The 118,864-nt window shown below is 36.1% G+C and overlaps 1 protein-coding gene and 1 pseudogene across 1 annotated transcript; one reads left to right on the top strand and one right to left on the bottom strand.

Moving 5' to 3' along the window:
• The first annotated feature begins 27,070 nt into the window (after positions 1-27,070).
• Positions 27,071-102,707, top strand: LOC148946128 (tether containing UBX domain for GLUT4). Its single transcript, XM_089097615.1, has 11 exons — positions 27,071-27,137; positions 54,427-54,518; positions 61,753-61,808; positions 64,686-64,855; positions 67,654-67,834; positions 72,081-72,315; positions 77,861-78,013; positions 79,984-80,117; positions 86,191-86,447; positions 99,078-99,270; positions 102,632-102,707. The coding sequence occupies exons 2-11, from the start codon at positions 54,438-54,440 to the stop codon at positions 102,705-102,707; spliced, it is 1,536 nt and encodes a 511-aa protein (XP_088953741.1). The 5' UTR covers positions 27,071-27,137; positions 54,427-54,437.
• Positions 102,708-113,447: 10,740 nt separating this feature from the next.
• On the bottom strand, positions 113,448-115,678 carry LOC148946129 (cullin-2 pseudogene; annotated as a pseudogene).
• Between the last annotated feature and the right edge of the window lie 3,186 nt (positions 115,679-118,864).

A 118,864-nucleotide genomic window follows, 5' to 3' on the forward strand; every position in this document is an offset into this window, starting at 1 on the left:
CTAAACTTCTAAACCATTTTGTTTTTGGAAACTGTTTTTCTGTTGGAAAATGACTTGAGGCCTTAATTTTCAGAGAAATCAAGGAAAAAACAATTGTTCGCTTTGGAAAGATTAGTTCAAGTTCTTTAATTTCTTATTAAATCACTACAAGAGAAAATAACTATTGTACAATATGAATCAATGGAAAAGAAAATATTTACAGAGGGTACCTACACAGTGAGTTATACTCGAAAACAGGCACCCTAAAAAAACAAATAATAATAATTATAATAACAAATGATGAAAAGAAATAATAATGCATTAGATATACTCGGAATAAAAATGTGACACCGCACTGAACCCACACCTCAAATCAATATATTACCACATAATTAAAATTTTATCAACAATAGCACCGGCCTAAATGACTTCAAATAAATAAATAATTATCTATAATAACTTATTAGATATAGATTACAGGTGAGAACTTGAAATTCTCCTAGGGGAACTGACATCCCTAGCCATTCTAACATCTTCTATGCACTAGCATGCATTTTCATCGATTTATTTTTTTATATTTAAAATTTATGATAGGTTCCCCAGAGGTACTGAACTCAACCTTAGAAATTCCGCTTTTTGGCTACAGGAGATAAGATATTTTTATTTTAATAAAAACTATGAATGTCTAAAGGGACTAAAATGATTCGAAGGCACTAAAGAAATTTGGAAGGGACTAAGAATGTCGGAAGGCACACGAAAGGAGGCTTAAAGAGACCAAACAAAGTTGGGTGAGTCAGGAAGGGCTAAAGGAGAGAGGAGGAGACCAAGAACGTCAGAAAACGACCCAAGTAAGTCGGAATGGGCTAAGAGAATCTGGAAGGGACAAAAAAAAGTCAGAAGGGACTACAGCAAGTTGAAAGGCACTGAAGGAAGTCAGAAGGAATTAAAAGAGATTTGAGGTGATCAAGGACCTTAGAAAGATCTAAAGAAAGGTCAAAGGGACAAACAAAAAATTGGATTAAGAAAGTAACGAAATAGGCTAATGGAAATTGGAAGAAACAAAAAAAAGTCAAAGAGGCCTACAGGAAGACGCTAAAGGGAGTCGGAAGGGACTAAAGGAAGTTTGAGGAGACCAGGAACTTTAGAAGGGACGAAAGGAAGGTCAAAGGAACTAAGTTAGATAGAAAAGATCAAAGCAAATCGAAGAACTAAAGGAATCTCTAAGGCAATAAGAATGTCGAAAGGAAGTCAAAAGAGACTAGGGAGTCGGAAGGGCTTAAGAAAGGTGGATGAACTAAAGGAGGTCGAGGAAAACTAAGAATGTCTGAAGGGACTATATCTATTTTAGATGTTCTTCAAGTCTATTTTTTCGAGTCTTAGTTTATTTAAATAGTAATGAAAGCTAATGCTAGCAACAAGCGTGGAAGGTCTGTGCCCGCCCCCGCTATGATCAGCTTTCAGTTATATTTTCTTTCTAGCCTATTTTTTTTTTTTTTTCGAGTCAGGTTTTATTTAAATTAATTAAAAAAAACTTTCCGAAAAATGATTTTTTAAAAGAAATTTAAAGGAAATTTTAAACTTAAGCTAAGGAGATACAATTACATTATAAAATAAAAAAAAAAAACGACCAGAAATTACTACTAAAGAATAAAAATAACCAAAAACAAACAGAAATTAAATGAAAGATCATGGGAAAAAACATACAACAGGTAATAATATACATGAACAAATAAATTCTAAAGGAAGCAATGCTTGAATTGAATAAGAAAATCAGGTTTAAAATGAAAACAAATATTTTGCTATCGAAGCATAAATGAAACTTAAAACGAACAGAAATTAAATAAACAATCAATGCAAACAAACATACAATATATATTAATGTAAATGAATAAATAAATCTTAAAACGAGTGAAACTTAAATTGAATATGCAAATCAAGTTTGAATCGAATAAAAATAAGTACAAACAAGAGTTTGGGTATCGTCTCACTGCAGAAGCCTAAAACATACTGCGTCAGTGGTGCTTTACTGAAAACAATTCTTTGAAATATTTTCACTTTTGTAACTTTAAGAAATCAAAAATTAACTAAGATTTTAGGGAATAAATATCAGCATATGTATATTAAATTGACAATGCACATTTTTTTTTTCAGTAAACTCATTTGAATTTTCTTTCAGTAAAGTACAAATTATATTCTGGCTTTTAGAAAGTATTGGGGTTTTGAACCCTACTCACATTAATTTATGCTCGTTTTGAGTTTGACTCTAATATTTATTTTAATTTTTGTTGGTTTTGGGTTTCATTTATTTATTGATACTGATTTGGGGTAGTTGTATGTTTGGTAGATTATATGATAGTCCGGACGCCAGGTGTTGAAAATGTGAACCATAACACGACGGAATCGGGCTGCTACGAGAATTAGCCTACCCTCAACCCCCTAAATTGACCATGTGGATTCAAAAATACCAATGGCACTTGCTTGCGACTGGTGGAACACTCCGAAAGTTGACATTTTATTACATTTTGGTGTTTTATGCAAGAAAATGCATGTTCCACAAAGTTTGAGATGCAGTTTTCCGCTCAAATAAAAATGCCTAGAAGCCATAGAATGTTTTCATAATAAAACTAACACGATTAGTTACAAAAAATGGCAGAGTTAAAAAAATGGCAAAGCTATATGAGTCTTGAACAGTCTTGGAAAGTATAAACAAAATCAAATTGAATGTTAGATATATAATGATATTAATTGTTGAAAGATCCATCAGTTCAAGATTTTTTTTCACTTTAATTTTTATTTTCATTTCAATGCTGTAAGAACTGAAAATAATAAATTTGTAATATACGAGTGATTCGTTTTCAGTGAAGCACCAATGACGCAGAAGGCTTTAGATTTTTACAGTTAAAGAAGGGGGCAATATCCAAATTTTTCTTGTTATTAAAATATATTTGTCTTGACCAATCTTGAAAAGAACTAATAAGTTAAACTGAATATTTGATACATAATGATACTAACTTCTAAAAGTTCATCAGTTGAAAATTTTGCTGTAATTTTAACATTCATTTTCAATATTAAGTACAAAAGAAAACATTTGTAATATAATTCGTTTTCAGAAAAGCGCCAATGACGCAGTAGGTTTTAGGCTTCTGCAGTGAGAAGATACCCAAACTCTTGTTTGCAGTTATTTCTATTCGATTCAACCTTGATTTGCATATTTAATTTAAGTTCCACTCGTTTTAAGATTTTTTTTATTCATTTACATTAATATATATTGTATGTTTGTTCGCATTGATTGTTTATTTAATTTCTGCTCGTTTTAAGTTTCATTATACTCTAATAGCAAAATATTTATTTTCGTTTTAAGCTTGATTTTCATATTCAATCTAAGCATTACTCGCTTTAAGATCTATTTATTCATTTATATTATTACTTGTTGTATGTTTTTTCTATGATTGTTTATTTAATCTCTGTTCGTTTTGGGTTTCATTTATTCTTTAATAGTAGTTTTTTGGTCGTGTAGAGCTTGAATTTTAACAGATATTTGTATCTCCGGAGCTTAAGTTTAAAATTGCCTTAACTTTTCTTTGAAAAACTTATTTTTCGGAAAGTTTTTTTAATTAATTTTTGTTCGTTTTTGATTGCAAAAAGTTTCAAGCTTTTATGGCATGGGGGTGGTGCTTACTGTCCAATTACTCTTGACTTTAAAAAACGGATCTAGAACTTTCAGTTTAAATCGAATGAGGCTTTTTTCAAAGTCTATATGATTACCTCTTTGATAAAAACCTTATATATGAACAATAGACAGCTTGCATAACTTGTGGACAGCGATTGACAAGAATGAATGGATTGAAAAAATAGCTCCAATAAGGGGTTTAGACCATTTCACTTGGTGACCCAAAGGGATCACGACTGTTTGGAATTGACCTTAATAGGAATTTGTGTGCCGAAGCAATTTTGCATCTATCGCAGAGTATGTATTTTAACCTTATAAATGGATAATTATAATATATTTTCTATGTGTTCTTCCCATACAAAACCCCTTCCCATAAGTTATAAACCCCCCTTAATAAGTTATGCCCCAGGGCATAAATTACAACGCCTACCCCTGGGCCCTGGTGGGCTGTGTTGACACCGGAGTTTTTTGTTATCAGAACTTTGAACTATTTTAACAAAATGTCTATCTCAAAATTTTTATCTGATGCATTTAGGGTGTGGAGGAGAAAGAGGGGCTATTTGCCCCTAAATCTCTTTTGACTCTTAAAAAGTGAACAAGAATTTTCAATTTTCAATCAAATGAGCCCTCTCTAAAGTTTATACAAGCATCCCTTCCATAAGAAATAATATGAAGGATTCGGAGAATACTTTAATTACAACCCTTACCCTGAGGGCTTTGGGGGAGTTGTAATCCTCAAAGACCGAATTTCCAGAACTTAAAACTACTTTTAACAAAATGGTTGTCATAAAATTTTGATTGGATGTGTTTGGGGAAAAGGTGGGCGTGAGAGGGGGGTTAGTTGCCCTCAAATCAATTTCGACTATTACTAAGGGCACTAGCCCTCTGAATTTCCAATCGAATGAGCCTTTTTTGAAGTTTCTACGACAACGCCTTCTATAAAAACCTTATATGCCCCCTTGGTATAACTTAAAGCCCTTGCCCTGAGGGTTGTGGGGGAGTGTCCTCCTCAAAATCAAATTTTTTATTTGGAAATCAACTACGCTGAACAAAATAGCTATCTCAAAATTTTGATTGGATGTGTTTGGGGGAATGATGGAGGTGGGGGGGCTAGTTACCCTCCAATCACTTTCGACTATTGAAAAGGGCACTGGTTCTTTGAATTTCCAATTGAATGTGCCTGTTTTGAAGTTTCTAACAGGGCATATCTTAAAACTCTTGCCCTGAGGGTTGTAAGGGAGTGTCCTCCTCAAAAACATATTTTCTATCTGGAAATCAACTACACTGAACAAAATTGCTATCTCAAAAGTTTGATTGGATGTGTTTGGGGAAATGATGGGCGTGGGGGGGGGCTAGTTGCCCTCCGATCATTTTCGACTATTAAAAAGGGCACTAGCCCTTTAGTTTCCAATCAAATGAGTCTGTTTTGAAGCTTCTAAGACAACACCTTCTATAAGAACCTTATATGCCCCCCGGGTATAACTTAAAACTCTTGCCCTGAGGGTTGTGGGGGAGTGTCCTCCTCAAAAATATATTTTCTATCTGAAAATCCACAATTCTGAACAAAAATAGCTATCTCAAAATTTTGATTGGATGTGTTTGGGGGAATGATGGGCGTAGGGGAGGGGGAGGGCTAGTTGCCCTCCAATCACTTTCGACTATTAAACAAGGCACTAGCCCTTTAATTTCCAATCGATTGAGCCTATTTTGAAGTTTCTACGACAACGCCTTCTATAAAAACCTTATATGCCCCCAGCGCATAACTTAAAATCCTTGCCCTGACGGTTGTGGGAGAGTTTACTCCTCAAAAATATATTTTCTATCTGGAAATCAACTACGCTGAACAAAATGGCTATCTGAAAATTTTGATTGGATGTGTTTGGCGAAATGATGGGCGTGGGGGGGGGGGGGGGAGGGGCTAGTTACACTCCAATCATTTTCGACTACTAAAAAAGGCACTAGGCCTTTAATTTCCTACTGAATGAGCCTGTTTTGAAGTTTCTTCGACAACGCCTTCTATAAGAATCTTGTAAGCCCTCACGGCATAACTTAAAACCCTTGCCCTGAGGGTTGTGGGGGAGTGTCCTCCTCAAAAATATATTTTCTATCTGGAAATCAACTACGCTGAACAAAATGGCTATCTGAAAATTTTGATTGGATGTGTTTGGGGAAGTGATGGTGTTGGGGGGGGGGGGGGGGCTATTTACACTCCAATCACTTTCGACTATTAAAAGGGCACTAACTCTTTAATTTCCAATCGAATGAGCCTGTTTTGAAGTTTCTACGACAACACCTTCTATAAAAACCTTATATGCCCCCAGGGCATAACTTAAAACCCTTGCCCTGAGGGCTATGGGGGAGTATCCTCCTCAAAAATGTATTTTCTATCTGGAAATCAAATACGGTGAACAAAATGTTTATCTCAAAATTTTGATTGGATGTGTTTGGGGGAATGATGGGCGTGGGGGGGGGGGCTAGTTGCCCTTCAATCATTTTCAAATATTAAAAACGGCACTACAACTCTCGATTTCCAATTGAATGATCCCGCTTTTAAGCTTCTACGACGACCCCTTCCATATGAAGCGCCTCTGGGAAAAATAAATAAATAATAAAAGATTGGAGCCGTATGGCCGTTACTATAGGCAACGCTGCAGCGTTGCCTCTGATAGTAACGAAAGCTAATGCTAGCAACAAAGGTGGTATTTCAGTGCACACCCCTTCTATAATCTATTCAACCCTTATTTATTTTATATTTCATTTAAAGCCTATTTTTATTTCTCTGGAGTCTGATTTTTGCAACAAAGGTGTTAGATCTGCGCACATCCCTGCTACAGTGTAATCACATTTCATTTTATATTTTCTTTCGTGTCTATCTTTATCTTTTAAATTGTAATAAAAGGCAATGATACTAGCGACACCGAACAAAGTAATTATAAACCTACTGACAAGGTTGGCATATCTGCGTAAACAAACCCCCCCCCCTGTATAAGATCCGTTAAAATGACGAAATATTTGTGTTTCACCGCTGTGCTATCTCCCCTACACATCTTTTTTTCTTTTTATCGCGTTGCAAATAGCGACGAAATTTTATTAGAGACATACTTTTTGGAAACAGTTATCCTATTGTCTTTATTAACAATACAATTAGCCGAAGATTGACAAGAAACTCCCGTAAAATTAAGGGTCTTTTGCAATGTGAAGGTCCCGTCAAGCCCTCAAATATAATTTACCTTCAATATATTCCAAAAGTCACTACAAGTTTAAAAAAAGTTTGCACACAAAATAATTTTTATGTCGTATTTACAAATAATTTTAAAATCATGAATTTCTTAAATTCTGGTAGATATAACCCCAGTTACTCGCCAGTGAGGGGTTTATAAAATACCTTTTGACTGTGGCAATTTTTTTGTTGGTAGAACCCATAAAAATTTATAAAAACGCCTGCAACAACATAAAGATGACATAACTAAAGCTTTAAATTTTAATAATACAAATATGTCCTTTGATTCTGCTTTAAGCAGTCACATATATGATAGCCCTAGTCATAAAATGCTTTTTGAAGAATTTTGCCTTATTAGCAATGATTTAGGCATAAAACAGGTTGTTCGAGAGGCAATTGAAATTAAAATCAAAATAAATAGTAATATTTATTTAAATAGAGATTTGGGGGAATATTCGCTTAATGCCCTATACACAAATTTAATTAAAAATGATTTGACTAATTATATTAAAAAACCAGTAAATAACTCCACTCAACCTATTACGAATTAAATTAAAAAAAAACAAGTTTTTTAAACTGAAAGTAAGGAGCGACATTAAAACTTAAAACGAACAGAAATTATTCCGTATATGAAAGGGGCTGTCCCCTCCTCAACGCCTCGCTCTTTACGCTAAAGTTTTTTATTATTTTAAAAAATAAAGTTGTGAGACAGAGTCAAACTTTAGCGTAAAGAGCGAGGCTTTGAGGAGGGGACAGCCCCTTTCATATACGGAATAATTTCTGTTCGTTTTAAGTTTTAATGTCGCTCCTTACTTTCAGTTTAAAAAACTTGTTTTTTTTATTTAATTTCTGATCGTTTTTTAGTTAATACAGCTTTTATTTGCATAAAAATTTTACTTTTCTTTTGCTAAATGGATGTCTTTACAAATTAACTTACGTAACTAACTTCTATATTCGTATATTTTTCTTCTGGCAAAAAATACAAAGTTGCAGATTTTTGCAGATATGAGCTTGAAACATATGTGAAAGGGTTTTCTGAAACGCGGAATCTGACAGTATGATTTTTATTAAAATTCTTTCACTTGTGGGGGATGTTCCCCCCCTCTTTAAATATCAGTTAAAATTTCACAGGACAGTCCCGTTTGATGCGTAATACTAAACATAATAAAATTTATATATTTAGAATCAGCATTATGAACACATTCTTTTGATACATTTATTGACATCAAAATTCCGTTTTTAAAAGTTTCGATTACTATTGAGCCGTATCGCTTGTTTTTTTATTGTTTTTTTTTATTACGTATATGTTATTACGTATATGAGGGGGTTCTCCCCTTTGTCCATACGACGCTCTTTAAGTTAAAAGTTAAAAAAAATTTTGATTCACAAACCCCTGAATCACAAAGGCCGTTTAATTAGAATAGATTCCGGAGAACCCCCTCACATACGTTATAATTTCTGTTCGTTTTAAGTTCTAATATTACTTCTTACATTTCAGTTGAAAAAACTTGTTTTTTTATTTAATTTCTGATCGTTTTTTAAATAATGCTTGGAAATCCGGCGCCCCCTTCATAGAAATTTCCCTTACCCCAAAGAAACATCCTCCACGGAAATATTCTCCAGAGTGACCCCCTCCTCTAGCCCCCCTCCAGAAAAAATCCTTCCTGAAAATGGTTGTATACTTCCCAATAACCAATAAATAATGCTAGCAAGTCCGGCGCCCCCTTCATGGCAATTTCCCTTCCCCCATGAAAACTTCCTTCATGAAAAGATCCTCTAACCTAACCACCGAGCCCACCAAACCAACCCCAAACCCACAAAAACCAAAAGAAAAATTCTTTATAATTACCCAAAAACCAACATAAAATGTAAATATTGGTAAAGTTAAAAAAATTTTTCCCAACCACTGAGAACATAGGGGGGTTAAGTCATCCTAAAAGACATATTTATCATATTTTCGACTATGCTGAACAAAATAGCTATATCAAAATTTGGATCGGGTGACTTTGGGAAAACAATAAGCGTGGGAGGGGGCCTAGTTGCCCTCCATTTTTTTGGGTCACTTAAAAAGGGCACTAGAACTTTTAATTTCCGTTCCAATGAGCCCTCCCACGATATTCTAGGACCACTGGGTCGATACGAACACCCCTGGGAAAAAAAAAAAAAAAAAACAAACAAAAAACAAACAAACAAATAAACACGCATCCGTGATCTTTCTTCTGGCAAAAAATGGAAAATTCCACATTTTTGTAGATAGGAGCTTGAAACTTCTACAGTAGGGTTCTCTGATACGCTGAATATGAGGGTGAGATTTTCATTAATGTCTTATAGCATTTAGAGGGTCTCTCCTCCTTTTTTCGAAAATCAGCCAAATATTTACAGGCACGTAACTTTTGATGGGTAGTACTAAACTTGATGAAAGTTATATATTTGAAATCAGCATTGAAATCTTATTCTTTTGATATATCTATTGGTATCAAAAACCCGTTTTCTAGAGTTTTGGTTACCATTGAGCCGGGTCGCTCCTTACTTCCGTTTTTAAAAGTTTCGATTACTATTGAGCCGTATCGCTTGTTTTTTTATTGTTTTTTTTTATTACGTATATGTTATTACGTATATTATGGGGTTCTCCCCTTAGTCAATAACACGCCCTTTTAGTTAAAAGTTAAAAAAAAATTTGATTCACAAACCCCTGAATCACAAAGGCCGTTTAATTAGAAGAGATTCCGGAGAACCCCCTCACATACGTTATAATTTCTGTTCGTTTTAAGTTCTAATATTACTTCTTACATTTCAGTTGAAAAAACTTGTTTTTTTATTTAATTTCTGATCGTTTTTTAAATGATGCTTGGAAATCCGGCGCCCCCTTCATAGAAATGTCCCTTACCCCAAAGAAACATTCTCCACGAAATATTCTCCAGAGTAATCCCCTTCTCTAGCCCCCCTCCAGAAAAAATCCTTCCTGAAAATGGTTGTATACTTCCCAATAACCTATAAATAATGCTAGCAAGTCCGGCGCCCCCTTCATGGCAATTTCCCTTCCCCCATGAAAACTTCCTTCATGAACAGATCCTCCAACATAACCACCGACCCCCCCTTACCACCCCCGCCCAGAAAAAAAACCTCCTGTAAACGTCGGGATACTTCCCAATACCCAATCCTATATGTTAACATTGGGTAAAGTTCATAACTTTTAGCCCTCCCTCTGGGAACTTCGGGGGATTAAGTCATCCTAAAAGACATATTTATCATATTTTCGACTATGCTGAACAAAATGGCTATCTCAAAATTTTGATCGGGTGACTTTGGGAAAAAAATAAGCGTGGGAGGGGGCCTGGTTGCCCTCCATTTTTTTGGTCACTTAAAAAGGGCACTAGAACTTTTAATTCCCGTTCCCATGAGCCCTCCCACGATATTCTAGGACCACTGGGTCGATACGATCACCCCTGGGGGAAAAAAAAAAAACAAAAAAACAAACAAACAAATAAACACGCATCCGTGATCTTTCTTCGGGCAAAAAATAGAAAATTCCACATTTTCGTAGATATGAGCATGAAACCTCTACAGTAGGGTTATCTGATACTCTGAATATGATGTTGTGATTTTTATTAAGGTTCTATAACTTTTATGGGGTCTTTCCCCATTTGTTTGAAAATCAGCCAAACTTTCTCAGGCGCGTAACTTTTGATGGGTAGCACTAAACTTGATGAAAGTTATATATTTGAAATCAGCATTGAAATCTGATTCTTTTGATATATCTATTGGTATCAAAAACCCGTTTTTTAGAGTTTCGGTTACCATTGAGCCGGGACACTCCTTACTTACAGTTCGTTACCACGAACTGTTTGATAGACCATCTAGGCTGGCTGCCCAGAAGGCTAGAATAGATTTAAAAGCTTGTCTGTAAGTATTTCAATTCCATCTGAATGAATTGTTCTCTGTCCTTTTCGTTTGGAGTACCAGTCCTGGTTGAACTTCCTTGAAGTAATGATATTAGGGCTGTTTTAAAACATTTTTTTTAAACAGTTTTAATAATTGAATTTTAATGTAAGTTTCTTTTATAGTTTTTTTATTCTCTTCGTCTGTTTTGCTGAGGACGGCCCTTGGATATAGGGTCGAAATATTCATTTAAAGTTGCGTTCCACTGTCTTGTATAAAAATTTCCCTGTTGTTCTACTTATTTGTTTATACTTATTTGTTTTATCTAGTTTTTTCCTTTGACTAAAATTTAAATTAATAATGCTCAACCCATGACACGATCTTGCTCTATTGAGTTTAAACCTTCCATTTCAAATTAAATTTTACTTCCCAATTAACCTGTCACACGCCCACATGATCTGCCTTCACTATGGTCAGCATAGGATTCCTCAAATCGGAATTTTTGTCCGTGCACTGTGCCCCCTCTAATGTAAGTTCCGAGGAGACCAACATCAAATTCAGTTTTTAAATTTTCCTGAGAACATCTAAAATGTTTACTTTTACAAATGGATGAACTTTCTGTAGAGTTCAACGCAGGTCTTACTATGAGAATAAAGATCCTCTTGTTAGCGACTTTAAAGATGTTCCTGATGGCAAAATTTTTCATGAATTAGATTTAGAAAAAATTATAGAACTCATAATGGTGAGTCAAATGACCCTATTAGCACTGGAAATATTGACGCCTTATTGCTAGATTTCAAAATAAGTAGGATGGTAAAATTTTTAGTTAAGTAGATGAACCTCAACCCAAAAGATTAGGATTGACGAAGTAAAAGAATTACCTAGGAAAGAACGGTGATATAGTACGACTTACAGGAAGAGAAGCCCATCACATAAACAGTACTAGAGGAGTTTTCACCGAAAATGGAATTCAAGTGCCAAAACAATTTTTCGAACTATCAAATATTTAAAAAAAAACTTTCACGTGATACCAAATAAGGATTCAAAAAGAACCCTTAGCGAAGGAAATAAAGATTAAACTGCATTTATGTAAAGTTTGCACCAAAGTGTTTTCTGTCAATTATTATTTCTCCATGCGTATAGGAGTTAATACTGGAGGAAAGTCTTATAAACACGAGATAGGTAGTAAAATATTTTCTCAGAGCTCTAATTTAAACGCCCATCTGAGAGTTCCTACTAAAGAAAGATTATATAGATGTACGACGTCCACTACAGCGTTTTCTCAGGATTCAACCTTATCCAGACATAAAAAGATTACATTTTTTGTGAATCTCACCAATGTCCTTTAATTTAGATTTCACCCATTCTGAAATCACCTTATATTTTTTAATGACAATGAGAAGAAATGATGCTTGCAAGTCCAGCAGAGGACAACGCAATGCGCTCAATACGGAAGACTTATCAATGGAAACTTAACAACGGGGATCTCAACGATACGATAGGTAAAATATTCCATATTTACATCCAAAACTCAATACGACAAAATTGAAGGCTCTCGATTCAGTAGGGGCGAATTATCAGCGTGAAGATTTAACAAAATGGCTATTTCAAAAATTTGATTCAATTTGTTGGGGAAATGGTGGGCGTGAGAGGGGGGTTAGTTGCCCTCCAATCACTTTCGACTATTAAAAAGGGCACTATCCCTTTCAATTTCCACGTGAATGAGCCATTTTTGAAGTTTATATGACAACTCTTTCTATAAAAAAAAAATTTATGCCACAAGGGTGTAACTTACAACCTTTGCCTTGAGGGCTGGGGGGGATTTAACATTCTCGAATGAAAGATCTTAAGCCGAACTGGCCAGCTATGACAAAAAAACAACAAAGAGAAAAATCTCAATGAAAAAAACAAAACAACAAACTAGACTGTGGCCAGTGGAGAGAAAAGAAAAGATAAATCCAAAACAATGCGGATATTTCGCCTGTATCACAAACAAGGCGTCTTCAGCAGGATAGACAGAAGAAGAATGAGATAAAAAGGAAAAAAAACAAGTTAAAACTAAAAAAAACAATAAAACCACCACCACAAAAAAAAATATACAATTGGCGCGAACTAATCCACGCAGGGAAAATGTGCTATTATGGAGTTACTTTAGTGAGAAGACCATAGCAAATGAAGAAAAATAAAAAAATTGGAAATTACTTTAACTATGCTGTTGCGAAATAATCCTTTTATTGGCTATTATTGAAGCAATTCGTTTTGGTCTAGCAGGTAAAACAGTCCCCTGGTGATTCTTTATAATCTTAATTCCCTTATTGACTGTTGATTCACTCTTTAGAAGATTATCATAAATTGGGTCAATATTTAAACTACCTGTGTCCCTATTTATCGAAAGGTTAGCAAACATATGTTTTTTAATTTCAATGGCTTCTCTCGCTTATTGTGTGTACCCCTTATCATTTGAAATAGCTAAGGCCTCATCAAATTTTACAAAGTGATCTGGTTGAAACCAAATATGTTCTGCTAAAGCTGAAACAAAAGTTTCCGGAGGCTTGCTTAATTGTTTAATTAAGCAAGCCTCCAGAAACTTTTGTTTCAGCTTTAGCAGAACATATTTGGTTTCAACCAGATCACTTTGTAAAATTTGATGAGGCCTTAGCTATTTCAAATGATAAGGGGTATGCACAAGAGGCGAGAGAAGCCATTAAAATTAAAAAATATATGTTTGCCCAATTTATGATAATCTTCTAAAGAGTGAATCAACAGTAAGGGAATTAAGATTATAAATAATCACCAGGGGACTGTTTTACCTGCTAGACCAAAGCGAATTGCTTCAATAATAGCCAATAAAAGGAATATTTCGCAACAGCATAGTTAAAGTAATTTCCAATTTTTTATTTTTCCTCAATTGCTCTGGTGTTCTCACTAAAGTAACTCCATAATAGCATCTTTTCCCTACGTCGATCAATTTGCGCCAATTGTATAATTATTTATTTTTTTTTGGTGGGGGTTTTATTGGGTTTTTAGTTTTAACTTGTTTTTTTTTTCTTTTTATCTTGTTCTTCTTCTGTCTATCGTGCTGAAGACGCCTTGTTTGTGATACAGGCAAAATATCCGCGTTGTTTTGGATTTGTCTTTTCTTTTCTCTCCACTGGCCTTAGTCTCGTTTGTTGTTTTATTTTTTTTTTCATTGAGATTTTTATCTTTGTTGGTTATTTAACATTCTCAAAGAAATAATTTCCGGAACTTTCAACTACGTTGAACAAAATGGCTATCTCAAAATTTTGATTGGAAGTGTTTTAGTCTTTTTACCCCCTAAAGACATAGTTATTGGATCTTTTAACTATACTGAACAAAATGGCTATCTCAAAATTTTTATCAGGTAACTTTGGGAAAAAAAGGGTGTGCAAGTTGCCCTTCAATCTTTTTTTATCAATATGCACAACAACAAAAAAAATATTTTTCAGCAAATCAACTAAAACAGGACCATTGCTGTGGGGGAGTTTTATATCTTAAAAACCTTTGCAAGAGTGTACTCAACATTCTTGTAGGATTTCTTAGTGAACAGACGAACAGTATAATAAAGAACGATTTTGGCTTAATGTATTGCTTTTTTTTTTTTTTTTTTTTTTTTTTTTTTTTTTTTTTTTTTTAGACCAGGGCACTTTGTATCGAGGGAGTTGTCGTAGAAACTTGGAAAAGGGATCATTCGATTGGAAATTCGAGTGGCTTGTGCTTTTTTTAATAGTTGAAAGTGATTGGAAGGCAACTAACACCCCTTTCACAACTGAATGTGCATTGTCAGTTTAATATACAATTACTGATGTTCAGTAATCAAAATGTTAATATTATTTGATTTATTAAATTTATAAAAGTAAAAACATTTATATTTTTTCAGTAAAGTGCAAATTTTGTTCTGACCTTGGAAAGGCATAGGGGTTTTGTGCCCAACTTATGTTAATGTCTGCTCGTTTTGAGTTTCACTCGGTTATTTATTGTAATTTCTGTTCCTGTTGGGTTTCATTTATTTATCGATGCTGATTTGCGGTAGTTTCACGCTTGATAGATTATTTGATTTTATTTTTGCTAATTTTTGGTTTAATGGAGTTCTTTACTTTTCTTTGAAAAACTTATTTTGTGGAAAAAGTTTTTTTAATTAATCGGCAAAAACGCATCGTATAATATACGCAAAAACGCGTATAAATTTATTGTCGTATAATAATGATATTTATGACCACTCTCTAAGCTTAAGATGGTGGAGTAATCAAAGGAAAGAAATAGAGAGAGTACAAAATAACACACACAACAAAAAAAACCACTCAATGATAAATCCTGTTTCTAAATCTGAATAGTAAATTTTTTTTTTTACCGAAAAGGGCTGAAAGACCTAATAAAAATGCGTTACTTCGTTGCTATGACTTGGGCCCATGCTGACTTGGACACACATATTCAAGCAACGAATTAGACGGATAGGTCAATTACGATCCTTACAATCCTGACAATCGTTTCTTAGCCGGACATATATTTCGTCCGGAATCCGGCTGAAACCAAATAACTTGTTATACGTATATTTTTTATTTGAATTTAACTAGATAATGGGAATAGGGGTAAAGAGATACGCTAAATTCGTTTCTGAGCTTCAATTTTTCGCCAGACAGGTAGCTCCGGAATTTCGGCGAAACCGGAAAATTGGCAGAAGGCAGGATCATTTCGATCGGTATCGTCAAAATAGATATGACTTATAGAGGTAAACACACATGCTGAATCCAAATCTGAACTTGGTTTTCTCAGAGGATTAGCCATTTGGCCTTAATCTGTTTCTAGATCTTTAAGAGTCAACTGAATGTGCATTGTCAGTTTAATATACATGTACTGATGTTCAGTAATCAAAATGTTAATATTATTTGATTTATTAAATTTATAAAAGTAAAAACATTTATATTTTTTTCAGTAAAGTGCAAATTTTGTTCTGGCCTTGAAAAGGCATAGGGGTTTTGTGCCCAACTTATGTTAATGTCTGCTCGTTTTGAGTTTCACTCGGTTATTTATTGTAATTTCTGTTCGTTTTGGGTTTCATTTATTTATCGATGCTGATTTGCGGTAGTTTCACGCTTGGTAGATTATTTGATTTTATTTTTGTTAATTTTTGGTTTAATGGAGTTCTTTACTTTTCTTTGAAAAACTTATTTTGCGGAAAAAGTTTTTTTAATTAATCTGCAAAAACGCGTCGTATAATATACGCAAAAACGCGTATAAATATATTGTCGTATAATAATAATATTTATGACCCACTCTATAGGTTTAAGATAGTGGAGTAATCAAAGAAAAGAAATAGAGAGAGTGCAAAATAACACACACAACAACAAAAACCACTCAATGAAAAATTATGTTTCTAAATCTGATTAGTAAATTTTTTTTTACCGAAAAGGGCTGAAAGACCAAATGAAAATGCGTTACTTCGTTGTTATGACTTGGGCCCATGCTGACTTGGACACACATATTCAAGCAACGAATTAGACGGATACGTCAATTACGATCCTTTCAATCCTGACAATCATTTCTTAGCCGGACATATATTTTGTCCGGAATCCGGCTGAAACCAAATCACTTGTTATACGTATATTTTTTATTTGAATTTGACTAGATAATGGGAATAGGGGTAAAGAGATACGCTAAATTCGTTTCTGAGCTTCAATTTTTCGCCAGACAGGTAGCTCCGGAATTTCGGCGAAACCGGAAAATTGGCAGAAGGCAGGATCATTTCGATCGGTATCGTCAAAATAGATATGACTTATAAAGGTAATCACACATGCTGAATCCAAATCTGAACTTGGTTTTCTCAGAGGATTAGCCATTTGGCCTTAATCTGTTTCTAGCCCCCCCCCCCCCCCGAATATTGTCGGCCAGTCGTTAAAAAGTAGCCGAGTCAACGCGCAGCGCCGCTATTTTTCGTGAAAACAGTCAATTTTTTACTTGGAAACAGTAGATTTCCCTTAAAAATAGTCGGTTTCTGCTTGAAATTAGTTGTTTTTCTTAAAATCAGCCAAATTTTTGTCAACACAGTCGTGTTTTCTCAAAAATAGTAGTTTTTGTGTTCATAAAGCAGTCAGTAAAAAAGACCAGCCAGTCAATAAATACCTCCCCCCCAGATTTTGGCTAATGACGGTTCTTACGACGCTTAGGCTACTTAAATATACGAGTAGTTACTACTTACCATCAGACAATCCTGTGAAATAAGACAAGTCTGTCTGGTCCTTATTGCTAACTTGAAAACACGGGCTGAGCTGACAGAGGTCAATGAAGTCATGAGATGAACTGAGAAACTCGAACGAAAGTCAAAGTTTCGTCAAACCCTCAAAAATAACTCAACCCCATTCGAACACACTGGCCTCCCAGGGGACAAGCTGCCGACGGGTCATTAATTAAGGTCAGTAGTTGACTTCCGCGAAACGAGTCGGCCGCGTCTTTGAAATCCAAATTTTATGCAACAAAGACATTTGCGAAAGACAAGAAACTTAAAGTTGGACAAATTTTACATTCGGGAACAAATGCGGTATAAAAAGCCGTTTTGCGGCATAATCACAGCGTGCGGCATGGTCAAAATTTTATGCGGCATTTCCCTCAGAATCACGGCGTAATGCCGCGAAATGCGGCATAAGTGGCAACACAGCTGATGTGATGCCTTGGATGCAACTATCTATCTACCTATGCAACGTCAAGACTAAATAACTGAAAGTAGATGGCACAACAAAACCTCCTGCTATGCACTATAACTTCTAGATGGCAGGGTGAGATACAAGAACTCCATGGCACTGGCTAAAGGCTTGTTTGTTGTAGGCAATGGAGACTACATTAAAAAAAAAAAGAAAAAAGAGGAACAGAAATAGGGACTATAGAGATTTTTTTTAGGGACTTTTGTAATTTTAGGACTTAGGGACCTTTGCACAGCAGCCCCTTTTATGGACTTGTATCACCAAATTCTGTCTCTCAATGGTCTAGTAGTGAACATAGTAATAATATCTCCCTGTCTGATGCCGAAATTTCTCCTGCTTCTTCAGCAACAGCTTGCTTACCTGATGTTTCTTCTATGATGTTTCATAGTGCTGTATCCAACAACTTTACCAGTCATTTAGTTCCTGCATCCTCTCAGATTCTTACCTCTCAGGGAATGAGGCTCCTTAGCTCCAATGTTGATAGCCTCCCTAATAAGCTTTCTGAACTTTCCTTTTGTATGAAATCTGAAGGAGTGGACATTGCTGCCATTACAGAAGTTTCACCAAAATATACCATGTCAGTCGTAACTCCTGATGAAATCAAAATTGATGGTAGTAACCAAAGTTTAAAAACATGTTTCTAAAAAACTGTCTTGCAAGAAAAATTTGCCATTTATACCTGATTCACAGTGATAATTATTTTTGGTAGTCTTAATAGTAATACATTATTATGAAAACAAACTGGCATAGATTTCTAACAGAGGCACCCTTATTGGTGCATGGGGCCTTTTGCAGCTGCCACTGCTCACCATGATCTGTTTTGAGCCCTTTTAGACCATTAAAGATTCAAAACGCAATTTACCCTAGAAGCAGTTATTGAATTCTGAAAGAGCATAAAAAAGGCATGGTACTAGTGCATTAAATTTACTCTTTTATATACTGTATATGGAATGTCAAACTGGAGATGCTACAGATAGCAGGTCAGATACCTGCCAGACTGGTTATTTCAAAGATGGCTATTAAGAATTAGAATGCAAAGAGTAGTTTTCATTGTGTTTATAGTATTTAAACTGTTGTTTTTTTGGGGTTTAGGGGGGAAAGGAAGGTACCTAGGTTAGATTAGGTTATGTATTTAATATATAGTATGCCCCCCCCACCCCCTAAGGGGCAAATATATAACCCAAATTTGTTTCTAAACTATTATATATTCATCCTATTTTATTTTATTTCATTAGCATTAATCAAACTTGACTTCTTTAGCAGTATATAAAAGAGTATGTTTAATCCACCAGTACCAGCATCAAGTGATGTATTTGTTTTTATTCTAGCTAAATTATCTTGTAAACAATAAATTTACTAATATTTATTGGTTCACCTTTTCTGAAGGAAAAGATGATTGGTTCACCTTTTATGGAAAGGTTATTGGTTCACCTTTTCTGAAACAAATTAAACTAATATCATTAGATTCCTTATTAAATACCATTTCCAAATATCATGGTTGTTCTTCTGACAATGCATTAGTAGTCTTGTATAGGTTAGCTTTTTTATAAATTATAATTCCTTTGATGAAACAAATTTTCTGTAGTTTCAACTTGATGTACCCTAGTTTTATTTGGGAAGTTTGTATATTTGTAAAACTAATACTTGAAATGATTTTAAAATGGGGATAGCAATGGAAGGAAACATCTAATGAATAGAAATATGCTGAATATTATAAAGTAAAGAATTTTATTATTTTACTGTTCTGGTTTAGTTTTATTAATTTAAAAAAATTCTACAGATAAGCTTTTCAAAGAAAAGTGAAGAGCTATATTAAACTAAAATTAACATAAATTAAGTCAAATAATTTTCTAAGTGTAAAACAACTGAAAAATACCCATCAATAAATAGATGAAGCCCAAAAAAGAAAGAAAATACAGTAAATGAGCAAAAACTATGATGATTGGCCCCCTCCAATACCTTCTGAAGACCAGTATATAATTTGCACTTATGTTAATTTGCTCTAATGTAAAGGGGCATCAGAGAGGAGAGAGGCTACTGTCAGAAAAACATCCATAATATTTTGAAATATCATAAAATAAGGAATCTAATGGCATAAACCTAATTTGGTAGAATTCTACTTTGGGTACTTTTGGCTATCTTGGAAAGGGGTTAGGTTAGGAAAATGAAATTTTCAGGGATGGGACTACATGCCAAAGTATGTCCAAGTAAGGTTTTTTGAAGTACTACCTCCAGTCCTCTCTCTAGAGGGCCCTGACCTTTAAATTCTATGTTTTAAAAAAATGAAACCTTTCAAAGCAGATCTTCTGCTTAAATGAAGTACCGTACAACAAAACTGTTTTCAGCTTCACAACATTGCTTAATCACAATTTATAAGGTTTTAAAGATATGAAAATACATTTCCTAAATTTTGAAAAAAAACATTGACATGGCTTAAAATTCTACTCAAATAACAGGAACTGTATTTTCAGAACTAAAGCCAGAGAAAAAGAAACTGATAATTAAGGTAAAATGTTATTTTGTCAAAATTTCAATAGGTATATATCATGTAGGCAAATTTCAGGACCCTCTAAAGGAAGAAGGAGTGGAGGTGGGTATTTCAAAATACCTTCCTGTGACATACTTTAGCCTATAGACCCATCTCTGAAAGTTTCATTTTTCTAACCCCTTACCAAGAGGATATCCACTCTTTGACTATTGGAAAAAATTAGTATATAAGCTTATATAAAATGGTACTATCTAATCTCCTTATATTTAAAAATATTTTTGCCATCTAGTTGGAAAATTTTGCCCATCCCTATAGGAGAAATCTATATTTGCCAAATAGTTGACAAGAAACATTTTCCCAGCAAAACTTTTATTTTTCAACCAATTGACTAATAACTTTGGTCAATATCTACCAAATCATATTATTGAGTTAGGAATAAAGTAAATACACCATTTGATGCCTTTTTTTTATGCTTTTTACAAATATAATAATCATTTATATCGTAAATTAATTTCAGCCCCCCCCCCCCGTATATAGGCGATACCTAACCTAACCTGGTCAATATCTACGAAATCATATTATTGAGTTAGGAATAAAGTTAATACACCATTCGATGCCTTTTTTTATGCTGATTACGAATATAATATAGGCTATACCTATATAGGCTATACCTAACCCAACCAAACCGAACCCTGAAGTGGCCGATATAGGGGGGGGGCTGAAACTCATTTCTGATAGAAATGCTTATTATATTCATAATCAGCATAAAAAAAGGCATCAAATGGTGTATTCACTTTTGTCCTAACTCAATAATATGATTTCGTAGATATTGACCCTAACCTAACCCTGAATTGGCATGTATAGGGGGGGGGGCTGAAATTCATTTCCGATAGAAATACTTATTATATTCGTAATCAGCATAAAAAAAGGCATCAAATGGTGTATTCAGTTTAGTCCTAACTCAATAATATGATTTGGTAGATATTGACCATAGCCTAACTTTTCCCTAGCAACACTTAATTTTGCCAACTAGCTGGAAACAAACATTGTCCCAGAAGAAAATTTATTTTCCAACTAGTTGACTAATAGCTTATCCCCAGCAATGCTTAATTTAGCCAACTAGCTGGAAAAAAATTTACCTGTTCTGCAGCCATTTAAACATTTGCCATCTCAATTACTTGGACCATCTGTTTTGGCTTTTCTCTTTCTACAATTAGCCATGTCTTGATGCAACCTACTGCAAAATACTTGATAACTTCAAGATAGCCAAAAGTAACTAAAGTAGAATTTTACCGTATTTTGCTGTAGGTTGTATCAAGACATAGCCTAGCTAATTGTAGAAAGAGAAAAGCCAAAACAAAATAGTCCAAGTAATTGAGAGGCAAATGTTTAAATAGCTGCAGAACAGGTAATTTTTTTCCAGCTAGTTGGCTAAATTAAGCATTGCTGGGGATAAGCTATTAGTCAACTAGTTGGAAAAATTAAGTTTTGCCAAGATAGTCAAAAGGAGCTAAAGTAAAATTTTACCCCCAATTTTTTTTTAAGTCTTCTTCTTCTTCTATTTTACAGCAGGCGGGCTTTTCAGTAACACTATTTAGCCCTTTTCCTTTTGCTTCACTCTGTGGGCTACAGAGCTACTGGCTTGATTGCCTCATATTTATTAGATATATTCAGATATCTTTCAGCAGATCTTTCGACTCTAGGAGTTCAAATATAAGATGATAGATGTCGATTTCTATACTCTGTGTGCAGGTATAGTTGGCTAGGCTCTTGGCTGATAGTGGGATTTTGTGGTGTTTGAAGTATTTTAACAGTTTAGAAAGCAAGGTATGTTGTGCAGACGTCAGCATATTACATTCAAATAGGCAATGGTCAATTGTTTCATTATTCATATTACAATGCCTGCAAAGAGGGGACAGGGGAATTGAACCACTTGAATTAGAAAGCTTATATGAGAATGCAAGGAAATTTAGTCCATTTGTTCCAGAACGAATTCTATGATAAATTTTAGAAAGATACTTGTGGGGAAAGGGGGAAAGGATAGAATTGGTTTTATTAAAATTAATATCTGATAGCCTTCATCGGTAAATTTATCTAATTGGGATTGATCTCCCACTTGGCTGGTCAATATTTGTAGCATTGTTTGCTATTTCATCAACCTGATGATTACCACTTATGCCAGAGTGGCTAGGATTGCACTGAAAGTAAGTTTTTATGCCACTTGAAGCAAGATTATCAATAATACTGAGACAATGATAAGTGTCAATGTCCAACTTATATTGAGGAGCTGAGGCCAGCAATTCAAGGCTTGATAAAGAGTCGGAATAGATGATAATATTATTCAAATTTTCAATCAAAGATTGGTTTTGCTTCAGGTGTTCTAATGCCATGATTATGGCATTTAACTCAGCAGACAATATAGATAAATTATTATATAACTTTTCTCCCGTTGCAATATTCAGGTGGGGAAGGAAAACACCACTTGCAACCTACTCATTCATTTTTGACCCATTAACAAATATCTGGAAGTGATTTTTATAGGTAATTGTATTAATTTCTGCAATTTATTTCTGAACAAAAGCAATGGGGGTTAAATCTTTATTCCATTTTGAAAATTCAGTATTTATTATGGGAAATGACCAATTCCATGGAGGGGATTGGGGGAAAGTAGGTGCAATAGACTTTGCTGGTACAGGGATCTTCTTTTGAATATTGGCATACTCATCTGCAATACCTCTATACATGGCTGGATTTCTTAACCAATTATGTAATGTGTGTGAGCTATTTGATTCAATTTTTGTAAGATTTTTTATCAAGAGAAAGCTACGTCTCTCCCTTATTGTTGTTAATCCACTCTCCATAAGCAGAAACTTGGTGCTTGTGGGTTTCCTAAGACCAAATATGAGACGTATTATATCATTTTGTGTTGTTTCAATTTTTTGCATCTGGGTCTTTGCACATGCACCTTAGACAATGAGCCCATAATCAATATGGGGTCTTATATGTGATTTATAAAACTGGAGTAAGGTTTTCTCCTTACAACCCCAGGGTGTGGAAAGAAGTCTTTTTAGTATATTTGCTTTTCTATAACATTTTTTTATTGTGTTTGAAATGTGGAAGTGGAAATTAAGTTTTTGGTCAAGCATGAGACCTAGGTAATTAATATTATCATCTTCTGGAATAGTTGTTTTATTTAGAGTTAGTTTTGTATTAACATGGTTTCGCTTCCTGTGAAATTGGATTATTTTTGACTTGGTGGGTGCAATGGGTAAATCTGAATGTTGAGAGAATTTTTCAAACTGGAAAAGTGACTTTTGCAGATTTGACTGTGCTATCTGAAAGGTGTTGCCAGATGACCATAGCACCAGATCATCAGCATATTGTAGATTCGTGTGGGGTAGGTTCATGTCCCAGAGATATAGTGCAAATAGGAGGCAACTGATGACTGCTCCCTGATGTAGGCCTTTGGATATTGTCTTTTGGTGTGAAGAGGCTGAACCAACACAAACAATGAAACTTCGCACTTCTATGAAGGATTTAATAAAGGATACTAGCTTGGGAGGTACTCCAAGGTTTGCAAGTTTATTTAAAAGGATTTGGGGGTTCACATTGTCATATGCTCCTTCAAAATCAAGGAAAGCTGCCACTAGGATATTATTTTTTGAGAAAGATTCATTTATTGCATTTGTTAGCAAAATGAAAGCATCTGTTGAGGAGTGGTATTTCCTGAATCCAGTTTGAGTGTGTGGGATCATGTTATTTTTCTCAACAAACCAGAAGAGTCTGTGATAAATTATTTTCTCCATTATTTTCCCCATCGCAGGTGTAATCATTGTGGGCCTATAAGACTCAGGGTTATCTTTTGGTTTATTTTTCTTTAGGATTGGTAGGAGGGACGAACATTTCCATATATTGGGAAACTTAGAAGATGCCCAAGCATGATTATAACAATTTAGCAATTCTTGTTTGTATGAAGGTGTGAGATTCTTTATCCATGTAGGGTGTATGTTGTCATAGCTGCTGCTAGTTTTGGACCTAATATGATGTATTGCATTATTCAATTCCTGGATTGAAAATGGATTAGTTATGTACTCGGATCCTGGGCGTGGTTGGTAACTAGGGTTCATAGGAATTGTGGACAGATTGCTTTGATTGTTTGATGTTAGCTTATTAACAAAAAGAGTTGCAAATAGGTTAGCATTTTCAATATCATTGAAATAATGGGTATTATTATGTATAAGCTCATACAGGAGTGGGTTGGGAGAAGTCTTTTTCCCACATATGTGGCTTATGACTTTATGTATAATTGGCTCATGCGTTTCTCTGGAGAGATTATTTGCAAAATTATTCCAGTATTTATATTTAGCATCTATTATAGTCCTTTTCTGATTAGATTCTGCTTGTAATTTTTTTAAATATGTAGTAGGTGTTGGTTTTTTTATGAATTCTGTCCTAGCTGCCTTTTTTATCTTCCATTTATTTAGGCACTCATTTGTCCACCATGCTTTAGGAATTTGTTTAGGGAATGTTTTCTTAGGTGTTGTCCTGGGGATAGCATGATTAGCTGTATTCATTAGTAAAGATGTCAAGGCTTCAGCATGTGTGTCAACTGTTGTGTTAGAAATGCATGAACTTTGGGTGAAACTTGTAATTTCATCATTTAGCTTATTTTGGAAAATAGACCAATTTGCTTTAGTATTGATATATTTGGAAGTATGAGAAGAAGTTTCAGCAGGTTCATTTAGGGAGCAAACTATAGCAAAGTGGTCTGTACACAGACTATCAATTTTATTTATGTAAATTTTGTTCAAAAAATTTAAAGACACAATTTGTAGGTCAATTGTGGAGAATTTGGCACTTTTGGGGTTAAAATATGTAATTAGGTTTGGAGGGGTAGCAACAGCTAATTCATTATTATTTGAAATCATATGCTCAATAAATTTACCAGCTTTATTTGCTGGTTTATTCCCCCACAAAAGGCTGTGGGCATTGAAATCACCACAAATAATGATGTTTTTTAACATATTAGAATTATTTATATAATTAAAGAAATCCTTGGCATCTGAAGTTTGGCCATTAGGGTTATAAAAGCTTATTATGTAGGTTTTTAAATTATTCAGCCAAACACTTATACCAATTACATCAACATCATTTTCAAAATCTGGAAAATTGATGCCACAAAATTTTATATTATTATTAACTAATAAAGCTACACCACCTCCTTTTCTCTCTGAAGATCTATCCTTTCTCAGGATAGTGTATCCCAGAGACTTAATTTGTTGATTTTGGGTTAAATGAGTTTCCTGGAGGCAAGCAATATTAATGGAATTATTATTCATAAAAGATATTAGTTCATTTAGCTTATTTTCTGTGAGTGATCTTACATTCCTTTGGAGCATTGATAAATGTTGTGTTGTTGATTTATTCTTCATATGACTGTGTATCAATGTTCAGCTTTGTTAAAAGTAAAGCAAGATCTTTTTTTGCTTGAATGAGCATATCCTCTGGGATGTAGATTTTTGCCAATTGTGCAATAATTTTTGTTTTCTGTAGTTGATGTATGTTCATGGCCTTAACTACATTACAGTTTAGATTGAATAAGCATATATTTGGGGATTGCATTTTTGGTAGTGCTTCCTGTTTGTTGGTTAAGGGATTGATTCCTGGTAGTGTTTCTGGTTTATTTCTTCTTGGGAGGGAGGGCCAGGCTGGCCTCATCTCACCGGAAAACAAGGCTTGCTGGCTTGGTGATTCCTTCTGATAGGGATTTGAGCTAGGGGGCTTAGAAGATGTTGTTTTATATGGGGTGCTTGATGCATTTGGGGCAGTTGACTTGGGGGTTGTGGTTGGTTTCATTACAGGCTTTATTTGGTATTGTTGGGCAGCATTTGCTTCCATTGCTGCAAAGGGGTATGGGATGGCCTTCTCTGTTGATATTTGGAGTGTTAGAGCTCTTTTCTTGTATGCAGGGCATAATGATTTATTTGTAGATTCATGTGGACCTTTGCAATTGATGCATGTAGGCTGGGTGTTTTTGCAAGTTGTCAGCTCTTTAGGATGAAAAGATTTACAATTACTACACTCTTGGAGAATTTCATTGCATTTGTTTGTCGTGTGTCCCAGTTTGAAACACTTCTGACACTGAATAGGCTTTGGTTTGTATTCCTTGTGTGGTTTGATTTGCCCAAATAGGAATAATTTTTCTGGGATATCAATTTTATCCTTTAGTGTGAATAAGAAGGATCTACTAGTTTTTAGGCCAGTAGAATTAGGTTTTCCAAGTTGGGTAACATCCTCAACTGGGATTGTGTTTCCAGCCCTATCTGAGAGGCCTTCTTTTAACTCCTGAGTCGATATCTCTGGGGGAACATTGTAAACTACAATTTTTGTTGGTGATTGTTTTGGGTTCCAATTAGATGCAATAATTGGGATATTCAGAAGGGATTTAAGGTTAATTATTGTATCTGCTGATTTTTGATCTTCTACAGCTATAAGCAGAGATCCATCACGGTTAATGTTAAGAGAGAACATTGATTTAAGCAGTTTAAAAATTGCAACTCTTATTGCAGTGATCAATTTTATTACAAAGGGGGTGGTGGGTGTAATTTTAAGGTAAATTCGTAAGTTTTTGGAGGAATGTTCTTGGGCAGGGAGAGGGGAAATGCTTTTAATTTGGGAGATTTTTTCCCTTTTTTTAGAGCTTCTAGAGAGGACCTCTTGAAACCCATTATCATCATTTATGGATGCATTAGGACCTACAGTTATCATTGTCCTATTCTCCGAATCGGAGCCATCATTAGAACTTTCAGATAATGTGCTTGACCAGCTATGATGGGTATCTTTCACTATGGAATTTGATTTGGGATCTGGGGGGACGTTTTTTTTTTTGAGGACTTCTGAACATTTCCCATTTGAAAAAGCGTTAAACAAAAAAAAAAAACAAAAAAAAAAATGGAAAAAATATTATATAAAAACCTCTGCACAATACTATGGGAAGGATAAACACCACAGTATAGCCCTGAGGATGACTTGAGCAGGATAGGTTTGGTACAACTACTGATTAGAAGCGATAATAATCAAGAAAATATATTTCGATTTTCTTGTACGGTTGCTGTTGTTGTCGATATGACATTCGTAAGCATGGTCCAAGTAATTGAGATGGCAAATGTTTAAATGGCTGCAGAACAGGTAATTTTTTTTCCAACTAGTTGGCTAAATTAAGCATTGCTGGGGATAAGCTATTAGTCAACTAGTTGGAAAATAAATTTTCTTCTGGGACAATGTTTGTTTCCAGCTAGTTGGCAAAATTAAGTGTTGCTAGGGAAAAGTTAGGCTATGGTCAATATCTACCAAATCATATTATTGAGTTAGGACTAAACTGAATACACCATTTGATGCCTTTTTTTTATGCTGATTAGAATATAATAAGCATTTCTATCGGAAATGAATTTCAGCCCCCCCCCCTATACATGCCAATTCAGGGTTAGGTTAGGGTCAATATCTATGAAATCATATTATTGAGTTAGGAAAAAAGTGAATACACCATTTGATGCCTTTTTTTATGCTGATTATGAATATAATAAGTATTTCTATCAAAAATGAGTTTCAGCCCCCCCCCTATATCGGCCAATTCAGGGTTAGGTTAGGTATAGCCTATATTATATGCGTAATAAGCATAAAAAAAGGCATCGAATGGTGTATTCACTTTATTCCTAACTCAATAATATGATTTTGTAGATATTGACCAGGTTAGGTTAGGTATAGCTTATATACGGGGGGGGCTGAAATTAATGTCTGAGAGAAATGATTATTATATTTGTAAACAGCATAAAAAAAAGGCATCACATGGTGTATTTACTTTATTCCTAACTCAATAATATGATTTGGTAGATATTGACCAGTTATTAGTCAATTGGTTGAAAAATAAAAGTTTTGCTGGGAAAATGTTTCTTGTCAACTATTTGGCAAATATAGATTTCTCCTATAGGGATGGGCAAAATTTTCCAACTAGATGGCAAAAATATTTTTAAATATAAGGAGATTAGATAGTACCATTTTATATAAGCTTATATACTAATTTTTTCCAATAGTCAAAGAGTGGATATCCTCTTGGTAAGGGGTTAGAAAAATGAAACTTTCAGAGATGGGTCTATAGGCTAAAGTATGTCCCAGGAAGGTATTTTGAAATACCCACCTCCACTCCTTCTCCCTTTAAATGGTCCTGAAATTTGCCTACATGACAGGTATACCTATTGAAATTTTGACAAAACAACATCTTAACTTAATTTTTAATTATCAGTTTCTTTTTCTCTGGCTTTAGTTTTGAAAATACAATTCCTGTTATTTGAGTAGAATTTTAAGCCATGTCAATGTTTTTTTTCAAAATTTAGGAAATGTATTTTCATATCTTTAAAACCTTATAAATTGTGATTAAGCAATGTTGTGAAGCTGAAAACAGTTTTGTTGTACGGTACTTCATTTAAGCAGAAGATCTGTTTTGAAAGGTTTCACTTTTATAACACATATATTTTAAAGGTCAGGGCCCTCTAGAGAGAGAAGGAGTTGAGGTAGGTACTTCAAAATACCTTCCTTGGACATAGTTTAGCCTGTAGTCCCATCCCTGAAATTTTCATTTTCCTAACCTAACCTCTTTCCAAGATAGCCAAAAGTACCCAAAGTAGAATTCTACCAAATTAGGTTTATGCCATTAGATTCCTTATTTTATGATATTTCAAAATATTATGGATGTTTTTCTGACAGTAGCCTCTCTCCTCTCTGATGCCCCTTTACATTAGAGCAAATTAACATAAGTGCAAATTATATACTGGTCTTCAGAAGGTATTGGAGGGGGCCAATCATCATAGTTTTTGCTCATTTACTGTATTTTCTTTCTTTTTTGGGCTTCATCTATTTATTGATGGGTATTTTTCAGTTGTTTTACACTTAGAAAATTATTTGACTTAATTTATGTTAATTTTAGTTTAATATAGATCTTCACTTTTCTTTGAAAAGCTTATTTGTAGAATTTTTTTAAATTAATAAAACTAAACCAGAACAGTAAAATAATAAAATTCTTTACTTTATAATATTCAGCATATTTCTATTCATTAGATGTTTCCTTCCATTGCTATCCCCATTTTAAAATCATTTCAAGTATTAGTTTTACAAATATACAAACTTCCCAAATAAAACTAGGGTACATCAAGTTGAAACTACAGAAAATTTGTTTCATCAAAGGAATTATAATTTATAAAAAAGCTAACCTATACAAGACTACTAATGCATTGTCAGAAGAACAACCATGATATTTGGAAATGGTATTTAATAAGGAATCTAATGATATTAGTTTAATTTGTTTCAGAAAAGGTGAACCAATAACCTTTCCATAAAAGGTGAACCAATCATCTTTTCCTTCAGAAAAGGTGAACCAATAAATATTAGTAAATTTATTGTTTACAAGATAATTTAGCTAGAATAAAAACAAATACATCACTTGATGCTGGTACTGGTGGATTAAACATACTCTTTTATATACTGATAAAGAAGTCAAGTTTGATTAATTCTAATGAAATAAAATAAAATAGGATTAATATATAATAGTTTAGAAACAAATTTTGGTTATATATTTACACCTTAGGGGGTGGGGGGGCATACTATATATTAAATACATAACCTAATCTAACCTAGGTACCTTCCTTTCCCCCCTAAACCCCAAAAAACAACAGTTTAAATACTATAAACACAATGAAAACTACTCTTTGCATTCTAATTCTTAATAGCCATCTTTGAAATAACCAGTCTGGCAGGTATCTGACCTGCTATCTGTAGCATCTCCAGTTTGACATTCCATATACAGTATATAAAAGAGTAAATTTAATGCACTAGTACCATGCCTTTTTTATGCTCTTTCAGAATTCAATAACTGCTTCTGGGGTAAATTGCGTTTTGAATCTTTAATGGTCTAAAAGGGCTCAAAACAGATCATGGTGAGCAGTGGCAGCTGCAAAAGGCCCCATGCACCAATAAGGGTGCCTCTGTTAGAAATCTATGCCAGTTTGTTTTCATAATAATGTATTACTATTAAGACTACCAAAAATAATTATCACTGTGAATCAGGTATAAATGGTAAATTTTTCTTGCAAGACAGTTTTTTAGAAACATGTTTTTAAACTTTGGTTACTACCATCAATTTTGATTTCATCAGGAGTTACGACTGACATGGTATATTTTGGTGAAACTTCTGTAATGGCAGCAATGTCCACTCCTTCAGATTTCATACAAAAGGAAAGTTCAGAAAGCTTATTAGGGAGGCTACCAATATTGGAGCTAAAGAACCTCATTCCATGTGAGGTAGGAATCTGAGAGGACGCAGGAACCAAAGGCCTGGTAAGGTTGTTGGATACAGCACTATGAAACATCATAGAAGAAACATCAGGTAAGCAAGCTGTTGCTGAAGAAGCAGGAGAAATTTCGGCATCAGACAGGGAGATATTATTACTATGTTCACTACTAGACCATTGAGAGACAGAATTTGGTGATACAAGTCCATAAAAGGGGCTGCTGTGCAAAGGTCCCTAAGTCCTAAAATTACAAAAGTCCCTAAAAAAAATCTCTATAGTCCCTATTTCTGTTCCTCTTTTTTCTTTTTTTTTTAATGTAGTCTCCATTGCCTACAACAAACAAGCCTTTAGCCAGTGCCATGGAGTTCTTGTATCTCACCCTGCCATCTAGAAGTTATACTGCATAGCAGGAGGTTTTGTTGTGCCATCTACTTTCAGTTATTTAGTATTGACGTTGCATAGGTAGATAGATAGTTGCATCCAAGGCATCACATCAGCTGTGTTGCCACTTATGCCGCATTTCGCGGCATTACGCCGTGATTCTGAGGGAAATGCCGCATAAAATTTTGACCATGTCGCACGCCGTGATTATGCCGCGAAATGGCTTTTTATACCGCATTTGTTCCCGTATGTAAAATTTGTATATAAAATTGGGATTTCAAAGACGCGGCGGACTCGTTTCGCGGAAGTCAACTACTGACCTTAATTAATGACCCGTCGGCAGCTTGTCCCCTGGGAGGCCAGTGTGTTCGAATGGGGTTGAGTTATTTTTGCGGGTTTGACGACGCTTTGACTTTCGTAAGAGTTTTTCAGTTCATCTCATGACTTCATTTACCTCGGTCAGCTCAGCCCGTGTTTTCAAGCTAGCAATAAAGACCAGACAGACTTGTCTTATTTCACAGGATTGTCTGAGGGTAAGGAGTAACTATATTTAAGTAGCCTAAGCGTCGTAAGAACCGTCATTAGCCAAACTGTGGGGGGGGGAGGTATTTATTGACTGGCTGGTCTTTTTTACTGACTGCTTTATGCACACAAAAACTACTAATATTGAGAAAAAACGACTTTGTTGACAAAAATTTGGCTGATTTTAATAAAATCAACTAATTACAAGAACAAACCGACTGATTTTAAGGGAAATCTACTGTTTCCAAGTAAAAAATTTACTGTTTTCACGAACAATAGCGGCGCTGCGCATTGACTCGGCTACTTTTTAACGACTGGCCGAAAATATTTGGGGGGGGGGGCGCCCCTCCTCGGGGGGGCGCCCCTCCTCCCGCCTAGTAGTTATGGCCCTGGATATAATCAGGTCAGAAAGAGTTTATTGAGCCAAAAAGCACTGGTCTATCATAGGGGTTTGGCGGCTTCTATGATCTGTTTTCTGTTTACCAAAATGCGTGTTTTAACTAGTTGCCAGTTCGTTACTTCATCATTTCAAAATTCGAATTCATCATATGGTATCAACGAGAGGTGTAGTTCCTACCAAAAGTTTTGAAAGCCAGATTCTCACTAGAAGAGATCATCAAAATCACGATGATTAAACAGCTAAGAAATATAACTTCTTTTTCGAAATTAGCAATTTCCTTGTTAGCACTTGTTAACTGTGTCCAGCGTTTCTACTCTCCGACGCGGCTGGCTGGACGCAAAATATCTGATAACTGAATGTGCCTCTGTGAAAGTGAAAAACAAGACCATAGATTCTATGGGATCCCAAAAATTCAATTTCTAATCAAAACATTAGGTTTTGCCTTCGCTAAATCCAGTCTTCGCCAGACTCCATTAAAATTTTTACTCTTAAATATATAGAAACAGATTAAGGCCGAATGAATATTCCACTGAGAAAACCATGTTTCGATTCAGATTCAGTATGTATTTTTACCTTTATAAGTCATATCTATTTTGACAATACCAATCGAAACAATCCTGTCTTTTGCCAATTTTCCGATTTCACCGAGATTCCGGAGCTACTTGTCTGGTGAAAAATTGAAGCTCAAAAACGAATTTAGTGTATCTCCTTGTCCCTATTTCCAACATCTAGTGAAATTCAAATAAAAAATATACGTATAACAAGTTATTTGGTTTCAGCCCGATTCCGAACGAAATATATGTCAAACAAAAAAACGACTGTCAGGATTGTAAGGATCGTAATTGACCTATCCGTTTAATTCGTTTCTTGAATATGTGTGTCCAAGTCAGCATGGGCCCAAGTCATAGCAACGAAGTAACGCAATTTTATTTGGTCTTTCAGCCCTTTTTGGTAAAAAAAAAAATTTACTATTCAGATTTAGAAACAGAATTTATCATTGTGTGGTTTTGTTGTTGTGTGTGTTATTTTGTACTCTCTCTATTTCTTTCCTTTGATTACTCCACTATCTTAAACCTATAGAGTGGGTCTTAAATATTATTATTATACGACAATATATTTATACGCGTTTTTGCGTATATTATACGCGTATATTATACGACGCGTTTTTGCAGATTAATTAAAAAAACTTTTTCCACAAAATAAGTTTTTCAAAAAAAAGTAAAGAAATCCATTAAGCAAAAAATGAACAAAAATAAAATCAAATAATCTATCAAGCGTGAAACTACCGCAAATCAGCATCGATAAATAAATGAAACCCAAAACGAACAGAAATTACAATAAATAACCGAGTGAAACTCAAAACGAGCAGACATTGAAATAAGTTGGGCAAAAAACCCCCGTGCCTACTCAAGGCCAGATCAAAACTTGCAATTTACTGAAAAAATATAAATGTTTTTACTTTTATAAATTTAATAAATCAAATAATATTAACATTTTGATTACTGAACATCAGTACATGTATATTAAACTGACTATGTACATTCAGTTGTGAAAGGGGTGTTAGTTGCCTTCCTATCACTTTCAGCTATCAAAAATAGCAAAAACCACTTCAATTTCCAATTGAATAATCCCTTTTCCATGTTTCTACGACAACTCCCTCGATACAAAGTGCCCTGGTCTAAAAAAAAAAAAAAAAAAAAAAAACAAAAAAAAAAAAAAAAAAAAAACAATACATTAAGCCAACATCGTTCTTTATTATACTGTTTGTCTGTTCACTAAGAAATCCTACAAGAATGTTGAGTACACTCTTGCAAAGGTTTTTAAGATATAAAACTCCCCCACAGCAAAGGTCCTGTTTTAGTTGATTTGCTGAAAATTGTTCTTTTTTGTTGTTGTGCATATTGATAAAAAAAGATTGAAGGGCAACTTGCACACCCTTTTTTTCCCAAAGTTACCTGATAAAAATTTCAAAATAGCCATTTTGCTCAGTATAGTTAAAATATCGAATAGCTATGTCTTTAGGAGGTAAAAAGACTCACCCACAGTCTGTGGAGGGTCGAGCTATGAAATTTGCCTATTTCTTATGAATAGTATTCGTTACTGGGAATTATACAGACTTTTTTTGGGGGGGGGGGGTTGTGCTTGGGGTTGATTTCAATAGGGAAATCTTTCTTGGGGAGATATTTGGAGGGGGGGGGGAAATTTCCAGGGGAAATTTTACACTGGGGGAATTCCTATACGAAATTCTTTTTAACTGTCTTACATTCTCTTTACCAACTCCATTTTGCGTGTGGAGATGTTCCACGGGAATTATCCAGGGGCTATATTCCGCGTGTTTTGATTTTCTGGAAAAATTTCCACGGAAGGTGGCATTTCTGGAGTAAGCGAAAAACTGATTAGAGATTAAAGTTTGTTTTCAAATGAAAGTATGCTAAGGAGAATTTTTCGACTGAATCGTCTGCAGGAAATTTTACAGGGACGGGGGATTCTCAGCAAGGTTGGAACTATCTAGAGGGAATTTGACGGAGGGGGGGGGGTGCACTGGCTTTTAAATGAAAGTTCAACGGCGGGGTGTTCCGTAACGGAGGGGGTATATTTCATGAAAGACGAACCGGATTTACTGGCATTATTTGAAAAAAGATCAGAAATCTAAAAAAAACTAATTTTTTTTTAACTGAAAGTATGGAGAGAAACATTAAAACTCAAAACGATCAGAAATTAGTCCGTATGTGAAGATTTGTCCCGTCCTCAGTGCATTGCTCCTGACGCTAAGAGTGTTAGTCTTTACAAAAAAGCTTCCTGTTCTAATTAAACTGTGTTTCAGTAGTTGTTCCTAAGAAATTTTGAATAAACAGTCAAACTTTAGCGTAAAGAGCAAGGTATTGAGGAGGGGCAACCCTTCATTTACTGAATAATATCTGTTTGTCTTGAGCTTTAATTTTCCTCCTTATCACAGTTTAAAAAAACTTGTTTTTTTTATCTAGTTATAACCGATACGATAGTTCTTCCTAAAACGGCCCATAAGTTGACATAGTATTATGTTATAACATGGTATTATGATAATATCAAGACCCATATTTATATTATTGTAAATCAAAGACTAGCAGGATCAATACTAGCTAAATATTTCTCTTGTTTATAGACCAAACGTGCTACAACATAATGGCAGAAGTGATAGATATCGATCAAGAAAATGAGGACGGTGATAAGGAGTCGGAAAATAATCGACCATCCAATAAAAAACCGAGGATCACAAAGAAAATGGCAGACCAACGACAAGAAACTGAGTGGGAAAGAGACCCTGACTTTAATGAATGTTTACAGAAAGGAAAGGTGCAGACCGGTCAAAACAGTGGATATTTAGCTCACTGTATTTACTGCAAAAAGGATTTCGTTTGTAAAAAAGGGAAACACGACGCAAAAAGGCACAAACAGACCAATGCTCCTGAAGAAAATAAAAAAAACGTGGATAACTTCGTCTTCTAAGACCATGCCATTGAGTCTTCATTTTCCTGACGATTCAAAAATCGAAAGAGCGGCCACTGTTGAAGCAAAGCTGGTGACATATCTTGTTGAGTACAATCTAATCTATTCGCTCTCTGAAGACTTGTTGAAAGTTATGAAAAATTTACTAGGACTAGATCTTTTAAGCCAGGCCACTCTTGGTAAAACTAAAGCAATTAATATTTTTCAATAAGCGTTGGCCCCTCATTTTCATTAGAAGCTTCATGAAAACCTGAAAACAAATCTTTTCTCCGTAGTAATTGACGACACCACAGATTCCTCAGTAGCCAAACAACTTGCTGTTTGTGTCAGCTTTTGTGACGAAGCAATGAATGTGCAGGTAGATTTACTCGCTCTTGTCGAAATCAGCGACGGATCAGCGTCTGGTCTATTCAGCCAGCTAGTGAAGGTGATGGATGATGTCAAGAAGGCGGGTCTTCCTCTAAAAACTGGATCGGATTCTGCTCTGACTCGACGAATGCTATGATGGGGATAAACCGCTCAGTCAAAATGCTTGTTGAAAGGAAATATCCCTGGGTTACAGTTATGAGATGTAGCTGCCATCTGTGTGCCCTTGTTGCAAGTAACGCTTGCAAAAAACTGTCCAACAGCCTCGAAGATCTGTGTCGGACTGTGTGCAATCACTTCAGGCATAGTGCAAAACGCCAAGCTGCATATAGGAAAGAATTTCAAGTCTTTACTCTAGTGGAACAGCACAGATTCCTTGCTATGGCTCCAACAAGCTGGTTGTTGTTTCAAAACTGTGTACGCCGTATTCTCGAACAGTGGGATACTCTTACGTTGTACTGGGACTCGTTGGTAGTTGATGATCCCTCGCATGCTAATGATCATGTAATAAGGACACTAAACAACCCATACTGGAGGGTTATGATGTTTTTTGTCGAGTACGTGTTAGGAGAGCTGAATGAGTTCAACACCATCTTTCAGTCTGAAAAACCCCTATTTCACCTCATGAAAACCCAGGTGGGAAAACTTCTTCGGACATTATCCATGAACTTTATGAAGCCTTCATATGTTAGAACAGTCAACCCTTTTGACATCAATCCGCATGACGAATTGAACTATCTTCCCGACGAAAATGTCTATATCGGCTACAAAGGGTACGATTTCCTTGAGGGGCTCGAAACGAGAGAAGTTATCACTGGTCGTTTTGTAGCGGAAAGTCTCCGAATTCGTCGCTCTGCGAGGGATTTCTACGTCGAAGCTGTTCAACAGATTTTTGACCGTTTTCATTATCTGAAAAGATCTACGACCTGGTACACTTGCTTACCCCAAGCTCTAGTTATGAACTCAAAGTTCCCAGTCTTCGTCAATTCTTCTACTACTACAATTCTGCGCTTTGGAATAAAGCAAAGCTAGAGCAGGAATGGCGGTCTCTACCGAGTGTAGCTCTACCTAGTACTGTCGATCTCCCTGACGTAGATGACATTGACATTGTCGTTTACTGGCGCTACATCTTGCAAACAAAGTCACCAAATGGTAATTGGATGTTCCCAAATATCGAATAAATGGTTCTGTATTTTTTTTTACTCACTTTCTCAAACGTTTGTGCAGAGAGTCTCTTTAGTTTGCTCAAGTAAGCAAAGCCTGATATGCAAAACCGACTGTTCGCAGAGACTCTATCAGCAACACTGAAATACAAATGTGGTCTTACGTTTAATTCTAAAGGAGGGCTTGACTCGGGGAAGTCAGTGCTACAGCTAAAGCCCAGACTAGTCAAGCGTCTGCTCAAAGTGAAGGTTAGTGCTTGTTCTCGTGACTGTAACGTTTTGAACCAAAGCATTGTGTATGGTCTGACCCAAGATATTGTTTGTGACACACGTGAACAGTCGGATTCCGATTAATCTTGTCTGTTTGTCTTGTGTTATTTGTCTGAAATCAATCTTGTCTGTTTGTCTTGTGTTATTTGTCTGAAATCAATCTTGTCTGTTTGTCTTGTATTATTTATCTGAATGTTCATTCTTGAAGCTTTTGATATCGATTTTTATTGCAAAATATTCGAAAAAGGTTGAGATATAAAAATCTAGGTACCCATCAATTATTCTATTGGATGGGCTCGAGGGCCAAAGGGAAAATACCTCATAATTTCATCACTATTCACTTCACATTTGCGTGGTTGTCCCAGCGTGGACTTTCCCTGCTGTGGTACCTTTGTACTTATACTTCTGTTGTGTGCTTGATGAAAACGATGAACGACAAAGATGTGTTGACAGACTGAGCTAACCATACTTACCTTTGACCGCTGAAAAGAAGAATAGACCGCACATGATTTCTCAAATTTATGACCGATCTTCACCACACTTCACTTGACACTGAATCAACATTCATATTAAAGCGAGATTTTTCACCCATTCTCTCTCAAAAAGACAAAAAACAGCTTTTCCAAGAATTTCGGGCATGCCGCGGTTTTTACCGCATTTTGGTTCAAGGATGCCGCTTTTTGACGAGGCCGGCGCCGCGGAGCGGTGCCGGTCTAGTGGCAACACTGCACATCAGTGAGAACGTTTTATAGGATAGGTGACAAATAGCTTCCGTTGCTGACTTTGCCCAGGCTGAATCTTAGTTGTGTATGATTTAACAAAACTTAGTTAACTAACAAGTCTACTTGTTTTGCTTTTAGCGTTTTATTTGCAATAAAGTTAACTGAGGAAGCTAGTTTGAACTTCTTGCCTGAGATTCTTAGTAGATATCCAAGAACAAAGATTTCTTAATAGTAGTGTTATTGTTAACTTTTTAGTCAACTAAGAATCCATTTGTCAAATAAGATGTTCAAAGTTAATTAAGAATTACAAATAAAACAGCAAAATTTACTTATTTGTCTCATTAGTTAACTAGTAAAGTAAATTGAACAAGGCTCTTGTAAATGGTGGTGAGGTCATTATTGCTATTGGGTTGCAGTGCCAAAAGTGGGGTAGCAAAGTAGCAATGCTACTTGGCAGTTTTCAAATTTGTTGGCAGATTTTATCTGAAAATATCATTTTTACAAATAAAAATAATTTTTCCTCAAAGAAAGGCTGTCAGAACACAAGTTATGCTGCTTAAAGTTTCAGTAGCTTTTGGAAGTCAGTCGAATTTTGCTACTGGCAGGCAGCAGCTTTGGAACTTTTCTTTACCTGACTCCCCCTCCCTAACACTCAAGTATATAACTCAAATTATATATTTCCCATGAGCTTTTCTGGATATTTTTTTTTGTCACAGCTGGTTTAGTTTACAGGTACACGGTTTTAAACTAGAGTGATGCTAACAATCTAATGTAAATATGGCAATTTTCAAAAGATTTGTAAATTGTTATTTAATTTGGACATGATGAATCAATGCCTCTGGATTTTATACCTTCACAAAAATGGAATTATAATCAAATACTGAGTTTTTAATGGTACTTGCTAATTAATTGAAATACACTCAAGAAATACACTTAGGTTAGATCTCACAAAACTGGTTTCACTGCATACAAAGACAATGGATGGGCAATAGAATGCATTGGACTTACAAAATTTGGGATATATATTTGCACATTGCAGGGGGGGGGCATGCAAAAAGTGGGGTAGCATAGTAGCAATGCTACTTGGCAGTTTTCTTGGCCTAGTAAAATTTGTTGGCCGACTTTGTCTGAAAATAGTGCTTTGACTAATCCCCAAATTTTTGGGGATTTCTCCAAACATCTGTCTTCTTGAAAAAAATTGGTTCCCCAAAAATCCCCTTTAGTTCAGGGTTGCCACCGCTGGTGATTTATCACCAGTGACAATCCACCCCTAGTAACTATGACTTTCACTTAACTTGACATAGTTTTTTCACTACTTTCCAAAGTTTTTGTCTCAATGATTTATTACATATACAAATCAGAAATAGATCATTGAATTACTGACCTTTCTTCTTATGCTAGTAAAGGAATAATGTTTAGGTTCTAGGTGTTTAACTAAAAAAACACTGAAATGAAACATTAAATTTACCTTGTACTCTTTTTTTTTTTTTTTTTTTTTTTTTTTTTTTTTTTAGTTAGTTAGTTAGTTAGTTAACAAAATTTCCAGCTACCTTGCTATTCTTCCGTAATTTTTTTGTGACCATATACCTGGAAAGAATGGTTTTCTGATTTCAAACTGTCTAAATACTTTAACCCCCCCCCTTTTTGTGCAAGTATATAGCCCAAATTATATATATCCCATATATTCTGTTTCTGTATCCCATACAGGCGACAGCAAACCCAGGTTTTTCAGTAGCTTAAAGACTTGATCACTATTGGACTGCATGAGAAGCTGCTATGGTAAAAAGAATGGGACTGCTCAAGCAGCTGCTATGGTAAAAAGAATGCAGTACAGTAGACTGTTAGGACAGCAGCAACAAGGCAGTCTTTATCAGCTGCTTGTCTAAACAAGTTAGTCTGTATAGCGGTGTTTGGCTTTTTCCATGAGCTTCCAAGGATTGTTGACTTATGTTTTCTTTCATGTTAACCAGAAGGTCATGACGTGTACTGTTCTTTGGTTTGCTAACTTGGTTACTGAAATGCCGTCCCAATCTGGTCTTAGGAATGTCCCTAAGTCCCTAATTTTGGATGCTGCTGACTGTACGACCCCTGCCATAAACACTTAAACAATTAACAGAGGTAGAAGGAGGCACATACATTAGTTGGACATTGGAGTAGTTGGGGGAGATTGCACCAACTGACAAGTTTTTTCAGATGATGGCACCATTATGAATTATCAAATCTGCCTCTCCCTTTGCTATTCTGCATTTCAGCTCCTCAACTAGAGCTTTTTGTTTTATGCTATCTTCCTTAGGGCTATCACCATAGGAACTGATTGATCCTTTTGTTTCAAAGGATTCCTGTATTATTTGCCTTCTAAATTCAGTTGATTGTACAGAGAAGAGAAGGGGTGTGGCTACTTGATGGTTAATGGCTATTAGAAAGTCTTTTTACTTGGGCTGGGGGGGGAGGGTGCACCAAGGTCAACTCCATAATTGTACAGGAAAACTGCATCATCAGTCTGTTTGGGGATACCATATACAGCAATGCTAAGACGTCTTTCAAGACGCTGGCACTCTGAACGTACTACCTGAGAAACATCACTTTAGGTTAATTGGGCTACTGGAAGTTGGGACAACTTAAAAGACATTGTAGAAACCACTAGGTCCTGAATGGTTGAAACAGAGCAAACCAATGGTAGAGAATTTTCAATATGGGATACCCTGTTTGCAATATCACTAACCTGGGCAGAAATATCACTTTTAATGTCAGTTCTCAGTTGGGAAAGTATTTGGGTCAACTGACTAGTGGTGGAAAACTCCTTCTTGAGATTGTCCATGAAAGATTGCAAGGAATTGTCTATAACAGGTGCTAGCTTATTTATCATAGCTTGCTCACTAGAAGGGGAGGAGGAGGGATAACTTTGCAGGCTGGACATGACCAGGAACAGGTAATGGATTGCATCATCTTGCTTAATAATTTATATTTCCCAGGCAACAGGTCCAGATATTCACAGCAGATCCGCTTCTCACAAACATCACACTCTATGGCAGAGGACCCCTCATCCAATTCAGTAGAACAAGCAGCACATCTGTCATGGCCTTTAACTGGACCTATGTGTTTTCTTTTAGCCTTACTGGACGTAATATATTCAACTAAATCAGCAAATGAAACTAATCAAAATATATAAAAAACAACAAACCTTAGCCAATTGTCAACAAATTGGTTTAATTATGTACTCAATTTGGTAGGTATATATTTCTTTATATACACAATGATGATTATGATGGCAGAATCATATGCTGAAGAAAAAGCTGTCCATAGCACTCCCTATCCCTTGATTGCCTCATATTTATTAGATATATTCAGATATCTTTCAGCAGATCTTTCGACTCTAGGAGTTCAAATATAAGATGATAGATGTCGATTTCTATGCTCTGTGTGTAGGAATAGTTGGCTAGGCTCTTGGCTGATAGTGGGATTTTGTGGTGTTTGAAGTATTTTAACAGTTTAGAAAGCAAGGTATGTTGTGCAGACGTCAGCATATTACATTCAAATAGGCAATTGTCAATTGTTTCATTATTCATATTACAATGCCTGCAAAGAGGGGACAGGGGAATTGAACCACTTGAATTAGAAAGTTTATATGAGAATGCAAGGAAATTTAGTCCATTTGTTCCAGAACGAATTCTATGATAAATTTTAGAAAGATACTTATTGGGGAAGGGGGAAAGGATAGGATTAATCTTATTAAAATTAACATCTGATAGCCTCCATCGGTGAATATCTCTAATTGGGATTGGTCTCCCAATTTTGCTACTGGCAGGCAGCAGCTTTGAAACTTTTCTTTACCTGACTCCCCCTTCCTAAAACTCAAGTATATAACTCAAATTATATACTTCCCATGAGCTTTTCTGGATCTTTATTCTGTTACAGCTGGTTCAGTTTACACGTACATGGTTTTAAACAAGAGTGATGATAACAATCTAATGTAAATATGGCAATTTTCAAAAGATTTGTAAATTGTTATTTAATTTGGACATGATGAATCAATGCCTCTGGATTTTATACCTTCACAAAAATGGAATTATAATCAAATACTGAGTTTTTAATGGTACTTGCTAATTAATTGAAATACACTCAAGAAATACACTTAGGTTAGATCTCACAAAACTGGTTTCACTGCATACAAAGACAATGGATGGGCAATAGAATGCATTGGACTTACAAAATTTGGGATATATATTTGCACATTGCAGGGGGGCATGCAAAAAGTGGGGTAGCATAGTAGCAATGCTACTTGGCAGTTTTCTTGGCCTAGTAAAATTTGTTGGCCGACTTTGTCTGAAAATAGTGCTTTGACTAATCCCCAAATTTTTGGGGATTTCTCCAAACATCTGTCTTCTTGAAAAAAATTGGTTCCCCAAAAATCCCCTTTAGTTCAGGGTTGCCACCTCTGGTGATTTTTCACTAGTGACAATCCACCCTTAGTGACTATTACTTTCACTTAACTTGCCATAATTTTTTCACTACTTTCCAAAGTTTTTGTCTCAATTATTTATTATATATAAAACAAAACAGAAATAGATTATTGAATTACTGACCTTTCTTCTTATGCTAGTAAAGGCATAATGCTTAGGTTCTAGGTGTTTAACTAAAAAAACACTGAAATGAAACATTAAATTTACCTTGTACTCTTTTTTTTTTTTTTTTTTTTTTTTTTTTTTTTTAGTTAGTTAGTTAGTTAGTTAACAAAATTTCCAGCTACCTTGCTATTCTTCCGTAATTTTTTTGTGACCATATACCTGGAAAGAATGGTTTTCTGATTTCAAACTGTCTAAATACTTTAACCCCCCCCCCCCCCTTTTGTGCAAGTATATAGCCCAAATTATATATATCCCATATATTCTGTTTCTGTATCCCATACAGGCGACAGCAAACCCAGGTTTTTCAGTAGCTTAAAGACTTCATCACTATTGGGCTTCACGAGAAGCTGCTATGGTAAACAGAATGGGACTGCTCGAACAGCTGCTATGGTAAAAAGAATGCAGTACAATAGACTGCTAGGACAGCAGTAACAAGACAGTCTTTATCAGCTGCTTGACTATACAAGTTAGTCTGTATAGCGGTGTTTGGCTTTTTTCATGAGCTTCCAAGGATTGTTGACTTATGTTTTCTTTCATGTTAACCAGAAGGTCATGACGTGTACTGTTCTTTGGTTTGCTAACTTGGTTACTGAAATGCCGTCCCAATCTGGTCTTAGGAATGTCCCTAAGTCCCTAATTTTGGATGCTGCTGACTGTACGACCCCTGCCATAAACACTTAAACAATTAACAGGTAGAAGGAGGCACATACATTAGTTGGACATTGGAGTAGTTGGGGGAGATTGCACCAACTGACAAGTTTTTTCAGATGATGGCACCATTATGAATTATCAAATCTGCCTCTCCCTTTGCTATTCTGCATTTCAGCTCCTCAACTAGAGCTTTTTGTTTTATGCTATCTTCCTTAGGGCTATCACCATAGGAACTGATTGATCCTTTTGTTTCAAAGGATTCCTGTATTATTTGCCTTCTAAATTCAGTTGATTGTACAGAGAAGAGAAGGGGTGTGGCTACTTGATGGTTAATGGCTATTAGAAAGTCTTTTTACTTGGGCTGGGGGGGGGGAGGGTGCACCAATGTCAACTCCATAATTGTACAGGAAAACTGCATCATCAGTCTGTTTGGGGATACCATATACAGCAATGCTAAGACGTCTTTCAAGACGCTGGCACTCTGAACGTACTACCTGAGAAACATCACTTTAGGTTAATTGGGCTACTGGAAGTTGGGACAACTTAAAAGACATTGTAGAAACCACTAGGTCCTGAATGGTTGAAACAGAGCAAACCAATGGTAGAGAATTTTCAATATGGGATACCCTGTTTGCAATATCACTAACCTGGGCAGAAATATCACTTTTAATGTCAGTTCTCAGTTGGGAAAGTATTTGGGTCAACTGACTAGTGGTGGAAAACTCCTTCTTGAGATTGTCCATGAAAGATTGCAAGGAATTGTCTATAACAGGTGCTAGCTTATTTATCATAGCTTGCTCACTAGAAGGGGAGGAGGAGGGATAACTTTGCAGGCTGGACATGACCAGGAACAGGTAATGGATTGCATCATCTTGCTTAATAATTTATATTTCCCAGGCAACAGGTCCAGATATTCACAGCAGATCCGCTTCTCACAAACATCACACTCTATGGCAGAGGACCCCTCATCCAATTCAGTAGAACAAGCAGCACATCTGTCATGGCCTTTAACTGGACCTATGTGTTTTCTTTTAGCCTTACTGGACGTAATATATTCAACTAAATCAGCAAATGAAACTAATCAAAATATATAAAAAACAACAAACCTTAGCCAATTGTCAACAAATTGGTTTAATTATGTACTCAATTTGGTAGGTATATATTTCTTTATATACACAATGATGATTATGATGGCAGAATCATATGCTGAAGAAAAAGCTGTCCATAGCACTCCCTATCCCTTGATTGCCTCATATTTATTAGATATATTCAGATATCTTTCAGCAGATCTTTCGACTCTAGGAGTTCAAATATAAGATGATAGATGTCGATTTCTATGCTCTGTGTGTAGGTATAGTTGGCTAGGCTCTTGGCTGATAGTGGGATTTTGTGGTGTTTGAAGTATTTTAACAGTTTAGAAAGCAAGGTATGTTGTGCAGACGTCAGCATATTACATTCAAATAGGCAATGGTCAAATGTTTCATTATTCATATTACAATGCCTACAAAGAGGGGAAAGGGGAATTGAACCACTTGAATTAGAAAATTTATATGAGAATGCAAGGAAATTTAGTCCATTTGTTCCAGAACAAATTCTATGATATATTATAGAAAGATACTTATTGGGAAAGGATAGGATTAATCTTATTAAAATTAACATCTGATAGCCTCCATCGGTGAATATCTCTAATTGGGATTGGTCTCCCACTTGGCTGGTCAATATTTATAGCATTTTTTGCTATTTCATCAACCTGATGATTACCACTTATGCCAGAGTGGCTAGGAATGTACTGAAAGTAAGTTTTTATGCCACTTGAAGCAAGATTATCAATAATACTGAGACAATGATAAGTGTCAATGTCCAACTTATATTGAGGAGCTGAGGCCAGCAACTCAAGGCATGATAAAGAGTCGGAAGAGATGATAATATTCTTGGAATTTTCAATCAAAGATTGGTTTTGGTTAAGGTGTTCTAATGCCATGATTATGGAATTTAACTCAGCAAACATTATAGATAAATTATTAAATAATCTCTTGCCCATTGCAATTTTCAGGTGAGGAAGGAAAACACCACTTGCAACCTTCTCATTCATTTTTGACCCATCAACAAATATTTGCAAATTATTTTTATATGTAATTGTATTAAGTTCTGCAAGTTTTATATGGAAAAAACAATGGTGGTTAAATATTTATTACATTTTGAAAATTAAGTATATATTATGGGAAATGACCAGATACATGGAGGGGATTGTGGGAGAGTAGGTGCAATAGAATTTGCTGTTACAGGGAACTTCTTTTGAATATTGGCATACTCATCTGCAATACCTCTATACATGGCTGGATTTCTTAACCAATTATGTAATGTGTGTGAGCTATTTGATTCAATTTTTGTAAGATGTTTTATCAAGAGAAAGCTACGTCTCTCCCTTATTGTTGTTAATCCACTCTCCATAAGCAGAAACTTGGTGCTTGTGGTTTTCCTAAGACCAAATATGAGACGTATTATATCATTTTGTGTTGTTTCAATTTTTTGCATCTGGGTCTTTGCACATGCACCATATACAATGAGCCCATAGTCAATATGGGGTCTTATATGTGATTTATAAAACTGGAGTAAGGTTTTCTCCCTACAACCCCAGGGTGTGGAAAGAAGTCTTTTTAGTATATTTGCTTTTCTATAACATTTTTTCATTGTGTTTGAAATGTGGAGGTGAAAATTAAGTTGTTGGTCAAGCATGAGACCTAAGTGATTAATATTATTATCTTCTGGAATATTATCTTTGGAATATTATTATCTTTTGTTTTATTTAGAGTTAGTTTTGCATTAATATGATTTCGCTTCCGGTGAAATTGGATTATTTTTGACTTGGTGGGTGCAATGGGTAAATCTGAATGTTGAGAGAATTTTTCAAACTGGAAAAGTGACTTTTGCAGATTTGACTGTGCTATCTGAAAGGTGTTGCCAGATGACCATAGCACCAAATCATCAGCATATTGTAGATTCGTGAGGGGTAGGTTCATGTCCCAGAGATATAGGGCAAATAGGAGGCAACTGAGGACTGCTCCCTGAGGTAGGCCTTTGGATATTGTCTTTTGGGGTGAAGAGGCTGAACCAACACAAACAATGAAACTTCGCACTTCTATGAAGGATTTAATAAAGGATACTAGCTTAGGAGGTACACCAAGGTTTGCAAGTTTATTTAAAAGGATTTGGTGGTTCACATTGTCATATACTCCTTCAAAATCTAGGAAAGCTGCCACTAGGATATTATTTTTTGAGAAAGATTCATTTATTGCATTTGTTATCAAAATGAAAGCATCTGTTGAGGAGTGGTATTTCCTGTATCCAGTTTGAGTTTGTGTGATCATCTTATTTTTCTCAACAAACAAGAGGAGCCTGTGATAAATCATTTTCTCCATTATTTTCCCCATCACAGGTATAATCATTATGGGCCTATAAGACTCAGGGTTATCTTTTGGTTTATTTTTCTTTAGGATTGGTAGGAAGGACGAACACTTCCATATATTGGGGAACCTAGAAGATGCCCAAGCGTGATAATAACAATTTAGCAGTTCTTGTTTGTATGAAAGTGTGAGATTCTTTATCCATGTAGGGTGTATATTGTCATAGCTGCTTCTGGTTTTGGACCTAATATGATGTATTGCATTATTCAATTCCTGGATTGAAAATGGATTAGTTATGTACTCGGATCCTGGGCGTGGTTGGTAATTAGGGTTCATAGGAATTGTGGACAGTTTGCTTTGATTATTTGATGTTAGCTTATTAACAAAAAGAGTTGCAAATAGGTTAGCGTTTTCAATATCGTTGTCATAATGGGTATTATTATGTAAAAGCTCATACAGGAGTGGGTTGGGAGAAGTCTTTTTCACACATATGTGGCTTATGACTTTATGTATAATTGGCTCACGCATTTCTCTGGAGAGATTATTTGCAAAATTATTCTAGTATTTATATTTAGCATCTATTATAGTCCTTTTCAGATTAGATTCTGCTTGTAATTTTTTTAAATATGTAATAAGTGATGTTTTTTTTATGAATTCTGTCCTAGCTGCCTTTTTTATCCTCCATTTATTTAGGCACTCATTTGTCCACCATGCTTTCGGAATTTGTTTAGGGAATGTTTTCTTAGGTGTTGTCCTGGGGATAGCATGATTAGCTGTATTTATTAGTAAAGATGTCAACGCTTCAGCATGTGTATCAACTGTTGTGTTGGAAATGCATGAACTTTGGGTGAAACTTGTAATTTCATCATTTAGCTTATTTTGGAACATAGACCAATTTGCTTTAGTGTTGATATATTTGGAGGTATGAGATAAAGTTTCAGCAGGTTCATTTAGGGATCAAACTATAGCAAAGTGATCTGTACATAGACTATCAATTTTATTTATGTAAATTTTGTTCAAAAAATTTAAAGACACAATTTGTAGGTCAATTGTGGAGAATTTGCCATTTTTGGGGTTAAAATATGTATTCAGGTTTGGAGGGGTAGCAACAGCTAATTCATTATTATTTGAAGTCATATGCTCAATAAATTTACCAGCTTTATTTGCTGGTTTATTCCCCCACAAAAGGCTGTGGGCATTGAAATCACCACAAGTAATGATGTTTTTTAACATATTAGAATTATTTATATGATTAAAGAAATCCTTGGCATCTGTAGTTTGGCCATTAGGGTTATAAAAGCTTATTATGTAGGTTTTTAAATTATTCGGCCAAACACTTATACCAATTACATCAACATCATTTTCAAAATCTGGAAAATTGATGCCTCAGAATTTTATATTATTATTAACTAATAAAGCTACACCACCTCCTTTTCTCTCTGAAGATATATCCTTTCTCAGGATAGTATATCCCAGAGACTTAATTTGTTGATTTTGGGTTAACTGAGTTTCCTGGAGGCAAGCAATATTAATCGAATTATTATTCATAAATGATATTAGTTCATTTAGCTTGTTTTCTGTGAGTGATCTTACATTCCATTGGAGTATTGATAAATGTTGTGTTGTTGATTTATTCTTCATATGACTGTGTATCAATGTTCAGCTTTGTTAAAAGTAAAGCAAGATCTTTTTTTGCTTGAATGAGCATATCATCTGGGATGTAGATTTTTGCCAATTCTGCACTAATTTTTGTTTTCTGTAGTTGATGTATGTTCATGGCCTGAACTGCATTACAGTTTAGAATGAATAAGCATATATTTGGGGATTGCACTTTTGGTAGTGCATCCTGTTTGTTGGTTAAGGGATTGATTCCTGGTAGTGTTTCTGGTTTGTTTCTTCTTGGGAGGGAGGGCCAGGCTGGCCTCATCTCACCAGAAAACGATGCTTGCTGGCTTGGTGACTCTTCTGATAGGGATTTGAGCTCGGGGGCTTAGAAGATATTGTTGCATTTGGGGTGCTTGATGCATTTGGGGCTTTTGACTTGGGGGTTTTGGTTGGTTTCATTACAGGCTTTATTTGGTATTGTTGGGCAGCATTTGCTTCCATTGCAGCAAAAGGGTATGGGATGGCCTTCTCTGTTGATATTTGGAGCGTTAGAGCTCTTCTCTTGTATGCAGGGCATAATGATTTATTTGTAGATTCATGTGGACCTTTGCAATTGATGCATGTAGGCTGGGTGCTGTTGCAAGTTGTCAGCTCTTTAGGATGGAAAGATTTACAATTACTACACTCTTGGAGAATTTCATTGCATTTGTTTGTCGTGTGTCCCAGTTTGAAACACTTCTGACACTGAATAGGCTTAGGTTTGTATTCCTTGTGGGGTTTGATTTGCCCAAATAGGAATAATTTTTCTGGGATATCAATTTTATCCTTTAGTGTGAATAAGAAGGATCTACTAGTTTTTAGGCCAGTAGAGTTAGGTTTTCCAAGTTGGGTAACATCCTCGACTGGGATTGTGTTTCCAGCCCTATCTGATAGGCCTTCTTTTAACTCCTGAGTATATATCTCTAGGGGAACATTATAAACTACAATTTTTGTTGGTGATTGTTTTGGGTTCCAATTAGATGCAATAATTGGGATATTCAGAAGGGATTTAAGGTTAATTATTGTATCTGCTGATTTCTGATCTTCTACAGCTATTAGCAGAGATCCATCACGGTTAATGTTAAGAGATCCTCGAAAATCGAAATATATTTTCTTGTGATTATTATCGCTTCTAATCAGCAGTTGTACCAAACCTATCCTGCTCAAGTCATCCTCAGGGCTATACTGTGGTGTTTATCCTCCCCATAGTATAGTGCAGACGTTTTGGTATCATCTTTTTTCCCTTCTTGTTTTGTTTTATTTTTGTGTTTAAAGATTTTTCCAATCGGAAATTTTTAGACGTCCTCCAAAAAAAACGTCCCCCCAGATCCCAAATCAAATTCAATAGTGCAAGGATACCCATAATGGCTGGTCAAGCACATTATCTGAAAGTTCTATTGATAGATCTAATTCGGAGAATAGGGCAATGATAGCTGTAGATCCTAATGCAAACATAAATGATGATAATGGGCTTCAAGAGCCTTCTAGAAGCTCTAAAAAAAGGAAAAAAATCTCCCCAATTAAAGGCATTTTCCCTCTCCCTGCCCAGGATCCTCCCTCTAAAAACTTAGGAATTTACCTTAAAATTACTCCCACTACCCCCTTTGAAATAAAAATGATCACTGCAATAAGAGTTGCAATTTTTAAATTACTAAAATCAATGTTCTCCCTTAACATTAATTAGGATGGATCCCTTCTAATAGCTGTAGAGAATCAGAAATAAGTAGACAAAGTAATACACCTTAAATCCCTTCTGATTATTCCAATTATTGTATCTCACTAGAACCCATAACAATCACCCACAAAATTTGAAGTTTATAATGTTCTGTAGTTTCTAACCTATTTGCAACTCTTTTTGTTAATAAGCTAACATCAAATAATCAAAGCAAACTGTCCACAATTCCTATGAACCCTAGTTACCAACCACGCCCAGGATCCGAGTACATAACTAATCCATTTTCAATCCAGGAATTGAATAATGCAATACATCATATTAGGTCCAAAACCAGCAGCAGCTATGACAATATACACCCTACATGGATAAAGAATCTCACACCTTCATACAAACAAGAACTGCTAAATTGTTATAATCACGCTTGGGCATCTTCTAGGTTCCCCAATATATGAAAATGTTCGCCCCTCCTACCAATCCTAAAGAAAAATAAACCAAAAGATAACCCTGAGTCTTATAGGCCCATAATGATTACACCTGTGATGGGGAAAATAATGGAGAAAATGATTTATCACAGACTCCTCTGGTTTGTTGAGAAAAATAACATGATCCCACACACTCAAACTGGATTTAGGAAATACCACTCCTCAACAGATGCTTTCATTTTGCTAACAAATGCAATAAATGAATCTTTCTCTAATAATAATATCCTAGTGGCAGCTTTCCTAGATTTTGAAGGGGCATATGACAATGTGAACCACCAAATCCTTTTAAATAAACTTGCAAACATTGGAGTACCTCCTAAGCTAATATCCTTTATTAAATCCTTCATATAAGTGCGAAGTTTCATTGTTTGTGTTGGTTCAGCCTCTTCACCACAAAAGACAATATCCAAAGGCATACCTCAGGGAGCAGTCCTCAGTTGCCTCCTATTTGCCCTATATCTCTGGGACATGAACCTACCCCACACGAATCTACAATATGCTGATGATCTGGTGCTATGGTCATCTGGCAACACCTTTAAGATAGCAAATGTCAAATCTGCAAAAGTCACTTTTCCAGTTTGAAAAATTCTCTCAACATTCAGATTTACCCATTGCACCCACCAAGTCAAAAATAATCCAATTTCACCGGAAGCGAAACCATGTTAATGCAAAACTAACTCTAAATAAAACAACTATTCCAGAAGATAATAATATTAATTACCTAGGTCTCATGCTTGACCAAAAACTTAATTTTCACCTCCACATTTCAAACACAATAAAAAAATGCTATAGAAAAGCAAATATACTAAAAAGACGTCTTTCCACACCCTGGGGTTGTAAGGAGAAAACCTTACTCCAGTTTTATAAATCACATATAAGACCCCATATTGATTATGGGCTCATTGTATATGGTGCATGTGCAAAGACCCAGATGCAAAAAATTGAAACAACACAAAATGATATAATACGCCTCATATTTGGTCTTAGGAAACCCACAAGCACCAAGTTTCTGCTTATGGAGAGTGGATTAACAACAATAAGAGAGAGACGTAGCTTTCTCTTGATAAAACATCTTACAAAAATTGAATCAAATAGCTCACATACATTACATAATTGGTTAAGAAATCCAGCCATGTATAGAGGTATTGCAGATGAGTATACCAATATTCAAAAGAAGTTCCCTGTACCAGCAAAGTCTATTGCACCTACTTTCCCCCAATCCCCTCCTTGAACTTGGTCATTTCCCACAATAAATACTGAATTTTCAAAATGGAATAAAGATTTAACCCCCATTGCTTTTGTTCAGAAAAAATTTGCAGAACTTGATACAATTACCTACAAAAATCACTTCCAAATATTTGTTGATGGGTCAAAAATGAATGAGAAGGTTGCAAGTGGTGTTTTCCTTCCTCACCTGAACATTGTAATGGGCGAGACACTATTTAATAATTTATCTATAATGTCTGCTGAGTTAAATGCCATAATTATGGCATTAGAACACCTTAAGCAAAACCAATCTTTGATTGAAAATTCAAATAATATTATCATCTATTCCGACTCTTTATCAAGCCTTGAGTTGCTGGCCTCAGCCCCTCAATATAAGTTGGACATTGACACTTATCATTGTCTCAGTATTATTGATAATCTTGCTTCAAGTGGCATAAAAACTTACTTTCACTACATTCCTAGCCACTCTGGCATAAGTGGTAATCATCAGGTTGATGAAATAGCAAAAAATGCTATAAATATTGACCAGCCAAGTGGGAGACCAATCCCAATTAGAGATATTCACCGATGGAGGCTATCAGATGTTAATTTTAATAAGATTAATCCTATCCTTTCCCCCTTCCCCAATAAGTATCTTTCTAAAATTTATCATAGATTTCGTTCTGGAACAAATGGACTAAATTTCCTTGCATTCTCATATAAGTTTTCTAATTCAAGTGGTTCAATTCCCCTGTCCCCTCTTTGCAGGCATTGTAATATGAATAATGAAACAATTGGCCATTGCCTATTTGAATGTAATATGCTGACGTCTGCACAACATACCTTGCTTTCTAAACTGTTAAATACTTCAAACACCACAAAATCCCACTATCAGCCAAGAGCCTAGCCAACTATACCTGCACACAGAGCATAGAAATCGACATCTATCATCTTATATTTGAACTCCTAGAGTCGAAAGATCTGCTGAAAGATATCTGAATATATCTAACAAATATGAGGCAATCAAGCCAGTAGCTCTGTAGCCCACAGAGTGAAGCAAAAGGAAAAGGGCTAAATAGTTTTACTGAAAAGCCTGCCTGCTGTTAAATAGAAGAAGAAGAAGAAGAAGAGTTTAAAATAACTTAAGGAACTCTAGTTAATAGATGGCAGGACTGTATGGCAAATGAAGTACCCAATATGTGGGGAATAGATAGATATTTTGTTTTCCAGTCAATTTCTTTTGATAGATTAGACTTTCCTGAACACTTTGGTATATAGGACTTTATTATTTATGGACTGGGTCTTTTATTATTTCACAAAATTTGACAATTGGGATTTATTCACTGTAAATTAATTCATCAGAATCATCCATCAACACTTTGTTCAAAAAAGAAGTCTTGCACCAAATTAGCTACCAATTTGCTAAATAGGCCCAGTCTATTAAAGTAACTAGCTACTAAAAGGTCATGATTTACCCCAGCTAGTTTTAGGGCTAGTACTAGGTTTTGCTTTACATTCTAGTTAAAATTTTGTGGCTGACCATATCTAAAGGAAAAATGCAATAAAACAAAATCATTGCCATTAGGTTTTATATTTTATGATCTTTCCAAACACTGTGGTTTCTTTTCTGATAATACACCCTATCTTCCTTTCCTGGATGGTCCCAGATAGCCCTGGCCTAGGAAATATAAATAAATAAAAGAAAACACTAAGAAATAGTAGTAACCAGAGGCAAAGCTAAAGTTTTGATTTTGGAGGGGGACATGAAGAGTGTGCTAACACAATCGCCCAGTTTTCCAACAAATGCAGACACCTAAACTAAATTAAGATGTCAAAGCTCCAAGGTGTCAGCACTGCATGTTAATGCCTTGTAAATTTGGTGGGAGGGCCCCTCCCCCTCCTTAGCGGCTTACTTGTTAGTAACTCAGGCAAAGGTAGTTTCAGCTAGATTTAGACTTATTCAAATGGATTAGAGCTTAGCCTCTAATAAAAAGATCCTAATCTGAAAGGACCTTAACATAAGTTTGTTGAATGGATCACAGGAATCTATTGGTCTGCTGAAACTTTACACTAATTCACTCAAACAAATCAAATACCAAATTGAAGCAAAATGAACTTACTTCAATATTTCAGAGAAAGCAGTTGAACTCACATCGAGATATCACATATTCAAAAATGAAGCCCTCCTCAAATAAGTCCTAGCACTCAATTTGTAGATAATTTACTGACCTGGATTTATTGACTATTTGCATTGATGAAAGCTTACCTTCTTAAAGAAGGATGATTCTAATCTCTCTGAACATGTATTAATTGGAGGGGCCTCAGGAAGCCACTAGGAAATCTTCTCCTGAAATGTTGCATTTATTTGCTCTTACCAACAAAAATAATAGTTCTGTAGCAATTATAACATTTTTTTAATATCTCAGAGGAAGTAGTTGAGCTATATGAATTAACCTTTTAGGAACAACTAAATATCAATTCTTGAGTTGATCTACCCTTACTATGTAATAACCTGTTAAAACTCTGAATAATCTTATATACCCTGGCATAAAGAGTGGCTTTGGAGCAATTCTGCCTATGAAATCAAATACTTCCCTCTAGGAATTCCATCTTCAGGTTACATCTGCATTTTCAAGGCACTTCAAGTTCCAAATGGATAAACCTACAGACCAAATTTAGTTTATATATAAAATGCCATATTTTCATTCTATCTGGAGGCACAGTACCATTAAAAAGGGGGCTTTCTTGGTGATCTCAGGGCATAACCACTAAAGAACTGACAGAGAATACAAAGAAAACTTTATTTGCTAGGCCCCAAAAAACTAAACTTCCTGAGACTTGGTGTCTGAATCTGTCACTTGCAATTAAGTTTCTAGTGGTTCTGGCATCATTCTGTTGGGATTTCTTTTCCAAAATAGCAAGGCAGATATTTATGTGAATGAGATTTGTGGAACCCTGAGTATGAAGTTTTATTTTTACATTAGGAAGCTAAATGGAAGAGAAAGAGTATTTTGAAAGGAAATTAAGGACTAATTTTAGGGATTTCACTTACAATTTGGATTATTGATATTACCCTGTAGTAAGGAAAATATTGACATTGGGTTTATAGGAAGTGTTGTACATGAATTTTTTTTTTATAGATATTTTCCTAATGATGAGTTCAGTGACTGTCCTATGTCCTAATGGGCGAAGAGTTAATGTGAAAGTAGGACCGAATACAGTAGTTGCACAGGTAATATTATTTTCTTCTTATTATTATTATTATTATTAGCATAGCAACTTCAAAGATTCATACTAAATTGTTTCATACAATTGTTTTTACTAACAATTCTTTAATAAATATGTTATTATTGTGTTGATTTCAAGGTAGCATTTGAGTCTATTGAACAAAATCTCCTAGGAAATATCCTTTCAAATACTGACCCCATTTCAAAATGTATTCACCTACTCAGGCCCATGTATCTAGAGACTGAGAGTTGTGTGAAAGTAAGCAGTAGATGCAGCAGATTCTTTCCATTAATAATAGGAGTCAGGCAAGGTTGCTCAGTTGCTCCTGAGCTATTCAGTTTCATTATAGACCATGCTGTGGCATGCACAATCTGTAAGCAGAGCTTTTGAATGAAGTACAGGGACAGAGCTGACACATATTGTGACTTTGCTGATGACATAGCATTGGATTCCAACTCCAAGTCACAGCTACTCTAGGCTGTGAACATGTTTCAGGAGGAAGCTGCTAGGACTGGACTATCCTTTAACTGAAAGTCATGATATCGCAGCCAAAGTCTTATGCCAACAAATCAAAATACTCAATAACCATGAGACGAAATTGAAGTGGTCAACAATTTCACTAAAATTGGTTCTATTGTATGTTTGGATGGCTGCATCAACCACCAAGTTGTTGCCCGCTTTGCCAAGGTCTCTGCTGTCTTTGCTATGCTGAGCCATGTTTGGAAGAAGCTGATGATAAAGAAAGCTAGGATCTTTATAAATACAGATCTTTAGAGCTTCAGTCTCTTTGATCCTGCTGCATGGACCTGAGATTTGGCCTGCAACTACAGCTGTCCAGCACCACCTTGATACTCTTCAATCTAAGTGGCTCCAGAGAATTGAGGGAATCTAATTGACCCAATCAGTAGTGGCTTGAAACAACCAAGAGGAAGGCCCGTAGAATGACAGTCTTAGGACATTTCAAGACCAGACTGGAATTCCACTCTCGAAATTTGGTGGACCAGTGCTCAATATGCTGTTTTGCCAGGTGCAGTTCTGAATAGGTGGGTGATATGCTGCCAATCAAAGCTGTCTATTTACTTCATACGAGGTCTTCCCTTTGGTCGACGCCCTTTAACAGTCTCTTCATGTGAGCTCTTGGATAGTCGAATTTCTATTTTCTTGGCGTGCCCAAACCAGCATAGTTGCTGTCTTCTAACTTTTGTTTAGTATAAATAAGGGCTGTTCAAAGTCACAAGTAGTCACGGTTGCATGTTGTCACAGTCGCAAGTCTTCACAGTCACAAGGAGTCATAGTCGCAAGCGGTGACAGTTGTACTCGTAAGCAGCCTCAGTCAGAGTCACAAGTAGTTAAAGTCTCAAATAGTCTTAATTGCAGATGCAAGTTTTCGCAGCTGCAGCCACAATTAGTCGCAGTGACAAGCAGTTGCAAATCCAGTAACTGTCATAAGTAGTTGCAGTCCCAGTCACAAGTAGTCATAGTCTAAGTAACAAGTAGTTGCAAGTTGCCTTTGCCTCAGTCGCGAATAGTCGCAGTTGCAGAAATAGTTTTACAGTACTAAAAGTTCCAAATTAATACCTTTTGCTGCTCCTAAGATATTGCTGATGCACCATTTTAATAACCTGGATGCACATAGAATATTTTGATTTAGTGTAACATCCTCCTCAACATTCCCTGAAGTTTCATTTTATTACCCTTAGCCCTTTGCAACACACCCATGACCTAACATTCCCCCGCCTTTCCTGGTGGTAAATCCTGTGTGTAAAGAATTGTCAGATTGCATAGTTTATAACCCTTTTCCCTTGGGCTGTATGGGACATGACATCCCTAAAGGCTTAATTGTTAGATCTTTTGACTATTTTGAACAAAGTGACTATTTGAGAATTTTGATAAGTGTTGAAGGAGGAGAGGGATGGTGCATCTAGGAGGGCAAGGGGGTGCTTCGACCTCTAAGCACTTTTCAACATGCCCTGAAAGTTTCAACTTAATACCCTCATGCATTCCAGAGATATTGCTTGTGCGCCCTTTTGACAACCAGCATGCACTTAGTGTGCTTTGATTTAGTTCAACATCCCCCTCAACAGTCCCTGAAATTTCACCTTAACAAAGTTTCGATCAGTTTTGGGGATGGGACATCTAAGTAGGGTAATTGGGGCAGGGGCTTGGTGCCTTTCGATCATTTTTGAACATTCCCCTGAACATACCCTGAAAGTTTCAGCTATATACCCTCAGTCATCCCTGAGATGTTGCTGAAATTCCCTTTTGACAACGAGCATACACATAGTGTGTTTTGATTATGTTCAATGTCCCCCTCAATATTTCCTGAAAGTAGTCGTACGTTAAAGTAGTCCATTTCGCAAGCAGTTGCCGTCACAGTCGTAAGTAGTTGCCAATGAGGTCAAAAGTAGTCAATGTGGTAAGCAGTCACAATTGCAACTAGTCGCCGTCGCAAATTATCTTAGTCTGGGTTGCAGTAGTAGTCATAATTAGTTGCAGTCGCAAGTACTCGCAGTTGCAGTCACAATAGCAGTAGTAGTGGCCCTGAAAGTCTTAAGTTAAAACTCTTACTTGTTCCTAAGATTTTTTTTTTCTTGTATGCCTTTTTGATAACCTGGATGTACAAAGTGTCTTTTGATTTAGTTCAACAATCCCTGAAATTGCACTTTCATAATCTTAGTCTGTTCGGACACATCGAGGATGAAACATTTCCCCTTTCCCAATGATAAATCCTGCATGTAAAAAAGCAGTGAATCGCATGATATGCATTCTTTGCCCTGGGGCTGTGGGAGCCACAGCATCCCTGGAGGCATAATTATCAGATCTTTTGACTATTTTAACAAAAAAGCTTTTCAAAATGTCTATCAGTGTTAATAGGAGGTATCTAAAAAGGGTAAGGGATGCTGTTTGTCCTCTGATCACTCTTCGACATCCCCCTAAACATGCCCTGGAAGTTTTAACTTAATACCCTCAACCTTTCCTTAAATATTGCTGATACGCCCTTTTGACATCCAGCATGTACTTAGTACGTTTTGATTTTGTCCAACATCCTCCTCAAGATTTCTTGAAAGTAGTTGCAAGTAGAATCATTCACAACTTGTTGCAGTCGCAAGTAGTCACAGTCGCAACTAGGCTAGTCAAAGTTTCAGCCGCAGTAGTTGTAGTACTAGGAGTGGCCCAAAAAGTTTCAAGCTAATACCTTTGGGCCATTCCTAAGATATTTCAGATTCCTACACTGCTACTACTAATGCTATTATTACTACTACTAAGGCTAAGAGTATCAATATGAAACTTTCAGAGATTATTGAGGGGGTTGTTTAACTAAATAAAAACTCACTCTGCGCATGCAGGTTGTTAAAAAGAAGTATCGAAATATCTCAGGAACAGGTTAGAGTCTTAAGTTGAATCTTTCAGGGCACATTGAGGGGGATGTTGAGCTAAACCAAAGCACACTCTGTGCATGCAGGCTGTCGAAATGGCGTACTAGCACTACCTCGGGAACAGCTTAGAGTATTAAGTTGAAACTTTCAAGGGCATATTGAGGGGAATATTGAACTAACCAAATGGCACTATATGCAAACTACTGCTACTGCTACTACTGCTATTGCTACTGTTACTACTAATGCTAAGGTTAAAAGGGTGAAACTTTCAAAGAATATTAAGAGAGATATAAAACACAGTGTTTATGCAGAATGTATAAAGAACGTATCAGCAATATCTCAAGAACGGCTTAGGGTATTAAGTTGAAACTTTCAGGGCATGTTGAGAGGGGTGTTGAAGCAACCAAAAGACGCTATTTGCTTATTACTGTTACTACTGCTAGTATTACCACTACTACTAGTATTGTTGTTGCTACTACTACTGCTGCTATTATTGTTGTTATTGCTATTATTACTACTACTGCTGTTACTACTTTTACTTATATTATTACTACTAATACAACTTCTACTGCAATTTCTGCTGCTGCTACTACCAGGCTACTACAATTACTTATACTTTTACTACTACTACTATTACTACTACTACAACGACTCTGACTACTTGCAAATGTGACTGCAACAATTCGCAACTACTTGCAATTTTGACAACTTGTGACTGTGACGGTTTGTGACTCACTTGGACTACTTGTGTTGGTGACTGCAATTAGTTGCAACTGTGGATCTGACTACTTTCTTTGACTAAAATTACGTATGGTTGTGACTGCAACTACTTGTGATTGCGACTACTTGCGACTGTGACTGGGACTACTTATTTCTGCGATTACTTCTGACTGTGATTCCAATTACTTGCGATGTTGGCTACTTGTGACTATGACTAGCTGTGACTGTGACTAATCGCAAATATGATCGTGACAACTTGCGACTGAAATTACTTAGGACTGCAAATACTTTTGGCTCTGAATATTTGCGACCACGACTACTTGTGACTGTGACTGCGAACGCTTTTACTACTACTAAAACTGTGACTACGACTGCCACCGCTACTTCTGCTGCTATTACTGCTGGTACTGTTTCTACTTCAGCTACTATTGCTACTTCAACTATTGAACTAAGTCAAAAGACAATGCGTGCATCCAAGGATTTCAAAGTGCGTATCTGCGATATCTAAGGGACAGCTAAGTGTATTAATATGAAGCTTCCGTGGCATTTTGAGGGGGATGTTGAAGTAAATTAAAAGAAACTATCCAGGCTGTCAATAGGGAATAAAGAAACTATCCAGGCTGTCAATAAGGAGTATATGCTATATCTAAGAATGTCTGAGGTTATTAAGCTAAATCTTCTTAGGTATATTGAAGAGTATATTGAACTGAATTAAAATACATTATGTGCATCCAGATGGTCAAAAGAACGTATCTGTAGTATCTCAGGAACGCCTAAGGGTATAATTTACCTTAGGAACGCCTAAGGGTATAAGGGTATAATTTCTGTTCGTTTTAAGTTTTAATGTTGCTCCTTACTTTCAGTTGGTAAAACTTGTTTGTTTTTTTTATTTAATTTCTAATCGTTTTTTAAATAATCCCAGGACATCTGGCCCCACCTCCATGGAGAAATGTCCTCTAGACAATTCAATCCCGGTGAAAATTTACCCAGGACAATTACCCTTAACAACTTCAAGCCTAAAATTGAGATAGGAAAGAGAAAGCAAGACATATAATAAGAATTTTGTATAGGAATTTACGCAAATTCCCCCAGTGTATAATTTCTCCTGGCAAGTTCCTCCCTGGAAACTTCTCCCCCAATGGAAAATTTTCCCGTGGAAAAACCCCAGCAGCAAATTCATCCCCCTCCCACCCTAAAATGTATGCTTGCTTCCCAATAACAAATACTCTGCGCAAATGGTGGGCAAATTTTATAACTGAAAGGCCTTTCCCCTGGGTATGTGGGTTGGGGCGGGGGTCATGTTATATCCTAAGGCATAGTGATTGGACTTTTTAACTACGATGAACAAAATGGCTATCTCAAATTTTGGTCCGATGGTTTATGGGAAAAGGGGCGGGGAGGCACCTAGTTGCCCTCCAATCTTTTCGGTTACTTAAAAAGGGCACTAGAACTTTTAATTTCCATTCGAATGAGCCCTCTCACTATATTCTAGGATCACTGGGTCGATACGATCACCCCTGGGGAAAGAAAAAAAAAACTAAAACAAATAAACACGCATCCGTGATCTTTCTTCTGGCCAAAAATACGAAATTCCACATTTTTGCAGATAGGAGCTTGAAACCTCTACAGTAGTGTTTTCTGATATGCTGAATCTGATTCTATGACTTTTAGGGGGTGACTCCCCCTTTTTTCGAAAATCAGGCAAATTTTCTTAGCCTCGTAGCCGTTATTGGGTGAGTTAATGAAGTTAAGCCGAGTTAAACCGTTAATGAAACTTATATATTGAAAATCAGCATAATAAGCCGACTCGTTTGATATAACTTTTGGTACCAAAGTTCTGTTTTTTCAGCGTTTCGGTTACTATTGAGCCGGGTCGCTCCTTGCTTACAGTTCGTTACCACGAACTGTTTGAAAAACGTAAAAAGTTTTACAAACATTCCTTTTTTAGCCGTTAAAAAAATATGTCAATTAAAACGGAGAGAAATTGATTAAAAATAAAAAAAACCTAGTCTGCAAAGAGGTTTTACAAAGAAATTTAGGAGCGACATTAAATAGGAGCAAAAATAAAGTCATATAGTAATTCAAGTGTAAAGCGAAAAGAAACTTGGCTACAATAAATAATCAAACTAAACTTAAAACGAACAAAAAACTATCCCAAAGAGGTGTAGGGCTAACGCCTCCTGTGCCTTAAAAAAACCCGAACGTCATTTCCACTTTACTGAAAACAAAATAGGCTACATTTTAAACTAAAAAAAATATATCTACAAAATTAGTTTTACAAAGAAATATGAAGAGCGATATTAAACCCAGGACACGCAGAAATAAAGTCAAATAGTAATTCAAGCGGAAAACGAACAGAAATTACATTAAATAATCAAATAAAACGTAAAACGAACAGAAATTACCACAAACAGGCTTAGTGCTGCTAACTCCCTCTATGCCTGGTAAAACAGAAAGTCATTTCCTCTTTACTGTAAATAAAATTCATTTTAAATGCCTTTTCTTTTGTAATTTTAATAAATAAAAATTTCTGAGACTCTAAGGAATGAACATCAATAGGTTTAACTTCCAGTCTGCATTTTATTAGGTCCTTTTTGTAATCTTGGTAAATGTAATAATTTTCTTTTTTGTTGTTGCTGCTATGAAAAATAAAAACTCACTACTCGAATAAAGAATCGTTTTAAGTAAAGCGCAAGTGACAATCTTATCTTTAGAAGGCATAGCTCTACTCCTGCTTGTAGTAGTTTCTGCTAGTTTTAAAATTAGCTTGATTATTCATTGTAATTTTTTTTCGTTTCAGGTTCACTTATTTAGTGATAGTGATTTATTTTCGTTTTACACTTGAACTATTATTTGACTCTATATTCTCTCGTCTTAGGTTTGATGTAGCTCTTTACTTTTCTTTGAAAACTTCTTTTGTAATTTTTATTTTAATTAACTAAAGACATATTTGGAAATCCTCTTATTGAGCGAACATCTATCAGAAGAAAAGAAGCAACACTTCTGGGACACTGAGTTTTTTTCTTTTGAGATTATTGCAAAGAAGGGATATCCACTCACTGGCTACAATTTACAGTTCCTCCAATCTTTACCTTGCAAACATTGAAGTCAACTACGCTGCTGTATTTTTTTTCTTTTTAGATTATTGAACAAGCTTGTGCCAAATACAGTTATGAGCCGTGCCAGTTTGATCTTAAGTAAGTGCATTTGTTGTAAAGTATTTGAGCATAATTATGTTTTAATCATTCTAAATAATTTCATTCACAATGTGATTAGGGATCAACCAATGGATTTACTCTGCTTTTTGCTGGAGGCGTGGTTACTTGAGTGACAGATTAATAAAAGCAATAGAGGTGTTTTCAAAATGACGTATTCTTGGTGAGAACTTGATTTCATGGTGATACCGAGGGGTGTCAATTGGCAGGGGCGGACAATTACCCCTTTTAAATCGTATTGCTCTTTTTTAGATTTTAGAGGATACCTGTTTTTGATATTTTCGTTGGAAAAAAATCGAGAAAAACAAAATTGCTTCTCTCTAGAATTTTAAAATTACTCTTTTATCTTCATTAAAAATTGAAAAAAATCATTGCCCCCCCTTCTAAATTTTCGTGAATTGGTGCCTTTGGCAAGGGCTGTCTTAAGTCTAGCTCCTTTCTGATAATGAGTAAATTTAAAAAAAAGAACATAATTGAAAGTGTTCGATTTCAAGAAAAATAATCAATATTTTCTTTTTTTTTAATGTAAGTGTAGCCAAAATGGTCTAAAGACCCAAGGTATAAACCGTATCGACCCAGTATGCCCTCTAATCAGAAAGATTAAAATTTTTTACGTGAATCTGGTTTTTAACAAAATCCAAATTTATGAAATATGTACTTAATGTTTTTATTGTTTACACTTTAACATTACAATGTAAGCCTCCGATTCTTAATCAACAAGCTTAGAACTTTTTAAATACCGCATTTGGGAGAAATAAAAAGAAACGTTTGTTAAATATAAAAAATGTTCAAAAATTTTACATTCTAATTTTGGATTTCTCCATAGCAGTGTTAGCCTCGGATTTGCAATGAATAATCTCATACTACTAAACAACAGTTCTGATCGGAAGTAAACATCCTTTGCAAGATATGCTGTAAGTGTGCTATGATCTTAATGCTTTTTAATTATTATCGTTTGACCATTTAGGGCCTAACCCAAATAATCAGTGGTTGATCATTAGTCGAAAGGGGTAGCGTATTTCTAAATATTCAAATTTCAGATGAAGGAGAGGGTGTCTAGAAAGAAAACAGACCCAAGGGCCCAACTGTTGGTCGCCTAGTTACACACATAGAAAATCCTTACATGATTCTTATTTTTGCAAGGTGTGACAAAACTATCATTTTGAAATGTGCACATGAACCTTTTGTTTATTTTGGACCTCTATTTGTCAATAGTTGGTCGAATTTTGTAATCCGTGAGTTCAAAAGTCCTTGTAAGTCTTTTTTGTGGAAATAAAATATAATTTGCGGTATATACACGTTGTGGGTTTTGATTTAGGACAGTCATACGATCTTGAAAATGTTTAATTATTCATGATCGTGAGTAAAAATCAATACAACTTGTCTATATTTGTGAAGCGGTGGTTCTGCAGCATCAAGTTGCCTGAAGCCAATTCAGCTACGTATGCGTTTCATCCACATCAGTTTGTTCATTGCTTCACTGCTGAACCCTGGTACCAGAGAGTTCCAATTTCCTTAAATCCTTCCTTCCAAGGGCCTCTTCCCACCCCTTGATTCGGGGACGGACTCCTTTCCCTGGCTCCAGATGGACGGCAGAAAAGAAACATCTGTGGTAGTCTCTCATCCTTCATCGGCAAAACATGTCTTAGCCATTTTCTCTCATCATAGCCCAAGAAAGCGGGATAAAACCACATTTTTCGAAAACTTGTTGTTTAATATACGGTCAGTCAAACGGTACTCAAAGCTGTGTCTAGACAACTCTGCTGGAAAAGATCTAACACATCCTCCTCCGTCTTCCGAAGTGCCTTAGTTTCAGGACCGTACAGGTAAAAAATACATCATTTAACTCTGTTGTTCTCGTTTTGGTCGTATATGCAGCACATTTAGCCTTACATTTTCAATAAACAAGCACAGGATATCATTTTGATGAAGAAATGATGACTGAGATGGCAGGGGCCAAGGGTATGATTTTTGACCGTTCAAGCTTGCATATTGAAAATACTTGTTTGACTTTGATTTCAGTGACATTTAACCTGCATACCTTTCTATTAAAACGAATTTATAGAGCCTGTGTTATATGGGCTATGTTTATAATTTGGGCCCTTGTCCCTTTGAATACACTTTATATGTCGCCCTATGAGACACATTTTTAGGGGTCTTTAGATTATTCTAGTCAAAATGGCAATTGTGAAACTTTGATCTGGTCCCGTACGAGTCAGCTGAGGTACTTGGGTTCTTCTAGTCATTTTGCTTTTTAAAAGGGTATTGGACTTCTAGTTTGCAGTAGAATTTTTTAAGTATAGGCTATACGACTGAAAAAAACAAAAAAACAAAAAGAACACACACGCACATCGGAAATAAATCAATCTTAACTAAGTCAATACTAATTTGTTGGCGATGATTATGTGCTTTGTTAGTTATGTGCCACTGTTAAAATTTTTGGTTGAAGAAGGGAATTTAGAAAAAAAGGAAACACCGAAAAATATGAATAGAAATAAATTCGAATTGTTACCTTCTAGGGAAATAATAATGTTAAAGCTATGATTCAGCTCTGTTGAAGACTTGGGGTATCGGTAGGCCTACTTTGGAAGTGGTAAAATGAACTTCTTTCGTTTTGTTAGTAATCCTCAATTATACAAAATTTTGAATAAAGAGTGAGCGAGATATAGGGAATGAAAGTAATAAAGTATTTTTGACAAAAGGGTAATCAGTTGTGTTTGATCCAGTGTAATAAGAAAATACACGCAAAAGCTGGGTCAGTTTAGAGGACCATAGATTGTATTTATTTTGGTTCTAAAGTGTGTTATTTTTAAGAAAAAGTAACCTCTGTTAACTTCTAAATAAATATACCTCTTAAAGGCACATCAAGAGAGTCCTTAAGGCTGATTCAACTGTAAGATTTGAGCAAATACCAAATAATGCACAGTTGGAATTGGTTCCTGTTAAAAAGAAACGAAAAGAGACATCAGTGCAAGTGTTTATTCAGTTACCTTCAGGCGAACGATTGAGCTCCGAACATAACCCTGATGGTAATATTTCCTCCTTTTTCGCTTTAAGTCTTGACGTAAAGTTCAATATTGCTGATTATAATTACTTGAATAATATGTTTCTCATTAGTTGAGTTTTTCTTTTCTTTCCTCAATCATGATAGGAATCAAAGCTGCTGTCTATTTATTGTTGGAACGGTTTATTTTTTCATAAAGTACACGAATTCTGTACCATACATCGATTTGTCTTTCTCGTGCAAAAGGCTTGAAAATGCAGATTATTGGGATTTTTTAGGTTAGAAAAAAATCAGAGAGCGCAATAGCGCTGCCTAAGTAAAGAACGATGTGGGCATAATGTATTATTATTATTATTCTTTTTTTTGGTTTGTGTTAGACCAGGGCACTTCATCTAGAAGGAGTTGTCGTAGAAACTTTGAAAGTGGCTAATTTGATTGGAAATTGAAAGGTTTAGTGCCAGTTTTAATACTTGGAAGTGATTGGAGGTCAACCAGCCCCCCTCCCACCCCCCCCATCATTTCCCCCAAAACAACCAATAAAAATTTTTAGATAGCCAAAATTTTGAGATGAGTAATGTTAATGATCCCCATGTATTCTGAAGACCAGAACATAATTTGCACTTTGTTGAAAACAAAATACAGTTCAAATGTTTTCACTTTTTTTTTACTTTAATAAATAGAAAAAAAACTATTAAGACTTTAAGGAATAAATATCAGTATATGTATATTAAACTGACAATCCATGGTCTTTTTTTTTTTAATTGCAAATTATTTTCTGGTCTTGAGAATGCATGGGGATTGTCAGCCCTACTCTTGTTAATTTTTGTTCGTTTTCAGTTTAATTCGTTTTTTTTATTGTAATTTCTGTTCGTTTTGAGTTTTATTTATTTATTTATGGTAATTTGTGGTAGTTTTACGCTTGGAAGGCTGTGTTGACTTTATTTCTGTTGATTTTTGTCTTAACGGAGCTCTTCACTTTTCTTTGAAAAACTTGTTTTGTGGGAAATTTTTTTAAAATTAATATCACGAAAAGGTGGATTATTTAGACTTTTTTTTTAGAAAATTTATCAACTATCCTCCCGTAAAAAATCTCGGGTACTACTTGGAGTACTGTTCGGGGAAGAGGGTGGGGTTCTGGTCATTCTACTGTCATTCGTTTTCTTTTTTTTTTATGAAAGACTGCTCCTCGCAAATCAGCATACTGTATCTTTGTTAGAAAGGGACTAAAGGAAATTAGTATATGGAAAGGGTATCTCTATTAAAAAAAATGGCAATTAGTAGTAATAATATTTTCAATTTTTGTGTTTTACGTACAAATAGCCAAAGAAAGAAAAATACATAGAGTGTAAATTCTTTGTGAAGATAAAAAACAAAAAAAAATTTCCCTTTCTTCAAAACGAAATTCTAAGTCTCCTCGCCCCTGCCCCCTCCCTCCAAAAAAATTGTGAAAGTTTCATCTCCATCCCCCGGCTGTGATACAAAACAGTATTCTTCTCAAATTACGCATACAATTTGGCATCTTTTAATAAAAGCCGCTGATTGTATACAATCTCTTTAAACTGTATTCAATACTCGCTTGCCTTCAGGCGTCAGGCATAAAAAAGAAAACAAAAACGTATATTGGGTCCCCTGGTTATGGGGACACAACTGAATAATTGCAAAATCAATGGCTAGGAGGTACGATAGGGAAACTTGCTTAAGGTAAGATATTATGTTCAAAACTTGTGTTTTATGCGTAATATCTAAAATAAGGGGAGGTTTCATAAGTAGTTCAGATGGAAACACGATGACTGTCAAGTCACGAAAATGACGAAAAAAAGACGAAACACGAAAAAAGGAACTGCGGGAAAAGAAAAGTTCTAGCAAAGAAACTAGCCTAAGGCCGATGAAAAAGACAAAAAAGATAAAAATAATGCGAGAACTAATGGACGAAAGTCTTCGATACTGGCGTTAGAACTTTGTCTAAGTTTTTTATAGACGGTTTTCTAAAATTCCATTTTTCATTCCAGGTTTTGACTCTAGGAAAAAATTTCCAAGGCTTAAAACAACCACTCTATTATTTCCTCATTAAAACTTGGTATAATCGAATTTCAGCTTTGATCAACATAAGATCAACTACAAATCAATGTTTAGACTGCATAGATTTGAAATAATTTGTACGATAATAATATCGGATATATTTATTATTGATTTTCCTACTTCATTAACCGTTGTTATGCAGGCTTTATAATCCACTTAAACCTAAAGTTAATAATGTAACCTTAAGATAGTGTAGTTAAAATGAGCAGCTAGAAGTGTGACGTCAGGCAGATTTTAACGCCGAAAGATTAAAAAAAAAAATAGGGGAATCACAAAAGGAGTATATTTTATTTCAAGATAGATAATCACATTTTTTTAAGACAAAAAAAAAAAAATATGGCATAATCATATTAACGTATGTTGTTACGTCACGTCTAGATTTCAGAGTCCACACGAAATACATTTTTATGTCAGTTTGCAACAGTACCATGAATACTTGAGATTACTTTATAAATAATGTTGCTGAAGCAATCTAAAACATAATTTCAGAAAACAAAAATTGTTCTTAATCTTTTTTTGTATTGCCAATTTGCAATTCAAATTCTAAATCGCCTTTTTTTAAACATTAAGCGATTAAAATCGCTATTTTTGTAACACTCACGGAAACAGCCGTTAAATAATAAAAAAAAACGAGTAAAAGAATATTTTTTGGAGCTTCCAAGCCAAGGGATCTACATTCAATTTTAAAAAGATCCCCAAAAACCTATGCTCTTTGCTAATTTTCAATTATAATCGTTATTCTAGTAACTCTCTGGGATGTACTGGAAGTGCTGAAAGCTGACAATCCAGACAAAATGGATCTTTTTGAAGTTTCTGATGAAAAGGATCTATCCCTCATTTATGTTCAGACCGAAGTAAAGCAGTCAGAAATGAAAAAAACAACTTTGAGGAGCCTAGGACTGATAGCCGGACGAGGACTCATTAGGTAAGCCATTGTACTTTAGTGTTCAGAAGCCAATTGAGTAAGCCCATATTTTACATTTTAAAAAGTTTAGTGTCAAAGCACAGAGGTAACTCTTACTTTTTTTTTCTACTATTACTGCTTACAACTCACTGCAGCACCAAGCCGCCTGAGGCTAAGATAGCAGCATACGCTCCTCCTCCATCTCAATCATTTCAAAGCTTCCCTCCTTACACCCTCCCAAGAATTTCTTATTTTCTTTAAATCCATTTTAAGACCTCTTCCTATCCTATTTGGGGACGATTTGTTTTCGTTGGGCCCTCGATAAATGACCGAAAAGGCCGATCTTTGGCAATTTGTCATCCTTTATCCGCAAAACTTGTCTTAGCCATCTCAACCTTTCCCTCATTATAGCCCTAGAAATCGAAATAGAACCAGATTCTTTGTACTGTTTGCTGTCTGGAATACGGTCAGTCAGAAGGGTACCCAAAAGAATCCTTGGACGATTCCTGTGGATAACATGTAGCAACTTTTTAATATTTTTCCTGGCCTTTATCATCTCTTAATGTTCTTAATTATTCTTAACTGTTCCAGTAAATATTTCTTTTAATCTTGTTTTGATTGTTCACTCAGTTTGTTCACTCAGTTCACTTTATTTTTAAAATATCGAACATCTGTTATGGAAAGATTACTACTATTACTGCTAACAATTCACCGCAGCACCAAGCCGCCTGAGGCCAACACAGCTACGCACGCTCCTCCTCCATCCCAATCTATTCAACACCTCCCTTTTTACACCCTCCCATGAAATTCCCATTTCTTTTAAATCTTTCTTTATGACGTCCTCCCACCCCAGACATTTACAAGTTTCTTTTCAAATTTCCCATTTACAATTTTCCAGTCGAATATTAAGCATCTTTTTCTTATCAAACAACTTGTCTGACTCCATGATCAAATGTGAAGTATATATGAGAGATTAGATAAAAAAGCACGTTTTTTTCTACTGAAAGTAAGGAGCAACATTAAAACTTAAAACGAACAGAAATATTTCCGTATGTGAAGGGGTCTGGTCTCTCTTCTATACCCTCTCTTCATGCAAAGGTCTTTTAGTACTTTAAAAAAAGATTCTGGTTCTAATTAAACGGCCCTTGTGTTTCTGGAGTCGTTCTTAAAGAATTGGGACAAAAGGTCGAACTTTAGCACAGCCCTTAAATACGGAGTAATATCTGTTTGTTTTAAGTTTTTATGTTGCTCCTTACTTTCAGTAGAAAAAGCTTCTTTTTTTATATTTAATTTTTGATCATTTTTCAAATAATCCCAGGAAATCCAACTCCCCCTCCATCGAAAGTCCCCCCACGAAAAATTCCCCTATAGGAAGTTTTTCCCGCGTAAAATCCTTCCTCCTGTGAAATTGCCAGGACAATTCCATCCTCGCTCCGAATTTAAAAAAAAAAAAAAATTGGTCGATTGCTCTTGAAAAATACTCCTTAGCAGACTTTCATATGAAAAAGAAACTTTTTTTTTTTATTTATTCAGCATTTTTATATCTGATCCTATTTCAGTTCATGACCGAAAGCCCCCTGTGTGGAAAGTTTTTCCCCTCCCTCCCAATGCAAAATTTGTCTACCGCTGAAAATTTCCCTATGGATAATTTCTTCTGGTGATAATTCCCCAATGGAGAATTTCTCCTGGTGATAATTCCCCCATGGGGAATTTCTCCCGTGAGAAATCCCCACCCACATAAAAAAACCCAGAGAACTCCAACTCCGCTGAAAATTCCCCCTGAACAATACCATAGAGCATCTCCACTTGTAAAATGGGGTAACCAACCAGAAAGTAAGACAAATAAGATGAATTTCGTATAGAAATTCTGAAAAATTCCCCCCGTGTGAATTTCTCCTGGTTCGTTCCCTTCCATCCCGATGGGAAATTCTCCCCGTAGAAAATCCATCCCTAGAAACCCCCTCCCTTCCCCTGAAAAATGTTGGCATACTTTCAAATAACAAACATTATATGTAAACAATGGGCAAATTTCATAATTTGAGGCCCTTCCTCCGAGGGCTGTGATGGGTCATGTAATCCCTGAAGACATAGTCGTTGAACCTTTCAACTATATTGAACAAAATGACCATCTCGAAATTTTGGTCAGATGACTTTTCGGAGAAAAAGGCGTGGGAAGGGGGGTTAGTTGCCATCCAATATTTTTGGTGGTTTAAAAAGGGACTAGAACTTTTATTTTCCATTCAAATGAGCCCTCACCAATCTTATAGAACCATTGCCTCGTTACGAACATTGCTGGGAAGAACAGAAAACACACACACACGCGCATCAGTGATCTTTCTCTCGACAAAATCTACAAAATTCCGCATTTTTAAAGATGGGACCTTGAAAACTACAGTAAGGTTCTCTGATACGCTGAATCAGATGGTGCAATTTTCAATAAGATTCCTCGTCTTTGGGGGGACTACCCCCCCCCCCAATTTCCCTATTGTTTACACATAGTATATGTTATTGGGAAGTATGTATACATTTTCGTATGGGGGTGACGAATTTTATGCTGGAGGTTTTTCACTGGGGAATTTTCCATGGGGAGGAAAGTTTCCAGGGGATGAATGTTGTCAGGGAAAACTATGCATTGTGAGAATTTGCCAGAATTCCTAAACAAAACTCTTTTTACGTGTCTTGCCCCTTGTATCTCTGTTTTTGTTTCCCCCTTGTATCCCCTTGTTATGTTTTTCACCTTGTATCCCTGGCCATGGAGGCTTTCGAGGGGTTATAGGAGCATTGTATTTCAAATCTGTTAAACTTACTTGTTTACTTATTTGCTCTCTATTTTCCGTCTCAGTTTTACGCGTGGAGTTGTTAAGGGTAATTGCCCTGGGTAAATTTTAACCGGGATCGAATTGTCCGGAGATATTCCCGTGGGGAGGGGCTTTCTCCATGGAGGTGGGGCCAGATTTCCTGGTATTATTTAAAAAACGATCAGAGAATAAATGAAAAGACAAGTTTTTCAACTGAAAGCAAGGAGCAACATTAAAACTTAAAACAAACAGAAATTATTACGTATATGAAGGGGAGTGCCCCCTCCTCAACACCTCGTTTTTCACGCTAAAGGTTGAATTTTGTCCCAATTATTTAAGAACGATTCCTGAAACACAAGAATCGTTTAATTAGAACAATAAGAAGCTTTTAAAAGTACTAAAAAACGGAAATTATTCTTTCTAGAGGTTCTCTCAGTAGAACTAGTGATTAGTATGTCTTGCTCCTAGGTTTTCTTCTTGATAATAATCTGTCCTTCAGGCGAGACTGTATCCTAGGTGGGGCCGCCCCCACCGACATTTTTGTCCCACACGTAAAAACGTATCAAAGATGCATATAAACACATTTTCATGCGTTTTTTTAAAGTTTTTCTTTGTAATCCCCCCCCCCCCGCCCTTCCGAACAAAAATCCTGGATACGACCTTGCCTTCAGGCATCAAATTAGTCTAATCAGTAGGGATATATCAAGAATTTTTGGAACTTTTATGGAAGTTCAAGTACATTTTTCCTGGGTCTATTGGAACACATAGCTCTGTTAACAAGCAGTTACTTAATTTACAGTCTTTTTATATTCTTTCATGTTTGTCTTTTGTTTTTCTTAGACAACACGGTAATGTTTTTCTGGCCCTAGGAACTAGTTTATCGCTTGTCTCCGATCATCCTACATATCATCTTCGTAATTCTGGCAGTATTTGAATTCCATCTATCTATCGGTCAGATTGGACTTCAATCCCATAACTGCCTCTCATGCTACATGGAATGCTCTGCCTGAATCAGCTAAAAAGTGTTATTTGTTTAGTGCCTTCAGAAAAATTGTAAAAAAAAATTGACCTTTAAATAATTTTATTATTATTTTTTTATTGCCTCCGTGCGGGGGATATCTCTTGGCCAAGTTGAAAATGTCTGATTGTATTGTTTATTGCGCATGACGCTTGGGTTTAGCTTGATTTTCGACGGATAATCAATGGTTAGCAGTTGTTCTTCATTTTTTTTATTTACTAAGTGTGCATGTGTTTTTTTCTTTTCATTTTTCGTTATTTTTCTTTTTTTTCCTTTCTTTGCATTCCGGGCATATATTATGATTCATTTACTTTTAATGTTTAAGTTTATAGTTGAATTAATTTTTGAACAATTTTTTTCTATCTTAAGAATAAATAAACAGCATCAACAAATAACGTGTTTATCTACACTGTTCTACTTAGATGTAACGTTACTTTTCGTTCTGTTTAAGAATGGTTCATAAGCCGAAAAATGCATCGTTGTCATGCTTTGGAGGAGGCATTTTACAGAAACCCAAAAAAGAAGTTCCGCAACTAGAAGCCAGGCAGCTAGATACCCCTTCAACTCCTACTTTAGTTGTCCCCGATCCAGTTGAAATCAAAGAAGATACCTTAGAAGCTGTGAAGCAAGAAGAGGAAAATCTAGGTGAAGCAGAACCAATGGATATAGAACTTGTTTCCAAAAAGGTAGGGCTGTTTTCGAAACCGAATTCGAGCTGTTTCGAAACTGAAACCAGTAGTTCACATTTTTTTTTTCTTTTTATAGAGTAAATGATTGACTCTAAACCTTGTATGTCAGCAAATAACTGAAAAAAGGAGAGAAAAAAGGAGAAGCATCAATATCCCAAACAACAAAAAATTTTGACAGTTTTTTTGGTAAAAAAAACAACTGTCAATTTAGCTAACTTTGTATTAAAACCTAAATGATCACTTTCTTTAAGCCCAAAAGACCACGGAAAAAAGCTTTTGTGTTTTTTTACCATATGATTAGTGCATAAGAATTAATACAATTTTCTCCGATGTTTGTAAATTTAATTGATTCGGCATCTGATCCACTAACGTAAATTTTCTACCATATAATATTTATATAAAAGGAAAACTTTATAGTTGTTGAAGTAAATTTATACTTTAAAATCTACTTATGCTAGTTTATACAAGTAGATACTATACTTTAGTATCTACTATACTACGAGAAAAGTACAAACTAAAACCGTTTAGTCTGCTACACGCAGGGTTATCATATGCAAAAATACAATGGAATCCATTGGTGGTTTATCTCGAAATCACCAAAACTAAAGAAATTACTTATTAAAGAAAGACACAAACACACTAAAGTTGTTCCGCCAATTGACTTCTATTGTCATTGTCATCAGGTGGTTTTGAGTCATTAGAGGCCTGTTGGATCATTTGAACTGTCAAATGGACTGGAGACCTTACATCCTTTTAATTGGCGAATAATTTATCATTTTAGATGACCAAATTGTAGATTGGTGACCTCTAGTGAGTAGAATACGCTAATACACTATCCAGAAAGAGAAATCTTCTATAGCAGACCGCCAATTTGATTTTCATTGCCATGGTGAAATAATACTAGATACTAGTTGTTTTAAATGACTTTTTCGTTATTATTTAATTTGCTAAAAGTAGATTCCTTTAAAGGGGGAGTTGCGTCAATTCATAAAAATGTAAGGAGGGCAAAGTTTGTTTTTTTAAAACGCAGGGGATGATGTAATTTTTTTTTCAATTTTTTCGATGAAAATACAACAAAGGTTATTTGACATTGACTAGGATTTATGACATTATTGAGAGTTTGCCATAACTTCTTGTTCGATCTGGATAATGATTTACAAAAACAAAGAAAAGGCACCACTAGAGCAAAACGGAAAAAATAACCAGTGATGAAAAAAAAAAATCTTTGAATAAAACCTCTTTCAGAGGCAACGCTATAGCGTTGCCTATAGTAAGGGCCATACGGCTCCAATGTTTTATTATTTATTATTATTATTATTTTTATTATTATTTTTTTTTCCAGCGGCACTTCCTCTGGAAGGGGTCGTCGTAGAAACTTCAAAAGGGGCTCATTCGATTGGAAATCGAGAGTTCTATTGTCCTTTTTAATAGTCGAAAGTGATTGGAGGGCATCTAGCCCCCCCCCCCCCCCCCACGCCCATCATTCCCCCAAACACATCCAATCAAAATTTTGAGATAGTCATTTTGTTCAGCATAGTTGATTTTCAAATAGCAAATATGTTTTTGAGGAGAACACTCTCCCACAACCCTAAGGGCAAGGGTTTTAATTTATGCCCTGGGGGCATATATGGTTTTTATAGAAGGCGTTGTCGTAGAAACTTCAAAAAGGACTCATTCGATTGGAAATTCAAAGGGCTAGTGCCCTTTTTAATAGTCGAAAATGATTGGAGGGCAACTAGCCCCCCCCCCCCCATGCCCATTATTCGCCGAAACACATGCAATCAAATTTTGAGATAGCCATTTTGTTCAGCGTAGTTGATTTCCAGATAGAAAATATGATTTTGAGGAGGACACTCCCCCACAACCCTCATGGCAAGGGTTTTAAGTTATGCCCTGGGGGCATATAAGCTATTTATAGAAGGTGTTGTCGTAGAAACTTTAAAAAAGACTCATTCGATTGAAAATTCAAAGGGCTAGTGCGCTTTTTAATAGTCGAAAATGATTGGAGGGCAACTACCCCCCCCCACGCCCCTCATTCCCCCACACACATCCCAAAAAAATTTTGAGATAGCCATTTTGTTCAGCGTAGTTGATTTCCAGATAGAAAATATGCTTTTGAGGAGGACACTCCCCCACCACCCTCAGGGCGAGGGTTGTAAGTTATGCCCTGGGGGCATATAAGGTTTTGTATAGACAACGTTGTCGTAGAAACTTCAGAAAGGGCTCATTGATTGGAAATTTAAATGGCTAGTTGTCGTTTTCATAGTTGAAATTGTTTCTAAGGCATCTCACGCCCCTTCCACGCCCACCATTTCCCCAAACACATCCAATCAAAATTTTGATATACCCATTTTGTTCAACGTAGTTGAAAGTTCTGGAAATTATATATTTGAGCAGGACGCTCCCCCCCACACTGTCTTCAGGGGCAAGGGTTACAAGTTATGCCCTGAGGGCATATATGGTTCTTATGGAAGGAATGCTCGTATAAAATTCAGAGAGGGCTCATTTGATCGGAAAGTGAAAGTTATAGTTCACTTTTTAGGCGTCAAAAGATATTGTAGGGTAACCAGGTCCCCCCCCAACCCTTTTTTCCCAAATGCATCCAATAAAAATTTTAAGATGGCTATTTTGTTCAAAATAGTTCAAAGATCATATAACAAAAAATTCCGGTGTCGACACAACCCCCCTGGGCCCGGGGGCAGACGGTGTAAGTTATGCCCTAGGGGCATATATTGGTCTTCTGTAAGGGATGCTCGTATAAACTGCAAAGAGGGCTGATTTGATTAGTTATTGAAAGTTCTAGTTTACTTTTTAAGAGTAAAAAGAGATTAGAGGGCACGTAGCCCCCCTCGCCACGCCCCTTTTTCCTCAAACCCAAACGATAAGAACTTTGAGATAGATTTTTTTTTAATAGTTCAAAGACCATATAACGAAAACTCAGGGGCCAACACAGCCCCCCAGGGCCCGAGGGCAGGTGTTGTAAGTTATGCCCTGGGGAAAGATATGTTTCTGAATGAAGGGAGGCTCTGATAACTTCAGAGGGCTCATTTGATTGGAAATTGAAAGTTCTAGTTCTGTTTTTTAGATTAAAAAAGAATTGCAGGGCAACTAGCCCCCCCTCCCCACGTCCCTTTTTCCCTATAGGCATCCAATAAAAAGTTTGAGATACTCATTATGCTACAAATTGCTCGAAAGTCAGATAACAAAACTAAAGTGTCATCAAAAACCCCCAGGGCCCTAGGGCAGGCGTTGCATATTATGCCCTGGGGTATATATGGTTCGTATAAAAGGGATGCTCGTATGAACTTCAGAGAGGGCTTTTTGACTGGATATTGAAAGTTCGAGCTCACTTTTTAATAGTCAAAAGAGATCCGAGGGCAGCTAGCCCCCCTCACCCCTTCTTTTTCAAAACCCGTCTGATAAAAATTTTGAGATAGACATTTTGTTAGAAATAGTTCAAAGGTCGGATAAGAAAAAATCCGGTGTCAATAGAACCCACCAGGGCATTCTATTAAGGGCAATCCTATTAAGTTCAATTCCAAACAGTCGTGATCCCTTTGTGTCAGCAAGTGAAATGGTCTAAACCCCCTTATTGGAGCTATTTTTTCAATTCATTCATTGTTGTTAATCGCTTTCCACAAGTTATGCAAGCTGTCTATTGTTCATATATAAGGTTTTTATCAGAGGTAATCGTATAGACTTTGAAAAAAGCCTCATTCTATTTAAATTGAAAGCTCTAGATCAGTTTTTTAAAGTCAAGAATAATCGGACAGTAAGCAACCCCCCCCCCTACCATAAAAACTTTAAAATTTTTGCAATCAAAAACTAACAAAAATTAATTTAAAAAAAAAAACTTTCCGAAAAATAAGTTTTTCAAAGAAACGTAAAGGCCATTTTGAACTTAAGCTCAGGAGATACGAATACCTGTTAAAATTCAAACTCAAAACGACCAGAAATTACTATTAAAGAATAAATGAAACCCAAAACGAACAGAAAATTAAATAAACAATCATAGCAAATAACATACAACAATTAATAGTATAAATGATTAAATAGATTTGAAAGAGAGTAATGCTTAGATTGAATATGAAAATCAAGCTTATAACGAAAAAAAATATTTTACTATTGAAGTATAAATGAAACTTAAAACGAACAGAAATTAAATAAATAATCAATGCGAACAAACATACAATATATATTAATGTAAATGAATAAATAAATCTTAAAACGAGTGAAACTTAAATTTAATATGCAAATCAAGTTTGAATCGAATAAAAATAACTACCTACAAGAGTTTGGGTATCGCCTCACTGCAGAAGCCTAAAACATACTGCGTCATTGGCGCTTTACTGAAAACGAATTATATTACAAATGTTTTCTTTAGTACTTAATATTGAAAATAAATATTAAAATTACAGTAAAATTTTGAACTGATGAGCTTTCAGCAATTAATGTCATGATACATCTTTAATTTATTAGTTTTTTCCAAGATTGGTCAAGACAAATATAGTTTCGCTACAAACAAAATTGGATACTGCCCCCTTCTTTAACTGTAAAAACCTAAAGCCTTCTGCGTCATTGGCACTTCACTGAAAACTAATTACTCGTATATTACAAATTTATTCTTTTGCAGTTCTTACAGCATTGAAAATGAAAATAAAAATTACAGTGAATAAAAATCTTGAACTGATGAATCTTTCAACAATTAATATCATTATATATCTAATATTCAATTTGATTTTGTTTATACTTTCCAAGACTGTTCAAGACTCATATAGTTTTCAGTAAGGCGCAAATGACGCAGTTGGTTTTAGGCTTCTGCAGTGAGGCGATACCCAACTTTTGTTTGTAGTTATTTTTCAAACTTGATTTGCATATTCAATTTAAGTTTCACTCGTTTTAAGATTTATTTATTCATTTACATTAATATATATTGTATGTTTGTTCGCATTGATTGTTTATTTAATTTCTGTTGGTTTTAAGTTTCATTTATTGTTTAATAGCAAAATATTTTTTTTTCGTTTTAAGCTTGATTTTCGTATTCAATCTAAGTATTACTCGCTTTAAGATCTATTTATTCATTTATATTATTACTTGTTGTATGTTTCTTGCTATGATTGTTTATTTAATTTCTGTTCGTTTTTGGTTTCATTTATTATTTAATAGTAATTTCTGGTCGTTTTGATTTTGAATTTTAACAGGTATTTGTATCTCCTGAGCTTAAGTTTAAGATGGCCTTTACTTTTCTTTGAAAAACTTATTTTTCGGAAAGTTTTTTTTTTTTATTTATACCGTGTAAAAACCTACATGATATATTGGCGCTTATATCATTGGCACTTCGTCGATGTGACAAAGTTAAAAATGAAATTTTATCCATTATTGGTAATGGGTAATATTTTTTCATTACTCTTTTTTTTAATGATCAATTCAGGTGTTTTAGTTTCAATTTTTATTCAGTGGTTTTCTTCCTCTTGCTTTTCATCATACTTAAATTTGTCTTTTATTTTGTCTGTATTACTTTTTAATTTCATTGAATCTTCAGATTGAGTCTGAAGAGTCAGGTGAAGAGAAACTAGAAGAAGAGGATGCAGCACCCTTACGAATTGTCATTCAGTTAAGTGGGACGGTATTACCAGAACCAGCGCCACCAAACTTGGAAAATATTCCCATTGAAGAAGAAGGACAAGTCTATCCTGTAAGAATTTATTAAGGTTTAAACAACAAAACCACACTGTAGAATTCTAAAATTCATACTTAAATCGAACTTGATTTTTTAACTCCGGTTAATATTATCTATGTCAGAATGTGTCAAGTTCTAAAGCTCCATAAATTTTTGTGTTCAACCTGGATTGGTAATTCTAGAATTCCTTAATTCAATAAGAATTCGAAGAATAGAAATTCTACAGAATAAAAACATATTCCATATATTTACTGGTAATTACCTCCACCAAATTTTAATCCCGTGAAAAATTATTAAAGACATAGAATTATTTAAGACATAGAACCACACTTAGTAAATTTCTTAAAGTGATACCGGAGTTTAACTGAAATTTTAATTCTTAAAAGATTATAACTCCTCATAGTCATATCCAGGATTTATTATTGTTTTTTTTTGGTGGTGGGGGGTGGGGGGTTACAAAAAAAAATTAAAAAAACGCAACAAAAATTCGTTTATATTCATTTTTGTTACGTTTTTACGAGTCGGACAAACATTTCGGTGAGGGGGGGGGGAGGTCAAACCCCATGCCCCCATCGCTGGATACGGTCTTATAACTCCTTTAGAAAGTTTTTTTTCTTTTGCCAGTTATATTGTGTTGGAAAAATGCGCTGGCTGTAGTAATTGAGTTTTTTTTACACTTTTTGCATTTGGTCTGTAATTGGGTATGATGTTGCTGTTTCTGCTGAGGTTCCAGTGCCTCGATCAGGTCGACTCAAGTGCTTGCAAAATCGATGTATAAAAGCTTAAACTTCTGACGATAATCCAGCAAAAGTACGTCAGTTCATGTCAAACCGTTTAACTTTGTCGGTATTCCAAAATTATATAATAAAAAAAATCTTTTTTCTGTTTAGCTGTTTTTTTTTTTTTTTTTTTTTTTTGTATTATATAGTCTTTTTATCAGTAAAAATATTTAACTGAACTACCGTCGTTCTCGGGTTTCAGTATCAGGTAATGGATGAGACTGAACCTACTCCCCCCCCCCCCCTCAAACCCCCATATTGATAGTCTTATTTTCGCTTTACTAAAAATCAAATAGATGGCTCCAAGTTTTCCCAATTGATATTTCGAGAAATTTTAACTAGCTATCGCTTTTCAATACATTTTTTTGTGTGGAATGGTTGCAGAACTAAGGACGCTCTGATAAAATAAGCTTGTTCTTTTTAAATACTAAAGAAAAGTTGCTGAGGTACATGTTCCCTGTGAAACAAGCAATTTTGTGATAAAACCCCAAATGTAACTTGCCTTAAAATGATAAGATACCTATTTAAATGGATTCACTCTGATCTATCCATTCACAAAGCCAGACATATGATAGTACTTATACTTTTTCTTAGAAAAGAATCTAAAATTGATTGCAAAATACGAAAAAAGTTGTTTTGTCAACGATTTTCAACCAATTTTCAATGCATTTCCAATCTAAAAAATCCTGGATCCCAAATTTTAAAAATATAATTCGGTAGATGGATGTAACTGAATCTCAGCTATGGAGTGATAGCATGTTTTTTGCCTTTCATTGATATATTTAAACTTTTTTTTTCTCGAAACTGGCTAAGGATTCCAAAATTTGATATAAGATTAAAGGTGAAATTATTTTCTTTCCTCTCATTCTATCTATCCATCTCTCACTCTCTTTCTTTATCTATCTATCCCTCTCTCTTTTTCTCTATCTCCCTCTCTTTTTCTCTCTCCCTGTTTTTCTCTCTCTCACTCTCTCTGTATCTTTCCCTCTCTCTCTCTCTTACTCACTCTCTCTCTCTCTCTCTCGCTCACTCTCCATATTGCAACGAAAATTTCATTATCCAACCTTTGCTCCTAATCTATTCCACAAAAAAGACTTTTCAGTTACGTTTACCTCGTCGGGCATTGTTTCAGAATTCCGAGTTCATTTGTATTATTTGCTAATCGTGGTTGCAGCACTGCAGCTTTTACATTTCTTATTTTTTTAGCTTGGTGAAAGAGATGCTTTGCTGTTTGATAAGAATGAAGTGAAATCTCCTGGAAAATTAGAAGTTGATGATGATTTTTTTGAGCACACTTTAGAAGATATAAAGCTGCTACATAAAGACCTTGTCAGGAAAAGGTGACTGTTTTCAACGTTTATAGTCTGAATTAACGAAGTTCCATAGCCTTTTTTTTCCATAGCCATAGCCTTTTTGGAATCAAGTTCCATAGCCTTTTTGTTCCATGGGCATAGCCTTTTTGGAACGTAACTTATTCTAGAACTTCTTGTTGGTCAGGAGTGTGCATAGTCAACAATATCAGGGAGTTTTCCCTGGTTAGTTAGTATAAACGTCTGTAAAAGAAAAAGTGATAAATGTGAAAAGTGATAAATTATAAATGTGATACGGCTCTCGGGCTTGCAAATGGAAGCAAAAACATGAGATATTTTATTCCAATCCATGCGCCTTGAAAATTGCTGTGGCGCAGTTGAATTGTCCAGAAGTCAATTCGACTATGTAAAAAAAAATGGGCAGTAGAGAAAATCTATATATAGGTGTATTTCATTAACAGTCCTTGTTCATTTATTTCTAAAAAAAAAGTAGAAAGCTTAACTTTTGAAGCTTAAAATAAATTTATAAAGACAGAGTAAGAAATTTGAGAAAAAAAAGGAAAGAAAAAAAACTCAGAACAGATTTACTGCCCGACATGCATCATCAATAAAAAAAAAACATGAATTGAAATAATAGTCAAGACTATAGGAAAGAACAAAAAAAAACATTTTCTTAGAATGAATACATTTGTTATTTTCAATTTGTGCTTACTATTATAAAAAAGCTACCTCTTTATCACTATTTTTTCCTTTACTTCCATTTCACTCAAAAGTGTTGACATTTAATGCCTAAAAAAGCCTTTAAGATATCAGCTGTTATTTTTAATCAATCTGTCTATTTTGTTGAAACGAATTTTAAATTCGCGAAGTATTATTTGATGAGGCAGTTATTTTTATACACTCGAAAGGAATGTATTCTAAAGGAAGAAGATATTTGACTGAGATTTGTTACATATTAAACTAATGAGACTAAACTGATTGTTTCAAATACGCTTATATATAAAAACACCTTAGAAGTTCGAGCAGACACAGTTTATCAATGTTAAAATTAAAAAGGATAGACTATTCCAAACATATTTTCTTTTCAAACAGTTCGTGGTAACGAACTGTAAGTAAGGAGCGACCCGGCTCAATAGTAACCAAAACTCTAAAAAACGGAATTTTGATACCAATAGATATATCAAAAGAATCAGATTTTTTTGCTGGTTTCAAATATATAAATTTTATTATGTGTAGTCTTACCCATCAAAGGTTAAGCGCCGGAGAAAATTTACGTTATTTAAAAAAAAACGGGCAAACACCCCCTAAAAGTCATAGAACTTTAACGAAAATCACATTGTCAGATTCAGCTTATCAGAGAACCCTACTATAGAAGTTCAAGCTCCTATCTGCGAAAATGTGGAATTTTGCATTTTTTGCCAGAAGAAAGATCACGGATGTGTTTTTTTTTTATTTATTTATTTATTTATTTTTTTTTTTTTTTTTTTTTTTATGGGTGATCGTATCGACCCAGTGGTCAAAGAATATCGTGAGAGGGCTCATTCGGACGGAAATTAAAAGTTCGAGTGCCCTTTTTAAGTGACCAAAAATTGGAGGGCAGCTATGCCCCCTCCCACGCTCATTTTTTTTCCAAAGTCACTTGATAAAAATTTTGAGATAGCCATTCAGCATAGTCGAAAAATCTAAAATCTATGTCTCTAAGGATCACTTAATCCTCCACAGTCCCCAGGGGAAGGGCTGCAAGTTTCGAACTTTGCCCATTGTTTACGTATAGTATAGATTGTTGCGAAATATAAAGACATTTTCAGGGGGGATTTTTTCGGGGGGGGGGGGACATGAGGTAGCCATTTTTATCACCATGGTCGGAAAATACAATAACTATGTCTTTGAGGATGACTTAATACCCCACAATCCCAGGGGGGAGGTCTGCAAGTTATGAACTTTGCCCATTGTTTACATATAGTATTGCTTATCAGGAAGCATACAGAATTTTTCAAGTGGGATTTTTTCTGGTATTTGGAGGGGGGGTTTGGGTTACGTGGGAAGATATTGCCATGGAAAAATTTTTAATGGAGGAAGCGATGTCGCTATGAAGGGGGCGCCGGATTTCCTAGCATTATTTAAAAAAACGATCAGAAATTAAATAATACAAAAAACAATTTTTTCAACTGAAAGTGAGGAGCAACATCAAAATTTAAAACGAAAAGAATTTATTATGTATATGATTGGGTTCGCCCCCTAGTCATTACCTCGCTCTTTACACCAAAGTTTTTTTTGTACTTTCATCACAGCTATTTATTCTAATTAACAACCATGGTGATTAAGAGGTTATTCTAAAAAAATTAGAACAAAATTTGGACTTTAGCGTAAAGAGTGAGGTATTGAATAGGGGGCGAACCCCCTAATATACGTAATAAAAATATACGAATATAGAAGTTCGTTACGTAAATTAATATGTAAGTTACGCCAGAACAAAATTTCGAGAAAGCCATTGAGCCAAAAAAAGTTAAATTATTATGCAAATTTCGTTTTAATTATTCATACACGGTGAGCCAAAATCAAAGCTGCATTAATTCAAAAACATTCAGAAATTAAATAAAAAAAAACAAGGTTTTTTAGCTGAAAGTAAGGAGCGACATTAAAACTTAAAACGAACAGAAATTATTGCGTATATGAAAGGGGCTGTCCCCTCCTCAACGCCTCGCTCTTTACGCTAAAGTTTTAATATGTCTAAAAATTTTATTTTTTAAAACAATAAAAAAATTTTGCGTAAGGAGCGAGGCGTTAAGGAGGGGACAGCCCCTTTCATTTACGGAATAGTTTCTGTTCGTTTTAAGTTTTAATGTCGCTCCTTACTTTCAGCTAAGAAAAACTTGTTTTTACATTTAGTCAACAAACTAAAAATGATACTCCAGTTTTAGAGGGTTTATGGGAGCTGCTGCCCTACTCTTATTTGGGGTAACTTCTCTTCGTCTTTAGCTAATTAATTTTATTTATTGTAATTTCTGTTTGTTTTGGGTTTCAATTGTTCATTCGTAAAATTTTCTTTTTGTTCTAATTTTTTTTTTCAGGTTTGAATTATTATAGGACATAATTTCTGTTCTTTTTTAGGTTTTTGAATCTCTCTACTTTTTTTAATTTTTTCTTGTAAGATTTTTTTTAATCAGTTAAACAGCTGATATAGTTCTGCTGTATGTTAATTGTACGAATATGTGTAAAGTATTTTAAGCTTTTCTTCTGGAAAACTAAAATATCCGATTGCCTTTTAAATTTTGGGCAAATTATGAATACTCTCTTGAAATTTTCGATCAGGCTTAATTTTGTGCAACAGTTTATTTTGTTTTATATTTTACTAAGCATTTGGTGTGAATGGGGAGGGGGATTTGGACTATGTCAAAGACCTACCTTTAGTATTCAACCATAGGGTACACTTGTAAGCAGATCCAATCACAACGATAAGCACAGGCTATGGGGGAATAGTTTTTTGGGCCAGGTTACTAGGAAGTAAACCTACCAAGCCAACAAGTTTCATGTGATGGAGCAAGCACAAGTTGGGAGTTCAAAAACGCTTAATTAATTTTCCTTAGACTGATTTCCTGAGATTGATAACTTTCCTCGATAAATGTTAAACCGCTGACCTTTACAGTCCAGGTACTTGGAGTATTAGAAGTTTCATAGCTCGGGGAATTCGCTTTTTTTGAAACTTTGAAGCCTGCTAATGCCTTCACTAAAAAAGACAACAACCTAAAATTTCTTAGGGGAAAATTTACTTTAATAGAGCTATGTGCCAATCAAATTTCAAGCGGAGCTAGAAACTTTAATGTGGAAGGTAGTGGAACTTAGTAGTAGCACACGCGGCCGAAAATCTGTCCCAGCCACATCAACCCCCCTATTTTGAGGCTCTTGTCCCATAAGTGTATAGAAGTGTTTTCATTCGAAGCTCGAAGAAATGTCGTACACCTCCCACACCCACCCCCCTATTTTGAGGCTCTTGTCCCATAAGTTTATAGAAGTGTTTTCATACGAAGCTCGAAGAAACGTTGTACACCTCAGGAAATCATCCTTCTCGTGTCCCATCTGCCCGAGATTCTTGTCACGCAAGTTGTTAGCTGATCAGAAAAAAGCAAATCTGCCTACCATCCTGTTGAAAAGCTGGCGGTGGGGGGCATCGTTGACTAGGGATAAGTGAATTTTGCGCGTCCAATTATACAAATTGAAATTTAAAATCTTTGCACAATATTCGGATTATGCAAGGTGCTGCATGTATGTGTAAGGATTATGCAAGGTGCTGCCAGTATACCCTTTTACTAAAATTCGGCGAAAGGTGCGCCGTTGGAAGGACCACCGGTCCATTTTGGTTCTCCTATCGCTTAGATTGACAATTTTTTTCTTCATTCCGGTTCCAAAAAGTGCACAAGCCTACCTGACTGCTTAAAAGGTGGTGGCTGGGGGACGTTGTGCCGAAGGGGGTGAAAACTCACTGTGGTCCTCCAATCAGAGAGACTGTAAAAATTTGCATGGTTCCAGTTGAAACAAGATGAAAGGTGCCCACCTTTTCGCTAAAATGTTCTTATTGAGGCAGGATATGTTTAATGGACCACTTCAGCTCTCAATTTATGCTGACTGAAAATACTTGTGTGATTTCGGTTCAAACAAGGGGCAACATATCCAGCAAGTCAGCTCACAGGTTGAACCCATTGCACTCTTGCACTGAGTTACAAGAAGCTTTCCACATAATGGTAATGAATTTATATCGCTTGGATCTAGATTGGTTTTACTCCGTTTTAGGGCTTAATTGTCTTAATTGACTTAATTGTCTTTTGCACCAAGTCACCCAAAATCTGCAGTCTGGATTTAGCTTGTTTTTGGATCAAATCAGAACTTATTTCGGTTCTGTCGTGAATCAGGAATTAGCCTTTTCTCGACCGCATAATCAAAATTATGTAGCTTGAACCTATGTAGCCTCGTTCTTGCAGTGGCGTAGAACATACAGTAGCTTGTTTTTGGACAGAGTCACATTTACTTCGTTTTTGCGCCGAATCAGTGTATAGCTTGGGCTTGGATCGTTTTTGTACTGACTGAGGCCTTAGCTCAGTTTCGCTCATAGTCAGTCCGCAACTTGGGCTTAGTTCGTTGTTACACTGAATTAAGATTCGGCTTGTTTTCACCGAGTCTGCCCATACGTTTTATTAAGGTCATTTTTGTCTAAAGCTGAGAATCATTGCTGGAGTCAAATTTAAACAAAGTGCAGCACTCCCACCTTCCAGCTTAAAAGTTTGCTTTGGAGCGGGGTGGTTGATTTGGAGGGATCTTGGGCCGAGTTCATACCTCTAATCGTACAGTTTAAATATTTTGCAGGATTTCGGTTTGAATAAGGGGCAACGTGCAAACTTTGTCTACTAAAACATACTCGTGAAGGAGGGGCCAATCGTATAATTTTAGATCCTTACCCCTGAGACAGAATGGGTTATGTTCCTCCCAAAAACATACATTTTGTAGCTTTTAGCCATTCTGGGTGAAATGTCTGTTTAAAAATTCCAATGTTCTATGTCATGGGGATCGCAAGGATGCCCGGAGTGGAACGTTTTGGGAAGATAGTGTTTCTCCTTCAATAACTCTTGGCCCTTAAAAACAGCGCTGGATCTTTTAATTTCCGATGGAATGTGTACTTTTTCAACTTTTTACGACCATTATCTCTCTTCGAAATAACCAGGGTGAAATAATATATGGGAGGCACATTAATCTTTATTTAGTGAACTGTAATGTGTTCACAGTAGCCGAAGCGTACTATACCTTGAAAGTTATATGTATAGTTGTGGCAGTTATCCATTTTCCGTTAAAATGTTATTTTTGTAACAAAACAGTGATTGGTGCATACCTATTTTAGTCTTATCTTAAATGAGTTCACTTGTTTATAAATCGTCTAAAATGAAAGTATTAAAAACCAAGGTAAAAAAAAAGCAAAAACTTTCAATTTAGTGGCTGAAAAGGAAAAGAAAATGTGGCCAGTTCGGTCTTGTTACGTTTCAAATCTTAATCAAATGGGAACGTTGCCTGAGTAACTTGAGATTCTTATACTGAATAAAACAAACAAATTTTGTAGGAGAGAAATAGAAGAAGAAACTGAAAATCTTCAAACGTTGATGTCACGAACGAAGAAAGAAGACATTCTGTTAGCCCAAAGAGAAGCAGACAAACTGGCGAAGCTTCATCGATATCCCAAGACAACTTTAAGAATAAACTTTGCGTTTCCTGACAATTCTGTGTTGCAAGCTGTGTTCCGCTCGTCAGAGACTGTAGCTGCTGTCATGGAATTTACACAAAAATTTATCAATATTGAGAAGCGGAATTTTTATCTTTGTAAGCCAATTTAGTGTTTATATTATTCCTATGTAGCACCCTGTGCTGGTGTGGTTCAGGCTAGTCTTGTGTTTACCATCACCACTCATTAATTAGATTGCGTTGTGGGAGCAACACTTTAATTTTGTGCTTTTATCCTTTAATTTTTTTTTTTCATTTTATTATGAGAAGGTGTTCTAAATTCTGTCGTTCTGTAGAAAGTGTGCATATCGGGCTGAATTGATGAATATGAATTTAAATTTTTAAATTTAGTTACGTATAATTCTTGTCTAGGGCCAAAAACGACGGCTGTTATGTGTCCTAGAGTCTATAATGTGTGAGTGGAAGGGACATTTAGGGGTTATCAGGTGGCCTTGATTAAAGTATATTACCTCAGATTTTTCACGCGGAGTTCGTGGGTTCATGAAACACATGATTTCGAAAACTTCGAAGAGGATCTCTTAAGTGGATCTTTTTGCAATTATACTTTATAATTGGAGGAATACAGTGGGCTCGGCCAACCCTCCACCCTTTCCTCTCTGGAGCAAAGCTATAACAGAACGGTATGCATTTTTACGTTGTTTAAAAGGGAATCATTCATAGAATTTCAGTGTTTACGCCTAGAGGAAAAAAGTGAATCCGTGGCCTCTCCAGCATTCGTCACCCCTCCCTTACTGCCGATCTTTTAGCACAAAATTAGGGATGGTCCTTGTTAGCCATGTTAAAAAGTTAGCCATGGTAAAAAAAGATCTTGGGTGAACTGGCATCTTACAAGGATTTTCAACAGGTATGATTGAAGGACTGACGTCGGCCCGTGGTATTTATATCATGCTACAACTGGAAGTGTGTTCCATAATCTTAAAGATGCCACCTGAGGACAAAATCGGATGGGACGTAACACGTGGGAGGGGCCCTCATGCTGTCAGAACATTGCTGGCAATACGACGAACTATACTCAGTAAATTTGACTAAAAAGTAGACATCCATATGGTAGGATAGTAAGAAATATACGATTGGATCAAGGCAAAGAAAAGAAGGCGTAGGATAGATCCAGGGAATATATGCTTCAGCTTATGCAAGATGCCTATATCTCTTGTAATCTTATCTTTTATTGCATTAATATGGACTTTGCAGGATGTACTCACTTATAGATCTAAAGAAAGTATACTTTTGGCGCATGTATCTTATGAATACCCTGAAAAACTATAAAAACAAAAACGTAGTCTTAGAACCAAATAGTTCACTTACACCAAATAGAACCAAATAGTTCATCTGACATAAAGAACTCCCTCAAATAAAGCGGGAAGATTTGTCTGCAGTGAAGCCTGGTCAAATAACTTACTGTCATCAGCGAATAAAGTTAGGCTGTCATTAGATTCTAACTGAAACATGGGTTCACTAGCGTGAGAGGTGTGAAACAACATGTAACAATATTTTGGAATGCTCTCACTCTGATGCGACCAAGTTTTCCAATTAGAATATCATGTTTCAAGGACTCAAGTGCCTTTTTTATATCCAAAAATAAAGCAGCTTGGGTAAACCAAGAAATAAAAAGACCAAATGAATGAAACGAAGGAGCGAAGCACATGCAAAATCAGTCAAAGGAGCAACACGAAACTCAAATTGAAATTGATGAAGGAATTGTTTTTCATCAAGTAAGCTTGCGAGTCTTGATAGCATAGGATTTTCAAAAAATCATGTTGAAGATTGGCAGGAGAGAGATCGGTCTGTAATTTTAAGGATTGCTCCTTGAGTCACCTTAAAAGAGAACTATTACCCTTGCATTTTTAAATGCTTCTGGAAAAATACCAGGATCAAACGAAGCTTGAATAAACTCTGTTAAGGGTAAAATAATTGCTGGTAAAATTAACTTAAAAATATTATTAGGAACATAATCCGGACCTGATGAGGAAGTGCCCTGTAGTGAAAAGAGAATCTTACAGAGTCCGGACTCTGTTATGGGCTCTAGTGCCATTGATTTTAGACAAGCTGGGCCTAAACAAAGATTTGTAATCTGGATCAAAAGGTATTAGAGAAATAGCTGCTGCTGTGTTTTTCCCAGCAGCAGAGAAATAAGATGCTAGCAAACGTTGGATAATTTCTTTTATTGGATACCAACTGGCCATTAGCAACTAGAGTTTTAGGTAAAAACCGGTTTTTGAGACCCTGGTTCTAGAACCGAGTTGTTGAGTTTTAGTTTTAGACATTTTTCTCACAGCTTTACCACATTCGGAAAACTTTTTTTAAAAATAGAGATGGGGCTTGGCGAATAATTAATTTAAATAGGTTCCTGAACTCATGTTTTCATCCAGGTCAAGGACAGGTGATGGAGATGTCCAGTTTTGTCAAAAATAAGTATTTCTTCTTCAGTTCTTTAGTAAACCAGGAGTCAGTCGTCCGAGGCTTTAAAGGCCGTTCTTTTTTTGCCGACCTTGGGAATATGAGAGGTTGCAAGCTTGGAGGATTGCAGTTTTTACTGAATCATAAGCCAATAAAAACATGTATTAAAATATGACACCAGCTTCAGTCTCGTCCTGCACTTGTTCAGTAAAACATAGTTTTAAATTATGACCTATAATCATCTACTACAATGGACATTTTCAAATTGCAGTCCTTACTTTTTTATCCAGTCATGGTCTAGTTTCACATATCAGTGTGTGTAAATCTTTCATGTTTTTGGGGAACAACTAGCTGCCAAACCATGTTTATCTTTGGCGATGATGGGCTTGCAACTTTTGGATTATTGCACCTATTATTATTATCTGATATGAACTTAACGCTAAGAACATTTGTTTTATTGCAAAGACTGACTTCTAAGCAAAAATTGTAGAGAACGTTTAAAAACATTTATACACTTGTGCTAAATCCATATTACTGATGTTTGTTTGTGGCTAACAAAAATTTTTCTCTCCAGAATGGAATTGTTTTCACTGTCTGATAGATAGTAGGTTTTATACTTTATGGCCAATTAACACAATATTAGCTTATTCATGCTTTGTATTTTTAGAAGTAGCAACATCTACTGGCTGAAACGAAAAAGAGAAAAAAGCTTGGTTTAAGCAGACACTTCGTATTTCGAGACTGTCTTTACGGAATATGTCTCATCTTGCTTACAGAAAATATTCTTCTGGGACATACTACTTTAAAAGTTGTATTGACAACTACAATGTTTAAATGATAGCGGACAATCAAAACTGAAGTATTGCTCCTACAGCAGTTTCGTTGGTGAAGCTGACTTTATGTTGCTGCAACACTTCACGCTGCTCTGCCAGCGTAAATACCGTTTTATTTTAGACATGTCTAATCATAGAAGGGGTCGAGGCAAGGTTTTACCCAAATGGGGGGTTAGGGGGGTTTGAACCCCCCCCCCCGAAATGTTTGTCTGACTCGTAAAAATTCAACAAAAATGGATATAAACAAATTTTGTATGCGTTTTTTTTTTTATGTAACCCCACCCCCCCAGAAATTTTTTTTTGAATAAAATCCCCTCCAAAAAAAATCCTGGGTACGGCCTTGGGTTGAGGCACAGTTACTGCTGAAAATTCACCTTGCGAAAATTCTAAAGTTTAGAAAAATATCCAAAGATATTAAATAAATCTAATATATAATAAATGTACGTTTGAGGGTTGTATTAACAAATATACTTTTCCTAAGACCCCTTGCTTAAGACTGAAGTCACCATATCTCGGTAAATAGCAAGGAGTGACATCCCTGGGCTTGGGAAATCCCAGCTATAATTAATCTAGTTCACTTCCAATGAAAAATCAGCCCAAGAACGCACTCTTTGGGCCCCAGTCATAAGCAGTACAATAGCGCTGCCTAAGTAAAGAACAATGTTGGCACAATGTATTAATTTTTTTTCTCCATACCCGGGCACTTTGTATCGAAGGATTTGTCATAAAAACTTTGAAAAGGGCTCATTCGACTGGAAATTGGAGTGGCTAGTGCCCTTTTTAATAGTCGAAAGTGATTGGAGGGCAACTAACCCCCCTCTCACGCCCACCTTTTCCCCCAACACATCCAATCAAAATTTTGAGATAGCCATTTTGTTCAGCGTAGTTGATTTCCAGATACAAATTATGTTTTTGAGGAAGATAGTCCTCCACAGCTCTCGGGGAAGTGTTTTAAGTTATGCCTTGAGGGCATATAAGAACGATGCCTGCACAATGTATTATTTATTATTTTTTCCTTTAGAGCAGGGCAATTCGTATCAAAGAAGTTGTCGCAGAAACTACGAAAAGGGCTCATTTAATTGGAAATTGGAGTGGCTTGTGCCCTTTTTAATAGTCGAAAGTGATTGGAATGCAACCAACACTCCTTCCACGCCCACGATTTCCCCAAACATATCCAATCAAAATTTTGAGATAGCCATTTTGTTCAGCGTAGTTGATTTCCAGATAGAAATTATGTTTTTGAGGAGGGAACTCACCTGCAGCCCTCAGGGTAAGGGTTGTAAGCTATGCCCTGGGGGTATATAAGGGTATTATATAACGCGTTGTCGTAGAAACTTCGAAAATGAATCATTCGATTGGAAATTGAAATGGCTAGCGCCCTTTTTAATAGTCGAAAGCGATTGGCAGGCAACTAACACCCATTCCAAGCCCACGATTTCCCCAAACACATCCAATCAAAATTTTGAGATAGCCATTTTGTTCCACGCAGTTTAAAGTTTAGGAAATTATACCTTTGATCAGGACATTCTCCCCACAGTCTTCAGGGCCAGGGTTATAAGTTATGCCCTGGGGGCATATAAGGTTTTTATTGAAATCTTTGTCGTAGAAACTTGAAAAAGGGCTCATTCGATTGGAAATTCAGAGGACTAATGCCCTTTTTAATAGTTGAAAGTGATTTAAGGGCAACTAACACCCCTCTCACGCCCACCTTTTCCCTAAGCACATCCAATCAAAATTTTTAGATAGCCGTTTTGTTTCACGGAGTTCAGGAAATTATACCTTTGAGCAGGACACTCCTCCCACAGTCTTTAGGGCAACTAACCCCCCTCTCACGCCCACCTTTTCCCCAAACACATCCAATCAAAATTTTTAGATAGCTATTTTATTCAACGTAGTTGAAAGTTTTGGAAATTATGCCTTTAATTATGACAAGCCATCTGCCCTCACAATCCACAAGGCAAGGTCTGTAGATTATGCCCTGGTAGCATGTAAGGTTCTTTTACAAAGCGATTTTGTTAAAACATAAAAAAGGGCTCATTCAATTAGAAATTGAAGGGGCTAGTGCCCTTTTAATAGTCGAAAGTTATTTAAGGGCAACTAACTCCTCTCTCACGCCCACCATTTCCCCAGACACTTCCAATAAAAATTTTGATATAGCTAATTTGTTCAACGTAGTCAGAAGTTCTTGATAATGTATCTTTTAGGATGATAACCCAATCAGAACCGTCTGTGAAAGGGTTTTAGTTGCGCCCCGGGGAGATATAAAGCTTATATAGAAAGTTATGGTAGAACTTTCAAAAAGGTCTCATTTGTTTGGAAATTGAAATTTCCCTTTTTAATAGTTGAACGTGATTGGAGAGTAATTGACCCCCCTCCCACGCCCACCATTTCCCCAAACACATTGAATCAAAGTTTAGAGATAGCCATTTTGTTCAACGTAGTTGAAGGTTCTAAAAATTATATATTTAAGGATGACAAATAAACCCAGAGCCCCCAGGGCAAAGGTTGTAAGTTATGCCCAGGGGGCATATAAGGTTTTTATAGTTAGAGTTGTCGTAAAAAGTTCAAAAAGGGCTCATTCAATTATGAATTCAAAGGGCTAGTGGCCTTTTTAATAGTCAAAAGTGATTGGAGGGTTACTAACCACCCTCTCAAGCGCACCATTCCCCTAAACACATCCAATGAAAATTTTTAGATAGCCATTGTGTTCAACGTAGTAGAAAGTTCTAGAAATTAGGTATTTAAGGGTGACACCCCCCCCCCCCCCCAGCCCTCAGGGCAAGGGTTTTAAGTTATGCCCTGGGGGCATATAAGGTTGTTATTGAAAGCGTTGTCGTAGAAAATTCAAAAGGGTTCATTTGATTGGGAATTAAAAGGGCTAATGCCATTTTTAATAGTTGAAGGTGATGGGAGAGTGACTAATCATTTTCCCAACACATCCAATCAAAATTTTGAGATAGTCATTTTGTTTAACGTAGTTGAAACTTCTGGAAATTATGTCTTAGAGGATGACAACCACCCTCACAGCCCTTAGAGTAAGGGTTTTAATTTATGCCCTGGGGGCATATAAGGTATTTATAGAAAGCGTTGTCGTAGAAACTCAAAAAGGGCTCATTCGATTGGAAATCGACAGGCCTAGTACCCTTCTTAAGAGTCGAAAGTGATTGGAAGGCTTGAAATTTTATAGTAAACGTCGATGCGGGTATAATGTATGATTTTTCGTTGTTGTTGCTGTTGTTTAGACCAGGGCACTTCGTATCGAAGGAGTTGTCGTAGGAACTTCGAAAAGGGCTCATGTGATTGAAAATAGAAAGGGCTTATGTCCTTTTTAATAGTCGGAAGTGATTGGAGGGCAACTAATCCCCTTCCCACGCCTACCCTCCCATTTGCCTTTATGTTTAAAAACTAAATGTTGCCTGTTTAAAAAAAAATACAATACAAATGAATTTGCTTTGTCAGTTTAATATACATATACTGATATATAATAAAAATGTTAATATTATTTGATTTATTAAAGTTATAAAAGTAAGAACATTTATATTTTTTTCAGTAAAGTGCAAATTATGTTCTGGCCTTGGGAAGGCATAGAGGTTTTGAGCCCATCTTGTGTTAATTTCTCTCGTTTTGAGTTTGACTCGGTTATTTTTTGTAATTTATGTTCGTTTTGGGTCTCATTTATTTATCATTGCTGATTTTCGGTAGTTTCACGCTTCGTAGATTATTTGATTTTATTTTTGCTCATTTTTTGTTTAATGGAGTTCTTTACTATTCTTTGAAAAACTTATATTGTGGAAAAAGTTTTTTTAATTAATATCCTGTAAAGGCTGAACTTGGTGACATTAATTTTAGTCTTATGTATTCTTCTATGCAAATCAGTAAAATTAAAAATTTGTTTATTTAATGAAAAATTCAAATTCACTCCTATTAACTGCCGTACTGGCTAATATTTCATGAGGATCCCGCAACCTTTGATGAAGGGTTTTAAACAGGAACTATAATTAACTTTTTGATGGGGGTGCAGCTAATCAGAGATTGGGATATCGCACGCACCCCAAGTACAGCTATGGAATGCCTTGCTACTGTTTTCTTTTCATTTTTTACTCTCTTTTTTTCTTTTTTTTTGCGAGTTGAAAGAATTCAACCTTTATTGTCCTACTGGGCAGCAATTTTTTCTACATAGTGACAACCATGAAAATTTGTTATTTTTTTCATCAATGGTAAAAGCCATAAAAGAGAAAGCATTACTTTGTAATTCCATGGTCGGTGCAAAAATGACATATCAACACAACCGCAATTAATTCTGTCTGTTGATGCTCGGGGAATTCATGGATTGCCCACGGCAGGAATATTTTTTCCTTTTGAGTTTTGGCTAAACGACATGCAGAAAATTGGCCATTCTGTCTGAGTCCTATAGTTGCCTTTTATTTTTTGCATATACCTTTGCCCCGAAAACAAAAGATTTTGTAGTTAGTTGGCCGACCTTTAAGTAGGGAAGGAATTGTTCATATGCTTTTTTTCTTCTTTCTTGGTTTCAAGGCTACATTCTGTGAATTATATAGTGAGAGGAATCAGCCCCAGCGTGTGGGGAGGCAAGCTTTCAGGTTCCTGTCCTCTCCCCTCGAATTATTAGACTTTGTTCAGTTTCTCCAGTAACAACTTGTTATTTTTCATAAATTGTGTTATACTCTCTATATAATTTGTCAGGCTTTTTTCGTTTTTTGATTTTTTCTTGTTTTTTAATCTCTACCTCAACCAAGATAACTTGATTTTTATAACTGTTTTCTGTATGCATGTCTGAGTAAGCAGTTTCAGCGCCCTATCACTGAAAATATTCTACTATCTTTGTGAAAGCTTTCATCTTGACGTTTGGACCCTTTTTGGCCTTTATTAGACAATAATTCTACTATCCTTACACCCCCGCCCCACCTTGTCCAAAAAAAATAAAAAAATAAGCGTGCTCCTCTCCAATACTTGTTTCACCCGGTAGAGATTGTTCCAGCCTCTTATTATTGCCTGTGATTAGTTATATAAACATTCAATCTTCTACAGTGATTAATTTAAAAAAATGTTTTTCCAAAAAAGTGTTTTGGAAAGAAAAGTAAAGAGTAATATTAAAACATAAAATGAACAGGAGTAAAGTCTTACGATAGGTCTAATTCAAAACAAGCAGAAATTACTATGAATATATATATGTGGCCATTCAGCGTGTCCCCAGGTGGCGATAGGGGAACGCTCTACAGATATGTCTTCCTAGCTAATTTATCTACTATGGGTTGCCTCCCCGTAGTAGCATAATATTTGTAGGCATGAATATATAATGAGTCGGAGGTAATAGGTTTGAGACTGTCTGTACAGGATTTCGACTCTTGTTGATAGAAGAACATCGCCAAGTGCTGAAAACTATTTTGTGACCAAGATGGGCTCAGGATTGCACAAAGCCTCTATTCATACTGGGGTCCCAGGGACTTCTTGCTGTCCCGTCCTAAGCCAGCTTAAACGCTTCTGTGTATATTTGAGAGGATATGTGATCCCCGTCCTGCACTGGTATCCGACATCATTGCTTTTCCTGAGGCAAAAATAATTTCAATGATTTAAAGAACATGAAAATTGGAACTTGGTATGTTACGACATTAAAAAATGACTATCGTATCGATATTTTGACTGACGAATTCAGACGATTCGAACTGGATTTATTAGGAATTTCAGAAACTCATATCCCAGGGGTAGGAAGCATGACATTAGGTGACACAGAATTTGTTTACTCAGGCAAGAAGGATGGGGTACATAGACAGGGAGTAGGGCTCTTGATAAATAAGGAAGCTGCTAAGTCTTGTTTAGGCTGGGAAGGTATTAATAATATATTACTAATTGCTCATTTTATGACTAGAAAGTTCAGGGTATCAGTTATAGTAGTATACGCCCCTGTAGAACCGACTGACGGAGATACTAGTGACTCAGGGGAATTTTACTTACAGTTACAGGATCAAATAGACAGGGTCCCAGGTAGAAATATGATGTTATTACTGGGAGATTTTAACGCCCAGGTTGGTAGAAATAGGGATAGATGGTATCCCAGTCTAGGTAAATTTGGTGTAGGAAAAGAAAACAGTAATGGATACAGACTTTTGCAATTTTGTAGGTATAACAATCTAGTTATAACCAATACGGTGTTTGGTCATAAAATGGCTCATAAGTTAACATGGTACTCACGTGATGGTAAGACAGCAAACCTTATTGATTATGTTATAGTAAACCGAAGACTGGCAGGATCAATACCAGATACTAGGGTTTATAGGAGTGCTGTTATTGATGTTAAGAGTAAAGATCATCATCTAGTACTGTCTAGGGTTAATTTAAAGCTAAAATATCGGAGGGGTAACTACCTTCGGGAAGTTATGATGTTGGTAGACTCCAGGATGAGAATTTGAGAGAGACTTTCCAGGAACAGTTAAAAACTATACTTCAGAGTTTAAAATTTAATAATGTGGAAGATGGTTAGAATAATTTTAGAAAAATAATTTGTGAAGTTGCTAAAGGTGTATTAGTGAAGAAAGCTAGAATTGTAGCTAAGAATATTAGTGAAAAAGCTTAATGTTTAAAAGAAAGGAGAAAGGACTTGTACAAGAATTATCTGAGTGATAGATCGTATGAAAACAACAGAAATGTAAAGAAAGTGAAGAAAGCATTAAAATATGAACTAAGGAGGTGTGAAGTGGAGGCCATGGATAAAATTGCCGAGGATCTGGAAGATGCAGCTAGACGGCATAATAGTAAAATATTATGCTGGCAAGTTAACAAATTGAGAGGGAGTAGTCAATCCGGACCTGGCCCAGTTAAAGATAGGAATGGGGTTGCAATTAGCGATAAGGAAAATACTAAAGAGAGATGGGCCGAACATTTTGAGAATTTTCTTAACCGAGATAGAGTTGCAGGAAAATATATAAAGTAAAATGAAAAAGTTTGTGATACCTTGAATGTGAAGGAAGATTTGTTTTGTGAGGATGAATTTGTACCAGTACGAAAAGGATTAAAAAATAATAAGGCTCCAGGTGCTGATAGGGTGGTAAATGAATTTCTTAAATGTGGTGGCTCTGAGGTTAGAAATACGCTATTGAAGATTATGAATACGATTTTTGAAAAAGGGGAAGTACCTAATGATTTTAGGTAAACCTTAATTAGGTCCTTTTAAATGAAAGATTATAAAAGCGACTGTGGTAAATATCAAGAAATTAGTCTGGTTTCTGTAGATAGCAAATTACTTAGTAATATTATACTTTTTAGACTGAGAAAAGCCGTAGACAAAGTTTTAAGAGAATAACAGTGCGGTTTTAGAAAAGGTAGAGGATGTGTCGACCAAATTTTCACTCTTAGGCTAATAATTGAGAAGCGCATGAGTTTTCAAACACCCTTGGTCCTCAGTTTTATAGATTATGAGCAAGCATTCAATTCTGTTGATAGAAGAGCTTCAGCAAAGGTCTTATCCTTGTACGGTATAACAAACATATACAATAAAGTGATTAGTGCTATGTATGAGAATAACATTGCTGCGATTAAGGCACGAAATGAGGTTGGCAGCTGGTTTTGTATTAAATCAGGAGAGGGTTGTGTTCTATCCCCCTTTGTATGGATTGTTTTGATGGACTTTGTTTTAAGGATCATAGGAAAGGCAATGAGAGACCACGGAATCAAGTGTGGAGGAAGAAGTCACCTGGACTTGGATTATACTGATGATTTAAGCATCCTAGATGAAAGTGTGAGGAAAATGAATGAAGTTTTAGAGGTTTTGCAAGTTCAGGGTGCTAAAATTGGTTTGAAAATTAATGTTAGGAAGACTAAGTCACTAAGGCTAGGAATAAATGAAGACGAAAAGGTGACGTTGGGTAATGAAAAGATTGATCAGGTGGGTAGCTTCACTTACCTTGGTAGTATTATTAGTAGAGATGGTGGGAGCAGTGAAGATGTTAAATATAGAATAGCCAAGGCTCATGGTGTTTTTTTACAGTTGAAAAAAGTCTGGAAGAATAGGAAGATAAGTCTGCAAACCAAGATTAGAATATTAGAAGCTACAGTGATGACAGTGGTCAAATATGGCTCTGAAGCATGGACGCTCCGAAAAGCGGACGAAGATTTGCTAGATGTTTTCCAGAGAAATTACTTAAGGATTGTTCTGGGTACCCGGCTGACTGAACGTATTTCAAACAATAGGCCATACGAAAAATGTGGTTCAATACCACTGTCTGGGGCTATAAGGAAAGAAAGGTTTGGTGGCTAGGGCACGTTGTGCGGATGAAGGATGACAGGATGTCGAAGGTTTTTCTTTTCGGCCAACTTTCTTGGGCTAAACGGAAAGCAGGTCGTCCCCGTCTGGTGTCGGAGGATGTCATAGAGAAATATTTAAAGAAAATAGTAACTTCTTGCGAGGTTGTAAAAAGGGAGGCTTTGAATAGATTCAGATGGAGGAGGAGCGTACATAGCTGTGTTGGTCTCAGGCGACTTGGTGCTGCGGTGAGTTGTTAATAGTAGTAGCAGTAGTAAAACGAACATAGACTATGTTGAACAATCAATTCAAATTTATAACAAAGAGACATTACCATGGATGAGTAAATGAAACCTATAAGGAACTGACATTGGTCAAAGACTTGTTAGGACTAATTGGACTCTAGCTCATGGGCTCGCCGAATTTCTAGTGGATCCGTGCACTAGTACAGAATATTAATGGGTATCTGAAAATCCACCTCCTTTGTCCGTTTAGTCCAAGAAACTTTCCCCTATAAGTTTTAAGTGCTTTTGAACATTTTTGTGTGAAGTTCAGAAAAGGGGTATATTCCTCCGAAAATCATCATTCTCATGTTTTGTTGACCAAATGTCGTTTTGCCCTAAAGTTCAAGCAAATAAGAGATACAAAGTGCCTACCCTTTCTGCTGAAAAACTTGGCATGTTTTTCATGGCTTTGTAGTTTTAATTTTATCGAGTGCTTTTTCTTTTAAGACTGCTTCTGTCTCAAGAACCTGATCCAACATGCCTTAATTAAGATGTACTAATATCGATCGTGTTTGGTAGTTCAATTAATGAAAATGGTGAAACACAATTGTTGCGAAAATCTCGTTCACATTAGGAATTACATAATCCTTGATGTTTAGCAGTCAGATTAATAAAGCCTAATATCTATTATCTCATTCGGAAATTGCAGACACTTCACCACCAAAAAAAGTCCTAGGGAACTTTTGGACCCGTAAGCACGACTATTTGAGCTTGATCTAGCACTTGGTAAGCAAACCTAACCTAACCGTAACCTAACCTAACATAAACGTAAGCAATACGTAACCTAACCTAATCTATGTACCTTTTTCCCCCTAAACCCCCAAAAAACAAAAGTTCAAATTTTGTAAACGCAATGACAAACCATGGTTTGCAATCCAATTCTCTATTGAAAGAAACCCCTTTGACTAATATCTACTATCTCATTTGGAAATTGCAGACACTTCACCACCAAAAAAAGTTCTAGAGCTGGAAGCACGACTATTTGAGCTGGATCTAGCACCTGCTTCTCAGCTCTATGTTGCACCCAACGAAGAAAAGAAAGAGCTTCGTGACGTATTCTGGTTAAATGAAGAAACAAGAGGAAAATTGTCTTCTTATAGAGCAGCTGAAAATCTCTTGGAAACAGCCAGGTAAATAATCTGTTGTTCCTATTTTCGATTGACTAGTATGCAGTGATTTGTATTCTAGAATATGCCTTGAAAAATGCTCTTAGCCAATCAATTTGATTTCGTCTCTCTTTTTTTTAAGGTTAGGGTTGGATTTGTGAAGGATAAGATTTTGCAGTGGTGTGAATTTCCTCCTCTTACCAAAGTAATTTTTGTCTTAAAATCAGGACTTCAAAAAAGGAATTAAAGACGAAGCTGTTTGTTGGGATCCTCCCTATTGTTATCAGTACATTTTCTGACCGGCTGAGGATGAAGTGAATTACAAGGCAGCGATCAGTATCTCTCTGTATTTCAAAGGAGATTGCAGGGAGATATTGGATTATTCTTTTTTTCTGGAATACTTTGATCACTGTTTAAGATAACCTCACTCTCTTTTGTGCTCTCATGCTTGATTTAGCTTTTCTTTTGCTAGTTTGAAGATTAAGTTAACTTTTTTTAAGTCTTCTTACTTTTTTGGATTCTATGAGGGAAAAATATGGGAGTCTGATTAGGACCTAATCAGTCTACATCTGCCAAAGCCGGGAGGATGCATCTAGCTTGTCGATGGTTTTTTAGAGGGCTGGTTCTTAACGACTCACATCTTTCAACCCGCACCTGTTTTGGACCTCTCAGAACTAATCGTGGTGGTCTAATCAGCCTTTTTATGCCAAAACATGATGGAGCCATCTAGCCTGCTGTGCACTCTCTATGGCTCTAGGCCAAGCTAGGTGACCTTCTGAGTCTTTGGACTTTTTTACACGACTCTTCACCGGGTAGCTTTTTCGATATTTCGAGTGCAAGATTGCCTATATGTGGCTTTGGGTGATCAAGCAAAATGCTGATTTGTAAACAAATATTTGGGGGGGGGGGGTGTTGGCCACAAGAACTTAAAACTAGATTTGTTGAGATTTCCCTGGGAATATAGATAAATTTTTAGGTCTATAGCTATTATAAAAAAGTTGCAGCCATTATAAGTAGGCTGTATTTATTGTGGGCGCGTTTTAGTTAAAGTTTTTCCTAGTTCAAGGTTATCTATGGGCAGCTTTGGCATTATTCTTTATTGGTAGGTCAGGAAGAGGTTAAGCAAACCCCTCATACTTTTCTTGCCTCGGGTGCATTTCCTTTTTGTGTTTTCTCCAATTTGGGATTGGGGTTCAGGAAAAAATGTGTATTATAAAATTTGATTTTTTACAAATTTTTGAAGGATCTTCCTAGATTTTGAAAAATAATTGGTTATTTTGTCAAAAAATAGGATGCAGTAGTTTTCTGATTTTTAAAGTGCTTTTGTTAACGAAGGCGTTGCAACACATACAATTGGATTCTACCATGATTTGTAGGTTTTGGCATAGAAATCTTGTTTGGGATATTTTAGCAGCCTGTCTCGAGTAGGAGTTTTTGATTGAATTATTCTACAGTTTTTGCCTATTTTTGCTGGTTGTGCTTTAGTGTAGAGTGATATATTTTAATAAGGATCTATAATAAACAAAAAATCGCGAAGAAAGGAAACGAGGACAATTAACAGCCAGTGAAAAAATTGAAAAATTATGCAAATATTTCGGTCAAGACCTCCGCTTGACCGTCCTCAGTGCAGAATAAAACTGATAAAAATATAAAAACCAAACCTTAAAATAAAAACACCAAACTAAAATTGGACGACCCTTTCCTAGTAACGGTAAAAGGGTAACTGAATAAAAAACACAAGTCTAAATGGCATTTCAGAATTTCATTTTGCGTAAAGCACTTTTAAAGGCTGATCGCTTTCCAGTTTGATTGTTATCGGAGACTCTATTCGATTGCACAATATAACTTTGTGGATGTATGTAAAAACGATCAGAATTAATAATTTTGTCATAAATGGGACTTAGAAAAATTTCTCCAGTGTCTCTATTGAGAGCTACCTTTTGGTGAATGTGCCAAAGGCCTGAGGTTTTTGATTCCGCCTTGGCGCAACATGTGTACGAGAATCCACACCATTTCATTTTGTTTGACGAGGCCTCTATCGTTGCCCCCGTTAAAGGTCTCATGCAAGTTTTCAGGGAGGCAGTTGAAATAAAAAAGCATATTCACCAAAAGGTAGCCCTCAATAGAGACACTGGAGAAATTTTTGCATAAGTCCCATTTATGACAAAATTATTAATTCTGATCGTTTTTACATACATCCATAAAGTCATATTGTGCAATCGAATAGAGTCTCCGATAATAGTCAAACTGGAAAGCGATCAGCCTTTAAGAGTGCTTTACGCAAAATGAAATTTTGGAATGCCATTTAGACTTGTGTTTTTTATTCAGTTACCCTTTCACCGTTACTAGGAAAGGGTCGTCCACTTTTAGTTTGGTGTTTTTATTTTAAGGTTTGGTTTTTATATTTTTATCAGTTTTATTCTGCACTGAGGACGGTCAAGCGGAGGGGTCTTGACCGAAATATTTGCATAATTTTTAAATTTTTTAACTGGCTGTTAACTTTCCTCGTTTACTTTCTTAGAGATTTTTTGTTTATCATGATTAGCCAGTGTGGTCTCAGAAATTATTTACAAATAGCTTACGGGGAGCTTTTGACCAGGTCTGTTCTTAATTATTTTGATTTTTCTAAGAAACACGCCAACCTTATTAATCCACAAGAATTTTTACAGCATAGTAGAGTAGAGAATCATTCCGATTTTTCTTCGTGTAAACCTCAGCCTAGGAACACACGCCGAATAGCACTTTATGGAGAGAGTTTATTGTCAGTCTTTATTTCACACTTTAAAATACCAAAAAAAAAGACGTTTTTTCCTAAGTAATACAATATCAAAAACTCGACAATTTCTACAGCAAAACCTTTCACCGACGGATTTTCAGCAGATATCTAGAATAGCTCAGAATACTTTCCGCCACGACTTTTGTATGGCTAAGGCTCGTTTATCAGAAATGTTTGAAAAATTAGAGTACGAAAAATTTCAGAATTCCAGATGTTTTCTTCCGAGATTTTGTCCTGGTCCGGCCATTGAGAACCTATCTTCTAAAGTTCTTACTCCGGAAGAAACCCATGTTTTGTCCAAGGGACATAAATTTTGCCTACCTCAAACACAAGTGAATTTCGCAGAGATAGTCTCCAATGTGGAGGCGGGTATATTTGGTTCACGTGGTGCTGTGGAAAATCCAGATTTACTTCGAGGAGAGGTGGTTAAGAATATTCTTGATTTCATTCCATATTCCCCAAGGTTAAAAAATCAGGAAACACAAACTCTCAAAAAATTAAAAAAAAAGACCCACACATCATTATCACCAGGGCTGATAAAGGAAATAAAATTGTTATCCTTGATAAAACTTCATATAATACAAAATTTACAGATATTTTATCTGACAGCCATGATTACAAGTCCTTAGATTTAGACGCCACCAATAAGTTCAACCACTTAGTACACAAGGAACTAGAAACTTAGTAAACTGAAAGACTTATTACTCCACAAATGTATAAATGATTTTACCCTAAAGGTTGTTCAGCTCCTAACTTTTACGGGCTCCCAAAACTCCACACAGATGGAGTCCCTCTACGCCCAATTGTGGCTTCTTATAGCTCTCCGACTGCCAGATTGGGGATATGGTTGTCCAACCTTTTTCGCCCCCTTATGCAAACGCAAACTTCATACATAAGAAACTCAGTTCACCTTGTTGAAAAACTAAAAGACATTGAAATAAAAAAAGATACAATTTTGGCCAGTTTCGATGCCATTTCTATGTATACGTCTTGCGACATTAAAAAATTTGAACTAGCTCTTCAAAGGAAATTAGAAGATAATATTGACCAAATGGACTACAAAACACTGGATATAGAAACAATTATGCGTCTTGTCCGTCTTTACAATAGTTCCTCCTCATATTTCCGATGTAATACTCAATTTTTCACCCACATTAGGGGGTTACCTATGGGTCCAAGTCTATCACCATTTTTTGTAACTTTTTATATGGAATTCATAGAAATATCTGCTCTGGAAAATTTTCCGATAAAACACCGTTTCTGGGGTAGGTTTGTCGATGATGTTATTTCTCTGTCGGAGCATGGAGGAGAGTCACTTAACTCCTTCTTAACTCATCTAAACACTTTGGACTCTAACCTTCAGTTCACTTTAAAACTAGAACATAACCACAAACTTCCTTTCCTAGATGTTTTAATTTTCAATAAGTCTCCTGGCCTTGAATTTTCTATTTATAGAAAGCCTACGCATAACGATAGGTATTTGCATTTTTCCTCCAACCACTCTCCCTGCATAAAAACAGGAGTTGTTATTTCTTTGGTTGACCGAGTAATAAGAATATGCTCAGAGCCTCACATAGACTCAGAATTGAACTATATTAAGGACATTTTATTTTGCAATGGCTACCCTATAAAATTACTTGAGACCATTATAGACAGAAGACGAAAAAAGGCAGAGGGGAGGGCATCAGGTCCACAAGCCCCAACAGATACCGTCCCATTGGTGGATGATAAGAAACTTTTCCCTGTTCTACCCTATATTTCAAAATTGAGCGACAAATTGAAAAGAATCCTTAAAAAACATAAACTTAGCGTCGCCTTTAAGAATTCAAATATTACACAGAACTTTTTTAACAATAGCAAAGATAAAACCAGCCCCATTCTGGGTAGTAGTGTTTATAGAATTTCTTGTTCTTGTGGCTGCTTTTATGTCGGTAGAGCCCAACAGCAATTGGGGGAGAGGTTATCTGAGCACAAGTCCTCAATTGACAAGGCAATGAGGTTACGCCAAAGGCCTGAGGTTTTTGATTCCGCCTTGGCGCAACATGTGTACGAGAATCCACACTATAGCCTATCATTTTGTTTGACGAGGCCTCTATCGTTGCCCCCGTTAAAGGTCTCACGCAAGTTTTCAGGGAGGCAGTTGAAATAAAAAAGCACATTCACCAAAAGGTAGCTCTCAATAGAGACACTGGAGAAATTTTTCTAAGTCCCATTTATGACAAAATTATTAATTCTGATCGTTTTTACATACATCCACAAAGTTATATTGTGCAATCGAATAGAGTCTCCGATAACAATCAAACTGGAAAGCGATCAGCCTTTAAAAGTGCTTTACGCAAAATGAAATTCTGAAATGCCATTTAGACTTGTGTTTTTTATTCAGTTACCCTTTCACCGTTACTAGGAAAGGGTCGTCCAATTTTAGTTTGGTGTTTTTATTTTAAGGTTTGGTTTTTACATTTTTATCAGTTTTATTCTGCACTGAGGACGGTCAAGCGGAGGTCTTGACCGAAATATTTGCATAATTTTTTCACTGGCTGTTAATTGTCCTCGTTTCCTTTCTTCGCGATTTTTTGTTTATCATGATTAGCCAGTGTGGTCTCAGAAATTATTTAAGGATCTATAGATACTAGGTATACAAATTGATAGATTGTGTGCCAAGATAGAGTTGTGTATTGGGTTCCTGCAACGTTCACGAGTGTCAAGGATTAGATTGGCTATAGTAATTTTCGTTTAAAACTAAAATGTTTGACCTGAACAATATTTTATTATTTATATCCTAAACATATTTTTGTAAAAATTAGAAGTTATAGGACTTACACACGTCCTGTTGTTAAAAGATAGACGCCATAAGTCACGTAAAGTATTGATTATTTTTTCATTTGGGCTTTCAACGGAGATCTTGAGATCTTGGCCAATCGGAAATCTTGAGATCTTGGCCAACGGAGATCTTGGCCAATCGAAATTCCAAGTTGAATTTTGGTTGTTTGTGTTAAAACTCATCACTTTGGTAATCTATGAACGTTATTACTAAGTTGATTATCGGTATTGTTAGTCCTTTGGGATGATGCATGTTAGAACATGATATTTTCTGGTTTTTGTATTAATAGCTACAGTGTAGTAGTAGCGGTGGTGACACTCGTTCAATCCGTCAGTTGCAGAAATCTAGCAGACCATAACTTTATCCTAAAACTATTTGGCCATAGAAGAGAAGAAAAGGTGAGAAGGAGCCAGGAAAGGAGCTGTGAAAAGAGAGTAAATAGCTCCGCAAGAAGCATAGGATAGGAAAGGATGGAGAGAATCTTTGGCATAATGCTCGAAACGCAACAGTAGCGATGTTGTCAACCAACCTAAAGGAAAAATGAAGTATCTAGATGGTCAATCTGGTATGCAAATGATTTGTTTAGTTTTACCTTATCTTATAATCGTTTTTCAAGAGATCAAGACGTACCAGCCGTTAAACTTGAAATATGAAGGTGCCTTTCATTTTTGCTGCCGTCCTTGACGACCGAGTACTAGCAGTTGTCAACCTAAAACTTTATAAATAAAGCGCTTAGAGACAATCCTGTGTGCAAAGTAATTTTAAGCTCATGCTTTCCTTTGAGACCAAGTTGAAGAGGTTGGAAGGCATACGAAAATCCGTGTAAACCGTCAAGTATTAAAATTGGGCCTGATAGAAGGCAAGTGCACTATGCAAACAGTCTTAGAGTTTTTGTCTCCCTCCAAAAATTCGAGAAACTGAGAGCAACAGTCCCTAAATTATGAGACAGTTAATTTGCAAATCGTCTTTCTGTTTGACTATGACTTGTTAAAGAAGGGGAAAAGGCATTAAAGAAGGAGTATATCTTAAGCTGAGGTAAGATGAATCAGCCTTTTGATACAAGCTCAAGGAGGAAAAAGAAATTGTCCTTCTCATCAGAGGCAACGCTGTAGCGTTGCCTATAGTAAAGGCCATACGGCTCCAATGTTTTATTATTATTTTTTTTCCCCAGAGGCACTTCATATGGAAGGGGTCGTCGTAGAAACTTCAAAAGTGGCTCATTCGATTGGAAATCGAGAGTTCTAGTGCCCTTTTTAATAGTCAAAAATGATTGGAGGGCAACTTGCCCCCCCCCCACGCCCATCATTCCCCCAAACACATCCAATCAAAATTTTGAGATAGCCATTTTGTTCAGCATAGTTGATTTCCAGATAGAAAATATATTTTTGAGGAGGACACTCCCTTGGAACCCTGAGGGCAAGGATTTTAATTTATGCCTTAGGGGCATATAAGGTTTTTATAGAAGGCGTTGTCGTAGAAACTTCAAAACAGGCTCAATCGATTGGAAATTAAAGGGCTAGTGCCCTTTTTAATAGTCGAAAGTGATTGGAGTGTAACTAGACCCCTCCCCCCCCCCCACGCCCATCATTTCCCCTGACACATCGAATCAAAATTTTGAGATAGCTATTTTGTTCAGCGTAGTTTGAAAGTGATTGGAGTGCAACTAGCCCCCCCCCCCACGCCCATCATTTCCCCAAACACATCCAATAAAAATTTTGAAATAGCAATTTTGGTCAGCTTAGTTGGTTTCCAGATAGTAAACATATTATTAAGGAGGGCGATCCCCAAAAACACTCAGGGCAAGTGTTGTAAGTTATACCTTGGGGGCATATAAGGTTTTTGTAGAAGGCTTTGTCGTAGAAACTTCAAAAAAGGCTCATTCGATTCGAAATTCTAAAAGCTAGTGCCCTTTTTAATAGTCGAAAGTGATTGGAGGGCACCTAGCCCCCCCCCCCCCTGCCCATTATTCCCCCAAACACATCCAATAAAAATTTTGAGATAGTCATTTTGTTCAGCATAGTTGAATTCCAGATAGAAAATAGATTTTTGAGGAGGACACTCCCCCACAACCCTCAGGGCTAGGGTTTCAAGTTATGCCCTGGGGGCATATAAGGTTTTTTATAGAAGGCGTTGTCGTAGAAGCTTCAAAACAGGCTCATTCGATTGGAAATTAAAGGGCTAGTGCCCTTTTTAAGAGTCGAAAGGGATTGGATTGCAACTAGCCCCCCCCCCCCCGCCCATCATTTTCCCAAACACATCCAATCAAAATTTTGAGATATCCATTTTGTTCAGCGTAGTTGATTTCCAGATAGAAAATACGTTTTTGAGGAGGACACTCCCCCAGAACCTTCAGGGCAAGGTTTTTAAAGAAGGTGTTGTCGTAGAAACTTCAAAAAGGCTCAAAGGTTTTTATAGAAGGCGTTGTCGTAGAAACTTCAAAAGGCTCATTCGATTGGAAATTCAAAGGTTGATTTCCAGATAGAAAATATATTTTTGAGGAGGATACTCCCCAACAACCCTCAGGGCAAGGGGTTTTGAGTTATACCCTGGGGGCATATTAGTTTTTTTTAGAAGGCGTTGTCGTAGAAGCTTCAAAACAGTCTCATTCTATCGGAAATTAAAGGGCTATTGCCCTTTTTAATTGTCAAAAATGGTTGGAGGGCAACTCGCCCCCCCCCCACGCCCATCATTTCCCCAAACACATCCAATCAAAATTTTGAGATAGCCATTTTGTTCAGCGTAGTTGATTTCCAGATAGAAAATATATTTTTGAGGAGGATATTCCCCCACAACCCTCAGGGACAGGGTTTTAAGTTATGCCCTGGTGGCATATAAGGTTTTTATAGAAGGCGTTGTCGTAGAAACTTCAAAACAGACTCATTCGATTGGACATTAAAGAGCTAGTGCCCTTTTTAATAGTCGAAAGTGATCGGAGGGTAACTAGCCCTCCCCCTAACACCCCTTATTCCTCAAAATACATCCCATAAAACCTTGGAGATAGCCCTATTGTTTTGCGTAGTCGATTTCCAGATAGAAAATATATTTTTGAAGATGACACTCCCGAACAACACTCAGGGCAAGGGTTTTAGGTTATACCCTGCGGGTATATAAGGTATTTATAGAAGGCGTTGTCGTAGAAACTTTAAAAAAGGCTCATTCGATTGGAATTTCAAAAAGCTAATGCCCTTTTTAATAGTTCAAAGTGATTGGATTTCAACTAGCCCCCCCCCCCCCACGCCCATCATTTCCCCAAACACATCCAATCAAAATTTTGAGATAGCTATTTTGTTCAACGTAGTTGATTTTGAGATAGAAAATATGTTTTTGAGGAGGACACTCCCCCAGAACCTTCAGGGCAAGGGTTTTAAGATATGCCCTGGGGGCATATAAGGTTTTTATAGAAGGCGTTATCTTAGAAACTTCATAAAGGCTCATTCGATTGGAAATTCAAAGGTTGATTTCCAGATAGAAAATATATTTTTGAGGAGGATATTCCCCCACAACCCTCAGGGACAGGGTTTTAAGTTATGCCCTGGTGGCATATAAGGTTTTTATAGAAGGCGTTGTCGTAGAAACTTCAAAACAGACTCATTCGATTGGAAATTAAAGGGCTAGTGCCCTTTTTAATAGTCGAAAGTGATTGGAGGGCAGCTAGCCCCCCCCCCCCGCGCCCATTATTCCCCCAAACGCATCCAATCAAAATTTTGAGATAGCCATTTTGTTCAGCGTAGTTGTTTTTGAGATAGAAAATACGTTTTTGAGGAGGACACTCCCCCAGAACCTTCAGGGCAAGGGTTTTAAGATATGACCTGGGGGCATATAAGGTTTTTATAGAAGGTGTTGTCGTAGAAACTTCAAAAAGGCTCATTCGATTGCAAATTCACAGGTTGATTTCCATATAGAAAATATATTTTTGAGGAGGATACTCCCCAACAACCCTCAGGGCAAGGGTTTTAAGTTATGCCCTTGGGGCATATAAGGTTTTTTTAGAAGGTGTTGTCGTAGAAGCTTCAAAAAAGGCTCATTCGATTGGAAATTAAAGGGCTAGTGTCCTTTTTAAGAGTCTAAAATGATCGGAGGTCGACTAGCCCCCCCCCTCCACGCCCCTCACTCCCCCCAACACATCCAATAAAAATTTTGAGATATCCCTTTTGTTCAGCGTAGTTGATTTCCATATGTAAAATATATTTTTGAGAAGAATACTTCCCATCAACCCTCAGGGCAAGAGTTTCAAGTTATGCCCTTGGGGTATATAAGGTTTTTATAGAAGGTGTTGTCGTAGAAACTTCAAAAAAGGCTCATTCGATTGGAAATTCAAAAAGCTAATGCCCTTTTTAATAGTCGAAAGTGATTGGATTGCAACTCGCCCCCCCCCCACGCCCATCCTTTCCCCACACACATCCAATGAAAATTTGAGATTGCTATTTTGTTCAACGTAGCTGATTTTGAGATAGAAAATATTTTTTTGAGAAGGAAACTCCCCCAGAGCCCTCAGGACATGGGTTTTAAGTTATCCCCTGGGGGCATATAAGGTTTTTATAGAAGGCGTTATCTTAGAAACTTCATAAAGGCTCATTCGATTGGAAATTCAAAGGTTGATTTCCAGATAGAAAATATATTTTTGAGGAGGATACTCCCCTACAACTCTCAGGGCAAGGGTTTTAAGTTATGCCCTGGGGGCATATAAGGTTTTTATAGAAGGTGTTGTCGTAGAAACTTCAAAAAAGGCTCATTCGATTGGAAATTAAAGAGCTAGTGCCTTTTTTAATAGTCGAAAATGATTGGAGGGCAACTAGCCGCCCCACGCCCATCATTCCCCCAAACATATCCAGTAAAAAGTTTGAGATAGCCAGCTTTTCAGCGTAGTTAATTTCCACATAGTAAATTTATTTTTGAGGAGGATAATCCCCCACAACCCTTATGTCACGAGTGTTAAGCTATGCTCTAGGGGCATATAAAGTTTTTATAGAAGGCGTTGTCGTAGAAAATTCAAAACAGCATCATCCGATTGGAAATTCGAAGGGCTAGAGCCCTTTTTTATAGTCAAAAGTGATTCGAGGGCAACTAGCCCCCCGCACGCCCATCATTCCCCCAAACACATCCAATCAAAATTTTGAGATATCCATTTTGTTCAGCGTAGTTAATTTCCTGATAGAAAATATGTTTTTGAGGAGGACACTCCCCCAGACCCCTCAGGACAAGGGTTTTAAGTTATGCCCTGGGGGCATATAAGGTTTGTATAGAAGGCTTTGTCGTAGAAACTTCCAAACAGGCTCGTTCGATTGGAAATTCAAAGGGCTAGTGCCCTTTTTAATAGTCGAAAGAGATTGGAGGGCAACTAACCCCCCTCCCCCCACTCCACGCCCATCGTTCCCCCAAACACATCCAATCAAAATTTTGAGATAGCCATTTTGTTCAGCGTAGTTGATTTCCAGATAGAAAATATATTTTTGACGAGAACACTCCCCCACAACCCTAAGGTCAAGGGTTTTAAGCTATGCCCTGGGGGCATATAAGGTTTTTTATAGAAGGTTTTTTCGTAGAAACTTCAAAACAGAATCATCCGAATTCGAAGGGCTAGTACCCTTTTTAATAGCCGAAAGTGATTCGAGGGCAACTAGCCCCCCCCCCACGCCCATCCGTCCCCCAAACACATCCAATCAAAATTTTGAGATATCCATTTTGTTCAGCGTATCTGATTTCTAGATAGAAAATATGTTTTTGAGGAGGACACTCCCCCAGAACCCTCGGGACAAGGGTTTTAAGTTATACCCTGGGGGCATATAAGGTTTTTATATAAGGCGTTGTCGTAGAAACTTCCAAAAAGACTCATTCTATTAGAAATTCAAAAATCTTGTACCCATTTTAATATTTAAAAGTGTTTGGAGGGCAACTAGCCCCCCCCCCCCCACGCCCATCATTCCTCCAAACACATCCAATCAAAATTTTGAGATAGACATTTTGTTCAGCGTAGTTAATTTACAAATAGAAAATATGTTTTTGAGGAGGGCACTCCCCGACAACCATAGGGGCGAGGGTTCTAAGTTATACCCTGAGGGAATATAAGAATGATGTTGGCACAATATACTAGTTATTATTTTTCCTTTAGAGCAGGGCACTTCATATGGAATGGTTCGTCGTAGAAACTTCATAAGGGGCACATTTGATTGGAAATTGAGAGCTCTAGTGCCCTTTTTAGTAGTCGAAAGTGATTGGAGGGCAACTAGCCCCCCCCCAAGCCCATCATTTGCCCAAACATATCTAATCAAAATTTTGAGATAGCAATTTTTTTCAGCGTAGTTGATTTCCAGATAGAAAATATGTTTTTGAGGAGGAAACTCCCCAGAGCCCTCAGGGCAAGGGTTTTAAGTTTTGCCCTGGGGGTATATAAGGTTGTTATAGAAGGTGTTGTCGTTGAAACTTCAAAACTGGCTCATTCAGTTGGAAATTCAAAGGGCTAGCGCCCTTTTTAATAGTCGAAAGTTATTGGAGGGCACCTAGCCCCCCCCCCACGCCCATCATTCCCCCAAAAACATCCAATAGAAATTTTGAGATAGCCATTTTTTTCAGTGTAGTTGATTTCCAGATAGAAAATGTATTTTTGAGGAGGACGCTATCCAAGAACCCTCAGGGTAAGGGTTTTAAGTTATGCCCTGGGGGCATATAAGGTTTTTATAGAAGGTGTTTTCGTAGAAACTTCAAAAGGCGCTCATTCGATTGGAATTTCAAAGGGCTAGTACCCTTTTTAATAGTCGAAAGTGATTGGAGGGCAACTAGCCCATCCCCATCCCCACATCCATCTTTCCTCCAAACACATCCAATCAAAAATTTTTGATAGCCATTTTATTCAACGTAGTTGAGAAATTTGGAAATTAGGTTTTTAAGGATGACAAAACCCCTCACCCAACATAATTTGCACTTTACTGAAAAAATTTTCAAATGAATGTGCATAGTCAGTTTAATATACATATACTGATATTTAGTAATCAAAATGTTAGTATTATTTTATTTATTAAAGCCATAAAAGTAAAAACATTTATATTTTTTTTAGTAAAATGAAAATTATGTTCTGACCTTGGGAAGGGATAGAGGTTTTGAGCCCAACTTATGTTAATTTCTGCTCGTTTTGAGTTTGACTCAGTTATTTACTGTAATTTCTGTTCGGTTTGGGCTTCATTTATTTATCGATGCTGATTTGTGGTAGTTTCACGCTTGGTAGATTATTTGATATTATTTTTGCTCATTTTTTGTTTAATGGAGTTCTTTACTTTTCTTTGAAAAACTTATTTTGTAAAAAAGTTTTTTTTTAATTAATTACAGTAAAAGTCTCAAATTACATTAACTATTCTTATTTTTACTACACATGTATTTTCAGTATCTGATAGTATTTTAAGCTAAGTCTTGGATGATCGTGATGTAGAGTTAGCTCATGAAATGAATTTGTAAAGCAGAAACAAAAAGTTTAAAGACGAAAAAAGTTTTTTTCAGACGTTTTATCAATCCCCCATTGAAAAAGAAATCAATTTTAATAGGGTATACGTAAACATCAATATAACAATAAAAATTTATTTATTTGGCCACAAAAATATTGTAGAATAAGTACTAGAATGTGGAGTAAATTAGAGATTCAGGTTTATACAGAGATTGCATGTGTACAGTTTTTTACACATAGTGATTGAATGCTTCTATATGTCAACCGTTGGGTGCCATATTTCAACCAGTGGACGAGGGAAGGGGGTATAATGTCAAAATATTTTTAACCTCCGTCTACGTTTTACCACCATTTCTTGAAGAGGACTTTCTTTTGATACACTCTCCTTTCCACGAATCTTTGAAAAAATGAAAGACTTCCAACTCGCCCATGTAAATAGCCCATTGATTATAAAACTTCAGACCTAAGTTGCACTTCTCAATTTCAAAGAAGATCACCAGTCTTTAAGCATACCACATCAGCGGTTGGATGCATGAGTATCTATCTGGTTCTAATTCCAGTTCATCAATCTTTGTACAAGTTTGTACACTTTTTACATCTTTGTACAAGTTTGTACAAGCACACTTGACCGTATTATCTGTACTTTTTTCTTCTTTTGTTTTTCTAGCTGAAAGAGGTATCTCATTTCTCGTATCTTTACAATTCATATCTTTACAAATCTTAATATTCTATCCTCGTTCTCTTTTTTGCTCCTATGTGATTGTCGGACCTAGTTTTGGAGAGACTTTCTTTTCTGGTATACTTGAAGACATTTTCTTCTAGCGCTTGCTTGCCCACTAGTAACTACGGTAGGAAGAGCTACCCCTATAGTTTTTGTCATAAGATGTATTTTTCTCTGCGATTTAATTCAAACTAATATGATTCCCGTTTTTTCATCCAACTGAGTTTTACTTAAAGATATAGCAGAAGAAAATTTTAAATGAAACACAAAACTGTAAATATATAAATGAGAATATTTTTAATCACTAAAATGTCCAAATTTTGAAGGCAATTTTGGATTTTGTTCAGACTAAACATCACATTTTTTACAGAGACGAAAACAACTTGAAGCAGAGAAAACAAAATACAGCTGAAACAATAACTTGGTATGGGCTATATTAAAAGCCTTAGATCTAGGCTATGTAATCATACTCGTCCAGATGCTTTTTTGATCTCTGTATATATTCTTTCTCGATAAGGTCTTCAATAGCTTGTTTAATGAGCTGCACACTAGGAGCAAAATGACTTCGAGCTTGAGTCACAACCTCTTGTACTAAGGCATTATGCGTCAGGGATTTCCTCGATTTCATTATTCTGACTATAGTGGCCTGCAGGAAATTTTTTCTATCTTCTTCCATGTTTTTCACTTCTTTAATTTCCTGAGTTTGAGATTCTCTTGTTTGAGCAATATGCACTTTAAATCGATTCTTTTTACTCTCAAACGACAAATTGACGCGAACTACCGTATCACCGGATAAATCCTTGAGGTCTGATTTATCAGTAAGTAGAATTTTCTGTTCGAGAAGGCCATATAGATTCCTAGCAAACTCATCTTCATTCAAATTAGTGGCTTGTTGTAACTGGCTACACTTAATTTCATCTACTGTCTCAAATTGTGAAAGGATACCATATTGAAACGCAAAAACATTGGCAATGTACTGTCGTTTCAGGTACGTAAGTCGAACATCAACTAAACCATGTTGATGCATCCATGTTAACTTTCGTCCATTGAAAGTCCGTCCGTAAAAAGTTTCAAACTCAGAAACAGACTTTTCAAGAGGCTGAGGCAAAATAAACGGAGCAACAGGGGTTGAAGTGAAAGGCCAGGCGCCTTGCTCCATTATGTTGAATACCAAATTATGCCCCAATGTGACTCCCTTTTCTGACATTGAATCTATAAATTTTTCTTGAAGATCACTTGATACGATTTGACTTGTATAAAGTCGATGCAATGTGTTTGTGAACTCACGGCCACAAGCTTGCTTCAACCGATTTATCATTGCCTCTTCTGCATCCATAGACGCTGATGATTTATAGATCAACCTTTTAGCTAGAAGTTTGGCATAATGTCTTTGAAACAAGTCCTTATCGTCTAAGTACCTAAAAACGGTGACAGATTCAGCTAGTTTTTTATCAATATCATTATCACTTGTTCCTTTAGCTGATTTACGGAGAATTATATCACAATATTTCGCTAACAGTGCAGCAGATCTGGGAACAGTTATATTTTTTTGTTTGGCATTGACAAATGAAACGGAGGCTTTTCTCAAGGTACTTTTGAAATGCTCGTCGTTATGAAAACAGGAGGAAATCATATCGGCGTAGGTATTATGAATTTCCAAAACAGCATCCACAAAAGTGAGCGGAGCATTAGGTTTATCAAAGTCCAAATTTTGTGTTGCCTCTATTCCCATTTTTCTTATATGATCTTCAACAAGTTTTACTAGCTCATTTAGTCCACCTTGCACTATCTTCAATACTTGATAGGCATTAGCCAGGTCTTTTACTCTTTCTTTGTCCATCATACTAGCTAGCGTACTCTGAAGGTAGTTTAGATTCTTTGATTTATTTCATTGCTGACTTTGACGTAAGACGATTCATCAAGAAACTTCGAACATCGCGTTTTCTCCTCTTCTCTTCGCTGCAATACCTTTTCCATGTATTGAGATACAGAGGTTGAATGTATCTGATCATTGGATTCTTGTCGATAATATTCTCCTGTTGATTTTAAATATGGCTTCTCAAATATATCTTGATAAAGCTTCAATTGATCGCTGGGTTTGTTGTACTTTCCAGCACTCACAAATGAATTTATCACTGTCTTTATTATTCCCTTTTCCTTCTGATCCGTTATAATATCTGTTCGATCTATCTTCACTCTATCAAGGAGTAGACTGACTAAACTCGACCCAAGTGGTTGAATCATGTATTTTACCCACAATTCAATTCCGAGCTCTCCTATATTCTTCATTTGGTTATCAGTATCGTTATTAGTATCGGGAGTTTCAGGAGGACGTTTTACAATTGGCTGAGAATTGAAATAATGATACAGTCGATTCAAATCGTCAATCCCTTGATTGTACTGTTCCCAATATTTTTTATAGTTGGCTAACTGATGATACTTATCATCGCTTGCAATCTCTGTGTACAACCCTACTACATGCGTTTGAATAAATTTCTTCGTCTCATCATAAAGCCGCTTTTCAAATGTATCTGGACTGGCGACACAAAGGAAATAAATATCTCTGATATTTTTATTCCAAACTCCCTTTGGCACAGGTTTCAATTTGATAATATTATCAATAGTCTTCTCTAAGTCTGACCATGTGGCTTCAAAATCCATTGGTCTTGCTATCAATGACATCTTTGTTATATCTGGTAAATTTCAGCACTGATATGCTTCCATTTGAATGAGCAGTCTTATACCAGATTTTACGTCATTCTTAGAAGTCAATTAGATGACGTCGTAATCAGCCTCTAATACTAATCCATTTTTATATGATTCTCATTAATGCAAGTACTTTACATTTAAGATGACGTCATAATTGGAGTTACTGGTCTGACAATCTGAGGTGCCGTTATGATGCGTTAATACAATATGTTATCATAATGAGTTCTTTGTTTTCTAACTAGTATGTTTTAAAATGTAAATTTAACGATTTTAGGCTAAAACCTTATTTCAGTCTTCCATTAAACGATTCCTACCCGAACTGGACTCAAGCTTTGATTCTTTTTTAGCTTCTCTTCTTCCTTTTTCGTTGTTAATTCATTTATCAGGTATAAGTCAGTTATAGATATACTTATATTGTAAAATGTTCAATTACGCCGTTGTAACAACTGGTACCTCTAGAAAAACATAATTTTGATAACAATAGATTCATCAAAAGAATTGGCTTTGTATGCTAATTATATTTAAAAAAAGAGATTTTTTCAATTGAAACAAGAGCAAGGTGTTGAAGATGGGGCAACCCCCCTCATATACGTAATAATTTATGTTCATTTTAAGTTTTACTGTTGCTCCTTACTTCAAGTTGAAAAAACTTGTTTTTTAAAATTTAATTTCTGAACGCTTTTTAAATAATGCCAAGCCAGGACATCTGGCTCCACCTCCACCAAAAAATCCCCCATACCCACGGAACGATGTTCTAGACATTTCAATCCCGCCGATAATTTACCCTGGTGAATTACCCTTAAAATCTCCACGCATAAGAATGAGTTGGCAAAAGCAATTAAGATAAATTAAAGAAACGTATAGGAATTCTGGCAAATTCCTTCAGTGCGAAATTTCCCATGAAAAGTTGACCCTCCGGAAACTTTGCTCCCCATGGAAAATGTTCTCGCGGAAAATCTCCCCAGCAGAAAATTCACCCTTCCCCCTGCACATGGCAAATGTGCACATACTTTCCAATAACAAATACTATACTTAAACAATGGACAAATTTTATATCTTCAAATTCAAAACTTTTCCCCGTGATCTCTAAGGGTCATAGTATCTAAAAGCAAAGTAATTTTGCCTTTCAACTATGCTGAGCATAATGGCTATCTCCAAATTTGATCAGGCGATTTTGGAGAAAACGGGAGTGTGAGAGGGGGCCTAGTTGCCCTCTAATTTCGGTTCATTAAAAAGGGTACTAGAATTCATAATTTCCGTTTTAATGATTCCTCTCCCGATGTTATAGAATTATTGGGTTCAGTGCGATCACCCCTGAAAAAAAAAGAATGCAAATAAACACGCATCCGTGATTTTTCTTCTTGGGAAAAAAATAACGAAATTCCCCATTTTTGCCTCTAGACTGGAGATAAATAGGAAAATAAGGTATTGGAAATAAGATGATAAATGCTAGTTTCTTTGACAGGATTGTTTCAAATCCACCAAGCTTGTATTGATGTAATTATTTAAGTTGAAGTGTGTATGAAAATGATATATTTTTAGTTCATATAACACCAGTTCACTCGATCATCAAGGAACACTCAATCGATTACAATGAATCCACATTTGTACCGAATTGATCATAGGCAGCGCGATAGCGCTGCCTAAGTAAAGAACGATGTGGGCACAATGTATTTTTTTTTTCTTCTTCTTCTTTCTCCATACCCGGGCACTTCGTATCGAAAGAGATGTCGTAGAAACTTTAAAAAGGGCACATTCGATTGGAAATTGGAGTGACTAGTGCCCTATTTAATAGTCGAAAGTGATTGGAGGGCAGCTAGCCCCCCCCACGCCCATCATTCCCCCAAACAGATCTAATCAAAATTTTGAGATAGCCATTTTGTTCAGCGTAGTTGATTTCCGTATAGAAAATATTTTTTGAGGAGGAAACTCCCCCACAATCCTCGGGGCCAGGGTTTTAAGCTATGCCCTGATGGCATATAAAAACGATGTTGGCAGAATGTATCATTTATTATTTTTTCCTTTAGAGCAGGGCACTTCGTATCGAAGAAGTTGTCTTAGAAACTTCGAAAAGGGCTCATTCAATTGGAAATTGGAGGGGCTTGTGCCCTTTTGAATAGTCGAAAGTGATTGTAAGGCAACTAGCACCCCTTCCACGCCCACCATTTCTCGAAACACATCCAATCAAAATTTTGAGATAGCCATTTTGTTCAGCGTAGTTGATTTCCAGATAGAAATTATGTTTTTGATGAGGACACTCCCCCACAGCCTTCAGGGCAAGGGTTGTAAGTTATTCCCAGTGGGTATATAAGGTTTTCATAGAAGACGTTGTCGTAGAAATTTCAAAAAGGGCTCATTCGATTGGAAATTCAAAGGGCTAGTGGCCTTTTTAATAGTCGAAAGTGATTGGAGGGAAACTAGCGCCCTCCCCCCCACGCCCATCATTCCCCCAAACTTATCCAATCAAAATTTTGAGATAGCCATTTTGTTCACCGTAGTCGATTTCCAGATAGAAAATATATTTTCGAGGAGGACAGTCCCCCACAACCCTCGGGGCAAGGGTTTTAAGTTTTGCCCTGAGGGCATATAAGAAAAATGTGGCCATAAAGTATTATGTGTTTTTTTTTTCCTTTAGAGAAGACCACTTCGTGTTGAAGGTGTTGTTGTAGAAACTTCGGAAAGGGCCCATTCAATTGGAAATTAGAGTGGCTTGTGCCCTTTTTAATAGTTGAAAGTGATTGTAAGGCAACTAACACCCTTTCCACGCCCACCATTTCCCAAAACACATCCAATCAAAATTTTGAGATAGCTATTTTGTTCAGCGTAGTTGATTTCCAGATAGAAATTATGTTTTTGAGAAGGACACTCCCCAACAGCCTTCAGGGCAAGAGTTGTAAGTTATGCCCTGGGGGCATATAAGGTTTTTATAGAAGGCGTTGTCGTAGAAACTTCGTAAAGTGCTCATTCGACTGGAACACATCCAAACAAAATTTTGAGATAGCCATTTTGTTCAGCGTAGTTGATTCCCAGATAGAAATTATGTTTCCTCAAAGGCCTAATTTTCAGAACTTTCAACTACTTTAAGCAAAATGGCTATCTCAAAATTTTGAATAGATGAGTTTGGGGAAATGGTGGGTGTGAGAGGGGCGGTACTCGCTC

This window comes from Artemia sp. Qi Xiang Cuo, chromosome 12 (genome assembly GCF_049724085.1).
Source record: "Artemia sp. Qi Xiang Cuo chromosome 12, ASM4972408v1, whole genome shotgun sequence".
NCBI lineage: Eukaryota > Metazoa > Arthropoda > Branchiopoda > Anostraca > Artemiidae > Artemia > Artemia sp. Qi Xiang Cuo.

Bases quoted from the DNA above. Each gene is read 5' to 3' on its own strand.
- LOC148946128 (XM_089097615.1), top strand. From the start codon at position 54,438: ATGATGAGTTCAGTGACTGTCCTATGTCCTAATGGGCGAAGAGTTAAT. The intron at 61,809-64,685 runs GTAAGTGCATTT...TACCTCTTAAAG, and splicing joins CCGTGCCAGTTTGATCTTAA to GCACATCAAGAGAGTCCTTA. The intron at 64,856-67,653 runs GTAATATTTCCT...TCGTTATTCTAG, and splicing joins CTCCGAACATAACCCTGATG to TAACTCTCTGGGATGTACTG.